Raw genomic sequence first — 121,896 nt, 5'->3', positions numbered from 1 at the left:
TGCCCTTTAAAGTAGGCTCTTAAAGGGCCACCAGCATATAATGTATGCTGCAGGCCTCGGTATGGATTTGGAAAAGTACCACGCCTGCAGACCACCATTTGGCCTTAGGACCGTTTTAGTTGCATGCAACTTGTCATTTTCTGTACGTAAGCACTGTCGCGTCCTTCATCATTTGAACAGCGTAGCAGTCGAGGATCATTCCCTCATATTCAAGACAATTCTCCTTGGCTTCATAGGCTAGTGCATTCGAAGTACTGTACTGTAATGAAGGAGGGTTTTCCACTTTTACCCAACTACCTTTAGCCAGATCCCCCAGCATCTTTGTGGAACCATTTGGACAAACCCCATCAGATATATAAAACAACATTCCCTGTTTCCTGCGACCTGCTGGGCCATCCCCGTTAAAAGATATGTAGAATACATGACACTATTCCTACGTAGCTTCATCCTGCTGCATTTTAGCTCATCTTTATCGATGTCTGACCACATTGGTTCCGGCAGCGGAGTTTTGATATAGGCGAAACGCAGAAGACATCAGCGCACATTAAAGAATCCCAGGTGGTCGAAATTATTAATTCTTATGACGCAAGGGCCATCCCCGTTGGCCAGAGTGCCATGGCTCAAGGTAGGGTTAGACACACATTTCCCAAGCATTTCGCTTTAATTAAGCCAAGCACCAGGTCAAGGGAAAGCCTGTACCCATGGTATCACTGGTGGGTACCCAGTGACACTGGGGACAGAACCCCACACATCTGCTTGCTCAAACCACTCTGCCACCGCTGCAGTGATGTGCATTTATCCAGAGCATTTACCTTCCACTACAGCATCCCGCATAAGCCCATGTGTCACTTTGGAGTGTTGAACCCCCATATTTTACAATTTCTACAATTCTGACCACATTTCTGAAGAGGCATTAATGCCACCACAGTGATAGACTGCATGTGCGAGTAGTGCTGAAGACAGTACTTGGCTCATGTTGAATACCTCATGATTTGTAGCACAAACATGTCAGTGTAATTGCATATTAGCAGTGTCCTTTGCATAGATCAGGAGGATGCCCACTACATTGTCAAAAACCTCTGCTAAGGCATGCGTGCCCTTGAGAAGAGACTGGCGTAAAGCCCCCTGCCCCCATGATGCAGTCATCAAGTCAAGTACCAGTCTTGAGAGTGGCACTCGGTGCCATCAAACAGATGTGTGGTATGCATTTTAATGTAAGTGGCCTGCAAGTCCTACAGTGAGGAAATTGTTTCCCAAGGTGCAGAAACACAAAATACACATACACATTTTTCAATGCTGACGAAGTTTTTTTTTTTTTATTTACAACACACATCATAATCACTAAAAACCTCACCACAGGCATCCCTTCTATCATCTCTCCAGTGCTGCCGTTAAGTGTTCAAGACTCTAAAAATCTTATCATCGCACAATGTGTACAGGGCTCCCCCCAAAAAAACGGCAAGTGGCATAACGGTAAAAAGAAAAAAAGGTACGAATAGAAAACACTGAAAGAAAGAGAACTGACAGCAAAAGGAAAAACAGTGGACAGAATCAGCACAATTAGACATTCTACTATATCAGACACCTTTCACACTTTTTTTCTTTTCATTCACCAAAGTAAGTTGCTTCAAAGATTTCTATTCATAAACAGTACAAAAAATATAAAATGTGAAGAGGCAAAAAAAATGCAAACATACTCTGGGCCAGCCAGACATACACAGAGGTGGTGTAAGCTTGTGTACAAAAGTAGTGAAAGGGTCGGCCTGGGCTGGTCTGCAAGACGACTCTGCAGCTTCAGCGAAGTGTGGCAAACGGCGCATCATGGGGGCAGGGGGCTTTACGCCAGTCTCTTCTCAAGGGCACGCAGAGGTATCCAGCTGCGACGGCTCGATGAAAAATCTTGGTATATGTACACAGCCTGATAAAACAGTGTCCATTAAAAAAAATGCCGGAGCAGCACACAGTCCCAGCTCAGGCGCGAACTGTATCGGTACAGCCACTAGTGCCACCTGGCGACACGCATTCGAAGAAAAAAGCACGTGACACTTCCTTGCAGAGGGATTCTGCTTCTCTGAACACCTTGTAAATAGAGCTTCTAAAACTCAAAAAGAAAAGACATTCCACAGGCCATAAAATGTTAGCCTTTAAATAAAGTGCTTAATGGGAGACTCATTACTAAAACTAGCTAAAACAGCGGTGCTCCACAAAGGGTTAAAAACAATGAAAACGAAGAGGTCTCGTACGTCTCGGCTAGAAGACCAGCCACTTGTGAGTCATCGGCAGGACAGGGAGGTATCCGGAGAAAGGCATAAACCAAACTAGGAGAATGTGCATCTCGAGAATTGGCAGTACATGGGTGCATCGAAAGTCCTTCCATCTCTCATCCTTTGCTCCATTGCCTGGTAAGAAGAGACTACCCAAGCCTTTTCCTTGTCATCACTGCAGGCACCGTAACATTTTATTCCATTCTGACATGAAGCTAACAAAAAAAGAACAGAAAAACAACGGGTTTGCATCGCACAACACTGGCAAGCAGATAAAACTGGGCAACAATGAATAGGGAACACCCTACTGTCAAGCCACAGTAGTCATTACAGAAACAAAAAAAAGTGTCTCCCGCCCACTTCCAACCTCCACATTTGGTACACGGGTGTGTACATGGTGCTGCTGGTGCCAGTAAAATCTGTGCTCCATGTGGAAAAAATTTTGTGGCTGTGCCTTCAAGAACTTGAGCACTGGACTCGGGCACATTAGCTGCTCAGATGTGGTCTGATGAAAGAAGTATAACCAAATGAACCTCAAATTGCATTTCTTACAACTATTTTTCCTTTAGTTAATCTGTACATGTCCTGGGAGTGGTGCTGCTGTGTGGGCAATGTTCTCTCTCCTATCAATTTGCAAGCTGATGACACTGCATTGCAGCACCTTCAGAACAGCTAATAAAAGCAGTGCTTGGTTTCAGCACACAAAAAGGAATCACGAAAATAGTTTCCTTTTTACCTTTTAAGTTTATGCATTTTCTTCTGTACAAGTTTGACAAGCGGCAGCAGCAGCAAGAGCAGCACACGAAAAGACTTATGTACATATCTACAGTACGAGACCACTAAGAGAATTACACGCACACTAGGAAAATAAAATAAAACAACCAACGGTGGTAGCATGCACCTCCAAAATCTGCGGCACAATAATTCTCTTCCTTTGTGGAACACACTGCCTCCCACATACCACCCACAGTTAGCAGTTTGCCCACTCGCAGAAGCCACACAGTGAGGGAACTAAAAAAAAAACAGTATAAAATAAACATGAAGTGCCAAACAAGTCTTCCCCATGCAGGCTCTCTCCGTCCACTAGCCTTTTTTTTTTTCCCTGAACCTTTTAAAACTTGTTTTTGTTTGTTTGTTTTTTCGTGCAAAACTGGAAAATCTTACGATGACAAGGTGAGAGACTCTTTCTTGATGGATCATAAAAAGCCAGGTGCGCAAGGAAAAGCAGCTGGGTGCCCGAATGACGCAGGTGGACAGAAGGTGAAGAAGACAAGCGGAGGGGGGGAGGGAGGGCCAATGGCGAAGAGGAGGAGGGAGCGCAAGCTACACACGGTGGCAGGGCTGATCAGACACTCAGAGTCTGTACAACAACACGGCCGGGCTCTCGGAGAGGTGCAGCGGGTGGCACAGTGGTGGCGAGTGGTGGCGGCGGCGACAGGGGCTGTCAAGACGCAGAGTTCGTGGAGGAGGTGGGCGTCGCCTGGGCAGCACTTGGGGCTGCCGGCAGCGCTGCCAGGGCCACGTTGTTGGGGGTGGCCTCGTCGTGGTACGAGTTGCCGTTCATGACGTACGACGTGCCCAGGCCGTACAGGTGCCCGCAGTACTTGGCGTCGTCTATGTTGTCTTCAAAGAACATCTGCAATGGCACACAGCCTTGTTGTAGGAAACCGTCCACCAGCAAGCAAAGAGGCCGCGTGGGCCACATCATGGACCTGTCCCAATTCCCCCAGCAATATGGACCGCAGTCATCTCATTCTCTTCCTCTGGCAGACAGCAAACCAAAAAAAGAGTGTTGAGACCCCATATGTAGTGTGAAATGATGCTGCCTAAACTTCGGCTACCAAAAGCAGTTGCCACTGGCTACAAGCCCAGAGCAGCGTCCTTAGGAAGTAGCATTTGCACGTCAGCATGAAAAACAAAAATGATGCTCATGTTGCACCCTGTGGAGTAAGTCATAGAGCCTTTGCAATAGTAAAGAAGTCGATAGACCAAATAGACTCAGTAAATAAGTGGCTCGTTTAGCTCGATAAGTGACATGTCCAACACCTGTGGAACAAGATTAGATGTGCATTGGAATCTCATTTAGTCTTATTTGCACATCGTTTATAAACCGTTCTGGTTTCTCTGGCAGCTTTATTTCATGCCCTGAGGCTGCAAGGAATTGGCTGGAAGCACGTCTTCGTCAAGAAACCTTGCCTGGCTGGAAACGGCTTATGCAGCGAGTGCAAACCCCAATGCATGAATTATCGTATGATGCCCATTAGGTGCACAGAAAATGGAAAGATCACAGTCATGTGGACTGTGACGAATGTGAGTGGTTTGATGCTAGGACTAGGAGCTTGATGCTCGGAACGTTTGCTTGACTGCTGTACTTAAAGCCTATATGAAATGCCGTGCAGAAACCTGACATGGCCTTTAATATACGACCATTTCTAATCCATAACCACGCAACCAAACATTGCATGTGTTAAAAAAGACTATCTTTAGAGCTTCTGTTAATGTCATCAAAGCTACAGGTATAAGTATGTACAGCCGCCCACAAACTTTACACAACTACTCTGGGCGTCTGCCATTAAATCAGACACCATGCTGATGCAGATGCAGGGCACCCGCTATGGTCAGCAGCCGCAAACGTACTATGTAGCATAGTTTCAAACCCAGCGGCCAACATTTGTGGCACTAATGTCAGCCTGAGCCACATGCTCAAGCATTTATGTCAAGCTTGCAGGAGATGGTATACGGGAATGGCGCTAATCCAAAAAAAAAGGCACCACCCGGTATCAGCTTAATGGCACGAGGCTATTGTAAGAAAATCTGAGCACAGGTAATCCCGAGGCAAGTAGGAAAATTGCAGTCATTTTTTTTTTTTCACACTGCCATGCCCTTTGATGTCATGTGCAAACAAAGAGGTATATTAGCTTTTTTAAAATACCACAAATGACTTAGTAATTTTCACAGACACAATTTTTATGATCTTTAGTGACTGGCTAACTTTGAAAAAAAAAAAAAAAAAAAATTAGTCCCACAACTTACATTACAACAAAAATAAAATTCAGATATCCATCCACTATACAGACGCCTTCTTATGAATGTATAAATTGCAAAAAAAAAAAAAAAAGAAAAAATGCATTTGGATGCCATCACATTCCGACACATCAGGTATACTGGGAAGAAGTAGGGTTCAATGGTCATCTGAAGGTCTTGACTGACACCTTCGCACCCACTTGTGAAAACATTTTACCACCTTGCTCGACCCTTGTCTGCATCAACACAGGATGCATCAACATTGGCTCTTGGCTAACTAAGCCCGACCTGATGTCGGCTGCACTCATGCCCAAGCAACAGGACACAAGGCTTCACTATTCCTTGATACTGGTGAACAGCGCAAAAAAGGCGGGACAACAACAAGACAAGCGCTGACTATCAACTGGGTTTATTGAAGGACGGAAGGGTATATATACAAAAACATAACACAAAGAAGTTTTTTGCGCTGTTCACCAGTATGAATGCATACCAACTCGCCCAGATCTCAGCCTTACTTCACTATTCCTTTCCTGTTACAACCAACCTAACTCGCCAAAATTTCTGACCTCACCAATAAACCGGAATTTTGGCCGCCCCGGTTATATTCTTTCCCCTTTTGAAGCCAAAGACCACAGAATCTTTAAAACTGTCAGTGCTATGAGGACAGCCTTCTCAAATTTTTTAATGTTATTACAAAAAATTGGGACGAGTAAAAAAGGAATGAAAAATAATAGCACCCAGCCCGCACTGCTTAGAGCACAACGGGCTTGATCTCGGATATATCGAAGTGAAGGGCGATTATCTGTAACCTCGAATCAACAGGATACACCTTGATAGCAACATCCTACTCGCCAACAAGCTGGTAGTGCACCTCTCGCTGGGTGTTAAGCCTAGCCTGCTTCGCATCAAATGGTGCTTTGGAACTAGCCACTGCTTAAAAATGCCTCATCTTTTTGCCAGTTTACCGCGAAAGTTAATCATTTAGCACTAAAATGTGGGCATGGCTGGCGTCCACAACACCTTGAGCAGCGACTCATGCAGACAAGCAGGCCAGGCAAGAGCCACTTCATGCTAACGGCCATGGGCGATGTCCACTTTTGTCACTCCAGTGATCACGTAATACAGCTCCATGATTGCAGCAAGGTAAATACATCACATAACTTAGGGGTGTACGAATAATAGTTTTTGAAACTGAATCGAATACAAATAGGCTAGCAATTCGACTTGAAAATTGAAACAACCGAATCAAATATAAATAGACTATTAGTGTGGCCATTTGCTACTACAGTCGAACCCGGATATATCGAACCCGCATATTTCGAATTATTGGCTATATCGAACACACAGATTATCCCCTTGAAAATACTATGTAAAAGTATAGGACAGTTGCGTTGTATATCGAATTCCATTTTCGCCGGACATTGGATATATCGAACGCCGCGCCGCGCCGCGCCCCTGGAAGGTGCGCTTTCCCCAAAGACATTCCTGTCCGGTCCTCAGCCGCCTCAGCGGAGAACATTTCCGCAGTCAGCAGGGGCAGGGCCCCTTTTTTTTTTTGTTCCCCGTTTTTGCGACCCACCGGCGCGAGCTTTCCCACTCCTCCTCTCCTCCTGCACCGCCCGCGTGTGCTCCGTCAAGGTCATTGGAGATCAGCGAAGAGAGAGCGCCGCATGGAGACGCGCGGCGACCCGGCGACCACGCTTCTTGGGGAAAGATAGAGAGAGAAAACGGTCGCTCGTGGGCACATCGTGGGTCTGGGGAAAAGAGAGCGCAGAAAAAAAAAAAAAAAAAACGAAGCCCAGAGCGCCGATCTTTCTCCCTGCTCTTTCTTTTCCCTCTGTCGTTCCTTCGCAGCCGCGTTGACTGCCGCTCGCATAGGCTTCGCTCTTATCGCTCCATCTGCGCCTCGCGTGTTTTTTTTTTGTGTGTGTGCCTGTGTTTCAACGCGCGACGTGAAGCAGGCCCCAGTAGCCAACTGTTTTGGCAAGGCAGGCCTTGAAGTGGCCGGAGATTAATGTCCGGAAGATTTAGATGACGATGAGTGCTTGGACGACGCGTTTCGCGACTTGTCCAATTTTCTCGGCGCCGTTCCGTCCGAAGTGACTGTTGAGGACTTTAACGCTGACAGCGAAGTTCAAGCGGTAGCTGGCGTTCAAGACGCCGACTCCAGCGACGACGAGGGCAACTGTGTTGTCGAAGAAACGCGTCCGTGCGCAGCCACTGAACTGGCGTCAGCGTTAGCCTGATTCGGCGCTGCTGCGGCGAAATGGAAGGCACTGTGCTCTCGCACCTGGACAGTCTCGAGAAGATCGAGGCCAGTGTTTTGAACTTCGTTTCCCAAGGGAAAAAGCAGCCCAAAATTAGTGATCTTTTTTTCCGCGAAATAAAGCGCTTTCACATTGCGCGCCCATACTATGTGATTCGCGGCTGTTCCAAACGGTAAGCCACAATTTGTTATGATCGGGAGTGCAGTTCTAGCCTATATCTGTATATCGAATTTTCGCTATATCGAACTATTTTCCGATCCCCTTCGAATTCGATATATCCGGGTTCGACTGTAGTGCAATATTCGTAGAAAATTGATATGAAACAGTGAAGTGCTAACAGTGACATAGGCGGAGTTAAAGCTGTAGCTGTTGAAAGATGCAACACTGTTCTCCTCTAGGGCACAAGCTCGGTACATTAACTCTATACTATCAGTCATACACACAGGAAAATGACATTCTGCTACAAATGACAGCAAACAAACTAGTGCCAAATCATATTAGATGATTGGGGCAAGCGCTCATGCCATGGCCACCAGTATCGAGCATGAAAGCAGGGTTTGCAAAACCTGGCTGCGCCCCATCAAGTCGCCCAATCGTGAAGGACACATGTACAAGCATTAGAACAATTCATCTTGAATGCACTGCACCACGCCACTGAACCCTCCTTTCCGCACAGACCGCTCCCAGCAGAATGCTGTACATAGTGAGACTGCACCATTTCTGCAAGTCATAAAAAAAGAAATACTGCGTGCCTATCCAAATTTTGTGAGAATTATTCGAAAAATATTAAAAGAACACAATGACAAATTAGATCATTTTCAAATAATTTTGAACATGCACTTTCATTCGTTCAGTGAATAAAGTAGAAGGCTTATTAAATTCATTATGCAAAAGTTTTGGATATTCAAACACCCATAACATAACTACAATCGCCTATCTATTTTTCGGACTCCGTGAGACCCGAGAAGTGGTCCGAATAATCGTCAACCGGACAGTGAGCAGCCCGTACCTGCCATAGGCGAGGAAGTGCACGGTCACATACCATGAGATCACGCTCCACTGTTGGAATGTAAGATCAAAATATCCCCTCCTGCATAAATTCCTAACCAAATCAGAGCAAGTTGCCTGAAGGGAGTTGCAAACCCATACCTTCCCAAACCCCTAAATGTCCTCATGTACCTTACGGTAAAGTATCAGTCCCGCTGCATTTTGTGCAATTTTTCTAAAGCCAATCTAAATCGCATACTATAACAAGTGCCCTAAGGGCTTACTCCCTCAACCTCCAACTCTGAAGCCAAAAGCAGTGGGAGACTGCATTGCTCAGCTCGGATCCAGAGACAACTCCAGACAGTGAGCTGGGCCCTAGAGGTCACCTGCAAGCACAGACTTCCCACCACCTGACGCCATTGTGAGGGCCCACGCAAGACACCTCAAGATGACCTCTAAACCCTCACCCTCGTTGTCTTTATGACAATAAAGTTTTCCCACCACCATAATCAAACATTCCAAAAAATCCTTTGAAAAAAATCTCTTTGCTGCAAAAACCTGGCTTCAAAAATTGCCAACTTAGCTGTTACCATATATTGCCACCTATAAGTTGATACCAGGAAGCGTAAAATATGCAGGTTTATTTTATTTTTTCAATCCAATTAATAAATTAAGGGTGCGCAAAATACCAAGCAGGACAGTTTACAAATATATGCCATGGTCAGGAGTCTAAGAAAATCCCCCACAATTTCGCACTTCCTGAAAATAAAAGTGAAACCCCTGCACAAAGTGCATGACGTAACAAATAATTCACGCGAAACAGTGAAGCGCTAACAGTGACATAGGTGGAGTTAAAGCTGTAGCTGTTGAAAGATGCAACAGTGTTCTCCTCTAGGGGGCATTCAACATAAAGTCCGTACATTAACTCTACCCATAACATAACTACAATGGGTGCAATGTGTGGGTTCTGCTACGAGGTATGCAAGACCAAAATTCTGAAGCATATTGAAGCCGCATTGCTATGCCACATCCGAATGGGGTCAACATAAATATGGCTCAGTGCTGTTTGCTAGGACAGATCACATGGCGTTAAGCATGCTCCACCAGTCCCATAGCAATGTTGTGTATTATTTGTAGGAGGACCCACAGCTGACTTCAGAACACAGGCCTCTTTTATGGCTCAAAGCACACGGCAGCAAGATATGGTGGCTTGGACGATGCAATGAAGCCACGCAGGCGTTGGACACCAACAAAAGTTTTTTTTTTTTTTTTTCAGTTCCTTCTCTTCAGAGTTCCTCTTCTCAGCACCACCGACGTCACTTGAACCCACTGGTTGGAGTTGGCAGATAGGCTAGTACAGGCAGGCATGTGTGGGCTATTATCCAGAGGAGTTTCTGGCCTCCCCCTCCTCCTTTCAACTTGGTCATCTTCTACATATGGCGTGTTCAAGTACCAATGTGTCTGCTGCAAGTCGCACTATAAACATAGCTTGTTGAACTATGTGGTGCTTACGCAGAGATGTTGCTGGAATTGCAGTCACACCACGTACAATTTCTTCTTCCTTCACATGCATGGATTACAACATAGAAATTTTTCATTGTGACATGTCATGCTGACCAAATACAGCAGGAAAACTTCAAACAGATTCATGATCATGAGATGCCTATAGTGCACTGTGGTAAGCTGGTGCGATGGCTGCTCACAACAAGCAAGCAAAAGTTGCTTTCAGAGTTGATCACTTCCAAGCCAAACATGTTGCGGATAATGCATCTGACAATGCAGTACTCGCCTCTGAGGCCAGAGTGTGCCACAGCAACTGAAGAATACCGAAGACAAACATTTTTAACAGGTCACACTGCTTGACTGGTGAGTTGTGAGAGGTCTCCAGAAGACTAGATAGGACGGCAATAGGACAGCAGGTCAGTCAAAATGTCAGACTGCAGAAACATGAAACTCAGTCCAGAGGATCCATCATAGTGTGTGTAGAACATGGAGCGATGCATGCGCTGGAAAAGCACAGAGCTTGCTTGCGCAACTCCTGAACGATAAAGAGGGCGCGGAACAATGTCTTGGTCTTGTCTTCGCGCATTTGATCAGTGCTTCATATGTTTCAGGTAGCCCACACTTTGCGTCGTAGCTTGGTCCAGTACCTTTGAAGTTCTCAATCCCTTCATTGTACGTCCAAAGCTCATGATGAAAGCACAGTGTGCATGCCATTCAGTGCTCCCATGCCCAAAAGAGCACTAAACCTCTGGCTATTCATCTCAATAAAACTCTCACCGCCATTCCTTCTCTTTAGAATACACATCTTTTTGTTTAGACCACACTAATGGGCGAGTTCCACTGGTTAATCCAGAGCAGCTTTTTCTGCTCCATGATGGCAAATGCAAATTCCACTGGTCAATGTGGATCGGATTCAAAAAACTCCACTGGTCGTTTCGGAGCAACTCGCTCCACATTGAAGTGCAGTGAAGAATGAAGAAGGAGATCTAACCGGAGCTCGAAGGGTGCCGTTCCATCACTTCCAGAATGGCCAAGCCGCGTTTGCCTGTGTTTAGTGCAGTTTGAGGAATCGCCGGTTAACCCTTGGCATTGGTTAATATTTATGATGGCGGTGGTTGAAGCCCGAAGACCAGCGCCGATGATGATGGCATAACTTGTGCTTCCTTTAAAATAACTTTTTTAATCGCCTCACAAACAGTCGAAAAATCACTGTCTACATCGGCGCCGCAGCGCGTAACTATCAAGCGGAAGCAGTATTGGCACATACGTAGGCCACACATCATTCCTGGTGTCCAGCCTTGTTGCCATTGGCCACTGGAAATGGTGAAGTTCGGTTCACTTCACTAGCTAGGAGCAAGATATGGATGAACTGTGTCATCTCACTGCTCAACGTCAAGGAAAAATAAGCAGACAGATTCCAGGCCCAGCTTCCAGAACCAGTTCATATGTCGCTGGTCGGTCAAAATTGGATCACTCTGGGGCAGATTCAGTCACTTGGCCGTGGATTCAATACCCAGCTTCAAGTCAACCAGTGGAATTAGTCATAGGCTATCGTCTCAGTACTTGCACTCATCACAGCACACACACAGCTGCACAACAGTACACTCCAATTATGATAAACTTGATTAAGAATTCTTGGATGTAATGAATGTGAGAACACTTGACTGAATTTCGTTGAAATCGCAGTACAAATGAAAATAAGCTAACTTAAAGAAGAGGAGGGTATTAAAAATTAAAGTTTTCATTATTAGAGATGTAATGAAATTAGGTGTGTATGTATTTCTTCCACCTGTTTTCAAAAGTATAAATACTCATATCTCAATTATGTCAAAGCACAATAACTATGAAATAGTCAGATTATATTATTGAGCGGCAAGAGATCGTCATAACAGCCCTACCCAAAACCTGACTTCCAAGCAGCAGAGTCGCTCGCACACCTCCGATGAACATGTGACTGCAGGTGTGATGGCAGATGGACGGCCCCACCTCCAAGCACAGTCAGACTGCTTAGTTTCACTTTTCTGAGCTTCGTGCCAGCCCGCAGCAACGGTGGCTCAACCAACCAGCATCAAACAGGCAACCTAACCTAGATGAGCACTGTTTCGGATGCCGACTGGAGTGTCACTGCTACCTTTTCTCTCTCTCTCTCTCTCTCTCCCTCCCCCCCCCCCCCCCCTTTCTTGTTGCTTTAGCACCGCTGAGCTGTTTCCTTCACTTCCGTCTGCATGGTTGCGTTCTTGCAGTGTGCCAAAACTGTACACTCATCACGTGCCATTGTTTGTACAGTGAAGCTTCCTCACGTTACGGTGCCATGCTTACAATGGGTGTGACACTGTAGCGGTAGAGCTCCACCACGTTGCACCGTAAAGGATGTAGGAGGCCCTTATTTTGGAGCCATTCTATTTCAATGGTCCTGACAGTACGCGTGCAATAAAGCATTGATGGAAACGTGAAAAATAAGTCATTGCCATGCTGTTCACATCTCAAAACCAGGCAACCATTGCGCAGTCTTTCAACTGTGGTGCATGGTCCGCATGGTCCGAAGTTTGAACAAACGAGCTTTTACTATAGACCCACAGTTTAGTTCTTTCTTAATTCAACATTATAATTTAATCTAAGTTTCACCATAAAAACATAACGAAAAATGCAATAAACGTAGTCATGTTGGCATAAAACATGAAACAGAGAAAATCGCACTTAAGTGCAGTCGCTGTAGAGGTCTCGGAAAAAAGCTGAATGGCCGCTGCAAGAGGATTTCACAATAGTGAGTAGTCGACGACCAAAAATTCGGACGCCTGATTTTTCGGACATGCGGCACCGCGACATGGCCCATAGAGCCAATGTGTAAGAGCGCTTGAAATTTCGGACGCACCGCAACTGACCACTCGATTTTTCGGTCCTCGTTCGCACTCGCCGCCAGTACCCAAGCCGCCATATAATGTGTACAGTGGAACCTCATTAATTCAGACTGCAGGAGATATCGAAAACTTGATCAAACAAAACGAAATTCAAGCTTAAAGGGAGCCTCTTGCGACGCTGAAATTCTGCGCGAGTCGGCACATTGCGCTCGCATGTTTTCGAATTCGTACTGTCCTTGAATGTCTTCCGCCGCACGAACTTGAACCGTAGTCTGAGTTCACGGAACTCATCTGTGCCGAGTCTTTAGTCCCGAACACGGAACGCGAATACGATCGCGGAGGCTACACGCGCGCACCGGAGCTTCCAAGTGCCGTGGCGCCGTGATCATTATCATCAGCTTTTTTCTCCGCCGCGATTTTCCGCTGTTCACATCGGCATCAGTATCGCCAGCTCCAGCCTTTCGTGGCGTGTTAGCATGCGTGTTAGCGCGTTCGCCGTGATAGTGGCTTTCGCGTGCTGCCGCCGAGCTTCACAGTTTTAGCGCGATGGGCAAGCACCTTAAGCTACACGGCTGGGAGTTAGCTCTCGAACGCAGTCGGTAAGCGCGCGGCGGGCGGGAAATTCGACGTGGCCGAGAAGTGCGTCCGATGATGGTGCAACCAAAAGAGAAACACAAGCTGCAAAAAGCGCGCTTTCCGAGTCAAGCCGTGCGAGTTTCCTGAACTGGAAGAAGAGCTGCTCCTCTATGTGATGGAATTTCGGAACAACGGCTACGCGTTGACAGCGGACATGCTGCGCGGCTTCTTTTGGCATGAGCGTGCACCAGAGCGCAGCACCAGCTCAGGAGTCTAAATACTTCGCGAGTGACGATTGAACGTAGAATAAATGTCGCTCATTCCCTGGTTGGTGTGTTTTTACTTCAAAAAAAATTTTTTTCGCATATCGCGTGTATGGGCAGCACCCCAAAAATTGGGCCTCGAATCTGGAAAAAAAAAAGTGCGGCCCTTATACGCGTTTATACGGTATTTCGCGCGGCGAAATATAGTCATGAGGTGCTTTAGAATGTGTGCAATACAATTGGCCGCTTTCTCCGGCATAGTGGAAATAAGTTCGCGATTTTTTCGGTGAAATTTGATTTTCCGGACTGCCCGATTTTTCGGTCGTTTTCGCGGTCCCTAGAGAGTCCGAAAAATCGGTCGTCGACTGTAATACTAGGATGGAGGGAAGAGCGCCAGCTTTCGAACAAGACCAAGATGGCAGTCGTAGGGGACGTGATTGCAGGAAGCTATGGGCATGAAGTTCTGCCGCATTTTGCTTCGAAGTCGCCATTTTGGTACCGCATAAGTGCAAAAAGGGTTATGGTCTATGGGGGTTTAACGTCCAGAGCGACTCGGGCAATGAGGGACGCCGCAATGAAGGGCAATATTCCGACCACATGGGGTTCTTTAACGTGCACTGACATCACACAGTACATGGGCCTCTAGAATTCCGCCTCCATCGAAATTCGACTGCCGCGGCCGGGACGAACCTGCGTCTTTCGGGCCAGCAGCCGAGCACCATAACCACTGTGCCACCGCGGCAGCGCCTTTAAGTGTAAAAAGTATACATTTTAAATTGCTGGAGATCAAATTAGGCCTTGAACCTTTGCAGGTAGGTACTTGAAGAGTATAGTGAACACAAATATACCATTTTCGAAAAATCACAATTTTCGCATTTTTTCTCCATACCAAGACCAGTGTCTTCCCGTAACTCTTTCCTTTCTGTGAGGTAAACGACTGTTTTTGGTAGGTTTCAGTAGCTCTTTTTTTTTCTGTTAAAAACTATTGCATTATATATTTAATGCAATACAAGAAAACAAAGCTAAATGTGCTTTATACCTAACAAAATTATATTTGTTTCGCATGGCATCGCACTAGATGGGATGGCATAACACCGAATTTTCTTTTTGTATCTGTCCAAGTGAGAGCAAGTAACATGCAAGCAGATACCCGACATGGTCAGGTCTCCGCACTGCATGTGTGTCCCAAGTAGTGGAGGGTTGTGCCCCTGCTCAGAGTTGGAAATAGCCAAACCACAAAGACGACAATCGTGTGATCTCAAAGCCCTGCCATGCAATCTACCTAGTGGGGCACCCTCAGAGCCGGAGGGAAAGAAAAGAGTTGCGGCAGAAAAGAAAAAAATGCCGGTTAAATAAGAACTTGGTCAATTCTGTTTCCCAGTGGATCCTGTGTTGCCAAACCACTGCTATCAACCGCACCAGTGATTCTTTCACTCCACTGCTTCTGGTCACACAAGGTGCAATAAATTCTTTTTGGAATTAGCTTCTTACTACAAGAACATTCGACAATGCAACATATTTAGAAACACCTTGCGTGCTCTGGGGACACGGCTAATGAGTTTTCGTGGTATCTTCCAAGTGTACTGCACTTTTGAAGCTCTCTCATCCACTTTCTTGGTTTTCTTTACCCTGCTCACGAAGCTCACACTCAGCGCCTGCTGCTCTTGTGCTCACCACTTGCCACTCCTTTCCTTTGCCTTGCCTTTCCCACACACTCCTCCACAGCGTCTGTGCGGCTACAGCAGTCAAACCTCACACAAAGCGAAGTTCATAGGATGCAAATTTCAGATCAAAATATTCATCACAAGAGTGAACTCACAACAAGCATATTTACCGTACACACCAAGTTCTGTCCATCTACAAGTTGAGTAGACAAGCCCTGGCCTTGCCACACAGTATTCGCCTTTATCACTTGCATGTTATGGCGGTTCACCATAAAGTCACTAACGGCTGTCCAATCTAGCACATCCATCAATCGCCTGCCCATCTCTGCATTCCACCAAGGAGCATAAAATGCCTTTCTATCTCCACACCTGACTAGATCTTTCGCCACTTTGCGCCAAGAAGCATACTGCACCAAGCATTTAGACAACAAAGCAGCATTACACATAAAAGGAAACCAGTGCTCATGGAGGTGCATGTGCTGATTGACAACTGTTGGTTTGAGATACCAGATTCCTGTGCATGCATTTAGAATGCCTGCGTGTGCTTGATAGAGCTGTTTGCAAATAATTAGCCCTCATTTATTATGCTACTAGTGCATGAGAATGGAGGCCTTTTTGGCGGCCATGCAAGTGGCGCCAAGTCACCTGGAGTGCAACTCCACCGCAGCAGTTTCCCCTCGAGATATACTTATGCTCCACAACTGGCACGAAAAAAATTGCTAGGTTATGCCTCTGCGTGCATCCATTTTTAAATAGCATAAAATAACTTGGTAGTCATAAGTTATAGTTATAAGTTAAGGCTTGTGTGCCTACTCGACAAGCAAATAATTTCACTCACTTGAAAAAAAAGTTCGAAGCTATACACTCAAATGTCACTTTCTATAGGGTTCTTTTTTTTTTTTACCATATATGGTGGATACCAACATTTTAAAATGTGCTGCGCACCAAATAAGCCGCGCAATTTATCCTCTACATTTCCAGACACAGTGAAAGCAAACCTATCCGCTTATTTGACTGGGCATTTTCTGCCAAACTCGCAGTGTCTCAATCTTCTGAGCAAAACGAGCTGCACTTTCAAACCGGCCACTAGTCCCTGACACAAGAGCAGTGAAACTGCTCAATGCACCTAAAGCATCCGCAGAAAATAAGCAAATGAGTATGTCTTCCTTTTTTTTTTTTACTCAGAATTTTATTGCAAAACAACACTCTCTCATCTTCAGAGAGCCTCCAGAGAAATGTGTTCCCGACACACACTGCACCACACTTTTTTTTTTTTCTTGAGCACATTACAAATTTTTCGGGCAACAAAAGATAAAATGAAAGGAATGCAAAACAGATAATTTCAGAGTCCTGTCAAGGGGTGCTCCACCCACGAAACTGAGGGGCATCTCTTGTGCCTCCCCCAGCCAGGAACTGGCGGCTGAGGCTAAGGTGAGTGCGAATTCTAGCCTGGATCCGGGGAGCACTTACTTCTCGCATCTTGAAGAATGCCGCGCCTGTGAGCAAGCTGTCGCTGCCCGCCTGGTGTTGTGGCCCGATTCGTTCGAGCTGCAATGAAACAATGCCGAACAGGTGCTCAGAGGGGGGCGCAGCAACGCTCATCCATGCTTCCAACCAGCAGTGACTCCCTCTCCCCCACAAATCCTGCCCACATATGCATGCACTGCAAACCTTCCAGTATAATGAGCATCCTCAACCACCACAACAGTGACACAAACATTTTCACCTAAGAGCGAATCCAAGAACTGCCATTCAATTCGATGGCAGTTGGCCACGTTTACACCGCCTTCCCCACATACAGCAGTTCAGTTTGTGTTTTTTTTGCGAAGTCGCAATACTAATTGAAGCCAGCTAATAACATGCCTGTATATCATTACTTTTAATTATTAACCATTCACATGGTGCTGCATTAATTTCTGAAATTTTAATTTCTTGCTACAGCTGAAGGGCTTACAGAACCATGGCAATCCAATAGATACACATATGGCTTGAGCACCTGGTCACAGCCTTCCCAACGCTGCTTTTATGTTCGCAAGCTCTTGTACAGCTTTTTACAAAAGGCTATTTGTGTGCTAAAAAAAAAAAAAAACAGGCAGGGAAAATGTTGCTCAGCATGTCAATACAGTGAGGGAATCACCCACCACCTTGATATAAAAAAAATAGAAAATAAAGGAGGCTTTACTTCTATCGGTGCTCTGGGTCAGGGTTAAATGAATTTTTTAAACTCGCTCTAACAGTTAAAACAATGGTGTATGCTTAATCATGATTAATAAACTGTTTCGAAGTTGTCAGTTACTACAAGGGTCTCTCTACTAATGAGCATGACTAAACAGAGGGTAATCAGGAGTTCTAATTCAAAAAACACAGAAAACAAGCAAGCAAGTTTCAAGTACAAAAATTAACAAAGTACACACAATACAAAGCCACACTGCAGCCTTCAAAGAGTTGCTTTTTGTTTTTTTTTCCATGAGAGGTAACATCCATGTTTTTCCTCCTCCTCCATTTCATTCCACATACCAAAATTTGAACAAGTTTAAACATGAACACACATTCACCAGTTAAGAAGCATAGAGTTTCTCAATTATGAATTTTCACACAGACTCTGAAATGAGCATTTTATATAGGTTGTTTGAATGACACAAAATTACATATCTTAAACATCTTAAGTCCACACCTTAAACACCTTAAGTCCAGTGGTGACAAATGCTTAATGCACGCGTCTCGTCGAAGCAGGTCATCACAAGTAAAATAATGATCACTTCAAAACCATCAGCACCCAGGAAAAAATGACCATTGACAGCAAAGGGTCAGAAACCTCGGAGATGCAAGCAACCTAAACAGGCCACGAAGTAAGTCCAATCTCTGAACAACACTAAAACCTCTGAAGGTAAACTGTGCATCTGCGGAGACCAAACCAAACATATCTAAGCTTTGAAATTTAGCGTCCGTACTCCCGCAGCCTGTCCCTTTGTGCAATGGCTCTCACCTCCAGCTGCTCAGCCACCTCCTGCAGGCCTCCCTTGAGGTTTTTACAGCTCTTCATGAGGTACTTGACATCGTAGATGGCCGGAAAGTAGATTCGCAGCAACTCAAAGAACTCGGACTCCTCCGAGGGCAGGTTCTGGTCCGTCAGCAACTTTAGCATGTAGCCAAAGTCGTAGCCGCTGCACACGTGTAGCACAAGGAAAGTAGGCGTCAGCAATGTCCAGCAGCCAATGACAAGTGCCGCACCGCCATGACAGACCACTTACCTATGAAACGACAGCCACTTGACATTCTCGGAGAGAACCACTCCCGAGGTCATAAGCAGTTGTGCAAACTCGTACGGATCGATGCCCTCCTCGTCGTGCTTCTTGAACTGGATGCCAGAGTTGGTGAGCAGGTCGATGGAGTCCTGTGCATACATGTCTTCCCTGCAACAAACGAGTGTGATGGTGTTTTTTTCTTTCACCTTTTCAAAGAAGGTCACAGTTTCATGAAAAAGAGCCCACTTCACTACAAGGTAAAACCTCGTTAATTCGAACCCTATTAAGTCGTAAATCCAGATAACTCTGCTAGCGTGGTCCCGGCCAGTGGCCATGTGCACGTCTGGCGTTGTAAACTCATCAATCCAGATGCAGCTGGGCTCACACCGGTTAATTCGGACTGGCTCGCGATGGAGGGCCATGTCGAACTCGAACCAAAACAGCAAGGAATCGTCCAAACATCCCTCCCGAAGTCTGAGTTTCACGGTGCAGTGTTACCCACAAACCTCTAGCTCCCGCACAATGGCAGGCATGACTACCATGCCAGCAGGTCGTCAGTAGGTTCGTGCCGACCCTAATGACGACAGCTATCGGCTGCGCTTAAGTCAGCCAGCCAAGCACAGCCTACACCATCAAGACGCTGAATGGTGTGTCGCTGTTTTTTTTTTTTAAAGTGTCTCACCGTTCCAGCCTCGACACATTACCCTTGCTTCCAACCCCGTGGTTCTGCCATTATTCCTGTACACTGAAACTGCGCGCACGTCATGTGCTGTTGTCCACAGTTTCTGGGGTAAAACCTCTTCACACGCAATGACGCCGCTTGTGAGGAGACTCCAATGCTACCGCGTTGCACTGTTATAAAGGCAAACAATTTTGAAGCACTTCAATGCTGACATTCCTGACAGTGTGCACGCAGTAAAGCACTAAGCATCTGACGGGATTATGCCTCGGGCCTGGGATGTTAAAGCACGCTGCTTCACGAATATTGTCCAGCAAAAAATTATTTTAATGCGCTCTGCAGAAGCTGAGCTATCTGCAGTCAAAATTTGAATTTCAACATCTTTGGGCTTTTCCTTCTTCTCTGGTCACTTCTTGCAAGCTAGAAGGTCAGCACTCTCTGCCGGAGCTGCGCGGCTTACTGGCCGCGGCCATGGTACCTGCCCGACGTCTGAAAGAATCTAGCCAATATCTACCTCTAATCTTGTATACGCAGGTAGGTGCGAGCATGAAAAAGTCGCCAGGAAGGGCTCGCCAGCTTTCGTGCGTGATTGCGGGTCCTCTGCTGCTGTAGAAGTGTATTATTTGGCTTAGGTTTGCATGACAGCACAATGCAGTGATTAAGCAAGTTGATGTGCTCTCCCCAGAAGTTGTTTCAGAGCCCGTTTAATACAGTCACTAAGAACTGTATTAGTCTTAGTGACTGACTGTATCAGTCTTAGTGATTGTGACAAACGTGACAAAATCATGTTTGTCACATTTGCCGGTGACAAACGTGATTGTCACCGTGGCACGGTGACAATCATGGTGCCACGGTGCCGAACGAAAGCGTATCAGTTTTATTTTTTCCAAGAACGATATTGGAATGGAACGGGCTTCCGTGTGACGTGGTCCGTTTCACAGATTAGAAGTCTTTTTTATCTGCTGTCATATCGTCATTTTAAGCGCAGTGTATTCATTCATGCTCGTTTGTTCGCTTTCTTTTGTATCTTTAGGTAACCGAGTGCATTTAATCTTGCTCTTTGTCTTTCTATGAAACCCTGTGTGTTAGCTTTTGCTTGTTTATTCGCATTTTTACTTGCTTTGTTTTGTCACGATGTACGATATATCCTTGTACCGCTCCTGCCTTGGCCACCAAATGGAAGCTGGCAGTATTGAATAAAATAAAATTAAAATAAACTGTGCACTACTGTAGTTCAGCATGCAGCGCAGGAGGCCTTGGATCACCAGTGCCGCTCCATCCACTCACGTGAGGCTGAACTTGAAGTTGAACTGCCAGGTGGAGTAATTTGGAGGCGTGTTGCCCTGTTCGTCGAGAAACGTGAGACCCAGCTGGATGATCTTGAGCAGGTCCACATTGCAGCGCAGCAGCTGGTACTGGTAGTCGGCTGTACTGCGAAACTCCCCAATGGGCCGGGCCACCACTCCTGGGAACTCTGTGTCCTGCATTGCGCACATGCACAGTCAGCGCCCACCGAGTGACGTGAGGGAACAACACGCTCACATTGCGTTATGCCCGCTCAGTGGGCCAAAAAGGAAAAGAATATCTACTGCATGAAGAGGACGCTCGGAGATACAGCAAAGAACAGGTCTTTCCTCTTTGACTGCATGGGGCAGAGGCCTATGCAGTTCTCGCATTTAGGTGGAACACTAAGCGAGCACAAAAAAGGGAAGCAGCCATTCGTGAGCCCATTCCCTTTTGGTACAGTTTCCTGTGTAGCAACATGAATGGTGTGTTCACTACTGCAAACAGTAGTCTCCGAGTGTTGTGTTACACAGGCGTGGTAACAGCTGGAGAGTTACTTACAAAGATTTTAATGCAGTTCAGCCCTTCCATGAAAGTGAATTTTTCCACTAAATTTTTCTGACTATAGTGGAAACCAGATTATGTGTGCCATTTGAAGGAAAACCCTCATATTAAGACATATTTTAAAACTTCTGTTAGCTCCCCAAGGAATGTGCCACAAGGAGAATTATACGAAATGAAAGGCATATGCTCTGCACCACTTTTTTTTTTTTTTCATTATTAGCTGGCAATTTAGGAAGAGTGACCGTTACACAAATGTCTGTGGTACACCAAGTTTCGTCACAGTCAAACTGCAGTAATGGCAGCACAGAAAATCACCAGCAACAGAACATCACAAAAGCTCTCACACATCCCTTTTTCATTACAAGTTTTCATGACATGCGCCACCTGGCAGTGTGCCGGTACAAGCAAATGATGGTGTATATCAAGATTTATCACCTTGGCTAGACCAATCAGATTTCATTTTCAAAACAACACAAATGGGGTAACGTCTTAATTTCACATAAAGAACAATGTGAGGCAGGCTGAGAGAAAAGTCCAGGATTGCAGCTTGCAAAGCTCTCACTCTTTCCCTAATCCAATGAATACCACACATAAGAATGCATGATGATGTGTGTATAAATAGTATAACATTAGTCTTATCGCTTTTGCAAAGCCACCAAATTTTTATACATAAAGCAAATCGGTTTAGGCAAATTCATTACGTAGAAGTGCATCAGAGGTACTGTACATGCCAAATTGCTAATTAGTTACCCATATATATCAAGTCAGAAGTGTTTGAAAGTGTTCTGGTACCACATAACATTATAACGTAAACCTCATCTCAGCAAATTTAAAGGCAGCAATTTTTATCTTTGTTAACACTGCCCTGCCCATGGGAATAGTAGTAGTTTTTGGGTAGAGTTGTAAATATTTTTTTGCCATGAACAGGGCGTGCTGGACTCTAAAATGTATAGTACCAAATTTTAGAATAGGGAAATTCTCTTTCCAATGGTCTGGCTCCAATCAACATGTTAAAAAGAATACGAAAAAAATTTACACAACAATTTGTAACCAAACAGGAAAAGATGTCTAAAAAACGTCCGTGTAGCAGTGGTACGCGCTGTCACGGAAACTAAGACTGCTCACCACCCAACTCCGGAGCAGATGCCGGAGACGTTTTAAATATCACTGTTACCGTAAAAATAATAGAAGGTAATAGGGGATATTCAAAATTCCGCAAGTGCGCTTTCCCACATAACTATGTTGCCCCAAACAAGATGGTCGACTTCGCTATAAAGGAACTACGTGGGCTGCAGGACAGGCGCTAAAGGTTGTGGGATCGTCATCATCCAAGTGACGGTGTGCTAATTAGGTAGCACTTCGCCCACATATCGCGGGTTCGGGCCGAAGCAAGCTCAGGGCACTGCCAGTGTTTGGTGCGCGCCTGCGCTCTCGCTCCGAAGGAAGGAAGGCGCAGTTATTTGAGAGCACAAGTGTTTATTACACAGAAAGCTGCATTACATAACACTGCACTAATCCCCAGACCTCGGTGCAACCCGTAGCCCCGCCGCAGCACCCGAAAGCGGGCCCGCGGAGCCGCGCGCGCAAAGCAAAGACTACATACACGCGGGACAGCACAGCTAAGAGCGATCGCATGCCGCGCGGCCAACCAAAGGGTTAAATCGCGCGCAGCGCAACACGAGGGAGGATGGGGTATACGCGGAGCACATCTTGACGACGCAGGTCTCACATCGATGGCTCATCGCGCGTCGTCACCAGCAATGGCCCGGCGATGACGGAGAACCAGCCAAATCAGGCCCTCCCCAATCCGGAGCACGTCGGCGCCGCACAGGCGGGCTACACGACTCCGGAGGTTCGGGCCTGGACTCAAGCATACATACTAGATGCGCACGTTAAAGCACCCGCGTTCCTGGGCCCCCGGCAAAGGCCGGGGCACCCGGGAGCCAAACTCTACGCACCTTTCTGCTGCCCGAGTCGGTGGCGATCTCCCCGCTCATTTCCCGCTCGGGACCTCTCGCCGAAACAACGCCCCCAACTGTCACTCGGTGTGACCCAATGGGGAAGCGAGGTCGAAGCGGGAAGAACGGAAGGGAGGGTGATTTACTGCGGTTCTCGGAAGAGCTTAACTTGCAAGGGAGGACAAGCAGCGCGGCTGCCCCCCTTCCGCTCGCGGACACCCCACGGGGGGTCTCTCTAACGAACGAAACGGCAGAAGCGGGCGCACACTCGGGTAGCCCAAGAAGCTCAATCCCCACAAGGTGTGGATAGAATGTAAGAAACGTATTTTGGAAGAATCAAACAAAAAACCAGTCTTTCTTGTTTTGTTTCAGCTGGAAACACATAATCAGCCATCTTGTTTGGGACAACGTTGTTATGCGGGAAAGCGCACTTGCGGAATTTTGAATATCCCCTATTACATTTCCTTTATTACATTCATTATTTTAACAGTGAAGTTTTGCTATAACGAGGTTTAGTGAAGAACGACAAACACCTTCAATTTTCCTTTACAAAAACATTGAACAGATCATTAGATCCAAGGCACATAGTTTCACAATTACCAGCCATGCATTTGGCAAAGTGGCCTTTGTGTTATAGGAAGCAATACAGAGGAATCATTTGCATTCACAAGCAGTGCAAACTAAACTAGGAACACAAAGGCAACAGCCTATTCAACATTAGCATCAGGCACACAGCAGAGCACAGCAGCATTCTGTCTCCCTCCCGAAGAGCAACTGAAACTATGCAAAAAACCTACAAGGCATGGGCCTCTCTCACTTTCGGCTGCTCAAGGCAGAGCAACCTAATGCGACCAGGGTCCCTTTGGCACAGGTGCAATAGCTTGAAGTGATCGGCCCGTGGGGAAATTGAAACTAAGAGAAGTGCCGGCTGCTCTCTGAAGTGTTCCGCGAAGATTTTTGTGGCTAGGTGCGCCTCTCCTGCGACAAAGAGGTCAAGTGTCTTTAGCTGTGCTTTGCCAGGTGGCAGTTGTGTGCAAGCGTTAAGGCACTTTGGCGAGAGCAGCACAGAGAGTGATAACAAAGCAAAACGTAACTGAAAGAACCACGCCTAATGCCTCAAACACTGAGCCCCTTCACTTTCTTACACGACTCTGCACCATCGCTCATCGTGTCAGTCCGAGGTGAACGTACCGCCTTGGAAATGTTACTTTTGTGGCTCGCATCTTTAGTATCCCCCACTCCCACTAAGTGACCAATCACCTGGCATCACCAATCGCCAAGTGGAAATATATAAGCAGTTCCTTTGCTGGTTTTTGTGCCGTTTCAGTTGCCCTTTGAACAGCAGCAGTCAGCAACATTCAATTCGGATGACAGCCATGACGACAACAGGCAAAGCACACTCCAAAGATGGATCCTGGATAATCCGTGACCTGCCAGATGTATGGTCACACCTGATGCACCATGGCTGCTGAAGGTTTCACACTGCAGCCCATCACATTAGTATTGTCTGTACGCTCAACTCTGCAATCTGTACGGTGCCACCTGTAGTGACCACTAGAGCACTCCATCGCATCTTGAACAGACACTTTCAGCTACCACGAACACAAAGAAAGCCTATAGGTATGATGAGGCACAAAAACAAAGGAAGCTTGTGCCTACTTCACAGGTGCATCATTACTCCATCATAAGCCACTACTGAATTACTGTGATGCAGCTATGCAGCTATGGTGAGTGCAGCAGTGAAATACGGTATAAACCGTATTTCAGTATAGACCGACATAGAACATATTTCAGTACAGACCAGCATAGACCGTAGATACAAGGGCCGCACCTGTGTACGGGCTGCACCTTGTTTTCCCGAAGGAAATATTAAAAAAAAGCCATGTAAGGGCCGCATCAAAACTTTCCAAGACCCACGCAGAACAGCCTTCAAAATCCGCGTGCACAGAAGCTTCCAGATGCCGCCCATGGATGGCGCCTGAGGCCGCTGGTCATCATCATCACCGTCAACATTTTCCTCCACCGCAAGCTCTCGCTATCCGCATCAGTATCACCAGCTCCAGCTTTTCGTCGCTGTCAAAGGCTACGGCAGTTGTGGTAGTGTGTTAGTTCACCATAGTTGTGGCTTGCGTGTACTGCCGCTGAGCATTGCAATTTTAGCACGATGGGCACGCATCGTAATAGCTACACGGCTGGGAGCTTGCAGCAGGAAGGAAATTCGACGTGGCCGAAAAGTGCGTGCGACAATGGTGCAACCAAAAGGATGCCAATATTGAGGAACACAAGATGCAAAAAGCATGCTTTCTGAGGCAAGCTGTGCAATTTCTCCAATTGGAAGCAGAGCTGCTCTCCTTTGTGATGGAACTGCGGAACAAATGCTATGCGCTGACAACGGACACGCTGCGAGACTTCTTGTGGGATGACATGCACCACAGCACCAGCTCGGAGTCGGGACTACACCAGTGACATTTTTGGAAACCCAGCAGCTGAGGTGATAACTAACTCTCTTGCCTCTGCAGCACATCATTTGCACACTGCACAAGCCCCTAAGCAGTCCCAGCCATCCAGACAGTAGTGAAAAAAAAAAAACAAGAAAAAAAAAGACGCGTCAGAAATGCACGCACAACATGCAGGAATGGCATTGGCAGCACTCACCATGGCAACATAGTTGTACTTCTGGACGACGCGTATGATGGTGCGGAACTCGTCTTCGAGGTTGGAGGCCCAGACGTCGCGGATACCGCAGGCCTCGTTGCAGACCACCAGTCCATTGGTGCTGCCGCCAGCGGCGCTGCCAGCGCTGTTTGCGCTGGGGCTGCTGCCCGCGGTGCTGGGGGCAGGCATGCTCACCACACATGCGGGGCTGCGGCCTCACCATTACATGCTCTCATGGGGCTGCCCACCCTGAGAGACAACACGCGGATGTGTTAGTTGTTGCAGCACGCAGATGAAACCAAGACAACAATTTTTCAGGCCAGCTGACCACAAATTGGTTGGCAATATGAAGTAGCGCCTATAGTTTCAGTGGCAACACAATGCTATTTGGTGCAAACCATGACATAATCACGAAGGCGCACTGGCTTTACACTGAACAACACTGAAGTGATTTCATTTTCCAGTGTTTCTCAACTCTTCTTTTCTTTATGCTTTTTGGCTCTACTACAGTAAGAGGCAGTAGTGACCTGTTTCAAAGGAAATAGCCACCACCACCATAACCATCAATGCAGTTATGGCAAGGATGAATGCAAGAATCAACACGAACAGCACTGGCCACTACACAGTAAACTAGGCTGTGCTTGCCACACTGCTGGAACCCTTCATGGATAGGGAATAAAAGCCACCAGGGCTGGCTGTCTAAGGCAGCTCTCATCGTCACTATCAACAGCCTTGTGACAAAGCCCTTTCCCATTGTCCTCCATTAACCCTCTCCTGCACCAGCAGCTGCTAATCTGCTGCAATAAATCTTTAACCTCCCCACCAGACTCTTGTGGCCAGTTTGTTTGGGATGCCAAATGCCCAGCCTGACAGCATATTAGCAAAACTATACAGAGATAATTACCGGCAGCTTTTACAACACACCGAGTTGATAGCACTTGCAAAGAGACCGTCAGGCCTAGTGCACCCTAGATTTTAATCCAAGATCCCACACGTACGATCCTAGACGTACGATCCTGGACATACGATCCTGGACGTACGATCCTAGACATGCAAGTGAACCATGGCATCTGCAGTACCCAAAAAAACTGTGGCCCAGGCCACCTTGTGCTTCAAAAGAGTAGGCCAAACGCTGTTTCCATTAACAGGATTTTACAATGGATCGACACATCAAGGCCTTCTCATCCTACCTCAAAAATTAAAGATAGTGGCATGGTTTTCATTCATCACTGGTTGTTTTCTAAGCTACCGTGAACATCCAAAATAAACTGCGCTTTCCAATTTCCCAAATTATGCCCTCTGTGCCATGAAAAGCAGTCTGTTCAGCAATGAGAGCGGGATAACAGTATGGGCAAAAGACCTCATAAAAGCAGCACTAGACCTTGCGCTAAAAATAGCACTGCCTTCAAATAACAGTAAGCCAGCAATACACCTACTGTATTGTAATAAAGTACAATAAAATGCATACCAGAAGCATTTGCATAACAGCTGAAGGATCAGCGTGTGGTGTGTAGGGTTTAACATCCCAAGGCTGCACATAGGCTATGAGACACGCTGTAGTGCAGGGCTCTGAATAAATTCAGACAACCTGGGGTTAAATCTTTAAACACTGGCATCACACAGCACACAGATGTTTTTTGCATTTTCACTTCCATCGAAATGCGGCCAGGATTCGTTCCTGAAACATCGGGCTCAGCAGCTGAACACTACAGCCACTGAGCCCCTGCAGCTGTAATACCAACAAGTAGCTACAAAACAAAGAAATTTATGCTTATTTTTTGCACAAAGTTCAACCACAAGGCTGTGCAGAAGGAACTAACAACACAATCTGAAACCTTTTAACACTTTACAAATAAAATGTGCGCTTTTTTTTTTCTCTAATGCAAACAATATATGCAAGCAGCCTTCAAGTCAATTAATAGGAGTTTGTCAAAAGATATAACCGACAGCAAGGCAGCCAAAGGCACTAACAGCATGCTTGGCAACTGCCACAGCAGGCGCAAAATTGCACAGCAACTAAGTCTTGGAGCACAATATCTAGAAATAGAGCTGGAACAGTCAAAAATGCCACTTGCTACAGACCTCCGCAGTCTTCTAACAACACAATGCTCCACTGTTTGAGCACGGAACCATGCTATGCACAGTGTAACAGGGAAATATCCTAGAAAGTTCTCCTCGACAGGACTCTTTCCAATATAATTCAGGGGTACTGTAAGAACAGCAGCCCAAAGAAATGCTAAATGAAAAATGCCTGAGTTCTTTTCTCAAGAAGAAAGGGGAGAGTCACAGCCCCTACTGAAAGACACTGGTGGTCATTTCGTTTAGTGGTGTCAGGAGAACACCCGGGAAACCGGGAGGAGGCAACCATTGTCCGCACATCCTCTGGGGGCGTATATGCACGTGGGAAGCAATGAGGCACTACAAGATGTGTCGCGGCGCCCTTTTGTTCCAACTCTGCGGCGCCACTGCTCGAAGCGGAGGGTATCTTGTGTGGTGTCTTTGACGGCTTTAGCATGGTCATCAAGAGTTCCCAAACCAGCTGCCGACATGACAAATGAGTGCTCATTAGCACGAGTTAAAGTGAACTTGAGATGCACGGCGAGTGTAGACGCAAGAGGTGTGCACTATCCGAGTGTGTGTGTCCATCCGTGTGATAGCAAATAAGTCATCTTTAGTGAAAACAGAGCTTTCACAAGCCAGAAAATTACATAAAGGCAAAGCACACATGGTGACACCCCTCGCGATTCCTGCGACTGCACCTGTTGATGAGAATTCTTCGCTGCCTACAATAGGTTCACCACTTTCTCGTGCATGCCATGTCGCCACCAATGGGCAAGTACCGTCGGAATATGAGGAGCACCGTGGCAAGCGCAGCCGAGAAACCAAGACTAAAATGACAATGGACAGAAAGATGTGACACAAACACACGTAGAGTTTCTGCCTCGCATTCTGTGCACTCTGCCTGCATGTTGCCGTTGGAAGCAGCAAGATCAGAAACGCAAGCTCTCAATGGCATTCACTGTCAGAAGTGGTGCCTCTGATTCGCCGGAGAGCCACAGCAGACACATCACAAAAATGACATAACATCCTTGGGTTCGAGGGTCCTTGAATGCGGGGGATATCAGGAATTTTGTTCGATTTTCTCAGCAACACAGCCATCTTTCAACACAGAAAAAATGTTGGTGGCGTTCCTGACGAATTGGTGTGGTTTCGTTGGTTTATCGGGGTTTAACGTCCCAAAGCGACTCAGGCTATGAGGGACGCCATAGTGGAGGGCTCCGGAAATTTCGACCATCTGGGGTTTTTTAACGTGCACTGACATCTCACAGCATACGGGCCTCTAGAATTTCGCCTTCAAACCCAAGATCACCAAGATCAAACCCGCGTCTTTCGAGCCAGCAGCCGAGCGCCGTAACCACTGAGCCACCGCGGCGGGGCCATTCCTGACGAATCATCTATCCATCTAGTGTAATGTGTTATTTCCTATTTCTCTTTCGTCTCCCTTTAAACAGCATTAACCAGTAATTTAAAGGTGATTGAAATAAGGTTTCTGACCCAGACCCTACAAACAGCTTGCATGTTATATTTTTGCACTACGGTAGAATGGAAAACCATTTTACAGTCATAACAAGGCTACGGAAACATTCTAGAGTTGCAGATGCAAGATACACGCTTGTTACTGGTGGTGACAGGAGTCATTTTTATGAGCCAGAAATACCTACAACATAACACAGGCAAACAATAAAGTCCTACAAAAATTCCAATGGCCTAACATACAAACAGCAAAACACAACACAGCCTCAGTGCTTTGCACTAGCATGCATATGCTTGCAGCACACAAGCACATGATGCGATACTATCTCCGTTAATCCCACCACTAAGACCACAGTAACACCTCCTAAGATTGCAACAGTTGCTGACCCGAATACAAGACAAGGCATTCCCTTTACCAGCACCACAATTAAAAAGCCCACTCAGCAATATCATTAAACTAACGAGTCTATACAATTTTCATTACATCATATGCCCAAGAGATGGGAAGGGAACTTGACAGAAGCAGATTACCCTATCCAGAATGCCTGCCCAGTCATCAAAGATTAGACATATGAGGCCAGAATTCTTTAAAGCAGCACTGCCAAATTTTCAAGACCGAATACCACAACTGCAGAAGACGTGCACTAACTGGTTGAGAACGGCCTGCAACACGCAGCAGGGAGGAACAGATACGTAAAAACAAGAACCTGTGAAAGCTTATAACTGTGTGCCAGGGATCGAAGTCGATGGGTATCTTGGTCCTATACTTTACTCTGCAACATATAAGCCGGTGCTAGCGTTTTTGCAGCGTGTTCACCAACCAATCGGTACGGGAAGGCGACCAACCACTCGCGTTATCGACCGCCCTTTCGGTTGAATAGCGCATGAGACATATTACACGGGATACGACATGTCGATGCTTTCAAAGAATGCGCAGGCCGCATCACGCAAGCCGATACCCAAACGAAGCCTCCCTAAATACGTGCAGACAGTTCTAAAAAGGAACTGTTTTCAGTACTTTCCTTCGTACTCAGTGGGTATTCTGTACAGGTCAACCGTGAGTGAGTTTCTGTCCCTTCAAAGCTAGCGAGCAACGCGTTTCAAGAAAAATAGACTTGGCACGCGGGCTGCGTCAAGCTTGGCGCACGTGGGACATACTTTGGCCCGCCAAAAAAGTGCAACGTTCAGGTACTACCTTGAAATGAAAGGCACAAACATCGGTAATGCCGCCCAGGCGAGAAGGCCTCCGAGAACAAAGGAGTTGAATGCTTTCCTTTTTCACAGTTCAAAGCGATCCCGTGGGCTTCCGAGATGTCTAATACACCTACCACCGGAGTTCTCTGTAACAAGCAGCGCGGCCACAAAATCTCCGGTTGAATCGCGGGGATGAGACGGAAGAGAAACATCAAATGCCAGCCCTGTGCTTGTCTCGTCGTGCTTGTGCAGTGACGTTTTCAGTGGACCCCACCAAGATTTGGGCCGATCGCCGCAACCCCAGAACAGATAACCTGCTTCGAAACGGCTCAGTCTGGTGAGCGATGGTCTCTTGCACAAGCACAGCAGAAAATATGAGCCGAAACATGACGATACAACTCCATTTTTAGCGATTTCAGCCAGGTACTAGGCCTAACTTCAAACGCGGACACATAGCACTTGGGGAGGCACGTTTCGGCATTAGCACGAACAAGAGCAAGCTGGGCACGCGTACGCAACGCCGAGCAATGATAATGGTCCTTACTTCAAGTACAGGAGTCACTCCTATGCATCGCTCGGTGGAAAAAGCCGCACTGACCAATCCTCAAAACTTTTCAGCAAACACTTTTCACGTTTCTGCTGTTTTTGAGATCGTTCACGTGAATGCTGGGTAAAAAAAATGGGCGTCACCGGTTATAACGCACAGGAAGAAGTGACGTCACGGATATGAGAAAGCCGTCGTATGATGTCACCATTGCGATCAGTTGAGTGCTGTTTGTTCTGAATCGGCTGTGATAAATTTGCCTCAAATTACCTTTTCTTCTTGTGAGTTGCGGCAGTAATGTTCCAAGCGATCTTCGGTCGCAGGACTAATGAAGTGAGCCAACCGTCACCATTACTGCTCCAACGACAACGTCAGATAGCCTCCATCAGGTCCTGTTGTCCCAAGTGAGCGCCAGTTGATTGTCATTTTCGCTCGATGATTCGATCACTGCTTTGTTGTGCTTATTGGTGCCCTCTTGCACACTGCAGAACACGACATGCTTTTTCTCGGGCGTAAACTATTCGTTGCTTTTCGTTCGGGGTGCTCACTGCAGATGTTTCGAACGATTCCACTGCGTGCAGTACAATCACCTGAGCGTGCACGGTGCGACAGTACTACATGACCGTGCAGCTCGCTTGAGCGGTTTTCTTACAGTTTTACGTCTGCATTCGCATATTAGCCGTCACAGTAATAAAATTTCAGTTATATTAGATTGTCGTTAATAAAAGCCAGAGTTACGAAGCTCCTCATGTCTTTGCTTGGCTTGTTGTGTTTTGTGGCCAATGCGTTTTGTATTTTGTTGCTCGCAGCATCGTAGTTGTCGAAGCGGACAAAGAGTTTCGGGTTCCGTTCGTCGCTGACGGAAACTCCTTCAGTTTGGAAATGTGAGTGAAACCAGTCCGTGAAATTTCCCCATCGACAGCCGAGGCGGCCATGGGCCTGCTACGCCGGGTGTGATACTTGCTGCTCTCTTTCAGACACCTGCCGAGTTCCTTTCCTCACGAATGTCCGATTCTGAAAGTGACGCCGCCTGCTATTCATCCGATGCTGGATGAACAGCATCACGTTACGGGCGTGCCAGCGCTCACTGCGGTACGCTTTGTTCCCTTTCCTAGTTAAGGAAACTAAACAATGCTGCTAGATTTCCATAGAAGACAGATCGTTGGACTCGATTACGCAAACGAGGTAACGTATAGCTGCGACTAATGAGCGTTACTACTTGGCATCGCAGCTTGCTGCTTAGCTGCAATTTCATGAGACGCGTTCTTCATCCTGTGCACTTTCATTGCCATTGCTTTCTAGGAAATGTATCTCGCAGCAGTCATGCACAGATTGAAGTGTTCAGTTTTGCAATCAGTGATATTGCACCGGGGGTGCATTCATTCCGTGTCAGCTCTGGTGTTCATAGTTGTGGCGCCATGTGAAGCTCTGCAGACATGCATTGCATTGAACCATTGATATCCCAATCAAAATCACTTGGTATAGTCACGAAGAAGGCATGTTGTGACTGAGAAGATGCATGGCTCAAGAAATGCCCTTGGGTATCACTCCTGCTGCATTAAAATTGCTTTGTGAACCTACATGTTTCACTAGCACTGCCAGTACAGCTGAAGAAAGTTGCGTGATGTCATTTTACCTGAAACCAAATTGTAAGCAGGCGCATCACCCTTGAGACAGGTGATGAAAAAAGTGCACAAAGTGGCAATGCACAAGAAAAACCTCAACTTCAAAGTTTCTTTTATGATGAAAAGCTTGGCACACAGCCTCAAAACAGTAAATATAACTATAGACTGAATGGAACAATGCAGTGTGGCTTGCAGAGCTCTTCAAACATATCAGTGAATGCTATGGCAAATTTTATTTTGTTTTATTCAGCATTGTCTAGCTGCATGACATTGCTGCAGACACTACAATGTCGCCTTGTGTCTGTATGGATTTGGACACTTGCTCTTATTGTGTGCTTGTGCGGGTTTCACGCAGGTATAGCTATTGGCTTGTATTGCTTTCATACAGGCAGCTGCTTTTGTTGGTCATGCTGCCCTAATCCTAGCACCTCTACTGACTCGTGCAGCACGTGCTGGTCACAAAACAGTTTGAACAAAGCCTTGAAACCGTGATTGCAGTCCAAACCCTTCCTTTTGTCTGCTATCGATTGCAGTCCCTCTTTGCTATGTGGCATACTCAGCTGATACGACATTTTGTACATGAGGTAAAAGCATAGCTAGGGTAAAGTCTGTCCCCGCATTAATACTTGTGGCACCAGAGTCACCACTGTTCAAGTACAGATGTCAAGAATAGCCATTGGCACCAGGAAAACAATAGTACGAGGATAACTTTTGCATAAACAGCAGGTGAAAGTGCACATGATCAGAAGTTAGTGGTGACAGCATTTCCCTTGTGCTGGTGCTTGCAGGTCGAGTCAAACAGCTTTCATCCAGGCCTGTTCAAAATCTTGCGTTTCTTGCAGACACCATGCCTAGTCAGTGGCTCCCTCAAGAATTGTTTAGGTATTCATGTGGTACTTGTGTTCTCTTCTTCTCCAGTTCTCCATGCACACAGACCTTGGAAGAATAATCCAGGGTATTCTGATGGAATTCCAGAACCACCCACCTAAACTCAGTACTACTGCTAGGTAATTGTTTATCTTGCCTTGTGTGTTTGTCATTGGTCATGTTTGAAGTGATGGGGTGTAACAAGAGGAGCACTAATGAAAAATACTGGCCAAATGACTGATAGGGCTCTATCTCTATAGCTGTACAAGATAACCCTGATTTCCAGGCAGAAACAGAGCGCTTCATAGACAGTGAATGTGGTCCTCGTGGAGTGTCTATGCATACTTCCTGGTTCATGCCATAGCTCTGTTTGCACTGTGATTAACATTCACTTTTTCCTTGTTGTGCTGTCTCTATCTTTATGGCACCCTATTATGCAGTGAAGCATAACTACAACAAACCCAAATGACTGTTTTTTTGTTACTGACCGATATTGCTCATGGCCCCACAGATTTACTGTTTTGTTTCTTTTATTGAAGTGCATCAGTGTTGCATAGCCAGTTTCAATCTTGATTGAATCAATTAGGAAATCAATACAGATCCAGCATTGCTACACAGCCCGTTTCAGTCGTGATCCAACCTGATCCTGCTTAATGCCATAGCTGTTTATGAAGCACAGTTGAGTTTTTCAGTCTTGATAAAAAGCTTCTACCCTTGTGCTCAGGAAACATTGCAGTGCAAATTAAAAATTGCAAAAATATATTTCATAAAGGAAGCGGTGGCCTTGTGGTAGAGCATCCGCCTCACATTTGGGAGGTGCTGTGTTCGGTTCCCCGCCCCCGGTTTCTCACCGGTTATGTAATAGATACAAGATTTCCCCGGCCTGGTGCTCAGCCCTTCTGGGGTGAAATGCTTGGCAAGGGGTCTTGTACCAAACGGAAACAGCAGAAACTGCTGCAGTAGGTTCAAAGCTGCATGCCTATCAAAAGTGTTTTTTTTTTTATTTACTTTTACATCATTCTAAGCACATTTCTTTGCTGCAACTTGTACAAGTACGGCTGTATGCTGAGCATGCTCTAAGCTTTAATGGGAAGGAAACTTAATCCTGATCAAATATGACCGTGTGACAGAGGTATTCAAAACAGCACAGGTGCATTTTTTTTTTTAGCGAGAATTTCATTGTTCAGTGAAACACTTGTTGCATGTGGAAGGACAAAAGAATTCTTTGTCAAGAAGTGTAACAGGAATATTGTGGCTAACCCCAATAAAAAGAACCAAACATTGTGTCAGTGTCTTAGCATTGTGGATAGTCTGTACCACAACACAATGATCTGGTCAGAAAAGGATGTCGAGGCTATTGTAGAGGTTAGTGTCTTGGAGCTGCGTCTCTAGCTCCTCTGTCTCGTTTCAAGGATTAATCCTGTTTGCACCGTAGATGTCCATTGTGTCAGTTTTCATTTTGGTGTGTGGGTACAATACCTGAACCTGGATTTCTCTTTGCCAGGACCAATGCCACATTTCCATTGCCGCCATTGTTAAGCGGGCCCTCAGGTTTTGGCGAACCGAAGATTCCAGCTGCAGCATTGGTGAGAGGCCCTGCAGACTTTCTTACAAGCTGGGGATGTTGCTATAGAGTGGAAAGTACGGATGTGGTGACACGACTGGGGCCAGCAATATCTTCCACCGTTTGCTGCTCTTCATTAAGACTGCCTAAGAGCTTCTTCTAAGCTGGGCCGACCTTATCTGTGTGGTAGCAGAACATTGCCATGTGAAAATGCTGCTGCATAAAAAAAATTTATGAATAATTTAAAGCCCTGAAGGGAACAACAATAATGTTTGGAAAGGGCACAAAAACAAGGATGTGGTCATGATGATTTCTGCATCATAAGGTGATTCTTTAAATTCATGGAAGCATGCTGGTTTTAAATGAAAGGTCTTTTGGACTGCCTAATGAGGGTTAACAAATGATGTGAAGGTCAGCGTCAAACAGTACACATTAACCCTTTACTGCCAAATTAATAGTGAAAAATATACCAAGATGCCAAATTTTTTCAGCGCAACTGTCTCTTGTCAGGCTTAAAATACGCTAAAGGGGCAAAATGCATTTCATCGACTACTACCACCCTGTATTGGTCTAAAATTTCAGCCAACACAACTGTCGACAGTAATTCATCTTTGGCGGTGGGAGCAATGCATCAACGGACCGGACGAGTGTAACTCTTTATTGGCGATATTAGTGTAAACTCTTGACGAGTACTGCTTGGTGTGGGTGGTTAAAGGGTTAACGAACAGTGAGCAGGTGTTTGTAGATGCAGCTGCCTGCAACATAACTTACTTTACCAATAAAAAACAAAAAACCAGTCTTATGAGAAAATTTTTTGTGTAAGTTCCCTCAGAGAGACCACTTGGTTGGAAAAAAAATTGTAAAAATTATTTTAGAGAACCCGTTAAGCCTACTGTCTGCAAAGAAAATATTTCCTTATTTCATGCCTATCAGTGCATCACCATAATATTGCTAGCCTCACAGTGCAGAAGCCGCCGCGGTGGCTCAGCGGTTATAGTGCTCGGCTGCTGACCCGAAAGTCGCGGGTTCGATCCCGGCCGCGGCGGTTGAATTTCTTTGGAGGAGAAATTCTAGAGGCCCGTGTACTGTGCGATGTCAGTGCACGTTATAGAACCCCAGGTGGTCGAAATTTCCGGAGCCCTCCACTACGGCGTCTCTCATAGCCTTAGTCGCTTTGGGACGTTAAACCCCATAAACCAAACCAAACCATCACAGTGCAGAAATGACGTAGCAGGTTCACATTGGTACACTTCTACACATAAACACTGTTTATTGCTGGCATTTTAAGCTGCCGTAATGTGAGCCTGTTTCTTCTCTTTTGTTTTCCTCTCTTTCCTAAAACAGACTTCCTCTGCAAGCCCCTTCAAGAGCTTAGCATCTCCTTGTCAATTCCCTCAGCTCAGCAAGCTAAGGTGAGATCACAGGAGTTGCATATTCATGTGTTTATTGCTAGTAAAAGGAGAGGGCCAAAACTGCAATTTCGGTATGCATGCTACCTTTCGAAGTTGGTGATTCCAGCCACTGGCAGTTTCTGTAGTATATGTGTTCACAGAATCCTGAATATTACCACAGAATTGTACTAGAGTATAAAATATGGTAATGCATATACGTAGCTGCTTGCAATGTTCGCATTTCTCAATCACCAGATTGGTAGTGTGAATATGGTCTATTTCTGAGTATTCTTTACGAAAGCCTGCATGATCATTTGGTTGACTGAAGTCTAAGGTTGTATTTTGGATCATACCCATTGACCTGGATGTCTGTGGTTTCATTGCACCTCAGTACACACACCCGCTTGCAAAAGTGTCGCAAAATGGGGAACTTGTGAAAATATAGTTCTGATATCTTTGTGGCATAGTACGCAAGCCTGGAAGCAAGAGGTTGGCTATATTGGCCATAAACACAGGCATGGCATGTTGGCACACTTGTCTTCGAAGACATATACTTGAGTAAAACACGTTTTTGGGCAAGTTGGTAACATTCTTGATTTTTATTGCAGTGAAGAAGCACAAACACACAGAGAAGGAACACGCAAAAAACACGGACGAACGCAGCGTTCGTCCGTGTTTTTTGCGTGTTCCTTCTCTGTGTGTTTGTGCTTCTTCGCTGCAATATGAATCAAGTCTTCGAAGACATTCATGTTTCACCGTCATGTTTCTCATGGCTCCCATGCCTGAGCCATGCATGCGACATGTGCTTTGCGTTAATGGGTGGCAGCTTTTTGGAAGTGGCAGTATATTATTAGCAGGGCTTGTATCTGTAAGCCAAAAAAAATTATTGCGTTCTTTTTTTGGAATAAGAGGCGGTAGAAAGGTTTGGGGGTATCAGCTTTCAGCTTTACTTGCAGAAAACTATGCGTCTCATGGATAGTAACTTTACTGATGTCGTTTGCAAAGCAAGGCTCTTATTTCCCAAATCTTTTTACCCAATTAATTCTTCAGAACTGCCTTGCATAATTACGAAGAAAACTTAGGAGTGAGAACTTATGCAGTGAACTAGTGCATCACACGCACGTACAGCAAGCACGTAAATATGTTGCCACGCGGCAATACCTAGCCATATGGCACACCAAAGAAGACAGCAGAAATGCTCTTCCTCTCTTGAGGGACATACACAATCACCCAATCTTCTTGCATGCTGCTCAGCATTAAAATACACCTTGCGAAGTACATCCAAGTACTAGTAGACAGTGCTTCGTGAGAAAACAGTGCAAAGTTTTGCAACGCGGAAATGCAGCACACGATGCATTCATGGATACAGCACAGAAATACATGAGGACGCCGTGTGCATGCTGGCACCGAACTGATGTTGACTAAACACTGCATGGCACTAAATGCAATGTGAAGTCATCTGGTTGCAGCAGAAAAAAAAAATCATTACTCACTTTAGACATGAAACTGCGAAGTCATATATGGTTTGTCGAAAGGGTTCTTGCCGCCACATCGGCCAGTGGAGATGTTGAATATAGTCTCACTCACAGATTAAAAGGTTTCATTAAAAAATGTTTTTCATCATCACCATATCTTCAACCCTATCCTGCAAGCTAGGATTGAAAATCCCAAGCTTCCACTTCTTTCTTCATTTAGTGTCTTGCATTTCTTGATGCCAAATGAAAAAAGCAAGAGTAGGGATTTTGCTGGCTAGGTTTGCAAATCCCTACTCTTGCTTTTTTTCGTGTGGCATCAAGAAATGCAAGCCATTAAATGAAAAGAGCATGCTATTTGATGTATTGCATTTCTTGATGTCAAGAGTACGGATTATAAGCCATCAGACGAAGAGAGAAGTAGAAGCTTGCCTCAAAATATAATTACACATAATGTTATGGGAAGCTCTCATACTTTCATGCATAAGTGAACTGCAGTCTCAGAGCAAGATAGCTCAACGCATTCACACAATGTACACCATGATGCGAAATATGAGCTTGAGATTTGCTTTCTAGCACCAGTTCGCCAGCAGTAGCAGTGTGTCCTGAAGGGAACAAGGCAGCTCTGCAATACAAAGGGAATTTTTTATTCTTCCTGTCTCAAACTTTGAGTTAAGTGACGGAAGAAGAAGCAAGATGGCTGAATTTTTGCTAAAGTAATCAGGAACTCCTGAGATGCTCACCTTGGCTTTTTGGCTTTTTCATGCAGCAATGTCCAGCTAGAAGAGCTTCTCAAAGAGGATGGCAAACTGCAGGAGTTTGTCGAGCAGCTGCCAGAGGTACTGCGCTCTGAAGAGATCAGGCAGCACATGGTGACCCAGAATGAGCAGTTGGCACGTGAGTCTTGGCGCTGTCTTCTTCTGCTCTGCTTCCCGTGGCAAGCACGCCTTGGCATTTTTTAGCAGCAGTAGCATACTCATTAACGTCTCCTCAGAACTGCTTGCCTCATCTGGCCACACAGTTTTTTCCACCTGTAGAATTTGTTGCTGTTGTCACCTAAATTTGTTGCTGTGCCACCCTTGTTAATGTGTGGAGACTTATTGAGGTGACTTGTGCTCTCTGTGGTGCGTGCCTGCATGTGTGTGTGTGTGTGTGGGGGGGGGGGGGGGGGTGTTAGTAATTGTCATGCATTCACAGAATTCATCCTCTGTTTGCATTTGGCAAAAAATGTGCTCAAGAGCGACGTGGTGATTCAGTTCTCCCAGGGTTGTAGTTTCCTTAAAAACATCCTCTTTTTCCTCTTCCTTTTTTTGATACAACACTCAGGCAAAACTCTGGAACTCAAGCCTATTATGGAGCAGCGCAAGCATGTTCTTTTGCAAAAGGTGAGATCACCAGACTAGTTCTGCAAGGCCTGTTCAAAAGAAAGCTGGAAAAGAATTCTCGAAAATGGTGTGTACAACCAAGGTGGTGATGATGACTGCCATTTTTAATGGCGCAAGGGCAGCTTGGCCAAGATGTGCTATGGCACGAGGTGTTCTGGTCTACACAAGATGGGGTCATTGACTCGTATTCCGAGCATTTCACCCCAAAGGAGCCAAGCCTGGGGAAAGCTTGTACCCTTTGGATAACCGATGGGTACCCGGCGCGGCACTGGGGATCGAACCCCACACATTCCGCATATGCCCAAGATGATTTTGCATTAGGCATGTTGAGCTGGTTATTGTCAGCTGCTAATGAATGGTCTTGTCATGCCTTTAACATGTGTTAAAACACTTGGAGTAGCAGGCTATGGCCATATTACCACCAGCCGACCTCTCCACCTTTTCCTCTCATTAAAATTCCTTTCTCTCTTCACTTTGCAAACTGTCCAGCATGATGACGACATCCTTACAGAAGCACTGTTATTAAGTTGCAGTTGTTGTTACTGCTATCACTATGACTTTATGACTCTGGGAGAAGGCAGGAAGTCTGGAGGTCCTCTCTGCTTGAAAATAGTTGCTCTGCCACCCAAAAGTAAGCTTTATTGTGAATTGTAAACTTTCTTTTTCCTTTAACTGGGGCTTTTCGTTTACTGTAGACACGTGATACAAGAGCCGGTATCAAAATTGCCATGAGGGAAAAAAATGGGCAGCATTAAAAAGTGTCACGAAACCTTGTTAGCCCTTTATTCTACTAATGTAAACCTTGTGGCATCCTTCAGTGCTACTGTTTGATCAGGATGTTTTTTTGTATGCCTTTTTTGTTTCATTTGCCGTACTTTACGATGAATAGTAGAGGATAGCATGCTCGTATGTCATTGCGAAAAAAAAATCTGAGCATGATCTCACGTGATTAAGTGCGCATTTCATGTGCTGCTCCGGGCCTTCCAATCAGGCTTGCAATACACTAGCAATGCCAAGAGAAGAGAAGAAAGCTTCAGAGACAGAGTCGTCATTATTTACGCAAACGTCTTTCTTAGTGATTTCTAGGTACATGTTTTGTGGGGCCAGTAGCAACCATACTCTGGCAGACTTCCTTCACGTCTTTTCTCCATGTAACCTCCTGCCTTGAACAAATAACATCTTGTCTTAGCATCCACTTTATTATACTGTGACAGGTGGTCATAATTTCTGTGCATTACATGGCCTGCCCAAGTCCATTTCATCCTCTTGTTTTCAGCTAGGATATCGTCAGCTCATGTTCGTGATCTAATTGACACTGCTCTATTTAGAGACGAAAAGTATTCTTATTGGCAATAAGTGCTTCCAGGCCCCTTTAGTCAGTCGTATTGCCATAGTTGTAAGCAGTGCCCGTAACGTGTGCATTGCAGGTGGACGAGGTGAATGTGCTGAAGGAGGAGTTTGAACAGAACAGCCAGGTGCTGGAGGCCCAGATGCAGGCTTACCACCCGTCCACACTGCAAGACAACCTGCGCGTGGCCACACAAACTGCAGAGGAGGAGGCCGACGCCATTGCTCAGGAGTTCCTTGATGGTGAGCCACCCCTTGTCATGGTCTACTGTTCTCTTGGCTTCCCATTTTCTCTTCTCTTCCGCTTTGTTTTCTGGCTGTGGTTCAGTAGCACTATTGTCCATGCATTCTTGAGCAATCATTTGACATGTTCAGTGCTGCAGTATTCACACGAGTGACGTGCATTTTTGTGTTGGAGGTGTTGAAACTCTTGAAAGAACAGTGCTTTGTGTATGCTGGCGTGAATCAAGGACACCTTCGTTTTGTCGAGTATTCTGTCATTTTCAGCACCTGCTAGGCTAAACTTGTTTGCTCATATTCAGTTCACTTCACCTTGAGCTTTTTTTTTTTTATATGAATAGAAAATGCAATGAATGGGGATAGAAAGCAGGCCTTATACCAGCTTGATTGGCACCTTCTGTTTTTGCAACAGGTCATTGCTAGTATAGTGCCCAGTTCATAAACAAGATGAGTGAGGAAAAATACTGATAAAGCAGTAAGATATGGTCAGTATGAGCTGCAGTGCACAAGATGTGGCAGTAGCTTAGTTCTTGAAGTGCTGCAAACCCAGTAGTGCTTCAAGAACTAAACTGAGCAATGCTTGAAAATTACACATTTGGCTGTCAATGCAAAGAGCAAGGTGCACTGAATGTTTTCAAAGCTGGCTGTTCTGTGTGAAGGCACATTGATTAACTGTCAAGCAGAAACCTCAGTTGATTCACTCCGCATGTGTTTCAAGTCGTATTGAGCACAATAGCATAATCTAACTTGCAAGTGCTGGCAGTGCTGGGGTTTTGTGTGTCGATATGTTCATTGCATGAGTTTCTTTATTGGTTAATTTTATTGCCTAACACATTGTTTCTTTGCTCTCTGCTCTGCAACCTGCCAGGCAAACTTAGTACAGATGCGTTCCTTGCAAAGTTCATGGAAAAAAGAACGGTAAGTGGCTTTGCCATTTCTGATGTTTGCTGCTTCGGTTTTATTCAATGAAGATTAAATTAAAATCATCCCAATAATTAGTCCAGTCATTGAGGCCCTGCCATTAATATTCAGTCGAAAATTAAGCGGAGGTGTCAGCCTAAGCAAGCAAGGCTTTTTTTCTTTTTTTTTTCAGCCAAAAAGTTGTCAGAAGCAACTATTTACTGTATAGCCCTAAATGCAATCTGAATAGCCTGCATGTGTGGCTCAGTGCAGCGCATTTAGTTTATCCAAAGCATGTCCAGGGGGCTTGTGCCCCAAAAGCTACCACTGCTCAGCTCCAACAAGGGACTGCACCCTTACACAAGATGCCATAGGTGGTAGAGTAATGTATTATGTCCACACAATAGTTATGCGCACCATATTTGAAAGCGGTGGTTAATTTGCACTAACAATAAGTGAGGACCAACGACTGTGCGACAGCATTTTTACACAACCATAATCACAGGCAAGCATGGAGGCTAGCAAGGGGCTTGAAATTAGACTGGGGACAGCAGTGTGCTTTGGAAAGAAAAAATTATAGAGGTGATCTTGAGAGTCGGTCAAAGCAAGACATGGATTGGAGAACAAATGTGGGTTAGTGATATGGCGGGTATCGAGAGGAAAAAAAACTGACCTGGGCGGGACATGTAAAGCAGCAGACAAATAAGCTGTGGTTTCTGGGTGTAAAAGAGTGGATTCAGGTGGAGAGATGAGATAAGGAAGTTTGCTGGGATAGTGATGAGGATTGCTGGTCACTGGCCAAAGTCAAGATGGAAAGACGTTTCGGGAGCGCTACGGCTCCCTTGTTCACTATGAAGCAATCGGCACACGGATCCGTCCTTTTGTAGCACTCAGTAGCGTTTTTAATGATTTAGCATAGATAGGATGTAGAGTCCCGTCATTCCTGTTTAGTGTGTTAGATGATGTCTGTATGATAAGCGACTCAAGATTCTGCCGTGCTGATGTGTTCTTTTCTGTTGTCAATATCTTTACTTGATCCCAGTTAATCTCGTGGCTGGATTCTTGCGCATGCTCGGCGATGGCGTTAGATGTTACTTTCTGGTTTCGGACGTCGTTCTGGTGCTCTCTCAGGTGTCTCCTAAAGTCCTTTGTCTCACCAATATATATTGATGAGCAATCGGCGCAGTCGATTTCATACACTACGCCTGGAAACCTTTCACGAGGGAGCCTGTCCTTCACATTCACCAGTTCTGTTCGTACCTTGCCAGTGGGGACGTGCGCGATGTTGACACCATGCTTGCAGAAAATACGTGTGTGTGTGTGACTTTGGCCAGTGACCAGCAATCCTCATCACCATGATTCCTGACCAGACGGTATGCCGTCAAACCCTCGACTACTTGCTGGGATAGTGTGGCTGTGGTTGCCAGAGCTCTTAAATTATTGTAAAGTAAAGGTGCCAAAAATCACACACACACACAAGAGAACGGGACAGAGCGTCACTCACAACTGTCCCGTTCTCTTGTCTTGTGTGTGTGTGTGGTTTTTGACGCCTTTACTTTACAATGAATTACTAACTAGCCCAGCAAGAAGTTCTCTTAAATTATACCACTTGGGAAACTCCACTTCAAAAAATTAATTTATCTCTATCTCTCGGGCTATTAAATTTATGGATTTTTGTTAATGCTTCTGAACCATTGATTTTGTTGCCAGGCTGATGTGCATTTATCAACAATCTTGTAAGTTTGCAACTTGAACATAGTTTAGGTTACCGACCACGAGCGGCACAGGAATCCGTAAAACTCGAATTTTGGCCACCTCGCCGTTTTTTGATACACGGACCCTATGAGAAGTTTCACAACTAGTAATAGTACAGTAAAAGCTCGTTAATTCGAACTTCACGGGACCGGGAAAAGCTTTGAATTATCCGATGTTCGAATTATCGAATGGCCGCGAAAAAACCGACAAGAACCATTTGCATTACGGTGTATGTAGGGTATTTACTCGCGTAACGAACCCACTCACATAATGAACCCACCCACCCCCGATTTTTGCCTAAGAATCTGAAAAAAAAAAAGCGTCAGTCAACGCTTCCCTCCGTTTGGCACCGTCACGGCCCACAACGCATTTCTTGGCGGCGCGCCAAGATGCTGCGCAGCGATAACATCACTTTTGACATTAGCTCCAGCAAGGGGGAAGCTAACTTTGGCAGAATGCCAGCGCTTGTGCCGGCGTCTTGTTCGCGGCGGCTGAGCGCGTGCTTCCGTTGGCGACCGACCGATGGGTGGAAGCATGGACGACACTTTCATAACGCCCGTCCGAAGTCATAGCCTTCATGGACGTTGGCTGGGACCGCGCTGACAGTGCTTATCTGTATTTTCGAATTAGCAGGGCTCGAATTAACGAGCATTTAGTTGCGAGTTCCGGAGGTTGCGCGGAAAAGAGGGTAGGCAGCCGCCAGCGCGGTCGCCAGCCCCTTCCCTCCAATGGCGCTGGCCACTGCGCCAGTGGTGGCGCCATTTAAGCTTTACCCACTCTTCCAAGGTTTTATCTAGTTCCATCTTCTGTCCCCGTTTAGAAGAACGTACGCAGCCTCTAACTATGCGGAGGAGGTGCTTTTTTTTTTTTTTTGGCCACATGCTGTGTGCCAAGCCGCCAAGACGCGGTGGCGCGTAGTTCGAATTATCCGTAACGGAACCGACTCGCTTTCGAATTAACGGGCTTTTTTATACACAGATCTCTATGGAGCTTGGCCGGACCAAGTAGTGTAGTTCGAATTATCGAGTTTTGAATTAACGAGCTTTCACTGTATCAAAAAGCTCTGGTGGTTACTACCAAGGCAAGGATGATTGAAGAGCATAGGGAGAGGCCCTTTTGCTGCAGTGGACATGAGCTGGTTGCTGCTGCTGATGATGATAACAACCGTGGACCCCGTACAGACTTTCCCAAAGGGTGTCACCATGTTGTTCGTTGGACTGCTTTGTGGATGAAGGCACAAGCATGGTGTATGCAGTAGTCCAGCAAGCAATACGGCAGTGGGGAAGGTCTATAGCAGTTGCTGCTACCAGTAGCGCAACTGCCCTCAATGTTTTGGCAGTGTGCTATTCCTGGCTGTGCTATTTCACGATGCTCATCCAAGCGACATAGAGCCTGAACAAATTATGCCTCCATTTCTTTTTCCAGCTCGGGCACGTGAGGCGAGTGAAGGAGGAGAAGTTGCACGCCCAGCTCCAGGAGCTGCACAGGCACGGCTTTTGATTCTCGGGAAGGTGTGGATGGGTGGCCAGATGCGAACAAAAATGGACGACGCCCAGCCCACTGCCACCCACCTGTGGCCGGATGTGCACTCTCACATTGCGCGCATCATCACTGTACATAGTGTGCTGCGGGCTTTGCTCAGCTCGTTCCTTTTGCATTCAGTGAAGAAGAGTGGCCTTTTTTATATTCAACAAATTAAACTCGTGTACATATACTTAGCCAAATAATACTTATTTATAAATTGCCAAGGAGCTGTTGAAGAAAGGCAATGTCACGAATGAAAGGGAAACACCTAGTGTTTTTCGAATAAAGATGGATGATACAGCTTTTTCTTTTTTTTACAAATCTCTGGCAAAGAATGATGAGTGTGATGTTTTGTAATATGACAGTGACTGCCATGAATTGAGTGGCTGTCCTGAAGTTCTCACCAATCTATGTTCCTATCAGTGAGAATCATCAAGTACATAGTAGATTATGCTATCTTACTTGAGATTACACTTGTCATGTGGCAAGTCTGAATTGGTGCATGGACTGTATAGAATTCAAGTATTTCCGTGCTGCTATTTGCCTGCACAGCAGCGTACAGTGGGTAAATGTTTGCTCTCAACATCTACTTGTTCGCATCGTCTGAAACATTCTGCAGGCACACCAAACCTAAACCTCAGGCATTTGGGACTTGCAAGTTGTCTTTATTAAACTTCAAGGATTCTTCACACGGCGTTAATTTTCACATCTTCTCCACAGTCCTGATGCCAAGGATAAAAAAGCCCTTGGTCATAACGGCTGCTGTTGCCTCGCAAAGCAGCAGGCGTCCTTTGTTGATGTTGACGACTTCACCTGTGGAGCAAGCAAACTTCTAATGAAATATAAAGGGAGTGAAATGAATTTGCACTTCAAATGTACCAGCTGCAGCTACTATATGACTAAGTGCCCTGTGAAACCTCAGGTTCACCTGCTCGCACAGAAAACATCTTATAATAAAATAGCCATATATAAGGTCAACAAAGTCGCCTCTAGTTGGCTATGTACCTTCTCAGCAGTCTCAACATGGCTTCATGCAAACATATGCTAAGTTCACTTTGGTTTTCGTGTATTCCAGTACGGTGAAATCTTGTTAATTCAGATCATGGAACTAGGAGCATGGCCCCAGCCGATGCCCACGTAAGTCTATGGCGTTGAACGCTCGTTAATTTGGATATGGACAGGCTCGCACTGGTTAATTCGGGCAGAGGGTCTCATCGAGGTATGACCCGCACAGACAGCAGTTATCCAAACTGACCTAACCAAACCTAAATCACATGAAACAGTAATGCCCGTGCTTCTCAGGCGTGTGCGCTATGCCAGGCACGACAACAATCGGAAGTACCCCATGGCCACACATCCACGCAGCTTCGGTTTTTCTGTTCTTGACTTCATGCCATCCTGTGGCTGCCATCGGGCATGTGCATCGGCCAGTCGCACCGTTTCGGTCATTGCTTGGCACATCGCTGGTCTTTTATTTTGGGATGGTGTCACGCCGTTATTTCTAACGCCTACACATATTTCTCTCGCTTGCATCCACGTATTTCTTCCAGTATGCTGAAATGCACTGTCCACAGTCCGTGCAGTGAAGCATTCTCAAAACACAACTAGGCCGTTAATGAAGAGGCATCACTACTACTACGTCGCACAGCGAAAAGGGCCATGGAGGCCTTCATGATTTTGGAGCAATTCGACATGTCAGACTGTGTGCGCAAGGCAAAGCAGTTAACGAAAAATTGAAAAATCGTTGTCGGTAGGTTTTTATCTCAAATGTAGGCAACCAGCGTCCAGGAGTTCATTAAATACAATTAGTACTTTGATGCAAACGGTTTTCGGCAGTTTTTTTTTAGTGCCATTTGATAATTAGATCATTTTTTCCGATCCCTTGAAGGCTGAATTAACGAGATTGCGCTGTGCTTGTAGCTGACAGAACACTACCTCTATCCATTCCAGACTTTCACAACACGCAGGTGTGCATGACCAAAACCACCATCCTAGCATTAGCTAACCTACTGAATTTTTCCTTTGAGAGCATGACACTGGCGCGTGAGTTCTGGGCCCTCTGCTTAACACAGCATAACACGGGTTGGAGGGGCAGACTTCAGCAAATTACAGAAACAGCATGGAAAACAATTCACAGGTATACAAGCACAACAAATAATTACCATGCACAGTGAAACCTTATTGTAGCATAAAATAGTTCGATATAGCCGAAATTTGTAATCAAGCTGGAGAAGTGAAAATTGGTTGGCAAAGAAACGGCAACTGGGAGAGGCCTTTTCTGTGACTGTACCACTGTTGGGGGAACTGGAAGAGCAGCGGCAAACACCAGTTAGGTAGGCTTCCAGTACAGCACGTGGCACCATCAGGTCAAATGCCAGCTAGGGTTGCTTTCTCATTGCAGTGTCGCTGGTTCCGAGGCATTATCGAGAGGTACAAATGGCTGGCGACCACCTGGCTACTAGCTACTCTCGCCGCTATATTTTCTGTGCTGCTGTTAGCAAATGCAAGATAAAGCGTGAACCGTGGTGCAAACGCTTGCCAGTCACCAATGTAGTGAAGCAAAGCCTGCCGCCTGCCATCCAAGCGGGCACAGCTTGGTGCTTGGCAGTTTGATATATCCATTTTATGGCAAACCATTTTATGGAACAGTTCAATATAGCCCATAATTCTTAATATCCATGTTTGTTATAACAAGGTTAGACTGTATAACAGAACCTTACTCCACAAATTAACTCCACACTACATTTGCGTTCCTTGCTTTACTCACTTCATTCTTTATCCAGCGTTTGTAATGAAGTGCCTTCTGTGGTTCTAGCTAGCTCACTTAGCAGAAGAATCCCAAACCAGTTGGGATAGCACCAAACCAGTCACCAGTGAGTGATCAATTTCACCAGTGACTTCAATTTCATATTAAATTTATGGCACAACAGTACAAACAACTATACAGTCGAACCTCATTATAACGAAACAGTTTATAACGAAATAATGGATATAACGAAGGAATGATGGTTCCCCTTGGAAGCTCAGTCCACACTGGCTATAACGAAGTTACGGCTAAAGCGAAGTGATCGCCGGGCCCCTTCAACTTTGTTATAACGAGGTTCAACTGGTACATTCTTGCATTTGTATTCGGCAAATCAAAGTAGTAAGTAAGCAATCTTAGTAAGTGTGGCATGAGGCACAGTAAGCTACTGGGAGCAGCCCTTATGCTACAGCTGAGCTACAATGAGCAGGAAATGCACTAAGAGTTGCAATGCTAATGCTACACACGGCATGTACGCAGCACAAAACTGCACAAGACAAAACTTGCCTGTGGTGCGGTCTTTCTCAATGCAGTAGCAGTTGTCGTAGAACTCTGAGAAGGTCTGGGAGAGGTCGAAGAGGTACTCGCACAGTGGGTGAAGATACAGTTCTTCAAGCATGGTGGCCAACACCTCAGGGAAGCGCAGCAGTGCCTTGGCCAGCTTGCGCTCCTTGGGGTGCTCCACAGGCACGGCAACATTTTCTCTCAGCAGCGAATCGAGAGACAAGCCCACATTGCGTGCTATTGACCTGCACAGAATTACCGCAACTTATGTCAGGCAGCTCTAAAGAAAAGAGGAAGCGAATCTGACTGCAACTAATCGCCACACACATATTTCTTTGAACAATCTTTGAAGGTGTTGCAAGGTGTGGTGGAATGAAAGCGTACAAGCTACAACAGCTAGCAATTACTGTGGCAGTCTTGAGTTCTCAAGAGCACCACTCATTCATTGAGGTTGGCAGGCAATACTGCTAGTATTGCTAACCTGTGGTTTTGAAACAAGAATAATTAGACAATATAAAATTTGCAGTGATAAGAGATCGGTGGCGTAAGCTGGACCACTGCTTAAATTAAAAACAGAGCAGTCCTTTTAGCTGATGTGTGTATGTCCTTAAAACCCATGCGACACATGCAGAGGAATTAAAATTCCCACGCAACCAGCCATCCCATAGGACAAAGAAATTACAGTGATGTTACAGTTAAAGTAGTGCAATTTTGTAAAGGCCACCTGCGCACGAATCTCCTGCAAGCATGTCTGCTGAAACCTAAACAAAAATGTATATTTTTGAAGTGCAACATCAACAATAACATGGCGGTTAACAGTGGAGGCAATGAGCGCAAAGACCACTACTTGCCTTATCCTCGTCAGCGCGTACAAAAGATATGCAGCCGTGTTGCCCCTGTCATCAAGCATCTGGAAGAGGAAAACCAAACGCTCAGGTGGAAGAAAGAGGATAAAGATGTATCTACCATCATAATCATGCCATTAACATGTGCGCCACTACATGCACACATACATATCTCTCTACATATAGATGATGGGGACAAGGTAAATGCACCACCGCTCTCAATGCCCCCTTCTATCAGTGTATGTACAGTCGTGAACAAAAATTTACGGGATGCGAATTCGTGAAAAACGATTAATTTATTTGTAGTGACACAAGCCAGTTTGCCCAACGTTTATAGATACTTTTTTAGTTCCATAACTCCTCCTCTGAAAGCGGGCGCCGCTTGTACCCGGGCGTTGAGAGGGCGCTGCAGTCGAGGCTTGCGCGTCGCCGACGCGCGCGCGGCTCCTGTCCTGCAGTTACTACTTAGCCCGTGCTCGTGTTTTTCGTTGCCTTTTTTTGTCCATTTGTGTTCCTGTGCGCTCTGCGAACACGTGGTCCCCATCGTACACTCAGAACAACAGACGCTGCTGGCCGTGAAGCAGCTTTCGATCGAAGCGCGACGATGCCAACTTGCTTCGTGCCCGGCTGTACCTGTCAACGCGGCCCCTGCTGTTGCCACATTTGCGAAGTCCCACCTAGAAATTCCTTAAGCATTGTCTGATCACGTGCAAGGGATTGATTTCGCACAGATTGTGGAAAAGAACTCGTCGATACAGCTTCCGAGAAACTGGAGAATGGCGACCCTTGAGGAGGAGGCGGGAAAATACAAAGAGGTTGTCCTTTACGACGCCGGGATGAAGGAAGGTGTTTACACCATTCTGAAAAGTGTCGCATTTCGTGAGGACCTGACCTATGCTGTCCAAGCAAATGGAAGGCTGTTGGACAAGTGGGATACTGACATTCAGGTTTTTTCTGTGAAAGATGTAGAGGCAATTTTGCAGATCGTGCACACAAAGCAATTTTGCCGCGGTTGCTCTGACTTCGATGTTGTCAGCTGCAGCAGCATGGTCCAAAATGCTAGAAGTACGCTCTATCACAAAGACTGCGCTGCTTTGACAAGTGCAGACAAAGAAATATGTGCTATGTGCACCAGCTTGGCAGAATGTTTGAAGCGGAGGGCATCATCGACACGAACGAAGTAAAAGGTGCCTGTGGCAGTAAGTGTGCTGAGAAAGCGGCTGATCCGTGCCACTGCATCACGAGGACGAAAAGATGTACCATTCCGAAAAGATGTTTGCCTGTGTAAGCGCAGTAGAGGGCACTATAAAACAGGCTAGAAAGGACGAGTTGTTCGGCGACCTGTTTTGGAACGTGCTGGGTTCTCTTGTAAAAAAAAAAAGGCACGAATGGTGTTGGTTGACCACAGCATGCTGAGGTGTTCACAGCTCAATTAATTTACTTTTATTTAGTGACGCGCATGCACTTCTTTGCGCGAGCAAAGTGCTTGGAAAATAGCAGCGTCGTTAGAGCTCAAAGAAAGCGAAAGTAGGCGAAGCTTGTCTGACAAATTAGTTGACAGCAAATTTGTCAACAACGATGTTTAGTTGGTTTGCGAATAACATTTTTCTATTTAAATGCCAAGGGCCTTGAGTTACTCTTGCGTTTCGCCGACACCGGTACCGAACTCGCGGCTTTCGGGAAAGCAGCCGTAGCCACTGAGACAGCGGCGGGTTTTATTTGCACCAGTATTGCTGTAATAAAACGTAAAAGTAACTTTGCGCTAAGTGCGTAACACAACAGCCAGTCGCGAAAAACTGGTTCGGCGCATAATCCGAATCTATCGAAGTACCAAGGTTCATCTCACGAGAAGCAGAATCGAAGCATGCATTTCGTCATTGCCCGTACAAAACGGCCGCTCGTGACACTGCTCAGAATACCACTCTTAAGTTCGAAAACGCGCTAAGCACACATATGTTATGTAATACCTCCGGGCAAGAGGCGGAAACAAAAAACAGCAGTCGCGCAGCGATGATTCGAATGCGAGTGCTCGTGCAAAACGCTGCACGCTAGCAGACGACTCTCGCTCTCCCCGCTCAACCCGCGATTGCAGCGCCGCGGTGGCGGGGACGGCGACAGGCCGCCTGCTCCCTACGGGCGCTGCGAGGAGTTATGGAACTAAAAAAGTATCTATAAACGTTGAGTTTGCCTGGAACTAAGAGGGGAGCTGTACATTCCACCAACGGGAATGAATACCAGCTGGCTACGTAGTGACCCAATGCAGAAATAAATGTTTTTCCACAATTCGGCATCCGAAAACTTTTGTCCCCGACTATATACGGCCTCCTTTGTGCCGTCGCAAAGTCAGCCAACCCGTGATGGTCCATTGTCAGCACTCCAATGCACGTGACTGAGAAGGCGGCGACTCCCAGTGGCAGTAAAAGAAGGTTAAAAAAAAAGGATGTCTCTTGTTCCCACTCAGTCAACCCTGAAGATTGTCTATAAGACTTTGGTTGAAATGTCACACTTTTTTTTTCCCCCTCTCTAATTCGCCTGCCGAATAGGCAGATATTAAACGCACGAATTATTAAACGCACGAATTAACACCTTTAAGTACTCCTTTTTCCCCAGAACGATTACAGACTGGAATAATCTAACTAATGATGCAGTAACCCAAACTTCACTAAAAAGGTTTGAAAGCCACCTTTAACTTTTTTATAATGTCGTACCGCTACATTTCTTTGTTTCGTTTTTACTTTTTGAAATTGTTTCTTGATCTTAAATTGTTGATCAATTGTTCTTGATTGTTTGCTTGTTCCTGAGGTCGTTTTTGTTGTTTCCAGAATTTATGTATTGTGTGCCCACCCTGCGAAGGTCTTGTAAAAGATCGCAGTATCAATAAATAAATAAAATAATATCTGCCAAAAATTTCATGTTCCACTAACGCAGTCATATGTTCTTATTCATTCTTTCCAAGAGCCTCTTTCAGGTTGAACCACTCACCTGCGACATCAGTTAATACCACAGACATCAATCTTGCAAAGAACTCTACAAGACAACACAAGAAACTAGCTACTATAAAACACCAACTTCACGTCTACTGCTGAACACCTTTGCTTCATGCCCTTCCCTATCTTAAACCGGCTTAAATTTTTCGCTCTCAATGGTTAGTTCCTTTTTTTTTTTGCAGTTGTATTTTTGTTTGCATGTAATCTTGTAATTTCTTTTTTAATTTTCAATGTAAATTATGGTTACCTCTTCCCTAAGCTCATCCCCTTGCAATGCTTTATGTGAGCCTTGAGGGCACCCACAAAGACCCTCTCTACCAGTCCTACCTTTCTCAACCCACATTACAAGGCCAAAGTGTCACCATGCCATTTTCTACCGCTAAAATAAGCGAGCTGGCATGGTAGGCAATAGGCAAGGAATTAAGCCAAACGGTACTGTACATGCATGAAATGCGAAAGCTCTGCTCACCCGGTCAAATGAGAAGACATACTCATGGATGCGGTTGTGGGAGAGATCCGCATACTTGATGCAACCATACGCCACTGCTTCCTGGGCTCGTTTCAGCTCTTCTGGTGTCAGAACCTGGTGGACACGCATTATGATATGGTTCACAAATGTTCAACAGCAAACTTACTAAAAAAAAAAATATTCCTTGGAGGTCAGTGATACTAGTCCTTGAAGTCAATACAAGCACAGAGAAAAAGTACTGTGCTTGCTATAGTTGGGAATCATATTTTTGCTTCTGCTTTTTTAACTCATCATAAATAGTATACTATACACAAAGCCTGAGAGAACACATCACACCACAGGTAGTGCCAAACCAATAGCCTCCATAAGTCTCCTATAGTGCACCGGCAATGCAATGCACTACAACACTGCTCAGGGCATTTGCGTTTGCTAAGGACAGCTGTACGGTAGAAGCCGGAAGGTAGAACAATGATTTTAATGTACATGCATGAATGCTGTTTCTCTTTCTTTTTCTGCAAAATCCCAGAATATGCCCTTATGCCCTTTCTCATCAGTAAGTCTAATATAAGGAAGCAATTTAATTTTACCAGCCCTCCATGAATAGCACATGTTAGCTGTCCATACAGGCTAGTGCAAACAAAAGTTATAATGTATTATATTCATAGAATCTAATCAAACACCCACAAAACTTCTATTTGCCTCTTCGGCATTTACATACCACAAGTTAGATTCAGCAATAGCTTTGGGTCACACTGCAACTACTACAAGCTTAAGACTGCGCAACTTGCAAAAACCACACAGTTCACAGCAGTCTCTGCATCAGTAAGTTACAAAAATGAAAAAAGCATATTAAAAAAAATGACTGGAAAATGCTTCATAACTAGACCAGTTTAACTGAAGTGTTTAAAATATCCGAGTGGCAAAAATGAGACAAGGGAGTAAGTAGAGCTGCTATACTTCAACTCCACGAAATGTATTTTGATAGACACTTTCAAACCGTTCAGTTCACTGTTACCTTTTCCCGCTCCTTTTCATGCAGCTTTTGCAGCGAGCGCTGTAATCCCTCGTCGAGCAGGTCTGCCAACTTCACTGTATCTCCTGAGCGCGTCTTGAATTTTTTCCTGCACACAATATTGAACTGAATATTTATTTTTTCCAGTGAAATACAGGGATGGGCCTCGGACGAAAAGCTACGAGGGTAGCTTGAGAGTTGCCCGAAGCACAGTAGCCCGAAGCACAGTACGGCAGTTCAAAAAAAAAAAAAATAGAAGGCAGAGCAACACAGCATGTGCACATTCACAGGCAAACATATACACAAAGCACGATGTGACATAGTACAGTATGCATGCCATAAAATTCTCTGTCACACCAGCGACACATGATATAGTTTGCCCCCATATTCTACTGTACAAAAAAAAAAGCTCTATAAACAGGCAGAAAAAGAAAGATTGTTTACACACAATCACTTTGTGTAAATCACACACTTAACAAGAAAGGCATTAAAAGGATGTTAGAGGGCGATAAGTCCAGCTAGATCAAGTCTCATGTCCCACGACTGGGAATGTCATTTTTATCAAGAGAAGTGCGGGTTAGTCAGGAAATTGCGTAAAATGAAAGGGTGTAGCAGAAGCCCTCGAGAAATTCAGGTAACTGTGCCCGGTCTAGTGAATTCGTCGCCAACCATGACTGGCTCATTGCTTTCACAAGCAATACTATTTCAACAGAGACTGGAAGTGCTGTGAGCGTTTTCAACCTTGCAGCACTATAGAGCACGGTGGTTGCAACACATGAATGCCATCACTCACTTGTCCTCGCCCAGCACAACACCGAAGCAGCAGTGGTCTAGCCGCACCTTGGAAGTATCCACGTAGCCTGCTTTTTGCCCACAAGCAAAGACAGTGTTGAAATGTTGCGCCTGAAACCATAGAGTGCAAAAATAATTTCCTTACTAAAAGAGTACACGCACCAATAAACAGTAACAGTATAAGTACATTACTTTGATCATTGTACAGTGTGCTAACATACCACTACATCAACCGCCACAACACTGTTCAAATTATACAGTGAAAACAACTGTACCTCAACCAATGTGACACAGTTTGATGGTTTTGTAAGGCACACCCTCACAAAGAAAAGTCACATGCTCAACAACGATCTGACAGTAGCAAAGACCTACTCAAGTTCACATGCATGTGATTGTGTTGCTTACATGTGTGATGCTGGATCTGCCATCAGAAGAGAAAACAAACATCACGGTAATGCTAGCAACCCGTCCTAAAGTGTACACCATACTTTCTCAGATTTCAATGTTTCCCGCTCAAAAAACTGGCCCTAAAAAGAATGTTCGCACTAGAACACAAGACCACCTCACTAAGTCAATGCCCACAAATTTGCCAAGCAGTCATTTCTTTTAAGAAGTGCTGCCTGACAAACCGCCTTGACAGAACTGAACAAGGCTATGTGTGCTGCTAAGGACAACAGCTCTGGTGACAGCACTTTTCAGTCACAAAAAGAAGTGTGATGGCAGCGAGCTATTGTGCGGCAAACAGAATCCATCTTTTCTCTTATTTTATATTCCTCACATTAATTTAGAGCTGAATTTACCAAAACAAATTAGCATTCCTTGTGCAGGATATATAACACCTAAAATTTATTTCAAGCAAACATGCTACTGTCATCTATCTTGGATCATCATCAGTGAAAAAAAAGAGGGTGAGATTCAGATATGTTAGTACTACACCAAACACAAGCAGGCATATGCACGCATCTATATATTCAATGACTCACCTGACCAGCGTCAACAACGTATACAATCCAATCAGCTTTCTCCTGCTGCACCCGATGCCTGAGTGCAGCCATGTCAGACGTGTCATATGTGTAGCCACCATCACTCTTTACAACCGTCAGTGGCACCGACATCCCGTCTGCAAACATTACTTTGCGACCTTCATCTTCCTCCAAAAACCCTGCATAGAAATCATGGCAAAGCATGACTCACACTCCCTTCTCTGCGACAAAGTGGTTACCGTCTTGGTCTTTTTGCCTTCTCCAAGGGCAAAGCAGTGACAACAAAAGCTGTACTAACAAACCAAGCCCAGCCAAATCATATACTAATCGTGAATGGCACCTGGCTCTAGAGCATGAATTCCCCAGCCAAAATGTCTCTTGTAGCCCATGCTCATGTGGGCAATACTTCTTTCGTGAGCAGTTGAACGATAGGACTTTTAGTTAAGACAGCGGCATTGTTTGGTACAGGGAAGGCCCCCTCTGTAGCCAGTGCTGTAAGAACACATCCTAGTATGGGTATGCTGCATTCTCTGCCCTGCCCTAGCAGCACAAGGCAGAATCTCAGTCTGGCTAAGATGACTGGCTTCCGATGCAGAAAAAAAACAGACACGCTAGTGGTCACCAGTTCAAGGAGGACATAACAGCGGCTGGAATTTCTTTGGAGGAGAAATTCTAGAGGCCCGTGTACTGTGCGATGTCAGTGCACATTAAAGAACCCCAGGTGGTCGAAATTTCCGGAGCCCTCCACTACGGCGTCTCTCATAGCCTTAGTCGCTTTGGGACGTTAACCCTTTCGCTGTCACGGACGTACCGGTACGTTTTCGCGCTTCCCCTCCCACAGTGTCACTGACGTACCGGTACGTTCTCTATCGTGCGTTCAAAATTTCGCGCTTGAGCGCAAAGCTGACTCTTGCACTAGCCGCGCCATCTGTTGAATCTTTCTACAAGTTCGTATTTTCGCTCCTTACTGTTTTGGTACGTGTATTGAAGAGTACGGAGCGACTGCCATCCCAGCCCTCTCTCTTTGCTGAGTGGCGCGGTCGCTTCGCGTTCGCGGGATCATGACGCGCGCGCTTGTGGTTATGGGTCCAAGGGTTGTTCTGCCATCTGCCGCTGTTTTGCAGGTTTTTATTTTTCTTCTGTCGGCGTGTGAGCTACGGCGCTTCAAGTTCAAGGGCGCGCCGTTGCCACTCCGAAAGTCAAAGAAACCGACACATGACTCGATAGCTGCTTTCGCTCTCTCGTCGCACCCTCGCTTGCGGCTGGCAGCAGCAAACGTAAAGCTCCTCTAACTTTGTTTTAGCCTTTTTCCATCTCCCTCTCTCATCTTTATTAGACAGCGTCCCATTTCTCTCCGTTTTGCGGGCCACTGAAAGCACACCCCCGCTGCGCGCCGTTACTTTCGGATATGGCTGATCGCGCGGGACCTTCCTCTGCGCATTGAAGCGGTGGCTCTTCCGATTCTGAATACGAGCCGAGCTCGGATTCGGACTCGGACAGCGTCTCATCCGAGGAAGAGGCGAGTTCCGCATCGTCAGATTTTGATGTTGAAACAGCGGGACCATCTTCCCGGAAGCGTGTGACACTGGGGGTGCGTCACGGGCAGAAACACCCGACAGCGAAAGGGTTAAACCCCATAAACCAACCAAACCAACCAGAAAAAACAAAAACACATATTCGAAACACTATCAAAATTTTGAAAAAAAAAAAATTCAGATTTTAGGTAAGCTTCCCCCTAAAACATTCACATACACACACACCTTCCACTATCTAGGAACGGCAGCAGTTACCGTATTTACTTGCGTAATTTGCACCCACGAGTAATTTGGCAACCCCCAATTTATTGCCTGGATTTATAAAAAGAATATTTATTTTACTCTCACATTTTGTGCTCCCTGCTGCACAAGCGTGCATGCGGGTGCACGTAGAGCAGGTTGCAGAAGGTCGGTGTGGCCACGTCGTGAAGGTGGGTGAGTAGTGTTAAAAAAAGTCAGTAATTCATTTGTAAATTGGTTCCAATAAAGACAAGTCAATTGCGCATCATTTACCCAGTTAGGACACACCAGTGGTCGCTTTCCCATACGAGCGGCGGCGACATCAAACTTCCAGTCACCTACGGAGCATGCGTCGCGCCAGAATCCGAAACTACTAAACCGTTAGCTGTTCTATTTGCTGATGCTCACCTGGGCCACATGTGAGGGCGCCGCTTTATAGCCTTGCATCTCCATTTGCCTCGGACTACTGGCTTTGAGACTATCATTCCGCGTTTATTGTTCTGAGTTGCGCACGCACTCAGATGCGTCACGCCATCACACTGGGAACTATATAACGTGGGTCTGGGCTGGCGGAGGGGGAGGGGGGGGGGGGGGGCATGCGTCGATTTATATTTGGAGAGTCAACTTTGGGCGCGGCTAGCAGGGTCGACTTATAAGTGGCAATATATTGCATACATTGCATGCTATGTCCTCTGCAAAGTTTTTAGGACGTCATTGCGAAATCTCCATCTCCACTTAATTTGTGCACTCCCTTTTTTGAAGCATTAATTTTAGGAAAAGAAGTATGCAAATTATGCGAGGCAATACGACATGCATCTGTATATATAGTATTTTAATCTCTGACTGCACAGCTCCCAAAACTCCTCACCTCGCTCTGTGAGGTCCTTGACAACTTCTCCCATCATGTCTTGGTAGAAGGACTCCCCTCTCTCGATTAGCGTTGTATCCAGGCGTTCATAAGTGGCTTGGAATTCTGGAAAAACAGAAAGCCATTCGTTTGCTTGAACCAGCCATAAATCAGAGGTCCAAGGCAGATCCATTACTGATATGTTCTAACTGGACAGCGAATGTAATAGTATGAAAATGATATTATAACATTAATGATGAATGTAATCTTGACATTACTACAGTAATGACATCAATTTCCACGAGGCCTTGCTGTCGAAGGCCTCGCGGAAATTAATTACATTTTAATTTTAATGTGAGGTTATTGTGTGATTCGGAACTGGTACCTAGATGACGCGTGCCGGCGTTCTGTGCAAGCCGAGAGAGACGCGAGCCGGCGTTCTGTGCGAGGCGAGTGAGACGCGGGCCGGCGTTCTGTGCGAGCCGCGTGAGACGCGTGCCGGCGTTTCGTGTGGACGCGCCAAATGACGTCAAGCAGTGGCTCTACATAAGCGAGCGCCTGCATGAGCGCCGTGGCAGAACCCATCTCAGCTGTTGCCCAATAAAGTACTACGCAGTGTTCTTATCGCTTCTTACTTGCCGGGACCCGCGAACACCACACTAGATTACAGTTTTTATGACACTGCGACTAGATGTGAAGTATCTTCAATGCGAATTTCAATGCGAAGCACGCTAAGCCTAGCAACATCTGGCAAACAGCGCACAACTACGACATATTATTCACTGGCACCCAAGCCACACAGGCAGTGCATAGCGCATCATAGCAAGGAAGTGCACCGTTGGCATGAGTGCGCCCCATTCTGGTTTTTCTGCATCAGGAGATAGTTATGATGGCATTGTGTCCTTTGTGCTGCATATTCCAAGCCCACAAGACAAGTTAGTAGCACTGAGATACTGCGTGCTTGCATTTTCAGGCAATGTCCGGAGTACGGCACGATGTATCCATGTAGTACTGAGTGTCACAGGCTGTTGTCATCTATTGGCCCCAAGTGAAACATACCGTGCGGGCAAAATTATACACACACAAAACAATTCTTCCTGCTAACATTTTTTTCTTCTTTCCGAATTATCAGCTTCCAATTTGGTGGCTGCAGCCCACCCCTCCAAGTCGTCATACGTGTGTGATACAGCAAGACACCTGAGAATTTTGACTACCAACTACTGCATTTACTCACGTAATGAACCCGCTCCTCACTTTTGTCAGTTGAGAAATCTTTTTTTAACGTTTGCTTTTCTTAGCAAGCTCTTCGGTTTCACACCGAAGAGGTTTCATAGCATCTTGGCAGCGCGCCAAGATGCTGCACGCCGATTACACCACAGCATGTTTATCTTTCGAAGAGAGCTACAGCCTGGGTGGCGCGATTCTTTGGCAAACTTGGCAGAGCACCAAGACATTATGCACCTTTGACAGGAGCACTAGCACCAGCAATTTGCTCAACACGGCTGTGCCAGTGCGTGCTGTAAAAAAAAGGTGTTAGTGATCACTTAACATTTTTACCTTTCCTCGAGACATCGCAGATCAGTTTCCATGCTGAGATCATGTCTGGGTCATGTGATTGTAACTTAACAACACATGCATAGGCACGCTTCTTGAATTCTTCATCCGAGTCGAACCGCACCTTGGATTCCTGCACATAACAGTATGCAGATGGTAAATAGCAGACCATCAGCACCTTCACCAACATTATTAGTGTGCTTAATCCAACTTGCAACTAGTCGTCGGCACACCCAGGCCCAGATTTAAGCTTCAAAATAATTCAAGCTTATGGAATGATGTAGAGACAGCCAAATAAAAATGTGTGCATAGCTCATTGAGCCATTTGTGCAATGTTACCAGAATCATTACCTTCGACCAACAGCACCAAAAATACACCTTTAACCCAGACAAGCACTGGTATGTAAAGTACAGCATATGTCAAAAATACATATACAGGCCATAGTGCTACTGCAGAGTCACATGGTGGAGCTCTCGCAAACTATGAGCTCTCTGGCAGTGAGGGCCCCTCACCTTCAAAAGAAGTGCTGGTGGTGCAGATCAAGATGTCTTGCATGGCTGAGAAGCAAACTGGCCTGTATATTTCTGACACAGGCTGTATATTTTGAATGTTATTCAGCACAAGTCTTCTGGGTTTCGCACGTCTACTGGGTCGAACTTCATTAAAGCCCTACCACATTTTTAAACACTTTTCCCCAGTACCACAGCAGGACTGCCAAGTCGCATTTCAGCCACCAACCTTTCAATCCACATCGCCCGTAATCCATTAAGTCCTACGGGGTCTGGCTAGAGGAAGGTTCTTGTTGGTCAATGCCTACGCCACATTCGGTAAGTTGACTAACTGCGCAGTACACCATCAGGTGCAGTGTTGTCTGCTACAGAGCCTTTTAAACTCTTATAACAGAACTGGCTCTCTATGAAGCGTAAAACTTTGTCATGGTTACTTTTATGATGTAAGCAACATATTAAGAGCCAAAGCAAAATTTCATACCAGTTGGCTTTTAATTTGCTCTCCCACCCACCAAACAGCATTCCACCTACTACACCGACACATCCAAACATCACCTTGTAGAAGGCCTGTAGGTCCCCAATTGGCGGCGAGTGTACGAGGTAGTCGGGGAAGCGGTCTTGCAGGTGTGCTATCAGCATGCCAAACTGTGTGCCCCAGTCTCCAACATGGTTCAGCCGCAATACGTCATGGCCCACAAACTCCAGTAGCCGGCAGATGCTCTCACCAATTATGGTCGACCTGCAAGTAAAAGAAACCAAAGGGTGAAAGCTTACCCTTCATCAAAGATTGACAAACGTGCTCAAAAGACAGTGAACTATCAGAAAGGCTGAATGTCGGACATTCAAGACTCATTTTCTTGGGCAGACACAAACTCCAGCTCGTGTTCTCTGGGATATGTATAGTCTCTGAGACGATGCTTAAATATGCCCCACACAACTAGGTACTACCCAATATGTACACCTTCCAGAGCAATTTGTGAGCTACATCTTAAAGTAAAAACAGGCTTAGGACAAAATAGTAAGCTCTAATTCCCTGCCAACTTTTCCTATCATCCTGCAACTGTTACTTTGTTCTTTTTCTGAAAATGTCTACTTTAAGCTCCAATTTGCCTACCCATGGATCTTAAGCAGCAATAACCCGTATGCCATCCAAGTGATGGCTCAGAAGGCCATCAAATCTAGGAAGGAATGTGAGTATGCATGAACGCCATATCTAACACAGTAAACCTCGCTGAGGGTGTCATGCTACACTAGTAAAAAGAAAATAAACAAAATTGCAGAAAAAACATGAAAAAGCTTCTCTCTGAAGCAGCTCATGCCATAAGAGCAAAATGAGAGCATGCAATATTTACAAGCAAAGCTTTAGAATCTGACACACAGTTATGGCAAAATAGCTGCATAAAAATAGATGACAAGACAAAAAAATGGTACAGTTAAAACTTTCCTGAAATTCTATTCACTGATCATTTCATTAGAGCTAGCAGTTCACTCCATCCTCTCCTTCAATTCACATTGGGCAATCATGCTTACTTCATTGCATCAAGTATGTCATCAAACAGGGCTACATTAAATCAAAGCTTAGCAGTATTTCATGTTTCTAATCTACTATGCGTCACTGCATACTGGCACTACTTGCCATAAGCACCCCACCTGAGGTGGCCCACGTGCATCTGCTTTGCAATGTTGGGGGACGAGAAGTCGACGATCACTTGCTTCTTAGGCCCTGCCTGGGGCGGTGGCAGGACCCCTTCCGTGAGGATGCGGTGCACAGACGACGCCACATAGGCTGGATTCAGCGTCACATTGATGAAGCCAGGCCCAGCCAACGATGTCTCGCCAATCACTTCACTTGCAGGAAGCTCTGCTAGGATGCGCTTGGCCACTTCAATGGGTGGCGTGGGCTTCCCTGCCTTCTTCAGTGCCTACAGCAGCAAATGAGTTACATTTCCAGTCACTATTTTCCACTGAAAACTTTTCACAGCAGCAGTTCTGCTATTCAAGGCCACTGCATTTCACTCTAATCACCATACTTGATTTTAATTGGTCAAAGAAGACAAACAGGATGAACAAGTGTATCCCTCGACAAGTGTACAGACGCTTTACACTGCACAAAGTTTATAGAGATATAAGGCTCCACCATGATGGCTGAGAGGCATGCAAGTGGACAAGGAGAAATTGTGACGCAAAAGAGGCGCAAACAATTTCAATCTATTATTCGAAACCTGACTAAACATTTCACTTAAGCATAACAAGTGCAATTTTTTTCCCACCATTAATGCCTGCACGAACAGTTCATGTTCCGCAAAAAGTCAGCACAAGTGCACATAAATAAAACAACAAGCAATATTTGGGACGAACTAATGCACACACAATGGTTAGAGAGTTTTCTCCAAATGCGCAGCTAAATATTCACATACAATACATCACGCCTTGTGTGTCCGCACTTGCTACCACCCAAGATTTAGTTATAATTCATAATTAAAACTGCCTTTATCTATACGCTGCTAAATATAATATTCTGGATCAAATAGCACTAAAAAAAGCACGACAGCCGTCCAGAACAATCTTGTACATAGTACACCAATTTATGCCAAATAATGGTAAACTGAAACAACCGAGCTACACTTTATCCAGGAGCTATTTTGCAAAAATAGTAGAAATAAGCTTGCTACAGTGTATGCGGCAGCACAAAAGGTGCGATACGAACATGTCAAATGAGATGCAAAATGCTAACAAGTGAATGGAAAACAACACAAGCTAGGCTCATGTCACATACAAAACAGATGTCTGCCCTTTACTGCCTGCAGAAGCTGCTCTAGCTTTGTTTTTTGAAAAAAAAAATAGAACTAATTTACCCTTAACGGTGGCGAACACCCACCTGTGACAGCGGCATCGCAGCATTGCACTGGTAATCGCCAAACTTCTCATTGCTGCTCGGCAGCACAGGCACAACGGGGTCTTCGATATCGGGGAAGGCAGTTCGGACAGCGTGAACAAACAGCTTCAGCAAGGTGTCCCGGGGACTTTCCATAAACTTTCGTCCTTTGGCCTCCTCCTCTTCAACGCTCTGCAGAAGCACGTCAGGGTAACGCATCCTCCCGCAACACGGTGCGGCCACCATGATTACATCTTGTCTGCTTCTCTTTGGTGCAGACAGCGTGACAGCACTTTCTTGTACCGTCGCTGCCTGTACAAATTTAATATACAATAAGGCAGAAAGTGGCCGCAACGCTGGAAATATAAGCACTGCAAGAATTCCTGACAGCTTCTCATTCTTAGAATCATCGCACCACCGAGATCGAGTTTCAGTACCGAATGGCCGCGCAAACAGCCTAGCATACAGCGTGAAAGAGCAATTAGCTTTGCTAAGCTGCTCTTTTGCAACACATGCTAAGCTGGGAATATCACAAGCAACGTCTTGAAAAACCGACGGCTTCCCATGAAAGAAGCGAAACCACAGACGCCTATACCCCGCAGCGTGAAAGCTTAGTAACTTACCCTCTTGAGTATTTGCAGCCTGTACTTGAGCTTGGCATTTTCAGCTCGAAGGGCGGCCAATTCAGGAGAGGCAGAGATGTCATCGACGAGACCGTCAGCATCCTGAAGTTTCTTTATCTCGAGCGCGATTGCCTCTGCCTCGGCTTCCTGCGTGAAGTTTTCGGGCTTATAAATTGCAACCACTAGACTGCGATTTTCTGCTTTTTTTCACTGAAGGTTCGGCTCATAATTCGCAAGTTTACCCCGCTTTTAACCATACTTTGCGCACGTAACCAACAAAACAAACACCATGTCCGATCACCGGCAGGCACCGATAAAAGTAAGTAAATCACCAAAGTGCAGACAGATAGGCTAGAATGAGTACTGAAGAACTGAATAACGTTCAGAGGTCGGCAAAAGTGGCGTAACTGAAAGAAAATAGTAAAAACGTACAGCTTTTTCCACGTGCTTCGAGTACTTGTCCAACTCGGCAGGTTCCATGTTGGATTGAAAAAAAAACAATCCGCTGGCTGGCTGTGGCTTCTATCTTGCTTCTACTAAAAGCAAAAATCTAAAAAGCTAAAGTAGCTTTGAAGACATTTTGTATTATTTACAACCTAAAATGTCTAAAAATAAATTATTTGGTTTCATTTTAATTTTTATTTAATGAAAATTGCAAGAAAATTTTTGATACTGTGAAATTGTGACAATCCGATAATCCGGATTCGATTAGGCCGAAGTCATGCACGTGTGCGGTGTGCGCCGTAAACCATAGAGTTTCTTACTATTACGAAACTCTATGCCGTAAACAAACATGGTTGGGTATTTGAAAGTCGTAAGTATCTTTCCGCACTTCCACATTTGTTTGGCATTCCAAATGCTGTTAATGTCATTGAAAATATAAAAGCTATAACCGTTGTCTATATCTGAATGAGCATTGCCCGTCTACTGGTAGAACTTGAGCTTCATTCGCTGGTGTTGCGTGGCCGGCGTGTGAGTCGCGATTTTGTTGACACAGTGTCGTTCTCTCTCATCAGCTGGTGATATTTCTCTTCGTGATAATATAATTTCGTTTGTTTAACGGCCTACTTCACCTGCCACTTTTTACTGGGCAATTTTCGCTCAAATTAATAGATCAACTTTCACGAATTTTGCTTGCAAGTTTGCCATACCGGAACAACGTCGAAATAATGGCTCTCGCCAGTCACATCAGTTGTTTGAACTGGAGTAATCTGCTGGTCAGAAGACACCATGGCCAACTTTTTCTAGCGTAACGCGAGGCACATGTCACGCGTGTTTGTGTTTTGTGTGGGTTTAATTTTTTATAGTTGTATGAAGTGCACCAGACCGGGTGACATCAGAGAGTTGTGAAACCATGAGGTCTTAGTACTGTCACGGGTACTGTAATGTTTTCCATTGCAGATCAAGTCGCCGGAGGAAAACGAAAAATGCCGGACATTTCTTCTGGATGACCAGGATCATACGCTGGGAAATGCACTTCGTTACATGATAATGAAAAAGTAAGTGCCTTTCATTTTTGTCCCTCGCACGTCCCTGTTCCCCAGCTTAATAAAGGCACGCCTCTTTCAGTCCTCAAGTGAAGTTCTGTGGTTATGCCATCCCACATCCCTCCGAGCGGAAGGTGCACCTCCGGATAGAAACCTATGGTGTGTGTTTTATATTTTCTCTCACTTTCAGCATGTTTGTGATCTGTGGGTTAAAGAACTTTAGACGCCAGTGGTTTTTTTTTTTTTTTGCGTGTTGAATTAAATATGAATTTATTCCTTATGCTGCTTTAGTTTCATCAAAGGAAGGATGCCCGTGACATGTAGTTGAGTGTTTATGTCACATGAGGCTTGATAAAAACTGCTGATATGTTGTTCATTGTCAGTCCAACTCTTGAAGCAGGCTAGCTTAAGTGTTGTAGTGAACTAAACCTACGTGTCAGCGATTATACTGCAGTCTTTTTTATGACTCAAATTGCCTAAACACTAACTACACAGCCATATCATTCGGTTGATGAAACCGGACTGGCATAAAGAAGAAATCCAATTCTAAATTATTTAGCGTTCATAGGCAAATACGACACCGATGATTCTAATGTCTAACATATCGTTTGAAAGAACTAAACACGCTAGTAAAATTAGGTGTCTTTAGTCCCTTAAAGTGCTTCGGCATTTATTCTAAGCTACTTTTGTTACTAAACCAGATACAACAGCGGTAGAGGCACTGAAGAAAGGCTTGCAAGACCTTCACGAGATGAGTGAACACATCTTGAAGGTTTTTGAGGTACGTGCAAAAGTTTGCTATTGCTTATTAACCTTACTCTGCTATGAGACGTAGCTTATTTGTTAAGGCTGTTCACTCTTCTTTTTTTTTTTTTCAGAAAACTGCAGAGAAGCACAAGTCCGCACATCCAATGGAAGTAGATTGAAGATTTATCGATTTTGCCTTTGGAAACTTGTGTTCTTGCTGCTCTACATTATGAACAACATGCATTGCCCGTCATGCTTCAGGATGTGTCTGTCTACCGATTTCCATTGACACCCAACGGCTAGCGAATCCCTGGAAACTTGCATTGTCTTAATCCTAAACTTCATTTTGAAGTTCCTGAAGCCATTTACAGCCAAATGTTTTGTAAATAATGCCAGTCTTGTTTTATAAAAATTCAAGATGTCGGTATACCTCTCTGTTTCTTGGGGGATTTGAACAGTCGCCTCGCTGTGAGGTACACATGGATCTGGCTGGTGCGTATTCTAAACCTCAGGGCACTGGAATGGTGCCAGCACCTGTTTTATACTTTGTCTAAAGCATCTGGAGTGCGAAGAGGGCCCCACCCCGCGTGGTTTGGCAATAGTTTTGGCAACACGCGAAGCACCTGTTTTATACTTTGTCTAAAGCATCTGGAGTGCGAAGAGGGCCCCACCCCGCGTGGTTTGGCAATAGTTTTGGCAACACGCGAAGCACCTGTTTTATACTTTGTCTAAAGCATCTGGAGTGCGAAGAGGGCCCCACCCCGCGTGGTTTGGCAATAGTTTTGGCAACACGCGAAGCACCTGTTTTATACTTTGTCTAAAGCATCTGGAGTGCGAAGAGGGCCCCACCCCACGTGGTTTGGCAATAGTTTTGGCAACACGCGAAGCACCTGTTTTATACTTTGTCTAAAGCATCTGGAGTGCGAAGAGGGCCCCACCCCGCGTGGTTTGGCAATAGTTTTGGCAACACGCGAAGCACCTGTTTTATACTTTGTCTAAAGCATCTGGAGTGCGAAGAGGGCCCCACCCCGCGTGGTTTGGCAATGGTTTTGGCAACACGCGAAGCGCCCGTTTTATGCTTTGCCTAAAGCGTCTGGAGTGCGAAGAGGGCCCCACCCCGCATTGCCAATGGTTTTGGTAACATGCGAAGTGGCTCGGGAACTTCAGAGAAACTGCACGAAAGGCTGGATGGCAGACGGGTTTTTGTTGAAACCAGAACAAGTGTTTGCTTCAATATAGCACTGACATTTAGTTGCTATGGATTGATTTGTTCACCTGAAATCGCATTGTTCTTGCATCGCATATTTTGTAGCACTCAGCTGGTACGCCATATGACTGGTGGACAAGGCGTGTTGTCTGGCAAAATAGCCTAATACATGAATATGTTTGTCAAGAATACTTTGAAGCTGTGGTTGGTATTTGTCTTAACACAGTAAGACATAATTAATTCGTTTTGCTGCCTTCGCTTGAGTGGTAGAGTGACATATTTTGTCTGGATGCACTGATGTATCCAGAATCCCGAAACAATTGGCAAAACAAAACTTGTACAACAGGCTGGCGACGAACTGGACGCTTAATTTGTTTTCCAATTAAAGTTGCTTACTACAACTACTTCAGTATGCACCATGGATCGTACGCACCATGGATTGGACTTCTTTGGGCTACTTTTCGAGTATGGGGGTAGGTTGCAAGAAAAGAAGTGGCGCCAATACTGCAAAACGCCTTGTCAACTAAGGAAGGGATAAATTCATGCTCTTTGAATTTAAGAACTAGCCACGGCTGGCTGCTGCCTGCTGGGAAGAGAGGAGAGGGGACATCAATTTACTACGAATCATTGCTGCGTAAACTTGAGAATGAATGAGACGCCCCACTTCTACCTACTTTCTGGCACTGTGGCATTAAAGATTCCCTAGAACTGCTGCTGCCGAGAAAAGTCCCCGCTTGGACCAAGCTCATAATAACAAATAGAAGCTACAGAAACTAGCTAAATATGTTTATGGGCGTGAGGTCGTGTTAATGACTTCAAGGCTTGTTCGATAATAGCCTGCCATGGCTTGAAACAGTTACGAGCTTGTCGCGCCACCATTCAAGGCTACTGCACATTGCGGAGTGCCTGCAACCATTTTGAAGCCCTTTCACTGTGCTAAGGTGGCTAACTTGGCTGCTGTGTTGTCTTCGACGTCAGCTAGGGGTTGCACGACTGGCAGGTGGATTTATAGCACTTTAAGGGGAATTGTATTCTCAAGTTACTGAATACAATGAGTTCGGCTCCAGATGCTAGCTGTAGCTTCCACCGTACAACAATGGACAGGGTGATCATTCACGCAAAAATGACAGCCTGGGAAAATAAGCAATTGGAAACCTCTGCGCACTGAGTCACGGAAGCATGATGTGTGTGTTTCTGCCAGTGCCATAGACGTATTCAACTCCCAAGTGAAAGAAAATCCACCGAAATAATGCAGATTTCATGATTCCATAAAGCCAGCTGTGTATGCGCGCGCTTTACGGAAACAGCCAAGTGGCCGTCGTGGTTGTGCTTAACAGCGCTGTCTTTGCGGCAGCCCACTTGATGTCTTGAATGGCATTAAATCTGCTAGCCGCACCTTTCCGTCGTGGTTCAATTAGAGAACCGGAGGCATCACTGGTTGCAGAGGGTGCGTTGCAGATGGCACTGAGTGCAGCGCCGAGACGGTGAAACTTTGCTCCCCTAATGGAACAACGCGCACGCCTATGCCAATAGTACATATAGCCGAGGATCAATGCAAAAAAAGTTGGAGGGGTCATTTAAAGGGGCTCTAATGAAGTTGCGGTATGCTGTGATGTTACAGGACGCCTTTTCACGAATACCATCCAGCAAGATTTTATTTTATGCTCTTTGTAGAAGCTGAGTTTAGTTAAAATTTAGGCGTTTTCGCGCCTTTCCCTCTCCCCTCGTCACTTTTTGCACGCTGAAATGTCGGCGCGCTCCCACGCCAGCCCCAGAGCCGTGGATGCAGCTTCCTGACCTGCCGGAGCTACGCCGCTTATTGTCCGCAGCCATGTAGCTGCCTAACGTCTGAGAAACTATAACCAGTAGCCATCTCTGAACTGTTATACCTAGGAGCGGTGTGACGGAGGAGGGTGCCGGCATGAAAAAGTCACCGGAAAAGGCTCGCCAACTTTCGCGTTAAATATTGGTTATATTGAGGCTATGCGCGCCGTAACATATTTGCCTCGTTTAACACCCATATCCGTGCTTCAGGAGTTCGCATCGACCACATCGACCAGCGGGTGGCAAACAGAGCTCGCAAACAGTCTCTACAACTTCATCGTTTAAAGACTCTCCTTCCGTGGTCGTACCGTCAGCTCACATACAATCGCCCCACTGTTTCCCCGTCGGCATCAACCGCGTATCTGCCTGAAGGGTGCATATTGTACACCGATGCATCACATACTGCAGAACGGGGAGTTAGTGCTGTATATAGTCCCTCCCATCCGCAGCTCAACTCTCGTGCGACGTACACCGCGGATACATGCACCCCCCTGGCTATGGAACTTCAAGCCATTTAGAATGTCATTGCTTCCCTTCCGCTCGTTGCCACATTCAGTTCATCTTTACACCGACTCCCTCGCCGCCCTTAAACAGCTTAAGGCTGTTCGACGCACATTCCAGATTACGCAATCAATTCATCTGCTCTGCGCAAAGTATCCATGTCCTGTACGCGTACACTGGATTCGCGGCCATGCTCACGATCCACGTAACATTCAAGCAGATGCTATGACTCACACTGGCACATCAGACGACCCGCCACCTTCCCCTCTTCCCCAAGATCCGTTCCTGTCCCATGTCTCTCATTCACAAGCTCAGCGCCAGAGAACACGCGCTCTAATTCCTCCGTGTTCGCACCCCCTCCCCCGTTGTCTTACTCGGCAGGAGGAGGTATCAGTGCGCAGGATTCGGGAAGAGGCGGCTCTGACCCCATCTGTCCGTCATCGGTGGCGTGATAAAGATCTGCCAGCAACTGGCAGGTGCCCTCACTGCGGCGCTGCACCGGACATTTGTGATGTGCGGCACCTGTTGTGGACTTGCCCGGCAACGGCCCTTATTAGAAAACGGCTCCTCCAGGAGGTGGGCCTGCTGTGGAACCGCGGAGACTATGTCAAGTGGACTATGAACTATCAGTTCACCAGCAGCCTCTGCGACTACCTCGCCGAAACTGGTCTCCACCCATTCTTTTAACTATATATATCCTACATTGCACTCCCTCTTTCTCAACTTATGCCTCATTGCAGACTTCTCGAAAAAAAAAAAACTATTGATTCTCTGCTATGTGTAGAAACATATTATTTGGCTCAGATTTGCTCAGGTGTTCATGACGTGTACACAATGCAGTGATTGAGTGAGTTGATACGCTCTTCTCGGAAGGTGTTTCAAAGCCCCTTTAAGCTCCGACTCAAGGGTATAACGTGATAGGGTCGGTAGGTACTGGTTTATGGGGGTTTAAACGTCCCAAAGCAACTCGGGGTATGAGGTACGCCGTAGTGAAGGGCTCCGGAATTTCGTCCACCTGGGGTTCTTTAACGTGCTCTGACATCGCACAGTACACGGGTCTCTAAAATGTCGCCTCCATCAAAATTCGACCGCCGCGGCCGGGATCGAACCCGTGTCTTTCGGGTAAGCAGCCGAGCGCCATAACCACTGAGCCACCGAGGCGGTGATTAATGGTTTAGTTTATGGAGTTTAACGTCCCAAAGCAACTCATGACGTCGGCGGTTAATGGGTACTACTCCCCATATATGTGGAATTTGTCATTCTCTATTCCCGAGCAACCTCTCACAACCTATCGTTACTTTACTACCGCGGTGGTCAGTTTGCTCGCAATCAGGTGGGCAGGTTGAGACGACGTCACAAGATCACGTGACCATTGCGGCCCATCTACATCTTTCAGGCTGCTCCTCAAAAAATTTTTCGCTCATGGACAGCGCTGGTTTTTCTTCGACACGGTACCGTTAGCGCTGTTGCGTTAAAAATATTTGGAATTATTCTACATTTCCGCGCCTTTGTCACGTTTGTTTATTATTTTTTGAAGTAGGTATCCCACTATCGCTACTGTAGCGGTATGAGTTATGAGGAGTGAGTGAGCACACCGAGCACTCAGCGCCTTGTGGAATCCTGAATATGGCACTAAAACGTCACACAGGTCGTCACACACAACCTTACATCGGACAGAAATCGCTGTAAAGTGTGCTGGGTGAAGAATCACTGACCGCATTAAGTGCCTTCCGAAGAGCCTAACGGTGCGTAAAAGGCACTTGTGAGGCTTAAAGGAACCGTGAAACAATATTTGCCGAAATTAGGAAAAGCGCACTAACAATCGGTTCCATCACTCGCCGTCGCACCGCAGAAAAATTTATAAGCTAGCTTGATTGACACCAAAGATATCGCGATTGAAAATGATGCCCCTCCCCTACCCTCAACTCATACAAGCCGACGCGCCAGAAAAAAAAATGTGTGGCTTAGCTTGGTTAAGCCCGGTAATTGCGAAAGCAATATCCGTACGTACGCCATGGTACAACTCGTAGTGTAGCTGGTGGTGGTGCTTGTGGTTAGACTTGTGGTGATGCATCGGTTATACAATGCAATCCAATTCAATGCAATCCAAACCAATCCAATCCCATCCAATTCAATTCATTCCAATGCAATCCAAACCAATCCCATCCAATCCAATTCATTCCAATTCAATGCAATCCCATCCAATTCATTCCACTGCACTCCAATCCAATTCATTCCACTCCAATCCCATTCAATCCAATGCAATCCATTCCAATCCAATGCAAACCAATCCCATCGAATCCAAAGCAATCCATTCCAATTCAATCCACTCCAATGCAATTCAAGCCAATCCCATCCACTCCAATCCAATGTAATCTATTCTAATCTAATGTAATCTAATATAATCCAGTCCAATCTAATCAAATGTAATACAATCAAGGTCAAATGAAGGTCAATGGTAGCTCCACCGCCGCGCTCGACGGGCTGTAGTGTAGCTCTAGTAATATGCTTCGCATAAAAATATGAAGTAAACAGGTCGAGAATGTGCTCCTCCGCGCCCCATCCCTCCCACGTCACTTGGGCACGCCCAATGAGAAGGCTGGCCCTGATTACTCACTCTACACGTCAGGGCTGGAGGGGCTTCGAAAAACGCGCGGTGAGATGTCGCCTTTATCGGTGCGACCAGAAATTTAAAAGAAGGTATTTATAAATTATGTAGGGTCCACGCAGAGCTTTTAAATTTGACTCGAATACTCACAAAGACCACCTCTATATATTTGTTGCATTCGAATACGACCATCAAAATCATTCAAGGGTCCTTTAAGACCTCGTAAACTTACGATTTGGCAACGTGCAGCGACCTACAGGCAGATGGTTTATGGGGGTTTAACACCCCAAAGCGACTCAGGCTATAAGGGACGCCGTAGTGAAGGGCTCCGGAAATTTCGATCACCTGGGGTTCTTTAACTTACACTTACGTCGTACAGTACACGGGCCCCTAGAATTTCGCCTCCATCGTAATTCGACCGCCGCGGCTGGGATCGAACCCGCGTCTTTCGGGTCAGCAGCCGAGCGTCATAACCACTGAGCCACCGCGGCGGCCACCTACAGGAAGAAGGCGGGTAAAATCGGCGTTCAGGTCGCGCCCACAAATGTGCACACAGCGCCCGAAAGCGTTGTATATATAGCTACTACACACTGTGGAACCCCACAGTTACGCTCTCGAATGCTGCGCTTTCCCGGCTTCTACGTTCCCGTGAGCCAGTCCCGCCCATGCTCCCATAGAAAACCATGCGATATAGGCCCGGCTGTTACGTCGCATCTGTGGCAGCGTTTCCGCATTCTACGCCGCGAATGTTGTTTCGCCGAAGCGCGTTTTGGTCGCCACCGTGTTCGGCGGCATCCGGCGCGTTGCACCTACTCCAACTTTGCCTAACACAATTACGGGCGCAGTACATCTTGTGGTTGTTAGTGCAGTTTCATCACAGCTGCGGAGCGAGCGCGAACGACCGAAGGCGTGAAAACGAAACTATGTCATAGCAAACGCAGCGCTGTACGAGATAACAGTAGCTCGGGTTGGCTTCGAGCATGTTTCTGTCATACGCGTTTGCCTTGTCGCCTGTGACTTAAAAACACAAATTCTAGGTTCCAGTAGATTCGGATCGTGTTGGACTGAAGCGGCTGTCGCGACAACAGAGCTGAAGCTTGCTCGCATGTCCAAATTTCGCCCCCTTCACGCGGTGTCCATTTTCACTGCTGCCTCCCCCTTCCACGAACAGCGTGCTCGGGCAGAGGGAGAACCATCACAGTACGCCTAGGATATTATATGCATGCGAGCGATTGCGAGATCCTGCATAATATACTGCACGTACCCTACGAGTATTGTTGGGTATAGCCAAACATCTGCGATCCGTCACTGGTTCTCTCGTGAGTTGTCCGCAAGGGACAACTCGCCGCTGAGGCAAACAAAAAAAAAAACTGGAGGGAAAACTTAAGATCTGCCGTACGGGCATAAAGCGATAGCGTTAATAGGTTAATGAGCATATATGCGGAATCGATGCAGCGGTTAAGCGATTGCGCCACTGCCCTGCGAAGGCAGGTGCTGCCACCTTTGGGGCTTGTGAGACCCAAGTTGCTATCTCTTAGCAGCCTCTCGAGACCAATCAATTTAACTGCCACGGTGGGCAGGTTTTGGTGACCTCACAAGGTCACGTGACCTCATCATCATCATCATCAGCCTGACTACACCCACTGCAGGGCAAAGGCCTCTCCCATGTCTCTCCAATTAACCCTGTCCTTTGCCAGTTGCCGCCACTGTATCTCCGCAAACTTCTTAATCTCATCCGCCCACCTAACTTTCTGTCGTCCCCTGCTACGTTTGCTTTCTCTTGGAATCCACTCCGTTACCCTTAAGGACCAGCGGTTATCTTGCCTTCGCATTACATGCCCTGCCCGAGCCCATTTCTTCCTCTTGATTTCAACTAAGATGTCATTAACCCGCGTTTGTTCCCTCACCCACTCCACCCTCTTCCGATCTCTTAACGTTACACCTATCATTTTCCTTTCCATAGCTCGCTGCGTTGTTCTTAACTTAAGCTGAACCCTCTTTGTTAGCCTCCACGTTTCTGCCCCATAGGTGAGTACCGGTAGGATACAGCTGTTGTATATTTTTCTCTTCAGGGATATTGGTAAGCTACCATTCATGATCTGAGAGAACCCGTCATATGCGCTCCACCCCATTCGTATTCTTCTAGTTATTTCCCTCTCGTGATCCGGATCTGCGGTCACTACCTGCCCTAAGTAGACATATTCTCTTACTACTTCCAGCACCTCGCTACCAATTGCGAACTGCTGTTCCCTTGCTAGGCTGTTGAACATTACTTTGGTTTTCTGCATGTTAATTCTTAGCCCCACCGTTCTGCTCTGCCTGTCTTACTGATTGATCATGCTTTGCAGTTCTTGTCCTGAGTGGCTTAGCAAGGCAATGTCACCAGCGAGTCGCAAATTACTCAGGTATTCTCCATTAACTCTTATCCCCAACTGTTCCCATTCCAGTCCCCGGAATACCTCCTGTAAGCAGGCAGTGAAGAGCATTGGCGAGATCGTGTCTCCCTGCCTGACACCTTTCCGCATTGGCCACGTGACCTAGGTGGCTCTAAAGATTTTTCGGGGATTTACGGACAACAACGGCGACTTCGAAGTCGGCTTCTCTGCTGCACGGAGCCCTTAACGCTCTTCTGCAGAATACTGGGTGTTAAACACTACTTCTTAGTGAATAAGTTTGTAGGGCCTTTCGGTTTTGGATGAAAGTCGGTTTCACCCAATTCTCGCATTCCGTGCATATTTCTGAAAAACAGCGTTAAACTCACTTTCCCCCCGAAATGTAGTTTGCCAGTGCACACAGCTAAGTCGAAAAATGAAAAAATGGGCTTTGCAAGGGAGAGGCCAGAACACAGGGAGTGACCGCTCGTCTTATTGGCATCAGTTTATCGAATGGTGTACCCGCGGTAACGACATTCTGCATCAGTACTGTTGTGCGTTTAAAAATGCTGCTTCGATATGATGCTCAATGAAAGTTTCAACAGTACAAATGCCGGCAAGTCTAGGACGGTGTGTGCGTGTGTGTGCGTGCGTGTGTGCGTCTCAGAAAGCATCTCAGGTCACTCACAAGAACCAATGCATATACTTAAATATTTCTGACAAGAAAAATAACCCGAAAAAAATTAGAGTTGAGGCACTTTTCATTGAATAAGCCCGAATTCGATCTCCTAAAGCAGCACCGGATTTTTACTTCCCGAATTCCGGAAAAAATAAGACTTGCAAATGAAGGGCCTTTGTTGTGAAGTCCTGGATAGTTACTGGTGCATTTCCACGCGTCACTTCAGTAAAGCCATTCACAGCGCCTTTTGTAAAAAAAAAAGAAAAAAAAGTTGCAATATATCTTGGAATCGTGCTGTCGTGCGATATATAACTGAAATGTGCATTTTTCATAAAAGTAAGCCTTTAATTTCTCCTTTTTTTAGTACGTTCAGCAGAAATTGCTGCCTTCGGAATTTCTTACAAACGAAGCAGTTTCCTCCACAACGAAAATGACGAAATGAGGAGTTCATTACTGCCAAATTTAATCTACAGAGAAGCGTCAAGTTGGCCCATTGGACCAACTTAGGGCGAGTTGCAATAATTGCGCATTCAACTCCTTCTCATAGAAATTACAGTGGCTGAAGTGAAACCTAGGTGGCCGCTAGGTAGCCTTACTGACCCTTTTGCGAAGCATTACCTCATTATGGTAGCAATACCACGACGGCCTTCTTGATTAAGATATTAGTTCTTTAGTTTAACTGACGCTGGCCGTTCCCTGAAACCTTGACCTCTGGATTGCAAGCATGCCACTTGGGCAATTCCGTAATAATTTTCCTTCATATGAAAATTATAGGCATTGATCACTGCCTCTCTTACATCAAATCTGGTATCTTTCTCGCGTTCGTTTTTCTTCTGTCGCAGGTTTTCTTTTTTCTTTTGCAAGACAGCAAATTTAAAAGAGTATCAGAACAGAAAAGTTAATTTGGGTGAGATTGGAATTGATGTGCAGGATGCCGTGAATAAATTTTCGCTTAAAGGACACGCATTTTCGTTGAGTCTGCGTCATTCTAATTTTTATTTTCCCCTCGTTCCACGAAATATCGTTTAACGTAATGAACGGAGCTTCACGAGTTTTCTTCGAACCGTGGATCTGTTGGACGAGTTGCGCAACAGGTAATGAACTGCGGCATAAAAATATAGAAGAATAAAGGTTGCGCAGTCTGCTCCTCCCTGTCTCTTCTCCGCTCATGGATTGAACCGTAGTTCTTGCACATTCCTTCCAGAGGAAAATATACGCGTTGAGGAAAGAAAGAACTAAATAAGAGATAAACTGCAACAACGAAAAAAACTAGTAAAAATCTTGCCCGCTGCAGACACCGTGCGGAGCTTGCCTTTCCTCTTCCTACGCAACACACGTTTTAATATGCTAAGTGGCCAGACGAGGAAAGAGAAACAAAAGCGTTACCCCGAAAGGAAAAGGGTATGCATGCACATGCTATTTATTTTTCGTGTTTCCTCTTCCACATCTCTCTCTCTCTCATTCACGTCTGGACGAGTAGCGTGTCCGGCGTGGTGAGACGAACGCCCCCCAGAACTGGCACGCACGCATCCATCGGCCGGTCACGTTTAATGCAAAAACAAGCGGTTAATAGACAAGCGCAGAACAAGAGCAGGTGCGGTCGCTTTCGCTTTCTCTGTTTTCTTCGCCCACCAGCCGTCATGGCGGCTGCGGACGCGGTGTACAGCGTGTTCTTGTCCGCCGGTCCTGCGCGATAAAAAAAGTCGTTTTTATTGCTCTCGCAAGCCCTTCGTGCGTGCGCGATAAAAGGTGATGGACGGTTCTTGTACTTTTCGAGCTTTACAACTTTCAACGGGCGGCGAGTTTCTTTTCTTTTCGGGGAGGAGCGGTCAGTTTCGGTTCCGTTTCTGCCCGCTCCGCCTTTTCGTCCGCTCCCGCCGTTTCGAAAAGCGGAGCCGCGTCGCTCTGCGGCAAGAGCAGACGACCCACCACCACACCGTTCGCCGGTCGGCGAACAAGGCGGGAACGGCAGTGTTCGGGTGCCGCGTTATGTTTACTTCTTATGTGCTAGTGCCCGTTTGTGCGCCTTGGTGATTCGTGACCGACGATCGGTTTGTTTCTCGCGACTGCCTCGTTGTCGCAACTCGTCTGTGGCATCGCCCGGATACAACGCCGAGGAGTTCGAAGAACAAGCGCCGGCAGGTGTTTGCGACGGCGGCGCCGGCAAGCGTCTCGGGAACGCGTTGCTGCTGCTCCAACAGGTAAACGCTGGGCGCGCGCTAGGCTCAGACGCCTTTGGGGCACGGAGCGCTCTTTAGTTGACCGCTACTCGTAGCGACAGCAGATAGAGAATACTCGCTCTGGGAGTGTTTGTTTGAGACAAGAATGCATTGCAGGTGGCAAGTGCTGCTCGACCATTGGCAGTGCGACTTCTATGTGGGCGCAGGTCCATTCGGTTGCAGCAAACGGTGATCTTTCTCTAGAGAAGCCAGTGCTTCCGTATGCATACAAAACTTGGAGCGTCCGTAGTGCTTCGCGCAAAGTCCTGTGCCTCTAAATAAACGTTCTTAATCATTCAATCAATATCGAAAAACCGTCGCCGAGAAACTTACCGAATATTTCGTATTAATTTTTAGCGCTACAGCACGGTACAGTAGTGTGCTCGCCAAATCGCTGAAAGCTGGCCGCGGTATGCTTGCGTTCGGAATATAACCAAAGCTCGCAGTGCAAACCTACTGCGAGACTTCATTGCTTCCGCGGTCATTCTTCATTTGAACGCTTCACGAGAAAAAAAAAAAAAAAATTGTCGCCGATTTCTGCTGCTGCGATTTTTTTTTTTTTAATGCGTTCACAAGTGATTTCTTCTTCTACCTATCGGCTACTCTTCCTCATTCCTCGTTCTCAGAAACAAATCCTCAGCGCTGCCATCGCCCACAGTACTTGTAATCCCGTCTAGAAGTCGCCCGATGGAACCGGTTTAAACTTAGTACTATGCGGCAACGTTATTCTCCTCAGCATTGAGCGCTGAGGTATGCTGTCTAGCATGCTTGTTGGAGCAGCCACATGCGAGCTCATACCCTGTCACGCCTTGCAGCTCCACGCGCAATGTCTGCATGAATAAAACCGTGCAATTATTACTGCTCGCTCTGAGTGCGCATAAGTATATAAGTGCTCAACGGTGATATGGGGCGAATATCAGCTGCATGTTTCGTACTTATTTGCATATGAATCAAGATGAATTAATTGAACAGTTGGGCTTTTTGCTGTGTTATCACAGAAGTAAAAGCAAGAACGGATCATAGCTGAAAGCGCTACAGAGTCCGAGCGCATCGGTAGCGCGTCATGCAGGCAACGCCCACCACACTGCGCGGGCTTTTTGTTTGTGTTTTTGTTTTTATTTCAAGCGTGATCGGGTGGAAAGTTTGAAAAGGAGCCAGCCTTGGGAGGACTAACCGCAGTGGAGGTGGTGATGGTAACGAGTGGGCGTCATTAGCCTGTCTTCATTGTCTCAAAGTCAAATGTACGTCCACATATGAGCGGCTACCGTATTTACTCGAGTATAAGTGGAGCCCCAACATGGTTCGCACTTTGTTCCCATCGAAGAACGAAATGAATGATTGCCGAAAAAAAAAAAAAAAAGCTGAGTAGCACTGCCGATTTAGGCGGCTTACAATTATGAAGTGCTGATCCAGATTTGAATGAGACAGTGACTTTTCCTTGCGTGTTAGAGGATATGATAAATGGCTTAATCTCGGACATCTTATGCAGTATGAAATGCGCCACTAGGGGAATTTTGAGGAGAAATAAATGATAGCTTATGTTTAGGTAGTCGGAAATAATAACAATCTGCAGCAGAAAGATAACGAGTCGGTGCGATTGCACGGTCACTCGCAACAATTAACGTGACGCAACCAGACAGCTTAGCGCAGTGTCCCTCTCTGTGTTTTGGAGTTTGCAAAGATTCTTTTTAGGTTTTTAAACAGTATTCTGCGTGCCCCCAAGCATTTCTGACGCGTGTCAGTCTCTGGAAGATGGATTACTGGGTTGGCTCGTACTACCACCTACAAGTGCTGGGAATGAGAGGTCGCAATTATTTGACTACAGTTACAGATGAGCCTTCTTCAAATACTTCTGCGGGCCGACTCCCATGTATAGTTGGCGAGATTATCGCTTGAAAACAGGTCGATTCCGTCGTCGTTATCCTCTTTACGTCCATTGCAGAGCAAAGGTTCCTCATCCTATACTGACTTTCAGTTAACCCTGGCCTGTGTCATCTGCGCTCAACCTGCACCCGCAAGCTTACTAATCTTATTTACTCGCCTGGTTAACCACCTGGTTATTCCAACTGGTAGACTTCATGTATTCTAGGAAATACGGCGCATTCACTTCTACGTGAACGAAAACAAAAAAAAAAAGAAAGCGAAGAAATGTGCTCACATGACTCAACAGAGGCGCTCCTTTAAGTGCGCCCGTTATACATTTTACTTGTGCGACTTTTTCCTTCTAAATCAAACCGTCCATTTGCGTAATTTGAATCTGTTGCCGCTTGCCTTTCGACCTCTGGGGAGTTAAGCTGGTTGGTTCTTTTTAACGCTTCGCGTATTGTTGTAGAACGTTATTTGGCTCTTTCTTGTTTTCTCTTGATTTTCTTTATATGCAACTGCTGCATACGGTTGTGGTAACCATCTTACTCTATCCGAAAAGGGTGGAATTCGCCCTAATCAGCATTGATGGAAACATCACAAAAAAAAGTTCCATTATACTGCTGCGCTGCCTGAAAATTTCCATTTTTTACGCATATTTTTGTCCTTCGAACAGAGTTGACCCCGGTCGAATCCCGCTCTCATTCCGGGTTTGATTTTCGTAACTGTGCTCGCTACGTAACGTGAATACGTAGAAATATATATTACAAGAAGATAGAAAAGAGAGTGGGAAAAAAGACTGTCCGCAACGAATCGAGTTCTGTCATATGGTTACGAAAACCGAGGCCTCGACTTTTTCGGTAATTAGATGTGGGGAAACGCGCTGTCCCTTCACCGACGGCTGCGCGGATTCGCATGAAAGATAAAATGCGGCGAAAGGAGAAATTGCAGCCTTGCAGATATTTTTGAGCGGAATCCTGAAATTGAGCTCTTTAAAGTTTCGCTTTCTCTCTCATTACACGCGCTTTCGATCGCTTACGTAAGAAGTACAACCTTCAGCCTACTCATCTTTGGTTTCGATGCATAATGTAAACCAGAATCAAAGGCCGCATCGGCGGCTGCGGAAACTTAAACTGAGTTACAAAACCTTAGGAAAGTCGAAGCGGTCGAAATGAGTTTCATCCTTCTCATCGCGTGGTGCGCTCTTTACGCACGCTACGAACGATCTGCGGTGGCAGCATATCACTTGCTGCTTAGTGAGACCAGGGCGTAATGCTGGAGGGGAAAAAGGGTTGGGGGGGGGGGGGGGGGGATTTCCTGTTCTATCCCCCCCCCCCCCAACCCCGCTTTAGGCGAGAAATTTTACATGGGAAAACCTGGCTGAACCCCATTATGTCGAAGAGCCCCCCACAAACCGCCCCGCTTTAAGAATAGCCCATAAATCTGCCTTTGGGAAAATGGGAGGTTGGAAGGCTGCTTTTAGCATCAAGCAGATGGAAGCTGTTTTGTTTTCCGCAAGTGCTCTAACATGCACGCACTAACGTAACGAATGGAGACAAACACACTGCTGACCTTGCCAGCTGCTCCCTATATAGCCTTGTCCTTGTTATTAGCTGCGCTAATTGACCGTGACCTAATCGGTTAGGACTGCGCGCTGCCATCCGGGAGCTTCATCAAGGGCGGATATAGCTGTATATATAGACTCGCGAGACTATAGCGTGCGACTGGAGCGGAATATTAGTACGCATACGTGGCACGTGAATACAATCGAGGACAAATTAGGTGCGAGCGGAACAATAGAAGCGCGAAGGACGGAAAAAATAAAGGACACAATCACGGCTGTTATCCTTGGCGTGCAAAGTATAAAAGCACGCGAAACGAAACAACGAAAAAGCGCGACGAGTGGTCGCCTTGGTTCGTTGCATGAAAGGCTTGCTGGGATTGTCGTGTTCCTCAGTGCGTCCAGGTGAAATGAGAGACCCATCATTGTTCACATATATGACATTTGCGTCTGATTCGGGGGGGGAAGACATGAACTTGCAAAAATTTTGTTGAGGAAATTTGGTTAATTCAGACCCGCTTAATTCGAACTGCTGGTTTATGCGAACTGCTGGCTTATTGGGACTGCTTGGTCGGTCCCGTCAACGTGAAGTATATATATAAAAATGAAATCCTTCCGTTAATTCGGATTCCGCATAATTCGAACTAATTCTCGGTCGCCTTCGAGCTCGGACTATTGAGATGCGATCGAGTTACCTGCAGGCACGAGATCACATCACGCTACGCCGCTGCGAAGTGGCACGTGCGGGAAATGGCCACTTCATGTCAGTTCTCCTCATGTAACAAATGGAAATCTGAGCGAGCTTCTCTGAAATTTTCGACGCTTGCCTAAGTCAACACCTCTCCTTGTTCTGGACCAAATGTCATCGTCATGCAAACATCGTCAAGGTGAGGCTGATAACGATGAAATGTCGGTTACGTGAGCTTGCGCGGTAGAGCTTCGGTGACCGCAGCTTCTGCGGGCTTGAGAACCCGTCGTATATGTAACGGGCACTGCCGTTGGTTGAGGGGTGTCTAAGATGAACGGCTAACTACTGCAATGCTGCATTCCATCGCAATAAGTGACAGCTTTAAACACGTGTCGTTGGTCGTGCCACGTGGTCACGCGTGTAAGTTTTCTCTTTTTGTTAGGCTCTCAACTTCTCATGTTTATTGTTTCGGTTTGGTTTGGTTTGGTTTAGGGGGGTTTAACGTCCCAAAGCGACTCAATCTATGAGAGAGGCCGTAGTGAAGGGCTCCGGAAATTTCGACCACTTGGGGTTCTTTAACGTGCACTGACATCGCACAGTGCACGGGCCTCTAGAATTTCGCCTCCATCGAAATTCAGCCACCGCGGTTTCATTCGAATCCCATTTGTAGAAAACGACACATAAAAAAAGCCCGTGACCGACAATTAATAATTTGACTTTATACATTTCTTTTTCCTTTTTGCACATCAACGTGCGTGTATGAGTTTAGTGGCTGCTAATAAAAAAGAAATATATAGAAGCTTAGTTCCTCTCGCAACTTGTAACTATTTAACCGCTCGAATATAAAGTGTGTTTCGATGTGTCAGTCACAGGAAGCGGATGCTGACGAAAGGTGACGTGTGCAGACGTGTAGGAAGGAGTGCGCATCGACAGGTCTGTACAAAGATGGCGCCTAACCATTTAGCAAGTACTTTTATTCGGAGAGAACTATAAATGAATAAACTAAATAAAGTAGATTAAACATATAACGTTCTTGGGCGCAGATCTGCGTACGTTATGTCCGGTATAGCAAATTCGGCTTTTAATTGCAGCAGACATAAAAGAAGAGGGAACGCATGTTAGAAGACGACAAGGAAATGGTGCGCGCTGTGTAAAACGGTGTCGCGCCGCGACCTTCCCCACGCGGTACTCGCGTGTTGTGCCAACCAGTCGTGTTGGTCTGGAATCCGGTGAGGCGAGAACAGCAGGCACACACACTCCCACGCAGGCTGCTGGCGGATAGCCTTACGATTGCCGCCGCTTTCCTAACCGACTTGGGTGTTTGCCAGCGTCGCGCTTCGGCTCGTGTGGACACACGCTAACGGGAAGGCAAAAAGGGGAAAAGAAAGCGAAACAAAAATAAGAAAAAGGTAAGACAGCGAAATAGCGCGATCAGGTGCCGTTGAGAGAGATGTTTTATCGAGCGTATAAAGCCACCCGTTCGAGCTTATCCTTTCGCCTTGCGGGGACGACACGGTGGGCTTTTCTTTGACGGGCGCAACATGGAAAGGAGGAAGATGGCTGAACGGACGCACAGAGCTCGCGTTCACAAAGCAGCGCATTACAATGTAAGGAGTACATTCTGAAGGTTTTCTAAAGGATTCCGTAGCGAGTTTCTAAAGAGAGTCAATGCAATGTTTATTTTAGAGGACGTTAACGAAGTTCCTATAACAATGCAATGGCCATTTAGTTCCGAAAATTCTGAACTGATCAAAAAAGAACCCATTACAAAGAAATTGAGTGAATTGTAAAGGTTTTCTAAATAATCTCAGAATAATTTTTTTGTAACGGAGGAGGGAAACATCATTATGAGCTTGTTTTCGGGGCGTTGGGGGGGGGGGGGGGGGGGGGGAGTAAGAAAAAAAGAGAAAAAAGACAGACATTTTCTTCTTTGTTTTTATTTCTGCTTCGTTGAACGTCATTATGCCAGAAATGTGTACTCTAGGAGGCAGGTGTTGTATGCTAACGCCCGTAGCTTATGTGAGCAAATGCGCGAACTGTGAGCAAACTTTTCAGCGTTGATCGCGGTTAATACGACCAGCGCCTTTACTTGCTGAAAAGAAATGGCTTGGTAAGCGCTATAACTCCAGAGCACGCCATTTCGGAAACAAGCACTGCTCTAAAGGCTGCTTATGAAATTTTCAAGTAAACCAGTGTACAACGCGAACAGTGAACAGTTCTTGATTTACTGGCATTTACTTTCGTCATGTTTAGGAAGTACAGAGGAGACTTCTGAAAAGGAAATATTGCCTCTCTGAAGCCGGCAACAAAGCGCGTTCAACCTGGCAGCGTGCAACAAATGTATTGCCTCAGTAATTCCAGTCACAGATCCGCAGCGGTTCGCCCGCTCCGGCGCAGAACGCCTGAATCCGTCAGAGAGCACCCACCCCAAATCTGCCTTTGAAGCACTTGTGCTCCGTTCGGAGCAAGTCGCGCGGCCGCTCGCACACCGCTGACAGAGAACAGTACCCATACTTTCCTGTAGCGCTCTCTCGCGCGCGTCGTCTAGATATATGGAACGGCAGACTTCCTGTGGAGTCCACCGATTTCGGCGAAGCCATCTTGGCTCCGAGACTACTCCCAATCGGCCTTTGAAACAATCGATCCCCGATCTGCCATTGGAATAGCCTTGCTCCGAACAGATCAGAGAAAGTCGATCCGGAGGTGCTTCGAATCAGCGATCGGAAGTCATTACTGATTAGTGAGAAGAGATGTATGTATATCGAGTGAAGTTTGGGAAAATCCGCCTCGAAAGCGTGGATGAAGCAATGTATTCGCTCATGAAGTGCACTGGCTGGTCTCTCTCTTTATTCCTCTAAATAGGACGTTGCTCTTGATTATTCGATAAGCATGTGTTCTCTAACTACTTCCTCACCGTAGAGTTGAAGCTACAAGCAAGTTGTGAAACAGAGTATACAGTGAGCTACAGCGCGAGGGGAGTTTGTTTTTGGTAAGGTTCTAAGCGGAGCGCTTGACTAGCTTTGCCTTTGTAGCCAACGTTTGGTGCCGATGAGGTCTTCGCGAAGTGTATACACACTCTGAACGTGACCGGAAGGACTCGGAGAGCGCGAACGAGAACCCAGCCGGCGCTGTGTTCGGTGGACGTGGGCATCCCCAGGGCGGACCGGTCATGCGGATCGGAGAGAGAGAGAGAGAGAGAGAGAGAGGTCAACTTCGCAGGGATCGATCATCCGGGGTGTATATATAGCATCAAATCGCCAGCAACACGACACAGACTCGTGGACGTGCGCCTGTATGTGCGCTCGTGTACGAGCTGGCTTGTGTACGCTGCGCAAATATTTAGCACTATATGCCATACGCCTCCGTGACGGATGCGTCCGCGCAGTGATCACCGAAGCGCGTTTATTTTTTTTTCCCCCATGTGTTGGTGTTCTTTCGGGTGAACACGTATGTACGTGTGGCTTTCTGATGAGTCGGTGAGAGGAACAGGGGAAGGAGGAAAAACGAGAACACGACTGGCTGTATATATGCTTGGTCGCGAGTGCGATGTCAATGCCTTCCTTTTCAGAAGTCGGTAAGTTGGCTTTCCCACGTTGCAAATTCGCTTAGAAATGGCGCTGCTGCTGTACAGCGAGGTGCTGAACGTATACCTTCCAGCGTTTAGAAGCTTTGCGTGGTGTCGTGGGAACCACGTCGTCATCTATACGTTACGAAGTAACTGCGACAATGTCTGCTGCTCTAAATGGTGGGTGTTTAGCCATTAATTGGGCGCGCAGCGTTGCTGTGAAGCAGGTTTGACGTTATTAATAACGTTCGGTTGTCGGTTGACTTTAGTTATGTCGCGCTTTACGCGCCCTTCCAGACGCGTGCAGCTTTTTTCAGGGGTTCACATTACCTGAGTGTAGGGTGACCATGATTTTGTGCCGATTTCCAGCCTCGACCCACTCATTAAAACCAGCGACTCAGGCATGGGACTCCGAATAGAATTTCCTTTCTCTCTCCCTTCCTCCCTCATTTACTCTCTCTCTCTTTCTGTGCTTTGCATCACTGAACGCAGGGCCACGTGGTAAGAACCGAGCGGTGAAAAGGGTCTCTGCTGTGTAAACAGCCGTAAGGTCAATGCCGGAAAGCAGATTTCCTTGTTTTTTTTTTTTTTTTTTTTTTTTAGTTCCGCCGGTCTCGGAGGTCGGGCGCATTCGTTCGCTGAAACATTGCCATGGCAGAACGAAATATTGGGAAGTAATAGCTGCGTTGGCACAACGTAATGGATATGTTGAGCGTGCTGCGTGGGTCTCCTCGCTATGTAGCTGTGCACACACGCGCGGCAGTGTTTACGCGGTCACTGCAGGAAATGACGCATTAGTGGAGCGAACAAATCGCTGCCACGGCCACCGACCGCTCTTCTGCTCTCGTTGCATGCAACGGTGAGTTGTCATCGCGGAAGTCGGGATTCGGCACAGCGTATTATTCTGCAACTGCTGCCTCTCCTAATGGACGGGGAACGGGAGTTTTGATCTTACTGGTGACCCCCGCGGAGCTAGTAAAATCAGATGGAGGCTCGTCAGTCGCAATCTGACTAAACATTAGTGTCGAATGCCGATAGTACGGCTATCATAACAGAAAACTCCGACTGGGCGTACTTCGTGCGCAGATGGCTGACTGCGTGGTAAGTAGTTCAGTTGTGTCCTTCTAAAAAACCTAACACTCGCCAAGAAATTGAAGAACAACAGGGTTTTTTAGAAGGATGTCATTTCCTCGCCAGACGAGTTTTCGTCGAACTCTGGACTAGTTCAGTTGTGCTTGTGCGCGGGGCGCCGAAAATCAAACCCAAGGAAAAGAAAATGAAGAGAGGTGTGAAGTACTGTAGTAAAGCAGATCGTTGACAGCAGGTGTAGCGGGCGACTTGGACAGCGCTGAGCCGGTTGAGCCTTCCTCGAGACTATCGCCTAGCTCGGCCCATCGAATATACAGGGTGTAGGGTGTGTAATTTTATTCTGTACAGATTATGAGGTTGGGTTATCAGGCCAGGCGGATGTCTCATTTTAGCATGCAATATTAACTGATAATCACATGGCACAGTGCTATTACAACTATCTAATTGATCTGCATCGAGTAAAATGAGACCCCCTGTATATAGCGAACACACAGGTGCACCGCAGATGCATACATACGTGCGGAGTGATGGCCTCCGCATGGTGTGCGTTGCCCACATATAGGGGCCGCCAGGACAAGGCGGTCCAAAGAACGTCGCTCGTGACGGGGTCGTTGGACTTGTTCTGGGCACTATAGCTGCAATCGTGAGATGGCTTCCGTGCGTAGAGCAGCCATTTGGATAGAAAAAGACGCAGATCGATTGAGAGACGCGGTCTGCACACTTGAGTTGCTAGAAACCCTTGCTCTCTTTTTTTAACCCGTACGGGCACGCCTTCTCCTCATGCGACGAGCAGAAACCTGTGCTCACGCGCACAGCTGCAGGCTCACTTCATTTCTTCACCGGCGTCGCTTTTCAGGGCAACGGTTCGACGTACTCTCAGGCCGGGATGAAACGCGAACGCCGCCTGTGAACAGAACATAATCTACCGCCTTTCAGAGTCTAGCTATAGTGAACAACTGGCGGGTTTCGTGTCTGTACGAAAATAATACGATGAAGCATACGTAAACCAGCCGCGGTTACAGTGAGCATCGTTGTGTAGCTTTTTGAGAAGCGCATCCTATCGTAATGGGTAACTCGAAATTTCAACATTTTTAGATATAAAAGTTACTTTACAAGCAGATATTACGCCTATATGTGAGGAGGTGCAAGAAAAATGCATGATGTATAAGTGCCTCGTAATAAGACCGAACGGGATATCCGCCGGATAACCTATCGGGACATCTAGATCAAGGTCATCCCTCGGAAGTCCTAGTAGGGATAAGGATATGCGGCTATTATTCGGATATTCTCGGGACCTGTGTTTTCACAAGGAATCGACGTCAGGCTGCGCGCTCGAGTGCTATCAGGTAGCAGTGTTCGCGTTAGTCCTCGCACTGCGCACTGACATGGGCGTCAATCATTGTTACGTTCTGAAAGCGCTATGGCTTCATACAAGGAAGGACAAACACACACACGCGACGAAGCGCTCCGTCGTCAGCAGTCCGTCGATCATATTACTCAATGGTTGCGGGTATGTCAGGTGCAGTGCTTATATTCCGTCCGACTGAAGCCGCAGAGCGTTGTGCAAGACTGGCGTCAACTACTGAGGGACGAGATTAGAGAGTTTCAGCATAGCGCGGTCCGCTTTACGCCGGGGAGACAGGCGCACCTGCGCAGTGGCAGGTATGCGCCCTTCGGACCCTTGTGCGCATGCGCGGAAAGCTCCCGCGGAGAAAATCACGGTAGCAGAAGAGGGATTGCGCTACACTGGAACTCTGTCAGTCATCAGTCAAGCTGTTGACGGCGCGCGAGAAAGCACATGACTGGCCGGTGCTCGCGGGTTGACCGGTCACGATTTGTAGTCAAGCCATGCGTCAGTCGTGCGCTACCGAACCACACAGTATTATTAACGCGCAGACAGCTTTGCGAACCAATCGATCGACTGTATAAAATTTTTTGTTGTTGTCTTTTTTTTTTCCTATAGGAGGGCAGACCTTAGTCAGGTGCTCTGTCACGCTTTTTGCATGCACTTTCTTGGTTTTCATATGCACTGTTAAATGGAATCAAAGTAATAATAAAAAAAACTTCTTGACTGGCTTCACGGGAGTGCTTCGACCTCTGCACCGTTGCGCTGTTGAAGCCAGCCGCAGTATAGATGATTGATTGTGTGGGATATAAGATATCCCTCGCCGCCCCGCGCCGAGTCACGAGACGAGAGCGCCCGCCGCAGGGAATGGGGAGAGGAGGGCACCCGGCAACTCTCCTCACCCTCAGCTCGGACGTGACGTCACGCCTACGCTCTGGCGTCTTAGGGACGGGTGAACGACCCCTCTTGATTGCAACAAGTTGCTCAAGAGGGAGGTAATGTCGTAGGGGTTAAAAGGCGAAGTTCGCGCGGGAACGAGGGACTCGCCCTCTCTTCTCGCCGCGGTGTTACTGCCGCTCTGACCCTGCCGACCCCCGTTCTGCCCGCGCCTCCCTGGATTATTCAACGCCGGTCGACGACGACCTGGTAAGCTGCTGAACCATATATTATCGGATAGAACATTCTTCCGCAGTGTGTTTTGCCTTGCGCTGGGTTAATAAACGGTTTCCTAGCGTACTCTGTTCGTTGCCTACTTCGTCCGAACCCGCCGTGGCTGTGACTTTGCGCCACGGGTTGGGGACACGAGAACGCCCGCGCATAGCTAGCACGGAAGCGCGCCTTCCCGGCTGGCTGCTCGCGGGTGACCCCATATCTTGGCACCCGAACGTGGGGCGAACTAGGCAGTGAGCAGTGTACTTTGTTGGAGCGAACGACTTTCGACGCGCTAACAAAGGATGGCAGCTGATAGGCCTGACTTCCAGTCTTTGTTCATGCTGTCAGAGCTAGCGGCACAGAGCCAGGGCTCCCTACTTGACTTGCCTTTGGAAGGCGTAAATCTTGAGTGTTCCACGCGGAATAGCCGAGTTGCATTCCCGGGCGCGTCGGCAGGACTTAGGCCTGGTACGGAGGGCACCACATCGGGCACCTCGCCGCTCCGTGGTGCAAACAATAGGGCACCTACGCCTCATTGTTCGACGCCATCAGCGGCTGCGCCCAACTCCGGGGGCGTTAGTCCGCAGTCATCCGAGGTGCTCTTGCAGAACGCGATGCAAGTTATGCAGAGCTTAGCGGGTATGTTGCAAAACAATTTGCAAGCCCCGGCCCAGGCACCCCGTCTTAGGATAGACGTACCTACCTACACGGGGTACCACGACAGAACAGGGGCTAATGAGTACCTCGACCGTCTGCTGCATTATCAGCAAGCGACAGGAATTGCAGACGCCGAACTGCTCGCGCGTGTTGTGCCTGTCTCTTTGACGGAGCAAGCGGCCCGCTGGTACCGACTAACCGGTAACCGAGCGAGGACAATGGAGGAGTTTAGCGCAAGCTTCCGCGACGAATTCCTCCCCGCAAACTACGAGTGGCGTTTGAGGAGGGAGCTGGAACTCCGCACCCAGCACCCCGACGAGTCTTTGTTAGAGTACGTCCGAGCGATGGACGAACTGTATCGCCTCGCTGACCCTCGCGCCACAAACACGGAGAGAGTTGAGCGTGTCACACGACAAGCGCACCCGACTTTCGCGGCCTACCTGAGAGGAGGCAGGTTTAGAGACCTGGACGAGCTAGCAGCTGAGGCGAAGCGCATTCAGGGAGACATCCTCTCTGCGCGAGCGTATCGGCCGCCGCCACCTGCATCGCAGTCACTTGAGCCTCGCTGCGCGTGGAATGGCAGCTCAGCGCGTAGTCCGTCTAGAGCTGAAGCGACAGCACAGTTTGCTGACGAGAGTGTCCCGAGGGGTTGGGAATTGTCCGACCGCGCTTTGGACCCCTTCAGCTACGCGCTGCGAACAGCACACGCTGCCGCAGAGCGGAACACCTGTAGCCGAGATCGCGAGGCCGACACGCGGCCGCACGAGCGGCCCCCACCGTCCGCACCGCGAGATCGAGACGACCAACCGGAACGTGGCGACCAGCGCCCAGCCCGTCGGAGCCCGAGCAACCGTTGCTACCGGTGCGACCAGCCGGGGCACTTCGCCCGCGACTGTGGCCGCCTCCCCGCCCGTGACCAAACACAGTCGGGAAACGGCTACAGCCGCCGGTGATCGACCTTCGATCCCGCGCGGCTTACACAGAGAACCCCGGTTTATTAGCGCCTTTGGCATGTCGCGTAGGAAGTTCTGTTGACTTGCCAGCGCCGTTCATTGAGCTAACGATAGCTCGAAAGAAATTCACCGCGTTACTCGACACAGGGGCAAGCGCTTCTTTGTTCGGTGACGAAGTGCTAAACCATCTCCGCCAGAACAAAATCCGGTTGAGAGAGTGCGATACCACTTTTCGCCTCGCGAGCGGCACAGCGCAATCCAGCGGTGCAGCTAGGATAGTGGTTCGCTGGGAAAGACGCGTGCGGCGACAACGCCTCGTTCATCTTCCCTGTTTATCCGTTCCTGTAATTCTTGGGCGAGACTTCCTAGCCAAGACAGGCATTGTGATAGACATAGCCAGCGGAGGCTATCGAGAGCGCACCGCCGGCGCCTTGAAGCTTTTTGCAAAAGCGCCCGCGGCCTCGCAGTCAATTACGGCTCCGAACGCGGAGCTAGCGGGGAGTGACCGTGAAAAACCACCCCCGCCGGCCCGGAAACAAGCATGCGGGCGAACAGTCGCCGCTGAGAGAGGGCCCCCAGAGAATGTTGTCGCGGTAGAAAGCTGTTCTACCGTGCCAGCGAGGTCAATGCACCCTTTGTTGTCGGAGGTGAACAGCGTATCGGAGAGGGAGAAGGCACGTTTGTCATCTCTCCTCTACGAATTCAACGCGACATTCACGGACCGGCCTGGCCTGACTACACTAGTAAGGCACAGAATAGACACGGGTGATGCTCTGCCTTGGAAGTGCAATCCTAGACCAATCAGCTTGGCTAAGAGAAAAGCACTGGACGGCGCCTTAGACGAACTTATCGATACTGGCGTTGTTGAGAGGTCTAACAGCCCTTGGGGCTTCCCGGTAGTCTTAGTTCCAAAGAAAGACGATACATATCGGCTTTGCGTGGACTACCGCAGACTGAATGAGGTTACGAAAAAGGATGCGTACCCTCTACCAACCATTTCTTCCCTAGTGTCCAACCTAGGTGGGGCGAAGTACTTTACTACGCTCGATGCTAGCCGCGGATACTTTCAGGTTGAAATGGATGAGCGTGATAAGGAGAAGACTGCTTTCACTTGTCACAGAGGTCTTTTCCAATTCAAGAGAATGTCTTTTGGCTTGGTAGGAGCACCCGCTACTTATCAGCGCCTAATGGACCGTGTTCTGGGAGATGCGAAGTGGCACCACGCGCTCGCATACCTAGACGACATCGTGGTGTACTCAAAAACGTTCGAGGAACACCTGCGCCACTTGAGGGACATCCTAGAGAGGCTGAGGTCCGCGGGAATCACTTTGAACCCGAAGAAGGCGCAGATCGCCGCGACCCGAATAACACTGTTGGGGTTCACGATCGACAAAGGCCGCATTCTGCCGTGCGAGGATAAACTCGAGGCTTTGCTTAAGTTTCCGTCGCCGTCAGATCTAGCTGGTCTCAGACGCTTCCTGGGAATGGCGAACTTTTATCGCCAGTTCATCCCGGATTGCGCAGCGCTGCAGGCACCTTTGACAAAACTTTTGAAGAAGGGAGAGCGCTGGAGTTGGGGTCCCGAGCAAGAGGCTGCACTGCGCAACCTCGTTAAGGTGCTCGCGGACACGGCTGAGTTGCAGCTACCCGACCTAAACAGGGAGTTTGTGATTCAAACCGACGCAAGCGACCTGGGCTTAGGAGCAGTGTTGCTTCAGGAGCATGAAGGCGTCCTCCGACCGGTAGCATTCGCGAGCCGTTCACTGACGCCGGCAGAGAGGAACTACTCGGTGACAGAGAAGGAATGTCTCGCGATAGTTTTTGCTCTGCGGAAGTTCGACTACTACGTCGACGGGGTGGCATTTGTGATCGAGACGGATCACATGGCGCTCACCTGGCTGAGACGCCTCAGCGAGCCGAGCGGCCGCCTGGCGCGTTGGGCCCTGTTGCTGCAGCGCTACGACTTTACCGTGCGCTACCGCAGAGGGAAGAACAACGCCGTGGCTGACGCACTCTCGCGAGCGCCTGTCCAGAGCGAGGAAGGTCACGCGACCGACCACCCGACAGAGAGAGAGAGTGAGGGTTTGTCCCCAGCCGTAGCCGATGTAAGGGACGCGGACCGACCGTTGACCCCAGGCGAGAGCGTGAACCACGTGGACTACGCGAGTTCCGTGGGGATCGCGTTCAGCAGAAAGGAGCTGCTCGAAGCTCAGCAGATGGATTCATTTTGTCGAAAAGTGTTCGACGGGCTCAGGGAGCCGGGCGGCCGGGCCGCCGCGCACACGGGGACAGCTGGTGTTGCTGTCGGTGCGGAGCGCTTGGAAACAGCTGGTAGTGCTGTGAGCGCGCTGGATTCTTATCTGCTGGATTCCGACGGCGTCCTGCTGAGGTATATCCCCTCCGAGAACGACACAAGTGAGGCGTTCAAGGTGGTGATACCGCGGGTGTTGAGAGCGGCACTGTTACGCTACTTTCATGACTCGTGCATCGCTGGGCATGCAAGCGGCCCCAAGACTTACATTAAGTTGTGTCGCTTTGCTACCTGGCTTGGCATGAAAAGGGACGTAACACGCTACGCCCGCTCATGTCATGTGTGCCAAAGTGTGAAGCCCCGGGGTGGACGACCGCCCGGCCTCATGCAGCCGATTAACAGCCAGACTCCCTGGCAAATCGCGGCGTGTGACATCATGGGACCGTATCCCACGACACCGAGTAGGAACAAGTTCCTGCTGGTGGTCACGGATCACTTCAGCAAGTGGGTTGAACTTTTCCCCCTGAGAAAGCTGACGGCGCGAGTGATCATGGAGAAGCTGATGGACGTATTCACCAGGTTCGGTTTCCCAGAGCAGCTGATAACGGACAACGCGTCCTACTTCACTGCGAAGGTGTTCGTAGATTCGTGCGCTGCACTCGGCATTAAGCACAAGAAAACGACCACCTATCATGCTCAGTCGAACCCCACGGAACGAGTCAACCGCAACATTAAGCACATGCTTGTCGCGTACTCTGAGAGGCACAAAGATTGGGACTCCTATCTGCCGGAGATCGCGTTCGCTTTGCGTTCGACCGTTAACCGCTCGACTGGGTATGCGCCGTCTTCTCTCAATCTGGGTAGAGAGCTGCTAAATCCGATGGACCGGGTTCTAACGGACAGCAGGAAGACGCCAGTCGCTTCGTCAGCACGAGCTGAATACGCGACGCAGCTGCGCGCTAAGATGACGGAGGCCTTACACAAGGCTCGCCGAAACCTGAGCACTGCTAGGGCGCAGCAGAAAGCACAGTACGACCGCTCGCACCGGGATGTTCACTACGCAGTGGGCGATCTGGTGCTTCGGCGCCAACACGTTCTCAGCGATGCTAGCAGACAGTTCGCGGCCTCGTTGGCGCCGAAATGGATCGGGCCGCTTCGCGTGCGAGAGAAGCTTTCCTCGCTCGTTTACAGGCTCGAGGACTTGCGGTCGAAACCGACAGGCGGACCGGTGCACGTATGCGACCTGAAACGTTACGTGCAGCGAGATGAGTGGGTTGAGGACATAGCCCGACCCGCGCCGCAGTCGGAGAACGAGCGCTGCGATCAGCCGGCGAACTCCGCGTCCCGCTATAACTTGCGCCGTAGGCAGAACTAAAATCTGCCTGCGCGGACTAGAGCGAGGGCGCAGGCCGACACGCAGTCTCGTTAGATGCATGAACGTACGGGCCGCTCATGCCGATCAATGTTACGTAAGACTTACTTGCGTTAGCCCTCATGACTCTCGTGAGGGCCGAACAGCTACGTAGCACGCGCTGCGGCAGTTGGTTACATCTGTGTTGACCTTTTTCAGCGCAGATGGAAAAGAAGCAGGGCGCATCAGAACGACATCGTTCGCCACAACCACCAACCATCTGGAGCCACCATCCAGCTTCGGCAACGCGCCGCGCCCATGGCCCGCCGCTACGCCCAGCCCGCGACCTGAAGCCGCCTCCCTGCTGCAGCCAGGCGTCCCTGCCACCTGCGACACCGCACCGGAGCTAACCGCCTGTACGCCGCCGCACCAGCCTACCCAAGAGCAAGCTGTCCAAACGAAGAAAGAGCAGCCGCGGCCCCCTTTACCACCTCAACCCTGGGCCCTCGCCAGCTAACCGGGCATGCCAGGGCAGCCCAACCGCCCGGCATCTACCATGAAAGCGCCGCGGCCCTCGCCTCTGAAGCCACCTGACCCGGTCTCTCAGAGCGACGAAGCCACGGACCTGGCCTCCAAGCAATCGAAGCCGGGGCCAAGGAGGCCGTCGACCATATTCACCGGAGCGGCCCAGCCGCGCGTAATCGGAAGACGGCGACCGATAGCAAGCCACCTTTCGACGTCGGCATCTCGCGGGTGGTCAAGCCTTCGGACCAGCTGATCGGTGCGGGCGTGGCGCGGACATCAACAAGGGTACCAGCGGGAGCCGAAGACCTTCGATCCCTGGATGGCGGAGAAGATTAAGTAACGTTGCGCCCGCTTCTCTGTCCGGGAGGCTTCTTAAGGAGGGGAGGATGTGGGATATACAGATATCCCTCGCAGCCCCGCGCCGAGTCACGAGACGAGAGCGCCCGCCGCAGGGAATGGGGAGAGGAGGGCACCCGGCAACTCTCCTCACCCTCAGCTCGGACGTGACGTCACGCCTACGCTCTGGCGTCTTAGGGACGGGTGAACGACCCCTCTTGATTGCAACAAGTTGCTCAAGAGGGAGGTAATGTCGTAGGGGTTAAAAGGCGAAGTTCGCGCGGGAACGAGGGACTCGCCCTCTCTTCTCGCCGCGGTGTTACTGCCGCTCTGACCCTGCCGACCCCCGTTCTGCCCGCGCCTCCCTGGATTATTCAACGCCGGTCGACGACGACCTGGTAAGCTGCTGAACCATATATTATCGGATAGAACATTCTTCCGCAGTGTGTTTTGCCTTGCGCTGGGTTAATAAACGGTTTCCTAGCGTACTCTGTTCGTTGCCTACTTCGTCCGAACCCGCCGTGGCTGTGACTTTGCGCCACGGGTTGGGGACACGAGAACGCCCGCGCATAGCTAGCACGGAAGCGCGCCTTCCCGGCTGGCTGCTCGCGGGTGACCCCATAATTGGTCAAACGAATTTAAAGGAAACAACTAAGGTGGACTAGAATTGAATTAGGGATCAATTGCTCACTAGCATATCCACCTGAACGGAGCCATGCGACCACTAAAGAAAGCTATACAGTTTTGTTTAGAAGCTTCGCTGTTAAGAAAAATTCTTCCTAGCCCGGGGATCGAACCCGGGACCACCGCCTGTCCGTGCAGTTAACAGATATAGTAGGACGAGGCTGAATTGACCAGCAACTCTAAGCGGGAACGATGCTAGCGCGGTGAAAGCCTCTAGCATGGATTTTCTTCTGCATACGAAACTGGACTATATTATAGTACGGGGCCACTTTAGGTGCCGAGGCAAAGGCAGTAGGTACATCTTTATGCTAAGCCCTTGCGGTGACATCGGACCTCAGACTGAAAGGCGCAATTTCCTTTCAATTCTTCTTCTTTCCTGTTTTGTAAACTTTATTTGGATTTCGGGTGTAAACGAGAGGAGCCCTGCCCTCCTCTAACATCGTCCAGAAGCTGTCGTATCAGGGCGGAACTAAATTCTTTTTAACTCTGTTCGTCTGGCCGCCGCCGTGCGGGTATTAGCTTGCCTAATGGGAAATTTTTTGTCATGTTCGCATCCCCTCTTTCCTGACCCAATAGCCCAGCGACAGTCTGCAAATCTCTGCATCGAATCGCACATAGGTGGGCCCTTCGTGTGAAAACCGTAAAGACCCGCCAACTGTTTGGCACGAATTAGTGCTTTGGGCGGCCGTCTTTGTCTTAAGCGCATTACCTTTGACACCTTCGACGAAGGCAGCTTTTACCTTGATTTATGTGCGCTGCATGGGTTCCAGATATTGGCTGCTCTTCTCCTTTCAAATTAGTAGACCCCACCTGTTGCAGAAAACGATGGAAAATCTGGGGTCCCTGTGGCTGCTGCTGAGACTGGAGGGATAGTGACGGCGCTTCGCAGTCAGGCTGGCAGATAATTCCAAATCCGGCGCCTGCCGACTGCGGGGCTTGGGAACCGAAGGGCTGTTCTCGATTTGCTTCACCTCTACTTTGTTTCCGTTGTTTGTTTTTTTTTCCTTATATGGAAAGAAGCTTATCTTCTTCTGCCGTCTTGCCTCGGCAGAACGGTTTTCCCTTGTTCTCTGAGGCGTAACGGGTTTGGATTTTCGGACGTTTCTTCCTTTTTATTGCATGTTTTATTTATTATCTGCATTTTATAACAAATTCCTTATGTTTAGTACTAGAACATACCTGAATTCAGAGTCGAGGTGGCCTGTTGAGGTGGTGAGACCTATTAAACGTGGTCCGTCACCCGAAAACTGATGGAAGTGTAATTAATAAGAAAAGCAGTAACTGCGCCAGCCATCAACCTCGCTCGCTGATGTCGAGTAGCGTTATACGTGAATTTTGTCGCCAACATGGACACAGCTGTCAAAGTACTCCTGAGCATGCATGCTCATATTCACCTATATATTCGATTTGGTTTGCTTTATGGGGTTTAACGTCCCAAAGCGACTCAGGCTATGAGGGACGCCGTAGTGAAGGGCTCCGGAAATTTCTACCACCTGGGGTTCTTTAACGTGCACTGACATCGCACAGTACACGGGCCCCTAGAATTTCGCCTCCGTAGAAATTCGACCGCCGCGGCCGGGATCGAACCCGCGTCTTTCGGGTCAGTAGCCGAGCACCATAACCACTGAGCCACCACGGCGGGCCACCTATATGTTCGTAAGTAAAAACCCAGTAGTGATTATGTGCACCTCTGGTCCTCTTGCATCGTCTTTGTCTCGCCCTTGTTAGCGCAGCGCTGCATCCAGCGATGGGTATCCACCAAGGAACCGAGCGAGCAACATTACTCCATATACCTTTCTACTGTTGGTTGGTACTCTCATTTTGCTGGACGAACTGGCAATATCTCACGTGCGAAGTACGTCGAATGGGGCACGAGAAGGGCCCAGGAAATTTTTACAGCGGCAGCCATTAAGCGCCCTTTCCTGGTTTTTGCGTCATAGTATAGTAGTAATTGTAGTAGTGCACGGTAGTGTCAATAGTAGTAGTATAGTAGAGCGAAGGAATCCCCAGTTGGAGGATAGTTATCATGGAAGAAGGAGGTCATGGCGAGGGCGTAAGAAGGCGTTGTGCGCGGCAGTGTGCCGTACGGTGCTCTCGACATTGCGCTCGATAGTGTACGGTAGACAGCGTACGGTCGACAGTGTACGGTCGACAGTGTGCGCGCAGACAGTTAGGGATAGCGCATTTTCATGGGCGCATTGTTTACGTATGTTTTACCCGCTTGCCCGAGCTACGTTTGGATTAAGGGCCCCGCGCTCGACCAAGGCAGGTACTACCTGTTTGAATAAATAAAATGTCCTCTCTCTCCGCGCACCAAGATTCAAGGATCACGTATAGCGCGATCCGCAATCTATGGATACTACACGTAGGAAAGGAAAATCCGGTGGTAGCATCCAGACCGGAGCGCTGTTGCGATGTCTCAATGAGAGGACGATTTAATTCAGCCCAAACGCTCGCACACCGCAAGAAGCCGTCGTTTCGCGTGCACCTCAATATGGCGCAACGCGTAACGACCATATCTAGCGGCGGCGGCGGCGGCGGCATTTCCGGTTTCACGCTCTCTGGCGTGGCGTCTCGCGCGTGCCGCCGCTCCGTCCATCTTTATGTGTCTGCCTCCCCCCTCCTTCCGTTTGTATGCCGCAGCCGTTCATTTTTATTCCTCCCTAACAAAGGGATCAGCGGTGCATGAAGTCCGCATCCACGTGCGATCCCGCTGCTGCTGCTGCTGGCGCGGCCTCCTCCTCCCCCCTCCGCCTGGCATTTCGTCTTCGCCTCTGTGCACGCCCTCTCGCTCGACGGCTGGGCGAGGCCTCGATGCCCCCTGGGCCGCGCGGTCTGCACGTACGTAGTCTGTGCGTACTGTGTAGCGTTTGTGCCACGCCGCTACCTCCTGACCCCCCGTTGTTGTTCTACGCTTCCGGTGGCACGGCGTGGCCTTACTTTTGTCTCCCGGGGGGCGGGGCGACGGCGCGCACACGGTCGCGGTCACGGGACAGCGCTTTGCTCGACGTCGTCACCCTTGGGGCACCTTAATTCCCAGTGGCGGGGAGGCAACCTGTTTGTCTGCGACTCTAGCGTGGCTGCGGTTATACTTAAGTGAATTGCGCTCACTGCTCCGTCGCCGGTCGACAGGAGGGAAGGGGAATTGGGCTTATCTGAATTCTTGTGCGAGCCACTTGGCTTGTGGTAATTGCACCAGGGCCCTCTGTTCCCACGCTTATGAGCGATGCTACTCGAGCGTGTGGTGCTTGATTTGCTTTTTGCAAAGCTCTAAGCGTCCCACTATTTCGGCGTGAGCTGAACAGCACTGTCCGCTTGTTACTGGTATTTTGGAGCACGTTTGAATGCCGGCGTATTGTTCAGGAGGAGCATGTACGTTACGTGCACGTAATATGGCCGCTTATCCCGAGGTGCAGGCATTCTCATAGTAGAGCCAGTGGCCCGGGAGCTTATATTACTGTACGTAACCCGCAAAAGAAAAAAAAAGGTCTGGGGCAAGGCGAGGCCAGCGAAGTGTGACCTTAGAAACAAGCCGGCGAGTCGCACAAGGTTGGAAGTGGGAGGCAGCCTGTAAACGCGCCGATGAGATTGTTTTTCGTACGGAGTATAGTTCTTGCGTGACTGAAGTCTCAAGCGACCTCGGTCACGCGAAGGAGAAATTGGCGTCGTCGCGCTGTAAGGAAGCAGTAGAGCGATCAGGGCGACCCGCGAAGATACTTGTATGAGGGCTGCGCAAGGGCTGCTGCATTTCCGTGCAGCGGCTCACTGATCAACGTAGCCTGAACACTACAGGAGCTTTGAGCTGTCGCGAGGCAGAGGAGTAAGTTGAGGTTCCACAGGGCTGCGTTTACTGCAGCCGAAAAGCCTTTTTTCGTGGTCTCGCACCAACTGCTCACAGTGAAGGTGCAGTCAACCTCGTTCTAATCCACGCTTTCCCTGTACATAATAAGCCCAGAAATGTCAAGGCAGTGAATGTCAATTCGTCTGTTATTTCAGAAAGGAGAAGCGATATCCGCTATACCGAGAGGCTAGGGCTGGCCGGACGGAGTTCACAGGAACGTCAGCCTGTAGGTAACAATCGTCTGGCCAGCGTCCGGGAGTAGGATGCGCTAGCGAGTGCTTTAATGAACCCCCCCCCCCCCCACCTTCCCCTTCTTGTAATAGTAGTGGTGGCAAGTGCCCCCTTTGCCAAAAGTAACCGAGCAACAGGTTTTTGCTTCTCAACCGCATAACGGAGCCGTTACGGCACGCCTAAAGACCTAAAGGTGTCAAAATGTTAGAACAAGGGTTCACCTTACTTTACACAGATTTCATAGCTTAAAGGCTGCCATAAGTGCTTCGCTACGCGGCTAAAAAACAAGCCACCTCTGCCCGGTTACTTTTGCAAAGACGGTACGTTGAAGTTGTAACGGAAAACTTGGTGACGGTTCCACACCGGGATGATGTGATCGCCTTCCAACCACTCAGAACGGAGCGCAGTTGTGTTTACCTGTCTGCCCGTCAGTCTGCGCGGGGCCGCGAGCACGTGGGAGTGGATTCCTTTCGGACGCCGGTGTTGGCGCGGTGGGGCAGACGCGGCCCACACAATCCCCACCAACCCGGGTTTGTCAGCTGGATGACATCACAGCGCGGAGTGGTGGGCCCCTAGAATTTTCTTCTGTTTAGACAACGGGAGACAGCTACACGCCATGGTCCCCACAATACAGCGGGCAAACGCCCCGAAATCGCGGCCCGTTGAGCAAACGGAGCTTCGTGACACGAAGTCGTTCTCTCTTGTTCACTACTTCGCTGGCAGCGTAGCTTCCGCATTTCCCATCGTCGCGCCGGCTGAGCGCGAGCAAGAAAAGGGGGGAGCCCCACGAAGAAGCGGGCGGGGAAAGCGAACAGGCGAGATCACCCCGCTCGCCTTCAGCGGCACACGCACCGAGAAGGCGCTTCCAGGAAGGAGTCCCGAGCTATGCTGGTCACGTATGTACGCCGAGTCTCGTAAAGGCGGCCGACCTTGAGACTAGGATGGGGGTGAGAGGAGGAACGCCGGCAGTGGCATTGCCTGGGCGCTGTATCGCCAGTATGTAGATTAGTGCGGCGGCTAAACGCACAGTCGGATGCGGGGTGCCGTAATCGGCCGGCTATATTGCGTCGCCGCCTCTCCCGTTGCGTGCGTGCCGTCCGTGCGCGCCCTTTTGTTGTTTTCCGGAGATTATTAGTGGCGACCGTCGCCTTGGCATCAGCTTGCTGCGGGGCGGCTGCTGCCGGCGCGCGAGGGGGAAAAGGGAAGGAACCGGCGTGCGCCCGCTGGTGGGGGTGCCTGTCTTCCTGTCCATCCGCTGGCGATGATTAGCGGACACGCACTGGCTTCCTTTGCAGTTGCGGCGTGAGTACTCCCCTCTCTCTCTCTCTCTCCCCTCGTCTTTTGGTGGAAAGGGAGAAAGATAGTGCGAGGTCGGGCTGCTTCTTTTACGCTTTTGCTGTGCACCTGTTGTTGTTCTTTAAACTGAAACAACAGTTTCCTCAAAATCAGTAAAACCAATTATAAGATATAAAACTACATTTTTTGCCTTCCCTCCAGGGGAAGAAGGGTGACATAGAGCTGCAAGTCAGCACCGTCCAATGTGTTATCAGCGGGAGTGTTATCCGACTAACCTGTATAACATTTTCATTCGACGCCATATGAGAACGGAGTTTAGTAGTAGTAGTAGTAGTAGTAGTAGTAGTAGTAGTAGTAGTAGTAGGTAGTAATAGTAGTAGTAGCAGTAACAACAACAAACAACTTTACGCAGTACTTTTGGCTGAGGGAACCTTTAGAGCTCAGTAGGAAAACGGGGCGGGATGTCGTCCGTAGCTGAAGCTTCACTCATTCCGTGTACAGCTCACGCTTCTGGTGCTGCGAGAGTGCAGTCGGCGACGCGAGACCGAGTGGAGACCGGCGCGGTGCGTGCGTGAACGCTGTTCCAACTGTGCAGGTTTCAGGGCGTGGCCCAGACAATTAAACAGGACGCTGTGGCGCAGACCCTGCCTAGCTTGCTCGTCTTGTTCGCCGGCGTTGTCGACGGCTGCAAGCCTGCTGCTATAAATCCACTCTGTGGTCAGACTAAGTTGCGACGCCTATATAGTTCGACTGAATTTTATTGTGGTTTTCGCCGTTATGGCGAGTCTGTGCGGTGTTTTTCAACTGTGTATACTACAACACTTTTGAGAAAGCGTTTCCTGCCTGAGGGCTCTTTTTTTTATTTGTCGCCTCTGGATAGCCTATAACAGGCGGCGAGTGTCGTGCGTGTAGTAGTGAAGCGGCCCGAAAGCAGATTTCGCTTTGCTGCCTCTCGAAGAGTCTGCCAGCTATCTTTGTGAGGAATCCCACAGTCTGTATTTGGTCTGCATCGTTGCTTGACTCAATCTGTCCAAATTCCCCCGCGCATGCTATGAGCTATTGTCATCCTTGTAATAGTTCATTGCGTAGTCGCTCGTTCGAGCCCGCCGCGTAAGCTCCGACGGAAGGCAGATTTGAGCATCTGCATGTTTCGAGGTCAGCCTTTATATACTGCGTGTATATCACAGCTGAGTAACCGCCATTTCCCTGGATAATTAATTTTCAGATTTCAAATTTCACGCGTTTCAGTGGATAGTTTGTCGGAATGAAAGGTGCACATATCGTGCAGAAAGTAATGCGCGACGCTTGCAGCGCGTACTCTCCCCACACTGCTCGTCGTGCGTGTGAGCGGAACACCTGTGTCGACGAGGACCAGAGCCGCTGCTCGCTGTTTGCACAGCAGCTCATTGCTGCCACGCCCTGCCGCCTCACTCTCCCTTTGCTGCTGCGCAGCGGGGTGGTCGCCGTACATAACTCGCATATATATATATATATATATATATATATATATATATATATATATATATATATATATATATATATATATATATATGTATATAACTCGGAACGTGAGGGGATTGCCCCTGCCGAGCCGCCCGAGCGCGCAGAGATGCGCTCTGCCGAGTGGCCGTGCTGGCAGAATCCCCGTTTGTGTGCGTAGTTCATACGCGTGTGCTTGTGTGTGGCGCCGACCTGCGAGTTATAGCCGATGAGGCGTGACTTCGAAGACAGGTGGCGTTGAGATCGGTTTGTGCGCCTCCTCTCGTCGATGGCCAGAGAGAGAAAGAGAGAGGGCCGTCGAACGCCAGCGGATGGAGAGAGCGCGAGAACGCGGAACGCAGAGAAATCGGTAGGCATCCAGCTGGAGTTGCTTGTTGCGCCTTGTGTATTAGGTTCAACCTTCTTTCTAGTCGAACCCGTTGATCAGTCATCCCTGCCACTATATACGAGTTGTCGGTCATTTCGCGTAGCCGTACTGGTCAGATCAGCTGGCAAGAATATGACTGCCCTCGTCTGGCGCTTGTAGCTCGTTCGGCAGAATCAAATTTTATCTGCAGCCAAGTGACTGCGTTTTCGTCGTCATCACTACCATTATCATCATCATCAGCAGCAGCAGCAGTAAAGCTGTGTTCACTACTGGATAAATGCCTCTTTGATCTCTTTACGGGGATAGGTGAGCACGTATGGGCGTCCCCCAATGCGCTTTTTACTTCAGGATTCCACTTCGCTACCTTAACCAACCATCGACTGCGCATTACATGGGCACGTGGGCGTATATGATGTAATTACATAACTGGAAGTATATTCCGCCCTCAAGAGCATTCATTCAGGTATAGTGTGGTGGAATTTTCTTTCCTTACATCTACAAGAGGGAGAGAGAGGAGAGGGGTGATGTGAACGCCGAGCATAGGCATCTACCCAGATAGCAACGCTGAAAGACGCATCTGTATATCCAAGTCCCTGTATATCCGTATATTGCATCTGTGTATCTGTATAGACCAAGTGGCACCTGGCATAGTTTTTGCTGTCGAGGCTTATTCCTTTCCTCGTGTGCTTAAAACTCCGTTTGACGAAAGTGCCGTCAGACAAACACGATGCTAAGCCTGTGGCAGGATTCTGATCATCACGGCCCCGAGGAGAATTTCCCACTGATCTCCACTAGGGGAGCTGGATGCCGCATCGGGCGCCCGAAAGTGAAGCCACCGGAAGTAGGTGGCCTTGTCCCGGAAGTCAGCCTTTGGCAGTGCATGAAATCGGAGCTGAGCACTGTTTTTCAGTTCTAGTTTTGTTTTCCCACTTAGCGTTTCGTCTTTTCGCCGTTCTCGTCTTTTTCCATGACAATGCCCACCTTTTGCGCCGCCAACTGAGCGAGAAGACCAGCGAAGTCTTCGGGAAAGACGTTTCAAAAGTAAGGGCCCATTGCATCTCAATGGGACTACACTAGCAGACGACAGGGCGTCGCTACACGCAGCAAGTATGGAGCCTCGTCTACTCGGCTCAGTGTCGTCCCGTTTGCCTAGCTTCGCCAACTCTGCTCTTTACTGTGATGCTTGTTCCCACGCTCAAGCCCAAGTTATGCTATCAATGGGGGATAAATATAAGAAAGAATAGGTTGAAACATTCACCAGGCAGCTTACTTCGCAGCGACCATTTTACCGAATTATATTTAGCGAGGGAGCGAGGGCTAGGCTACTTATCTTGTGAGGTGTCGACGGTGTTCGGTTGGTTCACATTAGCGCCTCCAAAAGGTATGGTACTGCTTTTTCGACGGAGCATGTCATGTACTGTTTCGTATTGGAGCAAGTTAAGCCTGAACGGGCTTTAATTCGTGGTGCTTGGTGCATTTGACTTCTAACAGCGCTTCTCACGCGCACTGCAGCATTCGCCTTTCTTGTCAGTCGTTCCTCTCACGCTGTGCCTTTTCTTTGCTGCACGAAAATTCGGTTTTAAAATGACCTAGCCTAATCGTCATTCCACAACTTCTCCTTTACGCTCGGAAGACAGGAACCAGGCAAGAACATAGGTCTCACCCTGCCTTTGCCGAGGCAGGGTGAGACCTGCATGCCGATTTTCTTCGCTTTCGCAGAAATTACAGGATTCTGCACACAATGCTCACATTTCTCGCGTTCAGCTTGCTTGTTCCTTTCATATAACAGCAGACATTACTCGAGAACAGCGCAAAAAACTGAAAACGAAAGGGCGAAAGTCGCGACTTTTTGCATTGAAATACACAGCAGACACCCGACTTCCGGGACAAGCAGTCCAACTTCCGGTGACTTCACTCGCGCTCGTCTCGGAAAGCGGGAATGCGGCATTAAGCCACCTAGTGGAGATCATTGGAATTTCCTCCGCGTGTCAAGAGCAGCGCAATTATGGACGTGCCACTCGCTCATTGTTTCTCTCTCATCACCTACCGCGAGGGACTAACAATATTCATATCTGTCGCCAAAAAGTAAATAAATAAATAAGAAGCCTACGAGAGCAACTGTTTTTCAGCCAACACGAAGTAAAAGAACGGTCGCTCGGTAAAGTGAAGCTGAAGATTTGCTTCACCGCAGTGAAGCTATGTGAAAACACTTCTGGACACTTTGCGGAGCCCCGTGCGGGGTAGGACCACCACGGTAAATCGCAGATCTCTAATTCGGAAATAAAACAGGCGCTTATGTGCGTTTATCTACAAAGGCGGGTGTCCTTTTAGTTTAGCTAATCCACATCAGATGCCGCACCAGCTAGTGCCCCATATTATATTTCTGATAAAACTGTGCACCGTTGTGAAAGCTGCGGTTGGAGCACAATGTAAGAATGCACCGTGGGCAGGAGCCAACTAATGGAGGCCGAATTCGCCAAGCCGTTCGTACTTTATACAAAAAGTATGGCCTCTGCTACTCCGCGGGTCCCCGATTAAGCGGCACCCGCTGTAGCCTCCAACGCGCCGCCCGGTTTAAGTGCAACTGAGCACACTACGCGACTCGCCGCGATATTTGCTCACCTGCGTGTTTCAATTAGCGGAAATTTTATAGCGCTGCTGTTGTGTTCTTAATGAGCTCGACGGCAATCTAGCATGGTCATTTATTTTCTCTCAAGGACACCTGGTGGAGCATTACATGGAAGGGGGATGAGAGGCGCAACAGTTCAGTTCTGGTGTCGCAGGTAACGGGCTAAAAAAAGGAAAAGAACATACGCGTGTGATATACGCCTTTGATATAGGCACAGCTGAGAAGAAGAGCACAGCAATAAAATGAACTGACTGAGAGAAGTAACGCTTGTCTTTCTTAGTAGTAAAAGTATATATGGTAATTATACTGTCACGGACTAGAAGACGACAAAGTGTGCAGCGGCGCGGCACGGAGCGCTCGCGCTAGGCTCGCCGCCATTTAACCATTCAATCGCCATATGTCATGAAGTCCTGTCTTCATCGGGCTTGCCGTCACGTATCAATATAAATAATATATTGTAAAGACCGCGAGGGTTCGTTTTTATTCCCCCCCCCCCCCCCCCCCCCCCCCCCTCCCACCCACTTCTTAACGCATACACCGGTAACTAAAGGTTTGCGCTTGAACTGGCGGGAACGAGCTGCTTAACGGTTAGCGTGGGCGCATGAAGGGGAAGCGCACCCACCCCCATCTGGCTGTTGACCGCTCTATCGAGTTCTTACGAAGCAGGAGCGAGTAAACTCAGGAAGGTCCGCTGTGACCTGAAAACATCCATGCCAACTATAATTGACCTGATTTGCTGTTGGTCGAGGTCAAATGCGCATAAGTGCGGTAGACGAGATACGTGACTGCCGTTCCTCGCTACCCATCGCAGGTTATCTACTCGACTTGATGCTCAGTTCACAACACTCCCGTCTAAATTGCTCCTCCTTCCAGGCTAATATGAAATATCGTCTCTTCTACTGTCCGGTCGTTATTCTGTTCCCCCATTGTTCTCGCCCCTTCTCCATCCTCCCGGAGTGCCTGACTGGGTGACCAAGCAGCCCTGGGCCGTCAGGCCACCAACCTGCTCCGCGCTTAATATTATTCTGCCAGTAAAGTGATCTCCTCCCCACCCTAACGTAGCCTTCATACTCCTGCGATCTCACTGCGAAAATCGTGAGCTCACTTGCTATGCGACAATCGTACCTGGGTCGGCCTGTTTCTAAAGAACTGTAAACGTTTCCCTTTTAGAACTAAAATGCCGGTCTGACAAGGTTGCTGTATAACAGTCATTACTGCGGTGGTGGTGGTGAAAACTTTATCTACAAGGGAGTTTGGGGCCCGTAGGTCCTTGGGCCCCCGCACGGCCCCACTGAGGCTCATGACGCTGGCAGCCCGGCCTGTGGCGATGGTTTGCTTGGCGGAAGACTGCGGCTATTCCACACTGAACAGATGGCCACCTCTAAAGCCTCAGTACACTGGCACATATCTTTTCTATACACTGGTGCATATCTTTAACCCTGGCTTCGCCCCAAAAAAAGCCCCCTTTTGTTCTTAATATTTTTGTTTAGTTGGCGTGCAGCTTCCTCGTAAGAGTGCAAACTATACGGTGAAAGTTACGCCGTTCTCGCCTCGAGTGCATATACACGCGCACTTCAGTCCGTATCCTAAACTTGTAGGCCACTGTTACTCTTGGCCGTATTTCCTCGCCGCCTTTCGGCTTGATTTGTGTCCCGGCTGTGACCCCGTTACCGGATTTCTCCACTTGTTATCCTAGGTTCCCTCGCATCGCACCGGACTGCGGGCCGCCTCTATACCTTCTCTTCGCGTTTTTTGTTTGTTTGTTTCCCCTTCGCATATGGTTTGCATGCTGGTTTATCTCGACGCAGCTCGCCGCGTTGCATGGCGACCTCTGTCCTGTGCCGGCGTGCGTTTCGCGGGTCGGAGTGAATGAGAAGAGGGAAATAACGGAGCAGAGCGGACGGGTGATGTATGGAGCGGCAACGCTACGCTGCTTCCGCACACACAGTGCTCTTCACTTTGCGGCTTGCTTTCTCAATTATGCACGTGCCCCCCTGTTGCCGCTGGGCTCGTTCATACCCCGGACGCGCTCACGCGCGTGCGCAGTGTTTTGAGTAGCTTTTTGCGCAGAACCGACGAGGGCGAACTTTTTGTTTCGTTTTATTTTCCTGTTCATTCTCTGCTGTCACTGGTGGTGGTGGTCCGGGAGAAATGGCGTTTCTGTATGCACTCCCTCTTGCAACGACGTTTCACGGGTCGTTGTAAGGAGGCGCGTTGGGGCTCGCCGATTTTCCACTTTGATCTTGTACTTTGCTTAGACATAAAATGATTGCAGGCCTATTTGCCCCCTCATATTTTTGCCATAGCATCCCTTCCAGCGGTAACTGACTTGGAAGTTATTCCAGCACGGGTAATTTCGCTCCTTTATACCATTTTCCTTGCCAATGAACGTCGTGGTGGCGTCGTATCTCTGCTCAGACTTAAAATCTTTTTAGTGTTTTAAAGAAGGCAAGTAATAAGCGTTATAAACTCAAAGGAAGCATCTAATGACATAAATAAATGTTGCACACAGTTATTTCCTTTCCGAAAGCCTGCCGTAGGGCCCCGAACATGTGAGCCCTTTGCAAGGACCGCGCTTTCAACGAAGAAACGCCACATGCAACATGCGTCTTCAGTATACGATGCCATAGAATTACGGAAACAGCTGCTGCACGCAATTACCCTGATGCTGGCAATTTTTCCGATAAATCGATACACAACTTCAGGACTGAGATGTTCCTTCTTGTTTTTCCGAGAAAGATATAACAACGACCTGCTGCTGTACGCGATACGAAAGTAGGATTTGTTCCTGACATGTTCGAAAGCGTAGCAGCAGAAATGCGATTCCCCGACAATGGTTGGCTGCCTGCGAGGTAATCAAGTATGCATGCCTGCAATTCCTCGCTCTCTTCGCTTTCTCTCCCGTAACCACGTTTCGACTTTTTTTTTCTTCTTCTTTTTACCGGATTGCATGCGACCTCCGAAATGCCGATCGATGGCCGACGCCTGTAGCATCTAGGTCACCGCTTGAGATTGACTTTTCAACGCACGATAACCACAGAAAGGCTGCCCCGTTTCTGTAGGCGTTCCTTTATTTAGAAGATGGACCTGCGGCTTTTCTTCGTATCTGCGAGGCAGCCAGCGCTTGCCTGTGGACAAAGGAGAAGGGTTTTGTTGTTGTTTTCTTCCTCAATGCGCGCTTGGGTCAGAAACCTGAGCCCGAAGTTGCTCCGCCAGCGACCATTCGTTGCCGGCGCATTTCACGGTGCACTCTTCTCTTGCATGCGCGTCGCTGGTCCAGGAAGAAAGCGATAGAGAAATAAGACTACCTCTCTCTCTCCGCTCGTCCGAAGCGACGCCGGTCCGAAGGAGAGGGCACAGAAGTGCGAGGGTAGAGCGTCGTTCGTCCGCTCCGTGACAGGCTGTGTTTTCTGCTCGTCTCCGCCGCTGCGCTGGACGTCTCGGACCCGCCCGCCGCAATCCGGCCGGCCGGCCTGTCGACGTCCCGACGCTGGCCGCAGATGATGCCTGCTCTCCTTCTTCCAGATTGCTGGAACACAGAGAGAGCTAGGCAGGGGGGGAGGGGGGCGTTCCCTTTGAGAGCGGTGCGTTGACCTTCCGAGCTGGGGACGACGCAACAAAAGTGTTGCGGCGGCGCGCATTCCTGGACGCCGCGGGCCCCCGTCGTCTCCATGCACACGCACATGGCCTATCGCTCCCCCCCCCCCCCCCTTCCCCCCACAACAACCACCCACCCTTCCCCTCGAACCCCTCCGTCGAAGGGCAGGCTGCAGGTAGGCAGCAGCAGCAGCAGCGGCAATGAAGCTGGCGGGCGCATGGAGATGGGGAGGCAGTGGCCCGAACCGGTCTCGGAGCTTCAGCTGACCCATTGTGGTCCTTTTGACTGGAGGGGAAGAACGCCCTCATCATCCCACCAGTGTGTGTTCCTCCTGCTCCCATTGTGCACGCCTCCCACCCTCCTCGCCCGCCTACGGTGTGCTTTTTCCAGAGCCCATCCTGCGCGGCCGCCGCCGGAGTTCGTTTCACTTTTCACCTGCGCCGTTGGATGCAACATCGCCGGAGGAAACAGACCCGGAGAGAGTATCCGAGTGACGTCACCCCCCACCCGCGAACCCGCCGACGGACGGACAGAGGAAGCCGTAACGAAGCGCATTGTGCGAGTTCCTCTCGCGATATACTCTGTACTGTGTCCGGTGCCCCAAAGGTTTCCCTCTTGTTGCAGCTTGGCTCTTGCGAGGGATGAGGCGGACTGGAGGGAGGGGGCAGGAATGAAAGCGACCGCGAAGGATGACCTTCCGCCGTTGCCAGCCGGCGTCATGTTGCGACTCGGGTGCCGCAGACAGCGGGGCAGCTGGTGCACTGAAGCGCTGCAGGGTCAACTTTATATGCGGGGGATGTCAGGCGGCACAAACCTGTGCTTCCCCTCCCCCGTTTGAGTCTCGCTCGACAGCCTAACTGCACCATATGCGCGCGAATCGGTATAGAAACACACGAACTGGCGACTCCATGGCGAACTCACAACATTGTGCCCATTAATCTGTTTCATGGAAAAGGAAATAGCGCAGAAACGGAGAAAGGAAAAGAAATAAACACCACATGGAGAAAAGACGTACCTTCTTCATGAACCTTTTCATTTACAAGTTTCAGTTCCATAAAGATTCAGACCAAATTGCCCAACTTCCCGTCCTTACTGGAGCAATCGGGTTATTTGTTATTTTATTTTCGTAACACGTTTTGAAGCGACTGTCGCTTCAGGGGAGACGAGACATTCGGCTCTTCTCCAGAATCCTGGCGAGTGCCGAGCTTCTGAATCTCCTGGAAAAGTTGCGAAAAGTGGTGCATGGGGTTAGGTAACCGATTTTCTTTTTTGCATGCAGACATCACGACCACGCCTGCTAGCCGTCAAAACTGCAGTGACGCCGAGCTGACCGTGCAAAAAACAAACAAGCAAAGAATGAGATAAGTAAAATAAAAGTATAAGCTGGTAACCTTTACGTGCACAGAGCAACGGCAGCGCAAGAAGCACGAAGAACAATACAATAATAAAATGTTCAAGGTGTCACGAGGAGCACTGTGGACGGGACTCCACTCCCCCCCCCCCCCCCCCCCCCCCCGCCTAGGAGGGATCGCAGCGAGCCTTAATGGTGTCGCACCAAAGCGCATAATGATCGGGCGGCGAGTAGTCATAAGGCACTGCGCCCGAATGTGAGCGAAGGAGTGGTGGGAGAAAATTATGGCGTGCAAGGCGATAATGTCTGTTTCACGTCGGCGCACTGCGTCTGGGGGTGGGAGGGGGAAGTAGAAAAACAAAAATAACAGTAACAACAGTATAGTATCAAGCAGTAGGCCCACAGTGTCCCTCCACTACCCCGCCCACCTCTGCTCGATCGCTTCTTCTTCACGTCCATTTCTTTCGCTGGCCGAGAGACGAGGTCGTTTACGAAGTGGGGGGCGATGGTCTTCCGAAGCGCACCGCTGCCGCCGCCTGCCTCTTCCAGCGTCGTTAGGCGAGGGATGGGAGCGACCCCCATCTATCCGAACCTGTGAGGCGCTGCTCCCGGCGCGCAAGCAGAAGTGGACTCTGCAGTCTAGACTCGAAGCTTCCGGTCTCACGCAGTTGAAGCCTCGTTGAAGCTACCAGCATGCGCGCGTCGAGAGCGCCAGGATGAGGCCTTTCCTTTCTGCTAGTTCACTTCATAGTTTTTTTTTCTTTTCTCAGTGTCAGTGACGCGTAATTGGGTGGTGCATTATTAATACTGCGTCATTTGTGCACGCGTCTCATCAGCGAGCAGCGCCGCCAGCGACATTGGAGTGGTGGTAGCGTCATGCAGGCTGCGCGAGGAGAGAGAGAGAGAAAAAAAATGGGCGTGGTCGAATGGAAGCACGCTGATACATGTGAGACGCTGTCGTCGTATTCCGGTTAAGCATGCTGCAAGGCTGTGCTTTCGTTTACTGTGTTTCTATTGACTTTCCCCGGCTGCGATGAATGGGCAATGGGAGACTCCTGTAAAGTGGTCTCGTATCTATGTCTTCGTCTGAACAGCTCCGCTTCAGAAGCTATCTCTAGCGTCTTTCCACTTCTCTTTGCTTACATGCATGTATGGAGGGAATGTTGGCATCCTTAGGCGGAGCCGGGTGATTTTTCTCTCGTTATTCAATGCAAGAGCAATGAATGAAAGAAAAAGGGGGAACAGGAAACGAAAATTGTGAACATGAGCGATACATCGCAGGCGCACGACACTGCGCAGAGCTTCCGAAGAAATGTTAGCTCTGGTGAAGTCGTTTGCTTACGCGCGCATACGCAGGTTCTCTTCGCGCACGCAGTTCAACTCAAATAAGAAAACAATGTCTCGTTTAATTCTGGTTGCGTGTCCACACGTTCATGCCAGCACAAAGAGGCATGCACTGCAAATGCAGTCTTTCGCGCAACGGCCACCGAGCGTTCCCCGGAAATCTTAATCATATCCAGCACGTCAACAAAAGAACACATTTCCCGCCCCTGTCCCTTAATTTTTCCGTGATGCAGGTACGACCTACGTCTCATTTTTCCCCAGGGCCATGCGCAAATAGGTACCGGCGCTCAAGTAAAAGGAACGACAAGAGTGAATTGCAAAAACTTCGGGGCATTCTTAACCACAGTCTTAAAGGAGAAAATGCTGTAGCATTTAGGTTGGCTGCTGTAATGCTCTTGTGATTTTCCCGCAAGAGCTCCGGTTGGAACCGGTTCCACTGCCCTTATCTGGTATGCATGAGTCATGGCCTTGGTGTCATCTCCCAACTGAGCAGTCAGGGAATTTCAAATTTGGCGGCGCTCTTGATTGGTGAACTTGAGGTCACAAGCTAAGATGACGTCATCAGGGTGACGTGACCGAAAATTGACCAGTCGGGGATTTCGTTACGGAGAAACCGGAAACTGCATAAGCACAGCCTAAATCCTATCGATTAATAAAACTGATGAAAGCACTTACTGCGCCTTGTATAGTAAGCTTGCCTGAGTCATGCAAATCGTGCTTCGCACCCAATAAGGCATGGTCCAGCTGGAGCCAGTTTCTTTTACTTGAACTCAGTACAGACGAGTTTTCTGTCCTCGCTCTAAGCTGCGTCATTTTGTATACTTGTTATGTAGTGGGTGCATTGTAATGTGTATATGCTATAGAAGGAACTTGTGCTTGGCGCATGATGGCCCCAGTCGCCTATGTGCCATAAAACACCACACACACACACACACATAGCAGGAGCTCCTACGATGAACGGGTGTTAAGCTTGGTCTTCCATGGTCGTACGAATATATGGGAGACCCGAATATATGGAACATTCCCCTTTCCTTGTCTGCTTAATATATGGAGTGTCACTTACCAATAACGGGCCTACGCTGAAAGCAGTTCACGCCCGCGGCGGATACCTCTGTGAGGCTCGAGCATCTCAGCAATGATTACGGAGATCACCTGAGCAGTCATATGCCGGGCTGCATTTGGGATTCCTATAGCTATGGAATATTTTGGTCACGTCAGCCTCACATAATGGTGTCGTTTGCAGTGGTAGGATCCGTCGCCATTTCAATGGCTCTTAGGCGAGATTTTTTTTTTTCTGCGTAAACTCTCAAGTTGTTTTTATTCTCACTGACTCAAAGTGCGGCTCTCTAGCGTCGGTCTCCCTTGGACAAATTCAGTCTTCAGTCGGCTGTCTGGATAAAAAAAAGAAGAAAAATCTCGGGCATAAATGATTTACGGTGTGCTTCCAATGGCTGCCCTCTCACATCGGAGTCGCTTAGTGACCGCTGTGGCTTTAGTGGAGCCCTCCGGAGGCTCCTCAAGACTCGAGCGCGGCCGCCAACATCCATGAGCGGTCCTAGAAGGCGCCACGCCTTTCCTGCAACGCATTTCATGCTTACGTCCACAGTGTACCACGAATTAGACTAACCTTTTTTTTTTTTTGCTAGCGGTATCTGTATATGAAAAGGAAGGTATGGAAAGGAAGGTGAGAGGGGTAACGTTGAGAAACAGAACAGGACTTCATCCTGCTGAGGACGGAGACAAATTAGGTGAGCGTCAGAGTCGTAGTAAGCCATAACACAGAACTAGCGCTGCCTATCGAAATGTCGTTTAATACGAGTTGCGGTGGGTAGGGTCGAATAAGTGCCCCGTGTCGCGTAATGTGACGACAGGTCAGCCTGCCCCATGTGAAGATTGGAGACGCGCCGCTCTCATCGAGTGGAGAGGAGGTAGAGTTGTACACCTATAGCCGCTCCCTGTTCAGAACAGGCCTGTTATATATAGGGGCTCATTTTTCTTTTTTTTTTTTCTCGGCGCTTGATCGCAGGGCGTTGTGACATTGGTCTGTCAGGCCGTCCGGCACACGGCGCACTGTCGGCGGTCAGTCAGAGACGTGCGCGCGCTACTGCACGTCGGGATTGCGCTGATTCCGTATACGGGTCTTCCACATGCGCTCTCTGTCTGGTGAATAAGTGATGGTAATTCCCTCGTGCTCCACGACGCAGGTCGGGCTGCCGCGGAAGGACACGCTCTGCTGCTGACAGTCATGTCTGCCTTCGGCAAGGATTAGGTGAGTGCATCGCCGTGTCCCGCCTTCTCTCCTATATGCCGCGTGTATTGTCTGTCGCTCACTTAGTCACGTACGTGTCCCCGGGCGGGCTGATCGTCGCTGGTTTTTCGTCTCGGAATCACGGATTTGCTAATTTACGATTTTTTTTGTAGCGCGGGTTTTTGTAGCCAGCCCCCTTGAGATCTCGTGGTCATGGCATAGCGTGGTCATATGACATATAATCCGTGGCTCATGTGACATGCGGCTCACGTGACCATCGGTAATATGACTAACGGGTGGCGTGAACTATTAATCAGTCACGTTAGCCATTAACCGTCAATAAGGCGCACGACACGTTAAAGGGACGCTAAGGATAACTGCAGAAAATTTTCGTTTTTGGTAAAAATTGAGTCCATGACTCTTTTTGGTTATCTTGGTGTTTGTTCGGCAGGAAAATACGCATTTATGGGTGAGTAAATGCATTTCACAAGTTTCCGACCGCTCGATTCAAACTCAGCAAGATGAATTTTTGGGCAAGTTGGCTCATTGTAGCGTAAAGATGGGTAGCGCAAAAGGGACAATCACATGTCCCGAGTTCTTTCATGTGATTCAAACTTGTGACACGAAGACCGGAAAGGAATTCGGGACCACCGTTTGGGAGTGAATGGAGATGTAGCCTTGCCTCACGGATCCACGCGAAATAAAGCTGTTCTGACGACGTCACTGCAGTTTACCTGCGCGGTCTGCCGGGGGTGGCTATAACTGCACTTCACTCTTCGGTTTCTTCTACCTTATTAAAGGTCAATTTTCAGTGACGGATACTTTTTTTTTTATTAGAGTGCGGTAAACTATTGGTACTGGTAAACTTCACTTTGTCCTCAGTGGCCTTGCACGCGACCATGACTTCTTAGACAACATGACTCTTTCACAGCTGACGCCGAACCTCATGTCATATTACGTGAACGCCTCATTTTTTTTTTTTTTCATTTGCTAGTTCCTTCCACTGACTTGCCGTCACCACTCACGCATAGTGAAACGAACAGAGCACAACCATAATCACATCGAAGGAAGACATAAAAACCAATACTTCTTTGAAGAGTTTGTACTGTGAAGCACACAAACGATTAAGCACCAATCTTCGTCAGGGTAAGTAAGAAAGACTGGTCTCCAGTCGAAACGTTAGTAAACCCTCGCTCCTTTTTCCTGTAGCTGTGCCATACTGGTTTACGGGCACGCTTCGACAGGAAAGCGAGGCGAACTGAGCCGTCAGAACAGCCTACTTTAAGCACTGCCATCGGGCCCCTTCCGCCTGGTCAACCGCTGGCTTCGTGCAGCCACCGACTTGGCTGTGGCTCGCCCTCGCCGCCATTCACGCTCTCTTCATCATCGGCCTAGTAATAGTAGTAAGTAAAAATGCACGGGCCTATGACTGGCGAATTGTCACCACCACCACTGCCAGCGTGCCGATAGGGAGGAGGAGAATAGGTAGAGGAGGAGAGGAAGAGGGCCCGTCGCATACACGGTCGTTTGTTTCGACGGTCCATGGCGTGAACTGTGCGCCTCGTGGGACGGAGGAAACAAAAGAGAGTAACAAACGAGCGCGGATTCCGGCTTCCTTGGCCTGTGCAATGCCTCCACGGGGCAGCGTGTATGTAGGGGCGATAAGACAATACTGGCGGGATCGTGATGGGCGGCCGCGTAAAAACGACGTCGCCACTGCGCCGGCGGAGACAAAAGAACGGCGCGCGGAGACCGGAAGCGACTGCCAGAGAGACGCGTCACGCAGTGAGCTTTGCGCCTGGGACTCCGGGGCAGCGCCGGGGTCTGCTACCACAGCGCTTTTCGCCTGGCGACGCGTGCGCCCGAGGCCATTGATGAGCTGGGAACGCCATGATCGCTGATGACGCCGGGAGCGCGCTTTCCCTGCGCTTTGAGCTGCCTGTCCCGTAGCGGCGGAAGACGACGGGGAGCTCTCACTCCATCAATGGCGGCCGCGGCAGTAGCAGCCCGCGTGTTGACGAGTAGTGCCTCGGGGCCCGCGGCAACGCCAGGACTTGTCTGCGAAAGCGCGTGCCAAAATTGGCGCGACGCTTTGGAGAAGCAGTTTACCGCTCCCGAAGGCGATAAGGTTATATGCGCCTGTTGTTCACATTGCTTTTCCTGTATCCTCTCTGCCAGGAAGGATGGAGAGTAGGGGCAGGTTTTTGTATTGGCGTCAGATGAATAAAGCATCTTAGCAGCGCATCATGACATTGTTCATCAGGGTGCATGCTTAGTGTTGTCATTGAGAGACGGAATGGGGAAGAGGAAAGGATGCGAGGTTAACCTGAAGTACAAAATGTAAATTTGTTGTGAAGGAAGGGAAAAAAATGAAGTAAACATGTTTTTCGTCTTTGACCTTAAATATTTCAAAGCGCTGCCTTTTGTAGCATATGACCTGTTATTAGAAAAAACAAGAAAAGGTAGAAGGCTGACCCTTTCTTCAGTTTTACGCAGAGGTTTAATGTTACTGAATTACAATGGAATACATCTACTTCGATCTTTTTCTATTAGTGGATTTTGAAGAAAGGAAACGGTGCGGTAACTGTCTCACAGCTCAGTCGGGCACCTCAACCGTGCCGTGAGGGAAGGGAGGAATGTGGGAGTGAAATATACTGAGAAAGAACGGCCGTAGTGCTGTGGAATAATTTCGACCACCTGGGAATCTTTAGCGGGCACTGACATCGCATAGCACACGGGTGCCTTTTGCGTTTCACCTCCATCTAATCCAGCGCATCCACCGCAGCTGGGATTGAACCTGGGTCCTCGGCTCAGCAGCCGAGCGCACTAACCACTGAGCCACCGCGGTGATATTAACCACAAAAAGGTGCAGGTTTGCTGCCCTGCGCTGGGAGGAAAGGGAAGAGAGAATGTCGAGGGGAAGGAAAAAAGAAAGCCGAGTTAATACGAAGGCTGCCAAGTTAGGAAGTGAGGAATTTGCGTACGGCAAAAATCATCGCGTGTACCGACCAGTTACGATGCTGTCAAGAAACGAAACAATGTCTGGTGGGCACTCGAAGCCCAGTGCCACAGATAAAAAAGGTATAACCATTTTTTCCCCAAATTTGATTCGCGTTGCTAGTAGATCAATCCCTTGCGGCCTTGGTAGACATAACGAAGACGCAAGGAAGACAGCGGCAGTGTTTATTCGGCCATTGTGATGTGAGCGTTGTCTTGGGACGGCCAGAACAGCCATTCTATTACAGTGCGTGGCAGCGGCTAGAGGCACGAGATAAGCTCGACCGCACCACGTTGTCATCGGCAACCTGAGGCGGGTGTTGCTGGTACACAATAATGTTTACAACTATATATTATGTCCCTAGAACGGTCTGACACTGCATTCACATTAAATACCAGCTCCTCAGTCTTTGTGCGAAATGGAGGCACTGATCTGCCTGTTTCTTCTGGCGGGGCCGGTAGAGAGTGTAAAGCGTGCACGAGTGGTCGAGTATATATGATGGGGGCGTAGTCAATACATGTGTTGCGTTGCTCGGGTGGCTTGCGCTATGCATGTACTTCCATACATTTGACGGAAGCACACGATGTACTACTGCACACAAAAGTAGGCCATCCGTCTGAGCAGCGAGTTGATTTATTTGAGCCTGATGTCATGATGCGCATGCATCTTCGGCCTGCTTAGCTACCTGAAGGTGGTGGGCAGAAATCTGTCTTGATATGCGCTGTGTCTGCAGTTCTGTACCGTTTCGAGCCTGTCGGACTGGGGATTTAATTGACATTCTTCAACGCCGACAAAGATGAGAACTGACGGGCCGGGCTCTGTCTAGACTCTTTTATGTCCCCGCCATTTTGCCGGACATTCTGTTTTGAAATGATATTTTGAGCTTCTGAACTTTAGGCCCATATGGACAACAAAACGTCCCACGTGTCCCCCTCTCTAGAGGGGAGGGGAGGGACGCTTATGCTAAAGTATAGAGGGGTTATCATCTAGTAAACGAAAACATCTTTGACCCAAGTCCATCTGGTTCATTTTGTCACGTAAGGGAAACTGGCACCAACCAAAGGTTGGAAACGAGATCCCAATGCCTCCTCGTGCCAACGAGATCCATATCGTGTATCGGAATCCCTGGTACGACAGGCTACTCTGCCCGTGGGTTCTGCCACATCAGTGTGCTTTGCGCTTGCCGACTGGAGCCGACAAGGTCCGAGCCGGGCGTTGTGACGGTCTGGTGCGCGTATACTAATCGGCTGCCAATCTTGGTTGCGTCAGCGATGCCATTCTACTGAAGCTATATTTGCGTTGGAACGTTTGTTGCAGTGAGCATTTGGTGTCTCACGTCCCTGTATAACAGTTCACAGCATTTCGTTTGTCACTTTTGTGCGTCGCGAGGGATCACGGCTACGACCCGACACCTGGTCGCTTTATATTCCAGTCACTGGCTGTCAGCCAATCGGCGCTCGCAGAAAGCTATTTTTTTTCTCATCCGCCCCACCTAACTCTCTGCCGCCCCCTGCTACGCTTGCCCTCTCTTGGAATCCAGTCCGTTACCCTTATAATATATGTTTATACATATATATACACCTGTGACGAGGTGCCCTCCGCCGACGCTTTTCTTCTCGGCCCGATCGAGGTCAACGCACGCTCTCCGCGTTTCCTCTTCACACGTTGGCTTCGCAGCAACGCTCTCGCTGACTCACGTTGAGTCACGAGGTTTTGTGTGGCCCAGCTGTCGGCGGTGGGAGGATGAAGAAGGAGGGGAAGATTAAGCCGTGTTGTCATGCCACCTCGGAGAGGGACAGCTCCCGCGTTTCTGATGTGCCTCCTTTCGTTGGCCGGCGTTTCTTCATCCTTTGAAATTCTATAGCCTCCGTTTCGGCGCGGCGGCCGTGGCGTCAACCTTGGGTTACGGGTTCGCTGGTCCGATTGAGGCCCCAAGAGCAGAATTTTGATGGGAGCGAAATGCAAGGACGCCCATTGTTCGAGATTTAGGTGCTCGTTAAGGAGCCCCAGATGGTCAAATGTGCAGAGCCCATCGCAAAGGCGTACCTCATCGCTCGCAGAATTGCTTTGAAAAGTAAAAATCCGTGAATCTGACGGTCATTTGGAGCCACCACTATGGAGTCCCGCATAGCCCATGAGTCGCTTCGGGACGTCCCCACTATTTGCAGTTGTTACTTTGTCGTTGCTTTGCGGACTCCGAGTGCTGCGCAGTACTTACTCGCGGGCCACTCCCCCCCGTGGGACCATTGTGCTGAGGAGATTAACATGATGTGGAGCAGGCTTCAAGCAACAAAATTAACTTTGCAATTAGTGTCCACCTGTGCACAGCCATGAGCTGGCAAAAGAAAGCAGCGCACGTTTCTGCAATCGTCGTAACATGAAAAACAAAAAACTTGCTCTTGTCCAGGGTTCGAACTCGAAACCGTTGCCGCATGCAGCGAGGCACTCGCTCTTTACCAGAAGAGTTGGGGAGGAGGGTTGATGTGTTTAAGCGTACAAAATCTACATTTTTTTGCCGCCATTGACCCTGAATGACATATCTATCCGTGTCTCTTATAGGAGCATGAAACGTATGGCAGAACGTTTTCCGGCAGGGCCAGCCCCTTTTCCCGCCAATGGGATTCTGAATGAAGCATTTCTATGCTTAGTGTACGCCAGTTGAGTCTTGGTCCGTATTAAGGTCACAGTTTTGAGGTCGTCTCGGCATTCGCTGAGTAGACAGAGACTGTCGCTTACGCTGAAAGCCCCCAAATCTGCGCTCATTTTGCTCAGTCTGTCACGCAGCGCATTCGGTAGATGTAAGCACCTATTGTACATGTCAGTATACGCCACGCGCGATTGGCCCCCTTTCGTGAAATAAGGTAGCCTGTCAGATATACCGGGCGTCTTGTCTTCATCGAGCAGAACACGGCGCCTGTATGGACAGGTGTATATGCGTGTCCTTGAAGAGACACCGCCACGAAAAGAAAGCTACTTGTCGCGGATTGCAGGAAACGTTAGTGCCGTGCACTGTACGAACCGCTGGCAAAATCTGCGTTGCTTAATTAAGAGGCGCAGAAAAACGGGTCCGTTACAGGGGCATCACGAAGCGAATATTGGCAGCGCCAGCTCGTATGGCATGCTTGCCCAAGAGGTCGACCGGTGCGCTTTCTGAGGAGTCCATGCAACGAACGATGTGGCTAGTGTGCACCCTTTAATAAACACGCGGGCCACTTCTCCATGCAGATTCCAGAAGATAGATTGGAATTCGCGTCGCATTCCTCGAGTTCCTGGACAGGATGGAGCTGAGAAGCAGAGAGAAAGTTCTCGCATTCTTTGAAACTGCCAAGTGCCAATAGCGGCAAAGAAAAAAAGGAGGTTAGCTTGGGAAAAGTGTCTTTACGTGTTGAAGTAAAGTAGCACAGGAAACAAGGCGCCCAGAGCTACTGGCCACAGAGCTGTAGGCATGCCTGTGATTCGGTATATAGTCGCCTCTCCCTGCCTGTCTTATTCTTTTTTGTGCGCGCGTTTCATTTCGTTTTAGGCATGAACCAAGTTTCTTATCTTCCCCAGTTCTAGCTGTGTACAACTTGACTTGTCTACGAGTCAATCCTGCTGCTTTCCGCGAAGTCGCAGCTAACACCCGCATAAATGCACTATAGGCGCCTGCGTCAGTGGTCGGATTTAGTGCGATTCTTTTTCTTGTACAAAGCTCAGCCGTTACCCTCCCATATGTCTTCCCTCTTCTCCTTCGTTCACGCGGCACGGAAAAGAAAGAAAGAATACTAAGAAAGGCGGGAGAACAGGGCAAGCTCTCAGATGCCGTCGCTTGCGCTTTTCTCGCGCACGAAACAAAGAAGCTCCCGACATCAAAAGAGGGAAAAAGATGAAAGGCCCTAGACGTGCGGCAACGCGTTTTCATGCTTGGAGACGGTTCGTTATTTGTGACTGCGTGGGTTCCGCTGCCCTCTCGCCTATATTCGTTCCGAGTCAACTTGCGCTTACGCCTGGAAGCGGTGTCTGGACCGGCCGCAGCGAAATCGGAGTGACACCGTCTTCCTCGCGCCCACCTTCCCGGTCTCTACTCAGCCGCCGCTGGCCTTTTCACGCCAGTCAAAGGCGCTTCTTCTCGACGCGCTCCGCTGGTTGACGCCCGCCGCGCGAGTGGGCCGACCCTGCAGGCCGCGCAGCGGGGTCCGGCAGCAGCAGAAGAGGGGGCCCTGCCGTCTCCTACGACGAGTCTCAGACAGGACGCGGCCCAAGTGGTCTCAATGATCGAGAGGGTCCACGGGGCTCCCCTCTCCACGCCGAACAGAGCCGGAGCTGGGATCGCGGTCGCCGACAGCATGGGCCTTCGGAAGGAAAGGCGGAGGTGCGGGAGCGAGTGATGGCTAGCGCTCTGCTTCTCAGCGCACTGACCCTGTTTTCGCAGCCCCCCTCACCCTGCATCTTGTCAGCAGAGGCCACAGCACCCCCCCCCCCCCCCCCCCTCCAACCATCACCCTTTCCACTCTGCCGCTACTACCGTGGACCAGAGGCTACACGGCGAAACGAGGGTGAAGGGAGTCGAGGGGAGGGCGGGCACCCCGGCTCGCGATCAACCCCGCGGAGCGTCCGGCCGGTGGCTGGTTTGGAATTGGTTGCGATTGGTGTCGTTTAGCCCTGGCCCGGGATGACGCGTGAGCTCCCTGGTCGGCGGGCCTCTGTCGCCCCGCAGAGGAAAACCGGACATCGGAGGTTCCCGGATGCAGTGCATTTCGTCTCGTTTCTCTGCTCCTTCGACGCTGCAGGCGTCCACCGCTCCAAATATTCAATCTTGGGGACAATTCAAGGTGTGCGCGCTAGATAAAGGAGTGCAACGCACGACAGGAAGAAGGAGGTTAACAGTTTGCAGAGAGCGCGAATCGTGTGTCGCATAAATGAGCCGGCAACGAAACGCGACGAGAATATCGGCGTGAATGCTTCCTTTTTGCTTGAACTCAACTACAGCATCACCCACTAAACGCGGCCCTGTGAACGGCTTAGTATTGATGTCGAGCTCGGCTATACGCTCTCCAGCAGCCTGTCACATGTCAGTGCCGACTGGCTTCTTTCGCGAGAAATCGTCGAGCCAACTCGTCACATCGCCTCTCGAGAAA

At 48.2% G+C, this 121,896-nt stretch overlaps 5 protein-coding genes across 6 annotated transcripts in view; 3 read left to right on the top strand and 2 right to left on the bottom strand.

Moving 5' to 3' along the window:
* Positions 1-1,286: 1,286 nt before the first annotated feature.
* Pop2 (CCR4-NOT transcription complex subunit Pop2) lies at positions 1,287-31,199 on the bottom strand. Its single transcript, XM_089567100.1, has 7 exons — positions 31,064-31,199; positions 25,792-26,040; positions 20,618-20,811; positions 18,658-18,819; positions 18,393-18,570; positions 16,877-16,954; positions 1,287-3,900 (listed from the first exon to the last, which is right to left on the bottom strand). The coding sequence occupies exons 2-7, from the start codon at positions 25,978-25,980 to the stop codon at positions 3,709-3,711; spliced, it is 993 nt and encodes a 330-aa protein (XP_089423226.1). The 5' UTR covers positions 25,981-26,040; positions 31,064-31,199; the 3' UTR covers positions 1,287-3,708.
* Positions 31,200-31,240: 41 nt separating this feature from the next.
* Positions 31,241-45,468, top strand: LOC149372599 (vacuolar protein sorting-associated protein 37A-like). The gene is made up of 11 exons (XM_089567099.1): positions 31,241-31,467; positions 31,873-31,947; positions 32,041-32,155; positions 33,607-33,695; positions 35,060-35,141; positions 36,464-36,531; positions 38,752-38,879; positions 39,309-39,367; positions 40,795-40,957; positions 41,823-41,872; positions 45,035-45,468. Exons 1-11 carry the CDS (start codon positions 31,361-31,363, stop codon positions 45,107-45,109), a joined length of 1,011 nt encoding a protein of 336 aa, XP_089423225.1. The 5' UTR covers positions 31,241-31,360; the 3' UTR covers positions 45,110-45,468.
* Positions 45,469-45,777: 309 nt separating this feature from the next.
* Positions 45,778-64,272, bottom strand: ArgRS (arginine--tRNA ligase-like protein). The gene is made up of 14 exons (XM_089567098.1): positions 64,145-64,272; positions 63,713-63,859; positions 63,093-63,281; positions 61,865-62,136; positions 60,770-60,953; positions 59,708-59,837; positions 58,172-58,276; positions 55,529-55,707; positions 54,547-54,656; positions 53,757-53,862; positions 52,742-52,855; positions 49,292-49,350; positions 48,444-48,685; positions 45,778-45,946 (listed from the first exon to the last, which is right to left on the bottom strand). The coding sequence occupies exons 1-14, from the start codon at positions 64,190-64,192 to the stop codon at positions 45,837-45,839; spliced, it is 1,995 nt and encodes a 664-aa protein (XP_089423224.1). The 5' UTR covers positions 64,193-64,272; the 3' UTR covers positions 45,778-45,836.
* Positions 64,273-64,424: 152 nt separating this feature from the next.
* Polr1D (RNA polymerases I and III subunit AC2 l(2)37Cg) lies at positions 64,425-66,373 on the top strand. Its single transcript, XM_089586749.1, has 5 exons — positions 64,425-64,526; positions 65,114-65,211; positions 65,282-65,358; positions 65,901-65,980; positions 66,078-66,373. The coding sequence occupies exons 1-5, from the start codon at positions 64,506-64,508 to the stop codon at positions 66,123-66,125; spliced, it is 324 nt and encodes a 107-aa protein (XP_089442875.1). The 5' UTR covers positions 64,425-64,505; the 3' UTR covers positions 66,126-66,373.
* Positions 66,374-76,990: 10,617 nt separating this feature from the next.
* The window catches only part of LOC149372595 (uncharacterized), a 115,410-nt gene continuing 70,504 nt past the window's right edge, over positions 76,991-121,896 (top strand). Inside the window, exons 1-2 of one of the 2 annotated variants that reach the window (XM_089567096.1) lie at positions 76,992-77,338; positions 113,738-113,802. The gene's annotated coding sequence lies outside the window, so the exon portion shown is untranslated. Of the gene's footprint in view, positions 77,339-113,737; positions 113,803-121,896 lie in introns of both variants that reach the window. The other variant, XM_089567097.1, reaches the window with a different exon arrangement.

This window comes from Amblyomma mixtum, chromosome 1 (genome assembly GCF_055824585.1).
Source record: "Amblyomma mixtum isolate Tamu chromosome 1, ASM5582458v1, whole genome shotgun sequence".
In the NCBI taxonomy this organism is placed as follows: Eukaryota; Metazoa; Arthropoda; class Arachnida; order Ixodida; family Ixodidae; genus Amblyomma; species Amblyomma mixtum.
This window is presented reverse-complemented; position numbering and strand designations above follow the sequence as displayed.

Excerpts from the sequence above, each read along its gene's own strand:
- LOC149372599 (XM_089567099.1), top strand. The coding sequence starts at position 31,361 with ATGTTCCAAGCGATCTTCGGTCGCAGGACTAATGAAGTGAGCCAACCG. Across the intron at positions 31,468-31,872 it reads ATCAGGTCCTGTTGTCCCAA|CATCGTAGTTGTCGAAGCGG; the intron begins GTGAGCGCCAGT and ends TGTTGCTCGCAG. Across the intron at positions 31,948-32,040 it reads AACTCCTTCAGTTTGGAAAT|ACACCTGCCGAGTTCCTTTC; the intron begins GTGAGTGAAACC and ends GCTCTCTTTCAG.
- Polr1D (XM_089586749.1), top strand. The coding sequence starts at position 64,506 with ATGGTTGGGTATTTGAAAGTC. Across the intron at positions 64,527-65,113 it reads TGGTTGGGTATTTGAAAGTC|ATCAAGTCGCCGGAGGAAAA; the intron begins GTAAGTATCTTT and ends TTTCCATTGCAG. Across the intron at positions 65,359-65,900 it reads CCTCCGGATAGAAACCTATG|ATACAACAGCGGTAGAGGCA; the intron begins GTGTGTGTTTTA and ends TTACTAAACCAG.
- ArgRS (XM_089567098.1), bottom strand. The coding sequence starts at position 64,192 with ATGGAACCTGCCGAGTTGGACAAGTACTCGAAGCACGTGGAAAAAGCT. Across the intron at positions 62,137-63,092 it reads CTGCGATGCCGCTGTCACAG|GCACTGAAGAAGGCAGGGAA; the intron begins GTGGGTGTTCGC and ends TTGCTGCTGTAG. Across the intron at positions 53,863-54,546 it reads GTTGTGCTGGGCGAGGACAA|GAAAAAATTCAAGACGCGCT; the intron begins GTGAGTGATGGC and ends TATTGTGTGCAG.
- Pop2 (XM_089567100.1), bottom strand. The coding sequence starts at position 25,980 with ATGCCTGCCCCCAGCACCGCGGGCAGCAGCCCCAGCGCAAACAGCGCT. Across the intron at positions 18,571-18,657 it reads AAGTGGCTGTCGTTTCATAG|CGGCTACGACTTTGGCTACA; the intron begins GTAAGTGGTCTG and ends ACACGTGTGCAG. Across the intron at positions 3,901-16,876 it reads CATTCTTCAAGATGCGAGAA|ATGTTCTTTGAAGACAACAT; the intron begins GTAAGTGCTCCC and ends GTGCCATTGCAG.